At 47.4% G+C, this 141,673-nt stretch overlaps 5 protein-coding genes and 1 non-coding gene across 6 annotated transcripts in view; all 6 read left to right on the top strand.

Annotated features, from left to right (window-relative positions):
- The window catches only part of LOC132585854 (phospholipase A2 inhibitor and Ly6/PLAUR domain-containing protein-like), a 6,342-nt gene extending 4,278 nt beyond the window's left edge, over positions 1-2,064 (top strand). Inside the window, exons 3-4 of the mRNA XM_060257730.1 lie at positions 1-92; positions 1,835-2,064. The exon at positions 1-92 is cut by the window's left edge and continues 49 nt beyond it. Of these exons, the coding sequence (XP_060113713.1) occupies positions 1-92; positions 1,835-2,064 (322 nt within the window). The remainder of the gene's footprint in view (positions 93-1,834) is intronic.
- A 12,545-nt stretch (positions 2,065-14,609) lies between these two features.
- LOC132586086 (phospholipase A2 inhibitor and Ly6/PLAUR domain-containing protein-like) lies at positions 14,610-19,800 on the top strand. The gene is made up of 3 exons (XM_060258032.1): positions 14,610-14,743; positions 16,610-16,750; positions 19,441-19,800. The coding sequence occupies exons 1-3, from the start codon at positions 14,659-14,661 to the stop codon at positions 19,587-19,589; spliced, it is 375 nt and encodes a 124-aa protein (XP_060114015.1). The 5' UTR covers positions 14,610-14,658; the 3' UTR covers positions 19,590-19,800.
- Positions 19,801-43,933: 24,133 nt separating this feature from the next.
- On the top strand, positions 43,934-72,755 carry LOC132586073 (uncharacterized). Its single transcript, XM_060258016.1, has 6 exons — positions 43,934-44,030; positions 57,585-57,710; positions 61,348-61,525; positions 64,021-64,056; positions 68,922-69,037; positions 72,101-72,755. Exons 1-6 carry the CDS (start codon positions 43,979-43,981, stop codon positions 72,400-72,402), a joined length of 810 nt encoding a protein of 269 aa, XP_060113999.1. The 5' UTR covers positions 43,934-43,978; the 3' UTR covers positions 72,403-72,755.
- Positions 72,756-80,448: 7,693 nt separating this feature from the next.
- On the top strand, positions 80,449-80,523 carry TRNAM-CAU (transfer RNA methionine (anticodon CAU)). Its single transcript has one exon. It is a non-coding gene; the product is annotated as a tRNA-Met (tRNA).
- A 1,235-nt stretch (positions 80,524-81,758) lies between these two features.
- LOC132586080 (phospholipase A2 inhibitor and Ly6/PLAUR domain-containing protein-like) lies at positions 81,759-91,105 on the top strand. Its single transcript, XM_060258023.1, has 5 exons — positions 81,759-81,816; positions 83,043-83,165; positions 84,364-84,516; positions 88,043-88,171; positions 90,969-91,105. The coding sequence occupies exons 1-5, from the start codon at positions 81,759-81,761 to the stop codon at positions 91,103-91,105; spliced, it is 600 nt and encodes a 199-aa protein (XP_060114006.1).
- Positions 91,106-96,406: 5,301 nt separating this feature from the next.
- LOC132585853 (phospholipase A2 inhibitor and Ly6/PLAUR domain-containing protein-like) lies at positions 96,407-111,354 on the top strand. Its single transcript, XM_060257728.1, has 5 exons — positions 96,407-96,470; positions 103,659-103,775; positions 105,364-105,516; positions 108,640-108,795; positions 111,101-111,354. The coding sequence occupies exons 1-5, from the start codon at positions 96,407-96,409 to the stop codon at positions 111,352-111,354; spliced, it is 744 nt and encodes a 247-aa protein (XP_060113711.1).
- The last annotated feature ends 30,319 nt before the right edge of the window (positions 111,355-141,673 follow it).

The raw sequence follows: 141,673 nt of genomic DNA, 5'->3' as shown, positions 1-141,673 counted from the left end.
AAACCAGAACAAGAGTTTATGTGAAGGCCAAGTTGACCTCCCCTGCACAGGAGCTGAAGAGACGTGCATCAGCCTCGAGGGAGTATCTATCGGTATTTCTCCAGACCCTCTATATCAGCGGTGGCCAAACTGTGGCTCGGGAGACACGTGTGGCTCTTTCACACGTATGGTGTGGCTCTCAAAGCCCCCACCCCACCCCCTTGGCCAGTTTGGAGAAGGCATTTGTCTCTTTAAATCACATCTCCAAGCCAAATCAGCCAGCAGCTTGGAGAATCCATTTAAATTTAAAGTTGCTTTCTTCCCACCTCTCCTCCCTCACCCCCATTTTCCTTCCTTCCTCCCTCCCTCCCTTCCTTGTTAAGCAAGTTTGGCGACCCCTGCTCTATATGGAGTCAAGGCAGGGCCAGCCCTAGACTGTCTGGCACCCTATGCAAGGCTAACTTCTGGTGCCCCCCCCTTGCACTGATAACATCACCCAGTCACATGGGGGTACCCAGTTTGGTGCCCCCAGTAGGCCAGCACCCTAGGCAATTGCCTAACTTGCCTAGTGGCAAGACCAGCACTGAGTCAAGGATCACACATAGGGTTGGGATATAACCCCCTGTTTCTTGTGCAGTGACCCACACTGTTATTGGAGGCAGAAGGGAGCACAGAAGGGAGGATGAACTGGACAAGCCAGGAGAATTTCTTCTCGCTGTCTTCAATTAAAGGGCAGCAAGGACTAGAGAGAGGTCCAAGAACCAGCTTTGGGCTGTTTCGAGCTTAAGATTTCTCTTGTTCTACTGTACTGTCGTCTTTATTTATTTACATAATGTATATTTCTGCCTTTCTGCCCACCAAGGAAGCGAACAATTAAAAGCAGAACATGTTCCCCCTTTCGGCAGCAACCTAGGGTTGCTAGCTTCTAAGTACGGGGAGAACTCCTAGAATTACAACTGATCTCCAGACTACAGAGATCAGATCCCCCTGGAGAAAACGGCTATTTGAGAGGATGGACTATATGACATTATGCTCTACTGAGGTCTTGCCCCTCCCCAAACTCCCCCCCCCCCAAATTCCCAGGAATTTCCCAACCTGGATTTGGCAACTCTACCGCTGCCCCCAACTTGCTGGTGAGAGCCAGTTTGGTGTAGTGGTTAAGAGCATGTATTCTAATCTTGAGAATCAGGTTGATTCCTTGTGCCACGTCATGCACCTGCTGGTGTGACCTTGAGTCAGTCATAACTCTCTCAGAGCTGTTCTCTCAAGAGCAGTTTCTGTCAGAGCTCTCTCAGCCCCACCTATCTCACAGGGTGTCTGTTATGCTGAGAGAAAAGGAAGGCAATTGTAAATTGCTCTTTTGTATCCATATGGATACTTGCGTCCAGTATATAAAAGCGATCTCCTCCTCCTCTTCTCCTCCTCCTCCTCCCAAGAGTTGAAGCATATGCAGAACTAGAAAGCCTTAGAGATCATTTAATCCAATATTCAAGGATCATTTTATGCTTTTATTGGGGTGATTACGAGGGCTGCCAGCTGCAACCAGCAACCCCCCCTTCCCCCCAGGTAGTCTGGGTGCAAAAAGAGGAATTATGGGAAATTCTTGAGCATGCCCTCTCAAGTAATGATGTTTCTGTGGCGGGGGGGGGGGGGCGGGAGGTTGCCAGAAGTGATGTCACATGCTGATCCCCCTGCCATTTCCCCTATACTGGCATTGGCAGTGCCAGCAGGAAATGGGGATAAGGCTCCCACTACAGCCTGCCTAAATGTCACACATATCCTTCCTATCACATGCCAAAAGTGATGGTTTGCTCTTTCGCCTTAATTTGCTCCTCAGCTTCATTTTTCTCCACAGGGAAGCGGGATCACAACTTCTCTATGAGGGGCTGTGCTACGCCCAGCGCCTGTACCCTGAAGAAGAATGACCTTGTGTCCTTTGAAGGCGACGTCTACACGCTGACACGAAACGTGACTTGCGGAAACAGGGGAAGCCTAGATGCCCTTCCCTCTCTAGCCACCATCTTCTTCCAGGTCATGGTTGGGCTTCTCTTTTGTCCGAGTCTTGTGGAAGGCACCCCATCGTAATAGTCTGAAGGAAAGCTGTAGCATCTGTGAAATGTTAAACTTTTTTTCCTAATTGTAAGGATTACTAGCTTTATTAAAAATGGGAGGGTTCAGCATCAGACCAAGGCTTACCATTTGTCCACAAATGGCGGGGCGCCTCCAGAGAATTCCTGCTACTGCCCGCCAACACACAGCTGATTGGTGGGTGGAAATGGCCAGCCAACCAGGAGTGAGGGTGAAATCAGTGTCCCCACGCGACGATACAACTTCCAGTGTGACGTGGAAGTGATGGCTTTGCGGTAGCACTCAGCCCAAAACTACGGAAACCATCACATTTTGGGGTGAGGGCTAGGTTGTAATCCTGGTGGGATGCCATTGCTTCTGGATCGTGCTGGAATTTGTGTCATCAAGCGGGAAGACGATCACGGTCCCTCCTCCAGGAAGTTCCCACCTTCCCCAATCTCCCACAATCGACAGGACTGGCAGCCTTATCTGGACCCCCATATTTTTTCACACATGTATGTAAAGAAGAAGAAGAAGATGAAGATATTGGATTTATATCCTGCCCTTTGCTCCGAAGAGTCTCAGAGCGGCTCACAGTCTCCTTTACCTTCCTCCCCCACAGCAGACACCCTGTGAGGTGGGTGGGGCTGGAGAGGGCTCTCACAGCAGCTGCCCTTTCAAGGACAACCTCTGCCAGAGCTATGGCTGACCCAAGGCCATTCCAGCAGGTGCAAGTGGAGGAGTGGGGAATCAAACCCGGTTCTCCCAGATAAGAGTCCGCACACTTAACCACTACACCAAACAGGCTCTCCCTACTGGCTCTACACCAAACTGGCTCTAAAAAGTCCCCTTGATAAAAAAAAAAAACCCTGCGGGATTTGTCGCAGTTCCTCAGGGCCTGCAAGACTGAACTGTTTCGGATGGCTTATGACATCTCATGGGAGAGGGCTGCCCCCACATCTGGATCCATTGCGCTTTCATTACTATCTGCCTAGGATCTGCGCGCGTGAGAAAGGAAATACTACACGATCCGCCATTTATCTGATTGTTTTATTGTTTCAGTGTTGCTTTTGTTCACTGTCTGTTTTATGCTGTTTGCCGCCTTGAGTCTGTACAGAATGGGCGGGATATAAATATAACGCAAATAAATAAATAAAATAAAATAGTTTAGCACAGTCTGTACCCCATGTGGAAACCTTTCTTCTTCTTCTTCTCTGCATTCCTGGTAAACCTCAGGATTCAGATCTTCAGCCACAAACTACTGTACTTGAGATATCGGATTACACTTCTTCCAAGTCTAGATTTGGACCCTGTTATCCACAGTCTCGACCTAGCCCAAACTGAGTGCACCTCATAAATATAACTTTTCTGATACTTCCAGTGTTCAAATTTTCAAAGGCGCAACGGGAAACAAGAGGCATTATATAAACCAGGGGTGGCCAGCGGTAGCTCTCCAGATGTTTTTTTGCCTACAACTCCCATCAGCCCCAGCCAGCATGGCCAATGGCTGGGGCTGATGGGAGTTGTAGGCAAAAAACATCTGGAGAACTACTGTTGGCCACCCCTGATATAAACATCCGATGTAATGCCATCTGTGAAGTTAAACTGGTCTGGTGCAGTACACGCCATCAAGGCATGGCTAATTTATGACAACCCCCATGGCCAGCCCTAGACTGCCCAGCATTCTAGGCAAGTCCCGCCCCCTGCACTGATAATGTCACCGAGTCACATGGGGGATGCCCAATTTGGCACCCCCAGAAGGCCAGCGCCCTAGGCGATTGCCTGGTTTGCCTAGTGGCAGGACCGGCCCTGGCAATCCCATAGGTTTTTCAAGGCAAGAGACAAACATAGGTGATTTGGTCCTTGCCTGTCTCCTTGTCATGATCCTGGTATTCCTTGGAGGGCTCCCATCCAAATACTAGCCAGGGCTGACCCTGCTTAGCTTCCGGAGGAGTTAGCCGTGTTAGTCTAATGCTGCAAAATAGTAAAGAGTCCGGTAGCTCCTTTAAGACTAACACATTTTTATTATAGCATAAGCTTTTGAGAAACACAGCTCTGCATCTGACGAAGAGAGCTGTGTTTCTCGAAAGCTTACATTGCAATCAATTTTGTTAGTTTTAAAGGTGCTTCTGGACTCTTTACTGTTTGGCGTAGCTTCTGAGATCTGATGAGATCTCAGAGCAGCTGGCCTGGGCTGATCATGTCAGGGCAAAAACGACCTACTCCTTCCCAATACCTGATCTGGAGATTACACTAGGCCTGTGTGTGTCTCTGACAAACAGCAGGATGCAAATGAAATAAATAAAAGCAGCACACCCATTGGAAATAATTTCTTTTGTGCGTCTTATTATAATGGGGGTTCACTCCCATCAGTTTGTAATGGATCTGCTTGAACCAAAAAAGAAACATGTCCAAGACTAGACAAACTAACTTCTAATTATTATTTCCTTTCCCTACGGAAAATTGATCAAATGCAAAATAAGGTTTCTTCGTTCTGGTTTTGTCCAGGATACATGTGGGCTGCATATGTGAGCACTGGTTATTCATATGTTCAAGTGTTCTGTATTCAAGAAGAATGGTGGATGCAGGGGGCGTTTTTGAGCAGGAACACACAGGAATGCAGTTCCGGCAGGCTTGGTGTCAGGGGTGTGTGGCCTAATATGCAAATGAGTTCCTGCTGGACTTTTCCTACAAAAATGCCGTGTGAAACAATGGTGATGTCAGAGGGTCTGGCCTAATAAGCAAATGAGTTTCTGCTGGGCTTTTTCTACAGAAAATACCGTATGAAGCAATGGTGATGTCAGGGGGTGTGGCCTAATATGTAAATAAGTTTCTGCTGAGCTATTTCTACAGAAAATACCCTGTGTGAAACAATGGTGATGTCAGAGGGTGTGGCCTAATAAGCAAATGAGTTCCTGCTGGGCTTTTTCTACAGAAAATGCCCTGGTGGATTGGCAAGACACAGGGACTGCAAATGGTTGTTAGAATAACTATTAAGCCTGAAATCCACTTTAAAAAATGACATGAAATCGGCAACTTGTATCAATCAAGCATCCTGAGATTGTCTCTGCTTCCTGGCTCCTTCTCTCCCTAAAGCTGTTCTAGAAGAGAGTGAATGAACTGTGATGTTGGAGGGGGGAGGGAGGAAAGAGGCAGGAAGCACTGGGGGAGATGGGGGAGGGGAAGCAAGTTATAAGAACATAAGAGAAGCCATGTTGGATCAGGCCAATGGCCCATCCAGTCCAACACTCTGTGGCACACAGCAGCAAAAAAAAAAAAAGTGCCATCAGGAGGCCCACCAGTGGGACCCGGACACTAGAAGCCCTCCCACTATGCCTCCTCCCCCAAGCACCAAGAATACAGAGCATCACTGCCCAGACAGAGAGTTCCAACAATATGCTGTGGCTAATAGCCACTGATGGACCTCTGCTCCAGATGTTCATCCAATCCTCTCTTGAAACTGTCTATGCTTGTAGCTGCCTCCACCTCCTGTGGCAGTGAATTCCACGTGTTAATCACCTTTTGGGTGAAGAAGGACTTCCTTTTATCAGTTCTAACTCGACTGCTCAGCAATTTCATTGAATGCCCACGAGTTCTTGTATTGTGAGAACGGGAGAAAAGTACTTCTTTCTCTACCTTCTCTATCCCATGCATAATCTTGTAAACCTCTACCATGTCACCCCGCATGGTGCGGTTGCAGCAGCAGCCCTGGAAAGGAAACAGAAGGAGGTTGATTGAGGGCTGGATTTGAGCCCTGTGAAGGTCAGATTTGTCCCACGGGCCTCATGTTTGACACCTCTGCTCTTGGGATTTGATTCTCTTGAATTTCCCTTTTAGCTTCCTTATACTATTTCCCTCAGTTTTGTAAGGTTCCCTCTAGCAAGTTTGGTGTAGTGGTTAAGTGCGCGGACTCTTATCTGGGAGAACTGGGTTTGATTCCCCACTCCTCCACTTGCAGCTGCTGGAATGGCCTTGGGTCAGCCATGGCTCTCACAGAGTTGTCCTTGAAAGGGCAGCTGCTGTAAGAGCTCTCTCAGCCCCATCTACTTCACAAGGTGTCTGTTGTGGGGAGGGGAAGGAGATTGTAAGCTGCTCTGAGACTCCTTTGGGTAGCAATGGGCGGGGTATAAATCCAATCTGTTCTCTTATTCTTATTCTTCTATTGGAATCAAATGTTATAGAATCATAGATTTGGAGGGGATCCCCAGAGTAATCTAGTACAACCGCCTGCACAATGCAGGAACTTCACAAATATCTCCCCCCAAATTCACAAGATCAACATTGCTGTCAGATGGCCATCTAGCCTCTGTTTAAAAGCCCCCAAGAAAGGAGAGCCCATCACCTTCCAAGGAAGCCTGTTCCACTGAGGAAGCACTCTAATGATCAGGAAATTCTTCCTAATGTTGAGCCAGAAACTCTTCAGATTTAATTTCAACCAATTTGTTCTGGGGCAACAGAAAACAATTTTGTACCATCCTTTACATGCCAGCTCTTCAAGAACTTGATGGTGATCATATCACATCTCAGTTGCCTCCTCTCCAGGCTAAACATATCCAGCTCCTTCAGCCTTTCTTCATAGGACTTGGTCTCCAGCCCCCTCACCATTTTCGTCACCCTCCTCTGGACTTGTTCCAGCTCATCTATATCCATCTTAAAATGTGGTGTCCAAAACTGATCACAATACTCCAGGTGAGGTCTTACCAGAGCAGAGTAAAGTGAAACCATCACTTCACGTGATCTGGACACTATACTTCTGTTGATACAGCCCAAAATTGCATTTGCCTTTTTAGCCACCGCATCACACTGTTGACTCATGTTCAGCGTATGGTCCACTAAGTCCCCTAGATCCTTTTCACACATATTACTGCTAAGACAAGTCTTCCCCATCCTATAACCACGCATTGGATTTTTCCTACCTAAATGCAGAACTTGACATTTATCCCTGTTAAAATTCATTTTATTGATTTTAGCTCAGTTTTCTAGTTTTGGACTTTCCTGAATGCCATACTTCATAGCATTGTTTGTACTTTCAATTTGTGAATTTCACTGCTTTGCTATTGGATTATAACTCTGTACTATTTTGCATGCTTAACCACTGCCCGCCAGCTATATGTAACACTGCTCATCGTACACCATTCCTTCATCTGATGAAGCAGCGGTCCCAAACCTTTTTGACACCAGGAACTGGTGGGGGCAGGAGGGGAGCGATGGTTTTGGAATGATACAATTGTGCACTATTTTGGTGTTGTGGTTAAGTGTGCGGACTCTTATCTGGGAGAACCGGGTTTGATGCCCCTCTCCTCCACTTGCAGCTGCTGAAATAGCCTTGGGTTAGCCATAGCTCTCGCAGAGCTGTCCTTGAAAGGGTAGCTGCTGTAAGAGCTCTCTCAGTCCTACCTACCTCAGAGGGTGTGTTGTGGGGGAGGAAGGTAAAGGAGATTGTGAGCCGCTCTGAGATTTGGAGTGGAGGGCAGGATATAAATCCAATGTCGTCTTATTATTATTTTTACTACTACATTGTCATATATAATTAAATAATTATACAGCTCACAGCCCGGTTGATAACAGGCCACGGACCGGTACTGGTCCACGGCTTGGGGGTTGGGGGCCCCTATGATGAAGTACGCAGGCATATGAAAGCTTACATTCTGAATAGAACTTGGTTGGTCTTAAAGGTGCTACTGGACTCCAACTTCCCAATAGGTGTAACCAGGGCTCCTTTTGTAGTAGGAACTCCTTTGCATATTAGGCCACACACCCCTGATGTAGCCAATCCTCCAAGAGCTTACAGGGCTCTTCGTACAGGGCCTACTGTAAGCTCCAGGAGGATTGGCTACATCAGGGGGTGTGGCCTAATACGCAAAGGAATTCTTGCTACAAAAAAAAGCCCTGGGTGTAACAAACTCTGCATCTCTCACCAGGCCCTGACCTGCTCAGAACCAAGTCCACTATCACCTCTGATTGGCTCTGTGCCCAGCAGTTCCAGTGCACAGTCATTTCTACAGCATGACTCAAGCATATATGACTCAAGCACATATTTACCCAAGATGATGTGAGGGCAGACCGTTAAAGTTTCTCAGTACAATAAAATAAAGAAAATAAAGTATAATAAAAATCAAATATCCAGTGGCCAATTAGAAGCCTAGAATGGCAAAAGCCCCAGCTTGCTCTACCTACTTTCTAAAAAAACACCTGGTAGACAAGGAAGGTGTTAGTAGGGACCCGTGTTTTAGATGGTTCAGGAAAGAGACCTGAGTAGGTTATCTATCTTTCTGCATCAAGAGCCAGTTAGGTGTAGTGGTGACGTGTGCGGACTCTTATCTGGGAGAACCGGGTTTGATTCCCCACTCCGCCACTTGCACCTGCTGGCATGGCCTTGGGTCAGCCATAGCTATTGTAGGAGTTGTCCTTGAAAGCGCAGCTGCTGTGAGAGGCCTCTCAGCCCCACCCACCTCACAGAGTGTCTGCTGTGGGGGGAGAAGATAAAGGAGATTGTAAGCCGCTCTGAGTCTCTGTTTCAGAGAGAATGGCGGGGTATGAATCTGCAGTCTTCTTCTCCTTCGCCCACCCCAGCTGAGATGCAGGCCACAGACCTGTCGGGGTTTACATCGAACCTAGATAATTACAGAATGAAAAAAAAGGGAACTTTATTGCTGGACAATAAACTTTTTTTTTTATTGCAGCCCTCCATTGCCTATCAAACCACAAACCGAAACCAGAAAGCAGACCAAAGGTTCTGAGGCTCAGAACAGTCACGATATCAATGCAGAGCAGAAATGCTGAGTTGATTTGAATGGGGTTCAAAACAAGGCTCAGGCCTCATTTTGGGCAGGAGCTCTAGAAACTCTGCATTTTACTGTGCTCTTTCTTTTTTACCCCTTCCCCACCCCCCAATAACACTTGCTTCTGGGCTCCCTTGTGCAAACCCCTCTGAGAATTTTGCTGAACTCTAAAATTTGACAAACTTTCTAATATTTTCCCCCCACAAAAAAGGGAGGGGGGGAAATAACCAAAACATATAAAGTAGACGGATGGAAATCTTCCTCATGCCACTGTGGCCACATAGGAGAAAGTAATTTAAAAAGTATGAGTGGACTAAGGTTTTCTTATGACAACTATAATTCAAGAAGCATTTTAAGGTAGATGCTGAGCTGCTATAATTTAGTACACCTTCCAGCGATGATGGGGGTGTGTGGCATATGCAAATGAGTGATGCTATGAGCTCCGGCACCTCTTTTTCTATTAAATGATCCCTGACTAGGCTACTGTCTTCTGGTTGCCTCCTGAGAAGTTCCTCTCTTCTCCTGAGGAATTCCCTCTTTCATTAACAAAACCACTACTTACCAACACTGCTTCCATGCCCAAAGAACCTACTTCAATGGAGATGCCGGGGATTGAACCTGGGACCTTCTGCTTACCAGGCAGATGCTCTACCACTGAGCCACTGTCCCTCCCTGTCACATGCAGGGGTAAAATTTGAGCAGGAGCTCCTTTGCATATGAGGCCACACACCCCTGATGTAGCCAATCCTCCAAGAGCTTACAAGGCTCTTTTTTGTAAGCTCTTGGAGGATTGGCTACATCAGCGGTGTGTGGCCTAATATGCAAAGGAGCTCCTGCTAGAATTCCACCCCTGGTCACATGGATGTCTGAACACATGGCTTCTGAATATTCCTAACTCCCTTTGACTCCTGTGGAATTAGAACTCTCAGAAAGCCCTTTTTAAGCAGCCTTGGGCACATAAAGCTACCCCAACCTGTATTAGATCATTGGTCTACCACGCCCTGCACTCTCTCTCCATGGTTGGGAGCAAAGCTCTTCACAGCCCAGCTACCAGAGGTCCTTCAATCAGGGGCGTCAAACCTATGGCCAGAACAGTCCTGCCTGGGGCTTTAATCCAGCCCGTGGCTCTCTTCTCCCCTTTCCCCCTTTCCCTGCCTGTCCTCACCCTTCCCAGCTCAAGCTCAATCTGCTGCTAAGTGCAGGGAGCAGAGGGCAGGGGTGCCAATCTTCCCAGCTTGCCTTTGTCAGCTTCTCCTATGGCCAGAATCTTTTCGGGGATCCACTGAAATACATTGTGGCACAAAAAAAGTTGCAAAGAAAATGCAGAATGGATTTCCCATTCCCAGAATAACGTATCTGAGCCCAAATACCTTAACGGAAAACCCATTACACATTTTCTTTGCAACTTTTTTTTTTGTACTGCAATGTATTTCTATGAAGTACATGTCTGCACAGTGCTACTGTTCCTATTAGGGTTGCCAGCTGTTAGGAAGGGCTTTTTTTTTGTAGAAAAAGCCCAGCAGGAACTTATTTGCATATTAGACCACATGTAGGGTTGCTAATCCCCAGGTGGGGGCAGGGGATCCTCTGGTTTGGAGGTGCTCCCCCCGCTTCAGGGTCATCAGAAAGCAGGGGGAGGGGAGGGAAATGTCTGCTGGGAACTCTGTTATTCCCTATGGAGATTTATTCCCATAGAAAATCATGGAGAATTGATTCACAGGTATCTGGGGCTCTGGGGGGGGGCTGTTTTTTGGGGTAGAGGCACCAAATTTTCAGTATGGCATCTAGTGCCTCTCCCCAAAATACCCCCCAAGTTTCAAAAAGATTGGACCAGGGGGTCCAATTCTATGAGCCCCAAAAGAAGGTGCCCTTATCCTTCATTATTACCTATGGAAGGAAGGCATTGAAAAGGTGTGCCGTCCCTTTAAATGTGATGGCCAGAACTCCCTTTGGAGTTCAATTATGCTTGTCACAGCCTTGATCTTGGCTCCACCCCTAATGTCTCCTGGCTCCACCCCCAAAGTCTCCTGGCCCCACCCCCACAGTCCCCAGATGTTTCTTGAATTGGACTTGGCAACCCGAACCACATGCCATGACATCACCATTGTTTCACACAGGGCTTTTTTTGTAGAAAAAGTCCAGCAGGAACTCATTTGCAAATTAAGCCACACCTCCTGACATTACCATTGTTTCACACTGGGTTTTTTTGTAGATAAAGACCAGCTGGAACTCATTTGAATATTAGGCCACACCCTGGATATCACCATTGTTTCACATTGCTTTTTTGTTGAAAAAGCCCAGCAGGTACTCGTTTACCTATTAGGCCACACCCCATGATAACACCATTGTTTCACACAGAGCTTTTTTGCAGATATAGCCCAGCTGGAACTCATTTGAATATTAGGTCACACCCTGGCTATCACCATTGCTTCACACTGCTTTTTTTGTTGAAAAAGCCCAACAGGAACTCATTTACATATTAGACCACACCCTATGACACCAAGCCAGCCAGAACTGTGTTCCTGCTTAGCTTCTGAGATCCGATGACATCAGGCTGATATCACACACACACACACACACAATTTTTCAGTAGTTGTCAATTCAATTTCTAACCTTCACAAATCGATCTTTCGCCAACTGATCTGCAGAAATATTCAAAATACCCTGCTTCTAGCAGATCAAGCAAAAAAGATCAGTCTTCTTATGCCCTTTCTCCTGGCTGGACCTTCTGGCCTGAGTCCCAGAGGCCTGAGCAAACATGTCCGCTTCCTGTTCTTTGTCGTCATGGTCAACAACCTTGGGACAGATGTCAGTTCCACTCCATGACTGAACTCCCCGAAGTCAGAAGGAGATCTTTCACACACCCTATCCTTCTGGCCTCCCCCACCTTCCTGCTTCTTCCCAGTCCAGAAGCTATAAATCCCTCTGAACTTAAAACTGGACGTATCTCTGGTAGCTCCCCCACCTCAGTTTTGCTCTCCCTCTCTTCCATGTCCCCTGACACCATGCGGGTACCTCTGATCCTCTGCTTCTTCTGCATACTGCTTACAACTGGTAAGTTCACAGAGTTTGCTTTATTGTCTGGTCATATAATTGAAGGGGCCCAGTGGCAACCATGTTCACATCTAACCAAGAATGTCATTTCCTGACACTAGAGAAGATAGCCATCCTTGTTTCTTAGCTGCCTTCACACTCCTTAAAAAGAGTGTGGCAAACTGAGCATGCTCTAGAGTGGGGAGTCCTCAGTATGCTGCCTGGGGGCATTGTGGTGCCTACAAACGCCATTCCTGGTGCCCACCTTTTGTTTTTACAAATTGGGTGGGGGCACATGAAGCTTTTGTCCAGCAAGGCTTCTGACTGACCACTGAAGATTTGATTGGTTGTGGAGGGGTTTTTTTAATAGCTTCTACCACAGCACAAGGATTTTCATTGTGTGACAGAATGTAAGCTGGGTCAGCCATTTTGTGGTTGGCTCCACCTCATGTGGTAGCCATTTTGTGGCTATGCTACCAGCCTACCTCAGTATGTCAGAATTTTGAAGGTGCCTGCAGGCTCAAAAAGGCTGGCGACTCCTGCCTTAGATGGCTTCCAGAACTCTCATGATATGACTTCCTCTCACGAGACTTCAGTCACCATTTGAACTGTCTTGGAAACAGGCCACCAGGATCCATGTCTGAGGGCTTTTTGCCCCTCTGTTTGTTTACAAGCTTACAAATCCCAGCCCTTCTGTGTACTTCCACAAAGTTAGAGGTGTAGGTGAGCCTGGAAAACCCCCACAGAGGACCAACAGGGAACAAGGAAAACCCAAAACACATGTGACATGGTGTCCTTTACAGTGAATCAATCATATTGCTACCAATAGGTAAGAACCTCCACATTTTTTAAAGAAAGAGAGACAGGACATGAACTGACTCTAACTCTTGATTATTCTTTTGTTTCTCCATTCCAGGAGTTTGCCTGCAATGTGAATACTGCCAAAGTAACACTGACTCCTGCCACGGTGTCCCGCATGTGTGTGCGCCACATGAAAAAGCCTGTATCACCCTTACAGTGGAGATCAGAAAAGGTGAGTGGTTTGGGCATTTCTGAGGAAGGGGCTTGAATCACAGAGGCTTCAGGCAGTAAAGGGTATCTGCCTGTCTGTCAATCAGACAGGGTTACCAGATCCCCCAGCCACCAGAAGGGGATGAGGGGTAGGATTGCCAGTTCAGGTTGGGAAACTCATGAAGATTTGGGAAGGGAGTCCGGAGAGGACAGAGACCTCAGTGGGTACAATGTCACATAATCTATCCTCCAAAGCATTTATTTTCTCCAAGGGAACTGTAGTCTGGAGATGAGCTGTAATTCTGGCAGATTATCTATCTATCTATCATCTGTCTGTCTGTCTGTCTGTCTGTCTGTCTGTCTGTCTGTCTGTCTGTCTGTCTGTCTGTCTGTCTGTCTGTCTGTCTGTCTATCTATCTATCTATCTATCTATCTATCTATCTATCTATCTATCTATCTATCTATCTATCTATCTATCTATCTATCTATCTATCATCTGTCATCTTAGGGTTACTGCATTTTGTAAAGCAAAAAAGAGGACATATGTCCTGACTGACTACTTCAAACAAGTGATCGCTATGACAAATCTCATTTTAAATAACACCACTATTTAAGCTAGGAATATTCCAGAATGAACTCAGAAGTCAGGTGCTCTAGCTCTGATGCTCTAGAATATCCTCCATAGTGTTGTGGGCGAATCATAGAGCATCACCCCAGTGCAGTGGCATCACTTCTGGTTTGCATGAGAAGTGACATCACAGTGTTGGCACGACACCGATTTTCTCCCCCAATTTTTCTGTCACTGCTCCACTTTGCAGTGATGGGAGTGTCAGGACTGTAGATTGGGAAGGCTGTAGTTCAATACTTAGCCTGCAGAAGGTCAAACCCTGGTATTCACCTGGTCAAAGAATCTCATTTAGCAGTTACTGGGAAAGATGCTTGGTTAGCTACCGCTACTGATGGATAGAAATGGGCACAAACTGCATTTTTGTGGTTTGGTTCATGGTTCATGACTGACTCATGAACTGATAGGCTGGTTCACGAACCAAACTGATTTGGATTGGTTGGTGAGCCATTTAAAGTTTAAACCCCTGTTTTCTGCTCTCTGCAAAAAGTGGTGGGGAGCAGAAAGCAGGGGTTTAAGTGACTCAAGAGCCATTTAAACCACTGCTTTCTGCTCCCCCACGAAAAACCATTGCCAGCAGAAAGCAGGGGGTGATATGGCTCCCAGTCATTTCACCTCCTGGCTTTTGCTCTCAGCCAAAAGCTGTGGCAAGCTGAACGCTGGGGGTGAGATGGTTCAGAGCTATTTAACCCCCTTGCTTTCTGCTCACAGGAGCAGAAAGCAGAGGTTTAAGTGGCTCCAACTCATTTCAACCAAACAGCTGAGTGGCAGGCAGCTTATCTCTTTTTCACAAAGCACAGAAACCACAGGTTTAAATGGCTCAGACCCATTTAAACCCCACTTTTCTGCTCTTCATGAACCACCACCAGCTGCATCAAAGTTCATGGAAATTTATGGTGGCTCTTCAGTTTGCAGACATCACTTTGCGAACCACAAGCCTCCAAAAATTTGTGATGAACTTTAGTTTGTCAGATGGTTTGTGCCCTCCCTACTGCTGGACCAATAGTCTGATTCAATGAAAGGCAGCCTTGATATTTATGCTACCCAGAGGAGAGTCCCTTTTCTTTCTGCTGTTCCTTTAATGCTTTTTCCCCAGGGTTGGAGGTGATCCTGTCCACCTTTAAAGGCTGCACTAGACAAAGCTACTGCACTCCCTCCCCCATGAGCATCCGAGTGCCTTCCTTCCATAAACGGAGAGTCAACAAGTGTTGCCAGAAAGACCTTTGCAACTCGGGAGCGGTGGAATGTAAGTAGGGGAAGTCCCATGCCTCACTGGCAGGGCATTTGCTTGGCATGCAGGAAGTCCCAGATTCAGTCCCCAACATCTCCAGTTAAAAGGGTCAGGCAGGAGGTGATGTGAAACATGTCTGCCTGAGACTCTAGAGCAGGGGTGTCAGACTCATTTTGTTATGAGGGCCGAATCTGACATAAATGAGGGCCAGGGCATGTGTGTTCCTAGTTAAGATTAGGTAGGAGAGATATAAACTTTATAAAGGACACAGACAAACACAGTTAAATATTTTAAAAAAACCCACCTTAAAACATGCTTAAAAGACGAGCATTAAAGCTTGTTGGTCTTAAGAGTATTTTCTTTGTATTTCTCTCATGGGATCCAGGGAACTGGGCAAAGGAAGCTCTGGCTCTTTCCCTCTCTCCCCAGGGGATGAGATGGGGTAGGAGCCTTAGCCAATAGAAGGAAGAGAGACTTGGCTCAGTAGCTCTGCTGTGCAATTGAGGGACCCTAGCAAAGCAAGATCTGCCTCTCCCCTTCCTCCCCAAGGGAGGAGCCTCAGCCAATGGAGAAAATAGAGGCTTTGCTCTGTAGCTCCTGTGCATCCTTGCAAGGCAAGCTGTTATGCAGAAGGAAGCTCAGAGGCCTGATTGGAGCCCTCCGGTGGCCTGATTCGGCCCCCAGGCCACATGTTTGACACCTCTGCTCTAGAGAGCTGTTGCTAGTCAGAGTAGGTGGTACTGACTATGATAGATCAGTGGTCTGATTCCGTATAGAGCAGCTTCACAAGTTTATTTTTAGGGAGGGGTTGCGGCTCAGTGGTAGAGCCTCTGTTTGGCATGCAGAAGGTTCCAGGTTCAATCCCCGACATCGCCAATTAAGATCAGGTAGGAGGTGGTATGAAAGACCTGAACTTGAGACCCCTGGAGAGCTGCTGCTGGTTTGAGTAGACAACACTGACAGTGGCGGACCAGTGGTCTGTTTCAGAGTAATGCAGCTCCATGCATTCATATGTGTCCAAGTGCCTCCTCCCACTTTTTTCTAGCCCCTCCCCCAGCTCATGCTCTAATTATGCATCCACACATCATTGACTATTGCTCTGTTCTTGCACTGTAACGACCATGGTCTCCTCTGCACAAGAAAGTCAGGTTGTGAATGATGGCTATTGAGCAAAAATAGTGCAATAGTTAGTGGTACGGGATTGCAGCTGGTGGGCTGTTTGCTTTACCCACTGGCGAGCCCTGGGGGAGACTGCATTGGCACAGTGAACTGGGATTCAAGCTTTTCACAATTACAACGAACAATGGTGATTTTGGGGAATTGTGGCCCTCAGCCATGGACAGTCCATGAACCATAATTCTCTGTGTGGATGAGCCCCCGGGGATGACTGATATACATTGCCTGAAGCCATAATTGTCTCCTCCCTTAAATCACCTATAGTAACGTCCAAAGAAAATGTAACAGTTTCTCATTGGTTAAATGTCTGTGGAATTTTGCAAGGAATAATAAAATAATAATAAAAGTGCCCTTCAGTTCAGGACAGGACTAATGTTAGTGATTCTGGGGGAAAGTCCAGAGTGGGCCCCCAGAATCACTGTAACCCCCTATCTACCCTCCTCTGGGGCCCCTATCCTGTGCACGGTAGGTGAGTCACCACTGCCCCTTGAAGCAAGCTACATAGAGTCCAGATGGAGATGGCCAAGTGGTGATAGGATCCTATCTGACGCCAACTTTCTGACTCAATCAGTTCCCCAAATGCGAGGGCCAGGTAATTACCCCTGTTGCCCATTAGCTAAGATGGCCCCTGGCTTGGAATCAAAAAAGCTCTGAGAAGGGCTGGGGAGGGTGAAGGAACTTCTTGGTCTCTGTGCTTCTTCCCAGTCCCGCCCCTGCGGCTCAACCTGAATGGAATGCAGTGCCCTGGATGCTTGTCATCGGATCCGAAATGCCCGCCCACCGAGATAATCAACTGCCGAGGCTGGGAGGTCTTCTGTGTCTTCTACGAAGTGTGGGTTGATGAGGGTGAGTTCTGTGGAGCGTGTTGACACTGTAGAGGAGGAAACGGGCAGGCGTGGCTGTGAAAAGCTGGCCCAAAACATGGCTGAAGTGCTAATCAAGTCCGCCCCCTCCCCCCAAAAGCCCAGTTTACATCACATGGAATCCTTGTTCCAACTTCACTTCTTTAGATATTTACGCAAATTCCATTGTGCTTTTCTTCCCAATGGGAACCTAAAGCAGCTTACAGCATTGTTCTCCCCGCCTGTATTTGTCTTCATGACAATCCTGTGAGGTAGGTGAGGCTGAGAGAGGAAGAGGGGGCGTAGGGTTGCCAAGTCCAATTCAAGAAATATCCGGGGACTTTGGGGGTGGAGCCAGGAGACTTTGGGGGTGGAGCCAGGAGACACTGGGGGTGGAGCCAGGAGACATTGAGGGTGGAGCTGGGAGACACTGGGGGTGGAGCCAGGAGACTTTGGGGGTGGAGCCAGGAGACACTGGGGGTGGAGCCAGGAGCAAGGGTGTGACAAGCACAATTGAACTCTAAGGGAGTTCTGGCCATCACATTTAAAGGGTCCGCACACCTTTCTAAATGCCTTCCTTCCGTAGGAAATAATGAAGGATAGGGGCACCTTCTTTTGGGGCTCATAGAATTGGTCCCCCTGGTCCAATCTTTTTGAAACTTGGGAGGTATTTTGGGGAGAGGCACAAGATGCTATACCGAAAATATGGTGCCTCTACCCCAAAAAACAGCCTCCCAGAGCCCCAGATACCTGAGGATCAAATCTCCATTATTTACTATGGAAATAAGTCTCCATAGGGAATAATGGAATTCCCAGTAGACATTTTCCTTCCCTCCCCCTGCTCTCTAATGACCTTGAAGCAGGGGGGGAGGGCCTCCAAAGCGGGGGATCCCCTGCTGCCACCTGGGGATTGGCAAACCTAAGGGAGCAGGAGAGGAAGAGAGAGAGAAAGAGAGAGTGATTTCACACACACTAGATCAAGGCAGGCCAATCTTGCCTAATGTAAGAGCCATACAGAATAAACATCAAATGTTTGAGAGCTGCAAGAAGGAAGGAGGGAGGGAGGGAGGAAAGAAGGAAGGAAAATGGAGAAGGGAGGAGAGGTGGAAAGAAAGCAACTTCAACTTAAAACGCATTCTCCAAACCACTTCTGGCTCTTGAGTCCCCCCTGCATAATATTTACTTCTTTCTTACTGCAAAGCTCAAACAGACCTAATCTTAAAATGAATTGCAGGCTTGTGCTGCCTCAGTTTGCCTTAGGGCCATGTGGGGAAGGGAGAGAGAGCCAGTTTGGTGTAGTGGTTAAGAGCAGCAGGAATCTAATCTGAAGAACCGGGTTTGATTCCCCACTCCTCCGCATGCAACCAGCTGGGTCAGCCACACTTCTCTCAAAGCTGCTCTCTCAAGAGCAGTTCTCTCAGAGCTCTCTCAGCCTGACCTACCTCACTGGGTGTCTGTTGTGGGGAGGAGAAGGGAAGGCGATTGTAAACCACTCTAAGACTCCTCTGGGTAGTGAAGGGTGGAGTATGAAACCAACTCCTCCTCCTCTTCTTATTCTCAGGGCTTTTTTTGTAGCAGCAATCATTTGCATATTAGGCCACACCCCCTGATGTAGCCAATCCTCCTGAAGGTAACAGGGCTCTTCTTACAGGGCCTACTGTAAGCTCTTGGAGGATTGGCTACATCAGGGGGTGTGGCCTAATATGCAAAGGAGTTCCTGCTACAAAAGAGCCCTGCTTGTTCTCCTCCTCCTCCTACACCCTTTAGTCTTCCTTTGCAGTGCAACAATCCTAAACAGAGATTCACACTTCCAAGTGTATGGACTTAGAAGGAAATCCTTCTATTTTTATTTATCTTCTGTATTTATACTCCTTCTTTTCCCCCAGTGAGAACACAAAGCATTTTACATAATTCTCCTTTCCTCCTAGGGTTGCCAATCCCCAGGTGGGGGCAGGGGATCCCCCAGTTTGGAGGCCCTCCCCCCACTTCAGGGTCATCAGAAAGTAGGGGGGGAGGGAACTGTCTGCTGGGCACTCCATTATTCCCTATGGAGACTGATTCCCTTAGGGTACAATGTTGAATTGATCTGCGAGTATATGGGGCTATGGGGGAGGGCTGTTTTTTGAAGCAGAGGCACCAAATTTCCAGCATATCATCTGGTGCCTCTCCCCAAAACACCGTCCAAGTTTCAAAAAAAGTGAACCAGGGGATCCAATTCTGTGAGCCCCCCCAAAAGGTGCCCCTATCCTTCATTATTTCCAGTGGTGGGAAAGCATTTAAAAGGTGTGCGATCCCTTTAAATGTGATGGCCAGAACTCCCTTTGGAGTTCAGTTATGCTGGTCATAACTTTGCTCCTGGCCCCACCCCAACGTCTCCTGGCTCCACCCCCAAAAATCTCCAGATATTTTTTGAATTGGACTTGGTAACCCTATCGCCTCCATTTTCTCCCCCAGTCCCTGTGAGGTGGGTTAGGCAGAGTATGTGCTTGACCCAAGGTCACCCAGCAAGCTTCCACAGCAGGGATTTGAACCTGGGTCTCTCCAGTACTCTAATCATCAGGTTCCCTGTTTTTTCAAGGCTGCATGAGCTTGCAGTTTGCAAAGCCGAGCCTTGCCACAGAATCCCCCAGCTGGGCTCTCTCTGATTCACTGGGCTAGCAAACAGCGCCTGACCTTCCCCTCCGATTCCTGCAGGTGGCAGCGTCTCCACTTTTTCAAAGAGAGGCTGTGGAAATAAGGAATCCTGCATGCACGAGCCAAACATCATAGGCGTGCCTGGACTATTTGTGGAAACGATCAGGAAGACAGAATGCACTCACGCTCCCATGCTGCGCTTCAAGTAGCTAGTCCCTCCGGAGGAAAACCGTTGAAGCTGCGACTCTGGCAAGAACCAAACCTCTGCTGAAGTGTCTCTCAGCTTTCCAGCTTCTGCGTCCAAAAGTGTCTTCCTGGGGAGGCGATCCTCATAGCCTCGTTGGGTGGGACAGGCAGCTCCGTTTCCTTTGTTACCCAATCGAAGTGAATAAAATCCTGCCCCAAATCATGCTTCTTGAAGGCTTCGCCCGGCTCTGTGCTTAGGTTTCAGGGGGTATTCTTCACAAGATCTGTCTTGATTTTATTTTGTATAATTCAGGGCTTTTTTTGTAGCAGGAACTCCTTTGCGTATTAGGCCACACACCCCTGATTGCAACCAATGCTCCGAGACCTTACAGGGCTGTTAGTATAAGGCCTACTGTAAGCTCCAGGAGGACTGGCTACGTCAGGGGTGTGTGGCCTCATATGCAAAGGACAAAAGAAAGCCCTGTTTTGGGTGATTTGTAGTCCACTTTTCTCACTGAGACTCGAGGTGGATTATGTAATGTCAGTTGAAGAAGAAGAAATTTGATTTATATCCCACCCTCCACTCTGAAGAGTCTCAGAGCAGCTCACAATCTCCTTTACCTTCCTCCCCCCCCCCAACAACAAACACCCTGTGAGGTAGATGAAGATATTGGATTTATATCCCGCCCTCCACTCCAAAGAGTCTCAGAGCGGCTCACAATCTCCTTTAACTTCCCCCCCTCCCACAACAGACACACTGCGAGGTAGATGAAGATATTAGATTTATACCCCGCCCTCCACTCCGAAGAGTCTCAGAGCGGCTCACAATCTCCTTTACCTTCCCCCGCTACAACAGACACCCTGTGAGGTAGATGAAGATATTGGATTTATATCCCGCCCTCCACTCTGAAGAGTCTCAGAGCGGCTCACAATCTCCTTTACCTTCCTCCCCCCCCCCCCCCCCACAACAGACACCCTGTGAGGTAGATTAAGATATTGGATTTATATTCCGCCCTCCACTCCGAAGAGTCTCAGAGCAGCTCACAATCTCCTTTACCTTCCTCCCCCCCCCCCACAACAGACACCCTGTGAGGTAGATGAAGATATTGGATTTATATCCCGCCCTCTGCTCCGAAGAGTCTCAGAGCGGCTCACAATCTCCTTTACCTTCCTCCCCACCCCCACAAGACAAGAGACACCCTGCGAGGTAGATGAAGATATTGGATTTATACCCTGCTCTCCACTCTGAAGAGTCTCAGAGCGGCTCACAATCTCCTTTACCTTCCTCCCCCACAACAGACACCCTGTGAGGTGGGTGGGGCTGGAAAGGGCTCTCACAGCAGCTGCCCTTTCAAGGACAACCTCTGCCAGAGCTATGGCTGACCCAAGGCCATGCTAGCAGGTGCAAGTGGAGGAGTGGGGAATCAAACCCGGTTCTCCTAGATAAGAGTCTGCACACTTCACTGCTACACCAAACTGAATATGATCAACGTAATGGGGCATCCAAAGAGCAGTGCAAGAATAGTGTCTGAACTACAGAAATCTGAACAAAAGCGAAGTTTAATTCAGGCATAAGCTTTAGTGTGCATGCACGCTTCTTCAGATACACTGAAACAGGAATTTCTCAACCGTTACATATTTTTTTTTTGGGGGGGGTGTTATTAGCTGCCAGGAAGAGCTAATTAGAGTCACGAAGCATCAGGATGCTTTCACACATAAGGATGTTTAGGTCAGGGGTGGCCAAACTCGCTTAACGTAAGAGCCAGGTAGAATAAATGTCAGATGTTTGAGAGCCTCAAAAAGTGAATGTCAGATGTCTGAGAATTGTAAGGAAAGAAGAAAGGGTGAAAAGATGGAAAGAAAGCAAACAGATGGGGAGGAGGAAGTGCAAATAAAGCAACTTTAATTTTAAATGCATTCTTCAAGCCAGCAGCTGGCTTAACTTGGAGAAGTGGTTTAAAGAGAGACATGCCTTCTCCAAGAGAGCCACACATTCTGGGTGAAAGAGCCACATGTGGCTCCCAAGCCACAGTTTGGCCACCCCTGGATTAGGTAGATCATGGGACCGAGGGCAGGAAGGGTAGCATCAGTGCTTAGTTCTCATGGTGCTTTCTTTACACACCAAGGGAAATGCTGACTGCCACTTCCGGGCCAGGAAGTGATTTCCTTCAGGCTAGTTTGGCCAGGGATCTTGAAGAGCTTTTTTTTCTTTTTGTCATCTTCTGGGTACGGAGCAGGAGTCACTAGGGGTGTGTGGGGGAGAGGTGAATTTCCTGCAAAAGAACATAAGAGAAGCCATGTCGCATCAGGCCAATGGCCCATCCAGTCCAACACTCTGTGTCACACAGTGGCCAAAAAAACCAGTTGCCATCAGGAGGTCCATCAGTGGGGCCAGGACACTAGAAGCCTTTCCACTGTTGCTCCCTCAAGGACCAAGAATACAGAGCATCACTGCCCCAGACAGAGAGTTCCATCAATATGCTGTGGCTAATACAGCCACTGATGGACCTCTGCTCCATATGCTTATCCAACCCCCTCTTGAAGCTGTCTGTGCTTGCAGTCGCCACCATCTCCAGTGGCAGTGAATTCCATGTGTTAATTACCCCTTGTGTGCATTGTGCAGGGGGTTGGACTCAGGGCCAGATCTAGGGGGTGGTAGAGTGGGGTACTTGCCCTGGGTGCTGATGGGGGGGGGGATGCCAAATTGGGTATGGAGTCCATTGTATTCTATGGGACCATAAGACAGACTGACCCATAAGGGGGCGTCATTTTTTAATTTTACCCCCCCCCCTCCCCTCAAAAAACATGTAGATCCGGTCCAACTTGGACTACATGACCCTGGAGGTCCCTTCCAAATCTCTGATTCTATATGGTAAATCAGGGGTGGGGAACCTACAAAATTATCAACTTAAAAAACAGTGCTCTGCCGAGGGAGAATGATTCAGGCTGGCAAAATTAATGCAAATAATTGTTTTTCTTTTGAAGTCATGTGGGGAGAGCCTAATTTGGCACACACACACACACACATGGCCCGCCACCCTAGGCAAATGCCTAGCCCCAGAGCTTTTTTTTGTAGAAAAAGCAGAGGGAGGGAGGGAGGAAGGAAGGAAGGAAGGAAGGAAGGAAGGAAGGAAGGAAGGAAGGAAGGAAGGAAGGAAGGAAGGAAGGAAGGAAAACAAAGGGAAAGAAAGGAATGGGGGGGAAAGGAAGGAAAATGAAATAGAGAGAAGAAACAATAATAAAGGAAAATAAAGAAATGGGGGGAAGAAAGGGAAATAAATGGAAATAAAGAAATGGGGGGAAGAAAGGGAAATAAATGGAAATAAAGAACTGGGGGAAAGAAAGGGACCAGCAATCCCTGAGGGCCAGACTAAGTGATCTTGAGGGCTGTAAACGGACCTTGGGCCGGACGTTCCCCACCCCTGTGCTAAATGACGCCGTTTCATCCCACTTCACCAATGATTTGCAAGCGGATTTTGCCATCCCACTCAGTAAAATCCAGTTGCAAAGTGCACTGAGGGTGGATTGAAAGTGTGTTATTTAGTGGGTGTGAAAATGCCCTACAGAACAGACCAATAAGTATAGCTAAGGTTGGATTAAAACAATCGGCAGGGGGAAGAAAGAAGAGACATCCCTGAGCGAATCCAGCACCAGATAAGAGCGGTGCTCCTTTTTATTTAACGGAGGTCAAATCAGACCTCTGGATGCAGAGGGAAAGCAGATCTCGCTTCTGATCAGCTCCTGTGTAAAGAAATAGCAATTGCCATTCCTGCCACAAGATGGCAGCACAGCATTATGAACAACTTAAAATCTGACCACATCAACCCCCCCCCCCCCAAACCCAGCCTTACAGTAGAACCCATAAGAAAAGACAGGGAATTCCCTGTCAGAAGTGGCTCCAAAGAGTCAGCAATGCAACATCACCGGTTGTGCGCAAAAGCTCCCAGCTCAGCCCGTGCCAAGGCTGCACCAATGATCTTTGGCCCATCATGGATAGTTTCTCCCCGTTAACATATTCCTTTCCTTGCCAGTTTGCCAACTTAAAATGGCTTCCTACTATCAGTGGAGCTCCCTCTCAGAGACCAGATTCTGTACAAAACAGTTAGGCAACATGATCGTAAGGTTGCCAGCCTTCAGGTGATGCAGTAAACAGCACAAAGGCATCCACGAAAACCAGCCTCTATAAATAAGAAAATTACTGATAAATTTAATACAATTTGTAGAGTGGTCAGGATTCAATAGTACCCCTGTGGCGCAGAGTGTTAAAGCTGCAGTACTGCAGTCCTAAGCTCTGCTCACGACCTGAGTTCGATCCCCAGAGGAAGCTGGGTTTTCAGGTAGCTGGCTCCAGGTTGACTCAGCCTTCCATCCTTCCAAGGTCAGTAAAATGAGTACCCAGCTTGCTGGGGGGAAAGTGTAGATGACTGGGGAAGGCAATGGCAAACCACCCCGTAAAAAGTCTGCCATGAAAACGTTGTGATGCGACGTCACCCCAGAGTCGTAAACTACTGGTGCTTGCACAGGGGACCTTTCCTTTCCATGATTCAATACAAGATCATCATAAAAAATGCTGACCACACCCGTACCACAAGTCTTTCAACTGCAATTCATGCGCTTTCTCCGAAGTAGTGGAAGTGATGAGATGAGCCATTTAACAGAGTCCAGCCCTTCCAATGCTCCTTTTAGACAGAGCCGGTGTAGAAACAAGTTACAGCCAAGCACAAAACCGCGGCAGGGTTGTACGTGATGCCCTGTTTCACACGAAGCTTCTACAAGCCTCAAAATCCATTCTAACAATTTCACTAGAGAACAATGCTTCAACAGCCTTGGGCTGTGGCTTACTCGTAGAGTATCTCGAAGCATTGTTCTCTAGAGAAATTGTAATAACAATTGCAATAACAACTTCTAATCCAATAGATCCTGGAGAGATCTGGGGCGAATAGTTCAAAAGAACCATTCTTAGATAGCTGATTAGTCGAGATTCTCTCTTTGGGATGTGAAAGTATATCATCTTGTTATATTACTGTCTTGGGCTCAGGGCTGGCCCTAGGGTGCACAGCACTCTAGGCAGGCCCCCCCCTCCACACTGGTGCTGAGCCTCGCCACCAGCACGGCGAAGTAGGGCAGGGAGGGCACCCAGGAAGGGAGGCAAAGGTGCGCAAGCCAGCCGACTGGCTTTGCTCTACCTCCCTTCTAATCGGAAGGGAGGCATAGTGAAGTCATTGGGCAGGCACACAACCTGCTGGGTTTGCTTCGCCTCCCTTCCAATTGGTGCAATTAGGCCTCCCTTCCAATCGGAAGGGAGGCGGAGCAAAGTCAGCGGCTGCAGAGCAGAATCAGAAGGGAGGCAAAGCGAAGCCAGGCAGCTGCTGCAGGCATTTGCCAAGGGACTGGGAGGTTAAGTTGCTTAACATAACAGCCAGATAAGGGACTGGGAGGTAAAGGTTAAGCACCCAATTTGGTGCCCCCCTAATTTGCCCAGTGGAAGGACCGGCCCGGCTTGGGCTCAACAGCTGACTCAACTCTGAATATGCCATCCTGTGTCAAGACCTCCCCTCTGCTCTCTGTAGACAGCAAAAACAGGGAGGCCATTACATAAAAGGACATAGGGACACAAAATCACCGTATTCAGAAACGGGCCTGTGTGTGTGTGGTGCACAACAGTTCAGTCCTCTACAGCATTTGTTGCTGATCTAATTGTCACCATTATTTATTTATTATTTATTTATTGTTCAATTTATATCCCGCCCTACCCCACCAAGGCGGGCTCAGGGCGGCTAACAATTCAAAAAGCTAACAAAATCAGTTTAAAATACATTTAATAATTATACAATAAAATGTGTAAAATACATAAAAATACATAAAACTCACATCAATATGCACTATGCTATTATGCTGCAAAATAACACCAAATTGACTCCTGTGGGAATCTTCTGAATTCTTTAACAGCCTTAACTCACTCTCTCGCTCCCTGGAACTGAACAAGGATTTGGGATTGCTTATTCGCTCTTGTCAAAAACCTGGGAATCCCACCTGTTGCAGGAGTCAGCTTTCTTAGCAAGACTAGCTAATACTCTTGCTAGTTTCCTGGTTAGGTCTGAGCTTGACATAGTTACATTTCACCTGGTTTCTCCCTCCTTTTATGGCTCCTCAACCCTATTGTTAAAGTTTTCATAACTCCTACATGAAAATTTGCAGTGCTAAAAGTCAACATTCAAAGCCGGGGTGGGGGGGGGCAGAAAGGGAGGAGAATCGGGAGCCCATATGATATAGCATTTTGGATTCTGGCATTCTAGGGCTGCCAAATCCAATTCAAAAAATATCTGGGGACTTTGGGGGTGGTGCCAGGAGACATTGGGGGTGGGGCCAGGAGACTTTCGGGGTGGAGCCAGGAGACATTGGGGGTGAAGCCAGAAGCAAGGCTGTGACAAGCTTGATTGCACTCCAAAGGGAGTTCTGGCCATTACATTTAAAGGGACCACTGCAGACCTTTTAAATGCCTTCCCTCCATTGGAAATAATGAAGGATAGGGGCACCTTTTTGGGGGACTCAGAGAATTGGACCCCCTGGCCCAATACCTTTGAAACTTGGAGGGTACTTTGGGGAGAGGCACTGGATGCTATGCTGAAAATCTGGTGCCTCTAACTAAAAAAACAGGCCCCCCCAGAGCCCCAGATACCGGCAGATCAATTCTCTATTATACCCTATGGGAATCAGTTTTCATAGGGAATAATGGAGTGCCCAGCAGACATTCCCCCCTCCCCGCTTTCTGATGACCCTGAAGGAGGGGAAGGGCCTCCAAACCACGGGATCCCCTGCCCTCACCTGGGGATTGGCAACCCTATGGCATTCCAACACAGCTGAGATCTCCCTCACGTTAGAAATGGAGTTCTGAAACATTGTCTGATTTCAAATGCGTGCAAAATCTTATCCCATTTCTGTTCTAAATGCATACAACAGGGTCCTTCCTTCAATTTATTCTATGTGGCTGTTATGTTAAGCAACTTTGGTCACCCCTGTCCTAGCCCTTCTGTGTACTTCCACACAGTTAGAGCTGCATACGGGCTTGCACCTCCCTTCCCATCTATTTGCTTTCTTTCTCTCTGTTTCCCCTCCTGCCCTCCTCCTCTCTTTTTCTTCCTACCTTCCTTCCTTCTCCCCCTCCCTTCCCCAACTATTTGGTGTCGTGGTTAAGTGCACGGACTCTTATCTGGGAGAACTGGGTTTGATTCCCCACTCCTTCACTTACAGCTGCTGGAATGGCCTTGGGTCAGCCACAGCCCTCTTAGAGATGTCCTTGAAAGGGCAGCTGCTGTGAGAGCCCTCTCAGCCCCACCCACCTCACAGGGTGTCTGTTGTGGAGGGAGAAGATATAGAAGATTGTAAGCCACTCTGAGTCTCTGATTCAGAGAGAAGGACGGGGTATAAATCTATCCAAATAGGCAGCTGTGTTGGTCGGACGTAGTAGAACAAAATAGGAGTCGATTGCACCTTTGAGACCAACTTAGTTTTATTCAGAATGTAAGCTTTCGTGTGCGCGCACACTTCTTCAGACGAGGAACGAGGTACAGTAAGCAGAGCCACATATAGCTGGTGGCATTCCAAACTACGTTGCCACGTTGGCATTCCAAACCTCACCAGCTATATGCGGCTCTGCTCACTGTACCTCATTCCTCGTCTGAAGAAGTGTGCATGCACACGAAAGCTTATGTTCTGAATAAAACTAAGTTGGTCTTAGGGGTATAAATCTGCAATTCTTCTTCTCTTCTCATTATCATATCTTTCTCTCTGATTCTCTTGTTAGCATACCTCATTTGCATATGCCACACACACCCCACACACATTTCGATTCATAATATGAACAGAGATTTTCCGTTCTACTATTATGTATGTTTTAACTCCCCAGCCAGGGAAGGAATGAGAAGTAATGAGTCTGGGAAAGGTGTGTGTGTGGATACAAGGCCTTTTTTGTAGCTGGAACTCCTTTGCATATTAGGCTACACCCACCCTGATGTAGCCAATCTTCCAAGAGCTTACAGGGCTCTTCTTACAGGGCATTCTGTAAGCTCCAGGAGGATTGGCTACATCAGGGTGGTGTAGCCTAATATGCAAAGGAGTTCTTGCTACCAAAAAAAAAAAAAAAGCCTTGGTGGATAAACACAGAAAGATTAGATGGTTGGGTGAGAGAGAAACGAAAGCATACAAGGTTGGTTGATAGGCTTGTGACAAATAACGAATACAACATAGCAATATTTTCAAAAATATATCATTCACTCAAATTCATAAACTTTTAAAACCACAATCATCTCAGCAGGGTGATCATTTCAAAACTCAACTAGCACATAACACTTATTCATAAATGAATGGAGTATACAATTATTTGATGCAGAAAAGTGCTAGTGCAAAAAAAGTGCTTGTGCAATAAAGTGCAAACTTGTAATTAGAAATCCTCTTCTTGCTTATTGTCATTCTTGTAAGCTACAATTTCTGTAGACTCCCCATGGCCGCCTCTTCCAAGAGGTGCCCCACGGCCCTCCAGTGTCAAATGGCAATAAAAGTAAAATGAACTTAAATGCCTACATGGAATACAGGATGATTCCAGCTTCCTTGGCCTCTCCAACTGACTTGAGCTCTGGGGAATTTTCTACCCCCAGTCCCCCCTCTGTTGGTGGCTCGGTCCATTGTGAAGAAGAAAGCTGGGCCTGTTCAAATAGCATTGTACCCTTAGTTGGCCAGGAGTTTCTAGGACATGAGCACCCCCCTCCAAGGCCTGCTCTACTGCTAGGAAAACTAGGTGATTGCCTAGGGTGCCAGCCTTCTGGGGGCATCAAATTAGGTGCTCTCATGTGACTCAGCATTGTTATCAGTGCAGGGGGGGGCACTAGAAATTAGCCTTGTTCAGGGAGCCAGACAGTCTAGGGCTTCCCCTGCCCCCCTCCCCCCTTATTAAGTTTGCCAGCCAGATCTCCTGGAGTTAGAGGTCATCTCCAGAGCACGGAGATCAGTTCCCCTGGAAGACACGGATGCTTTGGAGGGTAGACTCGATGGCATTGTGCCCCACCAAGGTCCCTCTTCAACTCTTCCCTCCTCCCACCTCTACGAGTTTCCCAAACCAGAGGTGGTAGCAAATCTATTTCCAGCCATTCTCAACGGCCGGTGCTCGTGCTGGTAATTGTTTCCTTCGATACCACTTGGATTTCTGCCAAGAAGATAGCTTATCCACGTTCGCTACAGGATGGATTTCGTTGGGCTGAGCCCTGCCTAGGCTCTCCCTATGAGGCACATGGCAGTCATCAAACGTCAACAGTCATAAAATGAACACCTTCCCCAATACCTTAGCCCTCGCTGGCTCAGAGACACCCACAACAGGCCCTGCTATGCCTATAAAGCCCCTGCTTTATAGAGGATCCACCCTGAGCTGACGTCCCCCTGGATTATCAGCTGCATCGAGATGGCTCTTCTCACCTTCACCCTTTTCGCTGTTCTGCTTGCTGTGACCTGTCCAGGTATGCTGTATGGGTGTGAAAATGTGAGTGTTTTATTCTAGGGATGGGCACGAACCAACGCACAAAGTGAACTTCGTGCTGAACTTGGGCAAGTCTGGGGCCATCACGCCATCTTCGTTCTTCCTGAAGATTCTCCAAACTTTGGGGGGCAGTTCGTCGATAAAGCGAACACCCAGAACATGGTGGTCTTAGAAGTATCTCCAGCCTCAGAGACATCAATGGGGGCCCTCCAAAGTTCGACAGGCAGCACTGGGTGCCAATTACAAAGCTCCCATCCATCACTATGGGATCTGAAAGCTATATACAGGGATGGGCATGAACTTTGTCACAAACAGGCCTCAGATTCAGCGGGAGCTCACAGGAACACAGCTCCTGAACCTTTCTGATAGTTTCACCTCCTCTTTCCCACCTTGTCCGTTGAATAGTAGGTGCAGCTGCATAACAATCCCTGGATGAGCTCCACCACCTGTTTTTCTACAAAATGACCCCTGGTCACAAACCTAATTACCTGTGATGTTCATCACATGTACCTGTGCCAGTTTCTTTGTAAGGTTGCTGGAGTTAAGCCCAAGACTGTCTGGCTTAATGTGGCCCATTCCATGTAGGTAGATCCAGGTGGGCAGCAGTGTTGGTCTGAACCAGCAGAACAACGCCAGAGTCAAATGGCAGCTTTAAGACCAACAAAGTTTGATTCAGACTGTAAGCTTTTGTGTGTTAGAAGCACACTTCATCAGACAATAGGATGGAATGGCAAGCAGTCCTAAAGAAATCATCGGTTTGTGGTTCGTGAACTAGAGGTTCATGGCCGTCCCTATCCACGATCCTTCCTCGATCCTCCCGGTGATTTTGGAGGTTTGTGGGGTTTATGGTGAGAAGCAAGGGGAGGAGGATGAGAGGGATCTCTGAAATGGCTTGTATCTATTTTGGCCTAACCAGCCGAACTGGATGCAAGCCATGCATACAATCCCTCTCGCTTCCACCCACTTAGAAGTGTGGTGGGGGGGAGCAAAAGGGATAACTGAAATGGTTTGCAGAAGCCATTTAAAGGGAACATCATTCGGAGGGGTTCGTTTGTGGTGGTGGTTTAAAGAAAACCCGACAAATACTGATACGGAATGTAGCATACATTGGTTGTTAAAAAAAAGAGCCTTGTAAGCTCTTGGAGGATTGGCTACATCAGGGGGTGTGGCCTAATATGCATGTGAATCGGCAGGGGTAGAATTCTAGCAGGAGCTCCTTTGCATGTTAGGCCACAACCCCCTGAAGTAGCCAGTCTTCCAAGAACTTACAAAAAAGAGCCTTGTAAGCTCTTGGAGGATTGGCTACAACAGGGGGTGTGGCCTAATATGCAAAGGAGCTCCTGCTAGAATTCCACTCCTGTGAATCAGAGACAAAGATGCTGCAGACCTGGAGGCTGACAGGGAACATGGAAACCTGATAAAGAGCACTTCCAAAGGCTCCAGTCCTTTCTCACTAGAGGGTGAACAATGCCAGGAAAGGAGGGAATTCACTTCTCTATCCTTACTTCTTCCCTGTGGGCGAGACCCAACTGACAGGTGAACCCAAGAATTGATGTCAGGGGATTGTAATTATGTGCTAGGAATTCCTGCAATCTCTATGGGAGGGCTGCCAAGCTCCCAGCCCACATTTGGCCCACCCAGGGCTTCAATCAGGCCCATGGCAATTTTCTCCTCCCTCCTCCCCCTCCTGTCCTCCCCCTTTGAAGCTCCAAGGCTGCTGAAAGATGTTCCCAGCTCCTTCTGCTTTTTCTTTGCCTGCTTCAGCCGCAAGGTCCTCTGGGCTGGCAAAACTGCAAAGAAAATACAGAATGGATTTTCCATTAAGGTTTTTGCACCCAGAGAGACTGGCCTATCTTGACCCAGGGATCTTAATGGGAAATCCATTCTGTGTTTTTCTTACAACTTTGCCTTTGCTGCAAGCAGTTTCGCTTTTGCAATGTTTATGGCCAGTTGAAGTTCTCTGCAAATAAAAGGTTGATGCTTTGAGCCAGCTTGTTTCTGTTGAATGGACCTGAGAACTGCTGCCCAGGGACAGCGCTGGCTCAAGGGGGGAGGCGATGGGAAGGAAGGGAAGGGAAAGAAGGGGCGGGGTGGGCGGTGGCAGACTGGTGGAGGAGGCATGGGTGGCGGCTGGTGTGCTGGGGGGGTGCAAAGGGAAAGAGCAGGCGGGCACCATGCCTGGGGGCGGCAACAGGAAGGGAAAGGAGGGTTCCATGGCAACTGCGGTGGTGGTGGGCGGAGGAGGCGGGCAAACTGGGCGCTTGCCTGGGGCACTGGGGGGAGGGGAGCCCAATTCGGCACCCTCATCCTCCTGGCGCTCTAGGCAACCACCCAGTTTGGCTAGTGGGCAAGCCAGCCCTGCCCAGGCCTTGTGCTTTTTCTTGATATTTTAGGTTTAAAAATTGTATTGCCAAATCCCATTATCCCCCCATCTTTCCATTTAAAACATATCACAAGAGCTTTAAGCATGTTTGTATTTTTAGTAAAAAACCCCAAAACCTTTGTGTTTATCTGTATCCTTTATAAAGCTTATATCTCTGCTACCTGGCATTACATTTTATGACATGCATGGCTCAGTCGCACAAAGTCCCTTTTGTGTCAAATCCAGCCCTCGTAATAAATGAGTTCAACACCCCTTCTCTATGGTTTTACCATAGTGTTTCCAGTGATTCCTAGAGCTACCTTTAGTTGCTTCCAGGTTTTACTGGGAACAAATGCAGTGATGTCAAGGACATCGCTGATGGAACATGTCTCCACCCCTGGAGGGCCTTCAGCTCTCACATTGGTCACCATGGCAACTCCATATATCCTCCAGAGAGCACTGCGTTCAGAGGCAAAAAATTTACTGTCTGCCCCTGGACCAAAAGAAGCCAGGTTATGTGTGACAAGATCTAGGGCTTTTTTGGTGGCAGCACCAGAGCTTTGGAATACTCTTCCAGAAGCCATAAGGGCCCTGCGGGATCTGTCTGCGTTCCGCAGGGCCTGTAAGAACGAATTGTTCAAGCAGGCCTTCGATGCTTGACGGAAAGACGGCTGCCAGCGGACATCACATAGAATGCCGGTGATCACTGTTCGGAAATTCAATGCCGCCTATAATGTATGGATGCAGCACTATATAATGGTTTTAAAAATTGTAATATGTTTTTAAAAACTGAAAAATGTAAATTATGGTTTTATATGTTTTATTGGTTTAATTGTATGGACATGATGTTGTGAGCCGCCCTGAGTCCGCTTGTGGAGAGGGCGGGATATAAGTTGAACGTAATAAACAAACAAACAAACAAACAAACAAACTCTTGTCCCATGTTCAGTTGGTTCAAGGTCTGAAAAAGTTGAAGTGCCTATGGTATATATTTTGTAAAGTGTTTTGAGCTTACAGAAAAGGCAAACAGCAATGGCCTAAATTAAATAAAGGAAAGGAAAAAAAAACCAGTACAAAGTAGTAGTAGAAGAAGATACTGGATATATATCTCACCTTTCACTCTGAATCTCAGAGCAGCTCTCAATCTCCTTTATCTTCGTCCCCCACGACAAACACCTTGTGAAGTGGGGCTGAGAGAGCTCTCCCAGAAGCCGCCCTTTCAAGGACAGCTCTGCAAGAGCTATGGCTGACCTAAGGCCATTGCAGCAGCTGCAAGTGGAGGAGTGGGGAATCAAACCTGGTTCTTCCAAATAGGAATCCATGCACTTAACCACTACACCAAACTGGCTTTCAGTAGTTTGGTGTAGGCAGTCAGAAAAGAAGGAACCTGAGAAATTATGGGTGGTGGAGCCGTAGAGACAACATATATTATTGTTCCTTAAACCTTCTTGGTGTTGTATTTTTTTTTTTTTAAAGAATCCTTCCTTTTAAAAATCGTTTTAAAATTACAAAGTTTTACAACATGTCAAAAAAGTAATAGTACAACAGAAACAAAAATAACCATCCGATAACATTGAGAGAGGGTTAAGATGCAATATAAATGAGCTTATATAGGATGAAATAGTTGTAATTGTAGATATCGGTGTTGTCATTTTAAAGCCAGGAGTGACTTGAAATCGCCTGCTAACCCTGTGATTTTTCTCTGGGCTTCACAGCCTTCACAGCGAATTCTGCACATACGAGAATATATGCGTTCGTTCATATAGGCTACGCAACGGAATCTTTCTGTGCCAGCGTTGGAAATCCAGATTTTCGTGTGACGTATCAGATAGATAAATGCCAACCGGTCACTCCTGGAGATATAACCACCTCGAGAATGACAACCACGCCGAAACCTACAACCATGCCGATACCTACAACCACCTCGGGATGTGGAAGAATAATGCTAGCGACAGCTGGGGTCTACCTCCAGGCCCTCGGATGCTTTCTAATGGCCAAGGCTTTCTTCAGTCTGTGTTTTGTCTCCTCCAGGTAGCCTCAGCGGGTTTTGACTGGTGGGGAGGGATTCTCTGCTGCCAGTGGGGGTTTCTTGTCACTACTCAGCTGGAGGGCAGAAGAAACTCAGGAGGGGAAATGGGGATCAGTGGGAGGTGTCCGAAATGTGCCTGGGTGTGGCGGCAGCATGTTGCTGGGAACGCTCGAGCACAGGGGTGGCCATATTTGCTTAACGTAAGAGGCACATAGAAGAAACAGATATTTGAGAGCCACAAGACAAAAACATCAGATGTTTGAGAGCCACAAGATAGGACAGAAGGAAGGGAGGGAGGGAGGAAGAGGGAGGAAGGAAGGGAGGGAGGGAGGAAGGAAACAGATGGGGAGGGGGAGAGGGAGGTAGAAAGAAAGCAACTTTAAATTTAAATACATTCTTCAAGCTGTCAGCTGGCTTGGCTTGGAGAAGTGATTTAAAGAGACAAATGCCTTCTCCAAGCTGGCCGAAGGGCTTTGAGAGCCACTCAATATATGTGAAAGAGCCACATGTGGCTCCAGAGCTACGGTTTGGCCACTCCTGCTCTAGCATTTGAGCAAAACTCTGTGGTAAAACTAGAGTGCCCCGTCAACATGCTGCTGTCACTTCTGGGTGTGTTGCTGGTGGCATCATTAGCTTGGCGTAGAGCCCCCTCCCTCCATGAAATCTGTCTTGTCAGTTACAAGAGCAGGGGAGGCCAAACTTGCTTAATGGAAGAACCACATAGAATAAATGTCAGATGTTTGAGAGCCACAAAACATGACTTTCAGATGTTTGAGAGACAGGCAGGAAGGCAGGCAGGCAATTAGATGGGGGAGGGAGAGGTGGGAAGAAAGCACCTTTAACTTTAAATGCATTCTCCAAGCTGCTGGCTGAAGAAGAAGAAGAGTGTAGATTTATACCCCACCCTTCTCTCTGAATCAGAGTCTCAGAGCGGCTTACAATCTCCGTTACCTTCCTTCCCCACAATAGACACCCTGCGAGGTAGGTGGGGCTGAGAGAACTCTCCCATAAGCTGCCCTTTAATGGACAGCACTGCAAGTGGAGGGGTGGGGAATCAAACCCAGTTCTCCCAGATAAGAGTCCGAACACTTAACCACTACTTCAAACTGTAGCAGGAACTCCTTTGTAGATTAGGCCATACCCCCCTGCTGTAGCCAATCCTCCAAGAGCTTAATACAGTAGGCCCTGTACTAAGAGCCCTGTAAGCTCATGGAGGATTGGCTACATCGGGGGTGTGTGGCCTAATATACAAAGGAGATCCTGCAACAACAACAACAACAACAACAACAACAACAAGTGGCTTTGGCCATGCACAGAGATCAACTTGCCAGCAATGCCAGTGAAAGGGGATTTTTCCAAGCCAGTCTCAGGTCCAACTGCAATCACAGGGTTGCTAGTTGCAGGCTTTCCCATTGTTCTGGGACTCCGGGGCTCTTCCCTTTCACACACACCGCTGGCAACAATGTGACCAATCGTTCCAAGGTGTTTGGCATGGGTCACATATCTGAGGGACCGCATACTTTTTATACTGGCTGCAAGGCAGAGCCTGGATCAAAAAGGAATCTTATTGTTATGTCTTGCATTCAAGTCTTCATGTACAACACAGCGAACGCTACAGAGGCGACCAGTGGAAACCCACTGGTCCCCGGATGTAGCTCGCTAATACGCTCCGCCAATCAAGATCTGTGGCGGGAAGTTTAACTGGCCAGGATTGGACCTGGCCAGACGGAGGGTTGTTCCGGGGCATGTATATAATCGGGACCTGGCCCGCGTTTCGCTCTCTTGGGATGTACTCGCCAATAAAATATGTTGCCTTCAACACGTCTCGTCACTCAGTACATTACACTTATGTTCTTTCAAAGGATTTCATTGCTCTTTTTTTCACACTCAGAGACTTCTCAGACTGATCATATACCAGTATGTTATGGTCCAACATTTTAAAAAGCAGTGTGTGTGTGTGTGTGTGTGTGTGGGCGGGCAGCAGTCTGAAGCAAAATAATGTGTGGTTGTGTCTTTCGCTTTTTACATGTGGTTTTCCTCATTTGGTTTCCCTTTCTGCCTCCATGATCTGCCATTCAACGCCAGCCATCCTACAACATAAAGAGCAATTGTACTAACCAGGGCTGTCCATCTCCCGGCCCTCCCACGGCTTCAACCAGGCCTGTGGCAATTTTTTCTACCCTCCTGTCCTCATCCTTTGAAGCTCAGAGGCTGCCAACGATATTCTCAGCTCCTCAGCCCCGGTGCTAGGGGTTTTGCCACTTAACATAAGAGAAGCCATGTTGGATCAGGCCAATGGGCCATTCAGTCCAACACTCTGTGTCACATAAGGACATAAGAGAAGCCATGTTGGATCAGGCCAATGGCCCATCCAGTCCAACACTCTGAGTCACATAAGAACATAAGAGGAGCCATGTTGGATCAGGCCAATGGCCCATCCAGTCCAACACTCTGAGTCACATAAGAACATAAGAGAAGCCATGCTGGATCAGGCCAATGGGCCATCCAGTCCAACACTCTGTGTCACACAGTGGTCAAAAAACCCAAGTGCCATCAAGAGGTCCACCAGTGGACCTAGAAGCCCTTCCACTGTGCCCCTCCCCACCCCAGCACAAGAATCCAGAGCATCACAGCCCCAGACAGAGAGTTCCAACAACAGGCTCCCCTCTTGAAGCTGTCTATGCTTGTAGCCGCCACCACCTTCTGCGGCAGTGAATTCCACATGTTAATCACCCACATGTTAAGCACTTGTTAATTCCGCATGTTATTCGCTTGAGGCAGACCCCTGTGCTGTGCCTCTTCCCACCAGCAAGCTCCCATTATGGGGCTTATTGCGGGTGCGCAAAGCACACTCATGGCACAATGACATCCCTGGAAGTGCGCTGTGCAGGCCAGCGAGCATGGAACGAGACAGCAAAGGGTAGCGCGCAAGAGTGCTCCCGCGCTGCCGCTTTCCCCTACGCTGCGCTCACTGTTTTAGCGGTGGCGCAGAGTGGTAAAGCAGCAGTACCGCAGTACTGCTGATCTGAACTTTCTGCTGACGACCTGAGTTCTATCCCAGCGGAAGCTGGATTCAGGTAGCAGGACTCAGCCTTCCATCCTTCAGAGGTCAGTAAAATGAGTCCCCACCTTGCTGAGGGGAAAGTGTAAAAGACTGGGGAAGGCAATGGCAAACTACCCCGTAAAAAGTCTGCCGTGAAAACGTTGTGAAAGCAGCGTCACCCCAGAGTCAGAAACGACTGGTGCTTGCACAGGGGACCTTTCCTTTTCCAACCCGAAAGCAGCCAAGCAGCACTAAAGCAGCCGAGTGCACTCCTCGGAGACTTGCAAAGAGTGTAGTGCACTGTGCAGTGCTCCTCCGATCCTACCTTCAAGGCAGGCTTTGAGAAGCACTCTGCATGGGCAAGGGGAAGGGGTCGCCTGGTGGAGCCCCCAGGCGAGGTAGTGCCCTAGGCAGCTGCCTACCCTGCCTACTCCCACGCTTTGGCCCAGCAGCTCCTTTTGTCTTGCCTTTGCCTGCTTTAGCTGGAAGCTCTTCTGGGCTGGCAAAGTTGCAAAGAAAATGTGGAATGGATTTCCCATTAAGGTCTCTGCACCCAGATAGTCTCGTCTATCTGGACCCAGGGTTCTTGATGGAAAATCCATTCTGCGTTTTCCTCCCAACTTTGGCTGTTTCTACACTCTGGTTCAATGATAGGGTTGCCAATCCTCAGGTGGGGGCAGGGGATCCCCCGGTTTGGAGGCCCTCCCCCCACTTCAGGGTCATCAGAAATGTCTGCTGGGAACTCTGTTATTGCCTATGGAGATTTATTCCCATAGAAAATAATGGAGAATTGATCTGCGGGTATCTGGGGTTCTGGGGGGGGCTGTTTTTTTGAGGTAGAGGCACCAAATTTTCAGTACAGCATCTAGTGCCTCTCCCCAAAACATCCCTCAAGTTTCAAAACGATTGGACCAGCGGTTCCAATTCTATGAGCCCCAAAAGAAGGTGCCCCTATCCTTCATTACTTCCTATGGAAGGAAGGCATTGAAAAGGTGTGCCGTCCCTTTAAATGTGATGGCCAGAACTCCCTTTGGAGTTCAATTATGCTTGTCACAGCCTTGATCTTGGCTCCACCCCCAAAGTCTCCTGGCTCCACCCCCAAAGTCCCCAGATATTTCTTAAATTGGACTTGGCAACCCTATTCGATGAGCACTGCACTGAGTCCACCTGCTAGAGATCTGCGTCATTTGAAATGCGTCCAGTTTTTAAAAATTTGCTCCTCACCTTTTGCGGAGTTTTACATCTATACTTGCAAAAGAAGGAAGAAAACCTGCAGGCCCTCGCCCCTGCCAAAGGCTGGAGGTTCAATTCAGCTGTCTCTTGAGATTGCCCAGTCACAGGTAGTGGTGGTGGTGGTTTGAAACCCCAGTCAAGGTGCTGCTGCCACACACATTCTCTCAACCATTTGGAGCACTCTGTACAATTCTGGTCACTGCACCTCAAAAAAGATATTATAGCACTGGGAAAAGTGCAGAAAAGGGCAACGAGAATGATGAAAGGGTTGAAACACTTTCCCTATGAAGAAAGGCTAAAGAACTCGTGGGCATTCAAAGAACATATGAAGCTGCCTTCTACTGAATCAGACCCTGGGTCCATCAAAGTCAGTATTGTCTACTCAGACTGGCAGCAGCTCTCCAGGGTCTCAAGCGGAGGTTTTTCACCCCTACTTGCCTGGACCCTTTTTAAGTTGGAGATGCTGGGGATTGAACCTGGGACTTTCTGCTTACCAAGCAGATGCTCTACCACTGAGCCACTGTCCCTTCCCAAAAATTGCTGAGCAGTCAGGTTAAAACGGATAAAAGGAAGTCCTTCTTCACCCAAAGGGTGATTAACATGTGGAATTCACTGCCACAGGAGGTGGTGGCGACTACAAGCATAGCCAGCTTCAAGAGGGGAATGGATAAGCATATGGAGCAGAGGTCCATCAGTGGCTATTAGCCACAGCGTATTGCTGGAACTCTCTGTCTAGGGCAGTGATGCTTTGTATTCTTGTGCTTGTAGGCACAGCGGAAGGGCTTCTAGCCCCACTGGTGGACCTCTTGATGGCACTTGTGTTTTTTGGCCACTGTGTAACACAGTGTATTGGACTGAATGGGCCATTGGCCTGATCCAACACGACTTCTCTTATGTTCTTAACAAAAATGAACTTTGCTTTGGCTCTGGTTGGAACTGGGCTTTTCTTCCAGGAGGAGGGAGGAGAAGTGGGCAAAGCTGCCAACAACTTGGAGCAGTGAAAAGATGCCGACCTTAGCAAGGACCCCAGCCCCACCCCCCCACCCCCAGCCATGCGCACACTGCTGCTGCACACCGCCTCTTTCTCCTTGCACGGGAAGCTGAGCTCAGAGGGGAAGAAGGCACCACACTTGGCTGCACTCGCCTGAAGGTGAGAGCATCTGGGCGGTGCCAGGTACACTCTTCTCCGAGCTTGGAGGAGAAGAACTCACGCTGCTTAGCTGCTCTCGCTTTCAAAAGAGTGGCAGGGAGGGAGCACCCCATAGGCGAGGTGGTGCCTCAGGCCAACGCCTACCTTGCCTACTCCCATGCGCCAGCCATGGGTCCTGCCGCCCCAGGCAAGGACGCCTGCCCTTTGCAGCAGTGTGTACATTGCTGTTCTGCACCACCTCTTTCACCTGCCCAAGACCCAGGCAGGTGAAGGGAGTGGCAGGGCGCCTCTCCGCCACTTGCAGTGGTGTGTACATTGCCACCGCCTCTTTTGGTGGCAATGTACACATTGCTTCCGGCCGGGCCATGGGACGGAGACGGTGTTGGTCGCCTTGGTGGATGACCTCCAGCGGCAACTGGATCGAGGTGCCGTTGCGGTGCTGATGTTGTTAGACCTGTTGGCGGCATTTGATACAGTCGACCATCAGCTACTGACACGCCGCCTCGCCGACATTGGGGTTGAGGGGTCGGCCTTGCAATGGCTTTCCTCCTTTCTCCTGGGTCGGGGACAGAGGGTGGCTATTGGGGGTGAGCGATCCTGGAGGCGCACACTGGATTGTGGATCAGGGAGCAGTTCTCTCCCCGATGTTGTTCAACATCTATATGCGCCCCCTTGCCCAGATTGCCCAGAGGTTTGGGCTGGGTTGCCATTAATATGCAGATGACACCCAGCTCTATCTACTAATGGACGGCCGGCCCGGCTCCGCCCCAGGGAATCTCGACCGGGCTTTACAGGCTGTTGCGACGTGGCTTAGGCTGAGTGGGCTGAAGTTGAATCCAGCGAAGACAGAGGTCCTCTGTGTGGGTCGCGGTGCTCTGGGAGGGGAAATAGCTCTCCCGGCCTTCGACGGTGCGCCATTGAAAGCAGCGCGCCAGGTAAAGAGCCTGGGTGTTTTACTGGAGCCTTCATTATCGATGGAGGCCCAGATAGCAGCCACTGCCAAGTCAGCATTCTTCCATCTGAGGCGGGCAAGGCAGTTGGCCCCTTTTCCTTGAGCGCCGGGACCTCGCAACAGTGATCCATGCAACGGTCACCTCAAGATTAGACTACTGTAATGCCCTCTACTTGGGGCTACCTTTGTGCCGGACCCGGAAGCTGCAGCTAGTGCAGAACGCAGCGGCCAGGCTGTTGTTGGGACTCCCGAAGTGGGAACATATACGGCCGGGGCTACGTGGACTGCACTGGCTGCCGATTATATACCGGGTCCACTACAAAGTGTTGGTCATTACCTTTAAAGCCTTATATGGCCGAGGACCCGCCTACCTGAAGGACCGTCTTCCCCCATATGAACCCCAGAGAGCACTGAGGTCAGCTGGGAAAAATCTAATGACTATCCCTGGGCCGAAAGAGATCAAGCTTCAGAATACCCAAGCACGGGCCTTTTCAATCGCGGCCCCTGCCCTATGGAACCAGCTCCCTGAGGAGGTGCGGGCCCCGCGGAACCTTGACCAGTTCCACAGGGCCTGCAAGACTACCCGCTTTAAACTTGCATATCCGGACTGCTGAAGAAGGCTGTTAATTAAGGATCCGCTAATGCGGTTCTAATTAAAGACTTATACCGCTGTGTAAACTGTATAGAATGTATAAACTGACAGAACTAGCGTCAAACACCATCGGCACTGTCAGACCAAGTTATTTTAATTGTATTGACTGGTTTTTAATGTTGTTAAACTTAAAGTTTTATATTGTTAAATTTAAAGGTTTTATTTCTTATTGTATGTTTTATGAAATGCTGTTAACCGCCCTGAGCCTGCCTAGGTGGGGAGGGCGGGATACAAATAAAATTTATTATTATTATTATTATTATTGCTTGACAGGACCAGTGTTCCCTCTAAGCTGAGTGAGCGTGAGCTATCTCACAGATTTTTAGCCTCCAGCTCACACCTTTTTGTCTTAGCTCAGGAAGGATGACCCCAGAGCACAATAATTGATGCAGTCGCTCGCAACTTGAATGCCAGTAGCTCACAAAGTAGAATTTTTGCTCACAAGACTCTGCAGCTTAGAGGGAACATTGCCCAGGACCTAGACAGACCCGGTGCTAGGGCTTTGGGCACCCAGGTCGGCACCTGCCCCTTGCCTCCCCACCCACGCCTGCCCCACGGCCGCACTCCTGCCTGGGGGGAGAGCTGGCTATGTGGCATGGAAGGAGGTCTGGGCAGGCTCCTGCTGAGCCAGGCCTGCACAGTGTGGTCTCGGAGGCGTGCAACACCTTCGAGACCACACTGCGGAGGCTTGGAGAAGCCGCTTCAATGCCCTGCCTGGCTGCTTTCCCCTTGAAGGCAAGAGCAGCTGGGTGGGGCGCATTCTCGCCCAGCTCAGAGGAGACCTCACACCGACATGCCTCTGAGCAACACACCTACGGACTTCCTGAATCAGTGCTCTCACAAGCGAATGACGGACGGGGTTTTGGGGAGGAGTTTGAAAACTCAGAGGGAAAGTTCCACAAATATGAACTTAGATCCGGATGTTCAGGAAAACCCCAGTTCGAAAGCACTCTTGCGAAGTGAGGAGCAAATCCATGGTGAAACAGCTTTCGGTGCCAATTCAAGAAAGTGAATGTAAACGAAGTCGAAGAATGCAAAGCAAGAGAGAAGTGACGGCAGGATGCAATGTAAACTAACACTTTTTAAAGCATGCGGAGAAAGAATCTTCTGCCCAGTGTAGAATCAGCCGGAGCAGTGCCGGATTAAACCCTGTGGAGGCCCTCAGGTAGTCGAAATCTTGGGGGCCAGTAATACCCCCCCCCCAAGGAATGCCGGCTGTTTTCGAAGGGGGAAAGGAGGGTCAGCCTCTGGTGTAGCAGGCTTCATATTGTTTTGGGGAAAGCCTGCCTCAACAGACCCCTTTGGAGTGCCTCGCAATCCTCTCTGGTTCTCACCACCCTGAACAATTTAGTGTCATCTGCAAACTTGGCCACTTTGCTGCTTACTCCCGACTCTGGATCATTAATGAACAAGTTAAAGAGCATGAGTTGTATCAACACGCAACCTGATGTTAAAGGGATGTGTTACACGTATAAGGTTAGCTGTGCTCAGTTTTAAAGCCACCATTTTATCTGTTGGATATGTCTCCTCTCCAAATGATGGCTGTTTAGAACCGTTGCATCTCCACAATTCTCTAAATAACGTCTGTGTTGCAAAACACGCTTTCCCGCCAAACAATATGAAGCCTGCTACACCAGTGGCTGACCCTCCTTTCCCCCTAAGGAAACAGCCAGAATTCCTTGGGGGGGGGCAGATCCCTAGCCGCCCCCTCGGGGACTGTTGCGTCACTCCCCCATAAGGAAACATACAGCGTTCGTTTTTTGTGGGAGCGGGGTGTGCATGTGTGGGCAGAGCAGCTGTCACTTTGATGATGCTAGGGGCCCCCTAGCTACTACTGGGGCCCCTTTGCAAATTATCTCAGAGTCTGAGCAAACGCCCTACCGCCCATGGTCTCTGTTGCAGCCTACAGGCACCTTCTTAAAAGACCCTTTTACTAAGCTGCGGGAGAGAGGCAGAGAGAGGAAACTTGGAAACGACGTCAGCAGCAGCTGCATCAGGCAAATTGGGCAAAGAATAGCTCAGTTGCATGTTCAGGCCGGGAGGGCTGCAAGCGAGGGGGGGGGGAAGCTGGCCCCTAAAGGCATGGGGGCTAGGCTTCCCAATCCCCAGGTCCCAGTGAGGGACCCCCCAGTTTTACAGTTGTGGAGGAACCAGACCCAGTGAGAGAGAGAGAGGGAGTACTTTTCATAAGTCTTTGTAGGGGTGGCAGTAATAGTGTGTGTCTGTCTCTGTGCTTGTTTTGCATTGTTTTCAGAGTCTTTGCATAGGAGCCTGCTTATGGGATAGAGGAAAACTCCACCTCTCTCTCCCTTGTTTGCTTGTGTTAGGCTGAAGAGCAGCAGTTCCTGTGAGAAAAGCCCCAGTGAGATCACAAAAATGTCAGCGTGCAAATTCTGTGCATTTTGGCTGGGGTTTTTTTTTGTGTTTACACTTTCATTTACTAGAATTGCAGCTATTGGGGGATGAGGAAATGATGACTATTCAGGTGAAATGCACTGCTGTCTTTTTATGCATTTGTTTTGGAAATGGGAAAGCCTGGCTCTGCCCCAAAGTCTCCTGGCTCCACCCACAAAGTCTCCTGGCTCCACCCTCAAAGTCCCCAGATATTTTCTGAGTTAGACTTGGCAACCCTAGTGGGGACCCATAGGCCATGAACATATAGAGCTGCCTTATACTGAATCAGACCCTCGGTCCATCAAAGTCAGTATTGTCTTCTCAGACTGGCAGCGGCTCTCCAGGGTCTCAAGCTGAGGTTTTTCCACACCTATTTGCCTGGACCCTTTTTTGGAGATGCCGGGGATTGAACCTGGGGCCTTCTGCTTCCCAAGCAGATGCTCTACCACTGAGCCACCATCCCTCCCCAAAGTAGACCAGTGCCTACTTGGCCTAATGGTTAATCTGGCTCTGAGCCAGAGAGAGGAAAATGAGTTGCTAAAATCTCTACGAAGCCAGCTAGTGGAGCAGAGGCTGATTTGTAGGAAAGCATGTTGCAACAGGCTACTATCTTTGGAATTGACAGAAAGGTAGGAGGCTTTTCCTGGATTCACTCGTGAATGGCAAACAAGGAAAAAAAAAAGAAATCAGTGGAGACTCCAGACAGATATTTGATGGGGGAGGGTGGTTGGGTTGCGTTTCTTGCCACTCTCTACTCTCCGGCCTCCTGTTCCAGCTGCTGCATCCAAACTCAGACATCTCCTCTGCTGGGATTTCTCCAAATCTCACGCACGTTACGATTAAAGGATAGGAAGCGCCAGGCTGGACCCCCTTGACGGGCCTCCTGGGGAAAGCTGTTATTCACACATTATATTTGGATTACCTTTGATCTCGGAGGCAGGGCACAGAGACCGGAGGAGTTCTTTTCGCTCCTCCTCCTCCCCAGGAAGTTATATTCTGCTTCCCCCCTTGCAGAAAAGCCACAGCTGGATCAAAAGCTTTGCTGCATTCAACATTTCCTGCCCATCTGGAATGATGCAAACTTTGCTTAGCTTCTGCCTCTTGGCCGCTGTCGCAGATCTGGGTAAGTGTCCGGGGCTGTTTTGGAAGTAGATTTTTGGCCTTGAATGACAATAGTGTGTATTGTGTATAGCCAAAGGCAGGGCTGGATTAAACCCTGCGGAGGCCCCTAGGCAGTCAAAAACTCGGGGGGGGGGCCCTCGCAAATTATCTCAGAGTTGGAGCCCCCCCTCCGCTGCAGCCTGCAGGCACCTTCTCAAAAGCCCCCTTGACAAAGCTGCGGGGGAGAGGCAGAGAGAGGCAAACTTGGCAGCAACGCCAGCGGCAGCCACACCAGGCAAGTCAGGCAAAGAGCGGCTCAGTTGCTGGCTGCATGTGCAGACTGGGAGGGCTGCAGGCAGGGGGGAAACAAGGGGGGAAAGCCAGCCCGGGGCCCCTAAAGGCATGGGAGCTCATAAGCCAGTGCCTAATTGGCCTAATTGTTAATCCAGCCCTGGCCAAAGGCATCCCAAGGCTTCCCTTGTCTCCTCAAATTCTCTGCAGGCCTGTCATCCTGCCCAGTGCTGGGGGAAGCAGCCAGCTGTGCTTCTCAGTGAGCGGGTCGATTCAAATCTGCAGGGAAGTGAAGGAGAAACGCATGGGTGCCCCTCATGGACTTACAAGCATTATCCGAGAATTCTGTTTCCGCAAAGGGGTTCCAGAACTCCGTCCTGCCACGTTTGCCCAGGAAAAAAAGCCCTGAAAATCTGCACCAGTGTCTCCTAACAGTACATCCTCTTGGAGTTGTGTCTCGTGACCAGGGAACTTTCCTCTCTAAACTGTGGTTGAAGCTTGATGCTTTAAGAACATAAGAGAAGCCATGTTGGATCATGCCAATGGCCCATCCAGTCCAACACTCTGTGTCACACAGTGGCAAAATTTTTTATATATATATACACACACACTGTGGCTAATAGCCACTGATGGACCTGTGCTCCATAGTTTTATCTAAACCCCTCTTGAAGGTGGCTATGCTTGCGGCCGCCACCACCTCCTGTGGCAGTGAATTCCACATGTTAATCACCCTTTGGGTGAAGAAGTACTTCCTTTTATCCGTTTTAACCTGGCTGCTCAGCAATTTCATCGAATGCCCACGAGTTCTTGCATTGTGAGAAAGGGAGAAAAGTACTTCTTTCTCTACTTTCTCCATCCCATGCATTATCTTGTAAACCTCTATCATGTCACCCCGCAGTTGACGTTTCTCCAAGCTAAAGAGTCCCAAGCGTTTCAACCTTTCTTCATAGGGAAAGTGCTCCAGCCCTTTAATCATTCTTGTTGCCCTTTTCTGGACTTTCTCCAATGCTATAATATCCTTTTTGAGGTGCAGCAACCAGAACTGCACACAGTACTCCAAATGAGACCGCACCATCGATTTATACAGGGGCATTATGATACTGGCTGATTTAAATGACTGATAGGTACTGAAAGGCATAGCCCAGTGCCTAATTGGCCTAATTGTTAATCCGGCTCTGGCGAGATGTCAGAAGCTAAGCAGGGTCAGTACCTGGAGTGAAGGCCACCGAGGAAGGCTCTGCAGAGGAAGGCAGTAGCCAGCCACCTCTGCTTCTCACTGGCCTCGCAAGGCCCTTGTTGAGGTTGTCTTAAGTCCACTGCAACTTGAAGGCACTTCACACACACACAGAGCTGCTGCTGCTGAAGGATTTGCACTGGTTTGGGTGGAACCGGGGAAAAATAGTTTGGACATTAGAGGAAGCGGTGTGGGAAAGCCGAACAAGTTGGAAGTTTTGGTTTTCAGCGTCAGGATGAAAACTTTAGCTTGGAGATGCTGTTTGGGAAGTTCTCCTTCGCTGACCGGCCAGGGCCTCTCTGCCCCTCTTCCTCACCCGCTGCAGGGGTGGAATTCTAGCAGGAGCTCCTTTGCATATTAGGCCACGCCTCCCTGATGTAGCCGATCCTCCAAGAGCTTAGAAAAAAGAGCCTTGTAAGCTCTTGGAGGATTGGCTACATCAGGGGTGTGTGGCCTAATATGCAAAGGAGCTCCTGCTAGAATTCCACCCCTGATCCACAGTACACGTTTGTAAACAAAGAGGCAGGGGAAAAAGACCTGCTTTCCCATCCTGTTACCCGCATAAAGGAAATGAGTCCAGGAAAAACCTCAGCTGAAAACCACTTGTGAGCAATGTTACAATATGGCAAAATGCTCAGAGCCAGCCATGGGGTAGTGGCTATGAGCGGCGGATTCTAATCTGGGGGGGGGGGGGGGGGGGTTGATTCCCCACTCCTCCACGTACAGCCATCTGGGTGACCTTGGGCCAGTCACAAGTTCTCTCAGAGCTGTTTCTCTCTAGAGCAGTTTCTGTTGGCGCTCTCTCAGCCCCACCTCCCTCACAAGGTGTCTGTTGTTGGGAGAGGAAGGAAAGGTGATGGCAAGCCACTCCTAGACTCCTTTAGGTAGTGGAGAGCAGGTTATTTCTCATTTTGTTAATAAATTAATATATAGTCCTCTTCACAAATTGTTATGTTATAGTTGTATAGTTTTTATAGTTAATCACCAAAGGGTGATTAACATGTGGAATTCACTGCCACAGGAGGTGGTGGCGGCCACAAGCATAGCCACCTTCAAGAGGGGTTTAGATAAAACTATGGAGCACAGGTCCATCAGTGGCTATTAGCCACAGTGTGTGTGTATATATAATTTTTTTTTTTGCCACTGTGTGACACAGAGTGTTGGACTGGATGGGCCGTTGGCCTGATCCAACATGGCTTCTCTTATGTTCTTATAGCATGTATGTAAAGTCTGAGAATTGATTATGTATAGTTATTGTTCAAATGTTATAAATAAAAGTTATTTTAAAAACCTCAATCCTCCTCCTCTTTCTTCAGCAAGTAACAAATTGTTATTTCTTAAATCATCACTCGGTTGACTGACTTGGTAGCCAGGAGGGAGAAGCTGGATACAAAATGGAGTCAAAGTGAGTCATCACTTTGGCCATGAATAGTGTTATCTAACGGGCGGGGGTGGGGTGGGGACCTGTTTTGAATCAAGCGAGGCAAGCAGCAAAATCTTCCATCTGGTACTGCAGCTTGGCAAGTGGCCCTTTGGAAGACTGAGCTTGTTGGCTGCAAGCCTCGCCAAGGGTGCCAGCTCTAGTCTTGAAAATTCCAGAGATTTCAGTGTGGACACTGGGGAAGGTGAGGCTTAGGGAGGGGAGAGGCCTGAATGAGGCATGATGCTCTAGAGCAGCCATTTTCTCCAAAGAACTGAGCGCTGATGTCTGGAGAGCAGTTATCAGTTTGGGAACTCACAAGGCCACAGCTGGAAGTTGGTAACACTACAGGGTTACCTCTCCCCTTCTAGCAGGCTCTCTTATTTAAAGGATGAGTGTTGCCTCAGGAGAAGAAGAAATATCTATGGGATCCGTTTGCCTCGAGGGAAGAAGAAATATCACCACCAAGTAGTAGTAATGTTTAATATGGTCAAGGACCAATCCGATAGAATATACATTCTAAATAAGCATACATTTGAAATAAAACAAATAGGTATAAAATCTGCCCCAATTATATACATCAAGTTCCAGCATTTAAGTCTTAAAATTAATAAACTAGTTAAAGTACTTCCCCCCACAATTTGCTCCCAGGACCTTATAGTTTGCATAGCCAATTTGTCATATTTAGGGAGACAGGGTTTTTTTTTATCTGTCTCTACCAGCTAGAAGCTTATCTAAGTAAAAAGTTGACATTTCTCCCTAGAAAGTAATTATAGGTTGGAGTTATATAGGTGGCACCAGAGCTTTTCTTGTAGCAGGAACTACTTTGCATATTAGGCCACACACCCCTGATGTAGTCAATCCTCCTGGAGCTTACAGTGAGCCCTGTACTAATAAGAACATAAGAGAAGCCATGTTGGATCAGGCCAATGGCCCATTCCAGTCCAACACTCTGTGTCACACAGTGGCCAAAAAAAAAGGAAGTTCACAAGTGGGGCTAGAAGCCCTTCCACTTTGCCCCCTCCCCCCCCCCCCCCCAAGCACCAAGAATACAGAGCATCACTGCCACAGATAGTTCCAATAATATGCTGTGGCTAATAGCCATTGATGGACCTCTGCCCCATATTTTTATCCAAACCCCTCTTGAAGCTGGCTATGCTTGTAGATGCTACCACGTCCTGTGGCAGTGAATTCCATATGTTAATCACTCTGTGGGTGAAGAAGTACTTCCTTTTATCTGTTCTAACCCTACTGCAATTTCATTGAATGCCCACGAGTTCTTGTATTGTGAGAAAGGGAGAAAAGGACTTCTTTCTCTACTTTCTCCATCCCATGCATAATCTTGTAAACCTCTATCATGTCATCCTGCAGTCGACGTTTCTCCAAGCTAAAGAGCCCCAAGTCTTTTAACCTTTCTTCATAGGTAAAGTGTTCCAAACTTTTAATCATTCTAGTTGCCCTTTTTTGGACTTTTTCCAATGCTGTAATATCCTTTTTGAGGTGCGATGACCAGAATTGTACAAAGTATTCCAAATGAGACCGCACCATTGATTTATACAGGGGCGTTATGATACTGGCTGATTTGTTTTCAATTCCCTTCCTACTAAATCCCAGCATGGCGTTGGCCATTTTTATTGCAATCTCACACTGTCTTGACATTTTCAGTGAGTAATCTACCATGACCCCAGGATCTCTCTCTTGGTCAGTCTCTGCCAGTTCGCACCCCATCAACTTGTATTTGTAGCTGGGATTCTTGGCCCCAATGTGCATTACTTTGCACATCCGCATTGAATCTCATCTGCCATGCTTACACCCACTCATCCAGTCTCAACAGATCCCTTTGGAGTGCCTCACAATCTTCTCTGGTTCTTATCACCCTGAACAATTTAGTGTCATCTGCAAACTTAGCCACTTCACTGCTTACTCTCAACTCCAAATCATTAATGAACAAGTTAAAGAGCATGGGATCCAGTACTGAGCCCTGTGGTACCCCACTGCTTGCTGTCTTCCACTGCGAAGATTGCCCATTTATACTCACTCTCTGTTTCCTATTAATCAGCCAGTTTTTGATCCACAAGAGGACTTGTCCTTTTACTCCATGACTCTCGAGCTTACTAAGGAGCCTTTGATGAGGAACTTTATCAAAAACTTTCTGGAAGTCAAGGTAAACAACATCTATTGGGTCCCCTTTGTCCACATGTTTGTTCACCCCCTCAAAGAACTATAACTAGGGTTGCCAAGTCCAATTCAAGAAATATCTGGGGACTTTGGGGGTGGAGCCAGGAGACTTTGGAGGTGGAGCCAGGAGACATTGGGGTGGAGCCAAGATCAAGGCTGTGACAAGCATAATTGAACTCCAAAGGGAGTTCTGGCCATCACATTTAAAGGGATGGCTCACCTTTTCAATGCCTTCCTTCCATAGGAAATAATGAAGAATAGGGGCACCTTATTTGGGCCTCATAGAATTGGACTCCCAGGTCCAATCTTTTTGAAACTTGGGGGGTATTTTGGGGAGAGGCACTAGATGCTATACTGAAAATTCAGTGCCTCTACCCCAAAAAACAGCCCCTTCAGAGCCCCAGATACCCGCAGATCAATTCTCCATGATTTTCTATGGGAATAAATCTCCATAGGGAATAATAGAGTTCCCAGAAGACATTTCCCTCCTCCCCACCCCCGTTCTCTGACGACCCTGAAGCGGGGGGAGGGCCTCCAAACCGGGGGATCCCCTGCCCCCACCTGGGGATTGGCAACCCTAACTATAACAGGTTAGTGAAGCAAGATCTTCCCTTACAGAACCCATGCTGAGTCTTCCTCAATAACTTGTGTTTATCAATGTGCCTACTCATTCTGTCCTTGATAATGATTTCTACCAATGATAATGATTTCTACCAACTTTCAGACTGACTGGCCTGTAATTTCCCGGATCTCCTCTGGAACCCTTTTTAAAGATGGGGGTGACATTTGCTACCTTCCAGTCCTCAGGAACGGAGGCAGATTTCAATATTTTTGTCAGGAGATCCACAAGTTCACCTTTGAGTTCTTTCAGAAATCTTGGATGTATGCCATCCCGACCTGGTGACTTATTAGTTTTGAATTCGTCTATCAGTTGTAGAACCTCCTTTCTTGTCACCTCAATCTGACTCAGGTCTTTCAACACCCCTTCCAAAATAAGCGGTTCTGGAGTGGGCCTGTAAGCTCTTGGGGGATTGGCTACATCAGGGGTGTGTGGCCTAATATGCAAAGGAGTTCCTCCTACGAAAAAAAGCCCTGGGTGTGGTCTAATATTTTGGAAAAAACTTCCACTCAAACAATACATGTTCCCTGGATTCCAGCTTACCTTTACCACAAACACATTCTTTCCTCATATGGCTGCCTCATATATTTACCCTCCAAGACTGCCGACGGTAGCATATCCAACCTGAGGCAGGTAAATGCCCTCCTATACTTGGCTTTATCTAAGTTTTGCAAGTATGGCATCAGTGTTCCTTTATTTAGATCTTCCATTCCTGATAGGAGAAATATCGCCAACGTTCCTTTCTCCATTAAAAAAAAAAAATCTGGCCAGCTGCAGCTTTGATTAGCGTCAAGCGTTTTCCGTCTGTCTTGAGGTGTTCCTGGGTTCAAAACACTTTGAGCAAACATCGTTCTGTGCTAAGTAGTCTGTATTATCACCAACTGCTGAGAAGGAACACTAGCTTGGCCGGTATATTTTTTCAGAGCTAGTGTGGTGTTCCAGGTAAATTTAATTCTGCCTCTCACTGAGTGACCTTGGCACAGTCATACTGTCTCAACCTAACTTGCTGTACAGGGTTGGTATGAGGTGGAGTTGCCATTGGCCAGGTTAGAGCTGGAGATCTCCTGCTATTACAGTTGATTTCCAAGCAACCTAGATCAGATCACTTGGAGAACATGGCTAGCAGGGACTGTGGCGTATCCAAACGAGTAATGCTAATAGAGTCCTGCACCTCTTATTCTACAAAATGACCCGTATTCAAACCCCCCCCCTTTTCTATTAATAATATGAACAGTGGTTTTCTGTTCTATTTTTTAACTCTCCAGCCAGGGAAGGGATAAGAAGTAATGAGGCTGGAAGGGTGTGTGTATAAACACAGAACATTTAAATGGTTGAGCGGGGGGGGGGGGGGGGGGGGAGTGAAAGCATACCAGTTTGCTTGACAGTCTCAGCAGCATCTCATGATTGACAAATACGTGCTTTAGCCTCATAGTTTAAAAAAGCTTGCAGCTGTGGAGAGCTTTCTAAAAAAAGTCGCTGCCAAAAACCTATGGCAAACAGCATCTGACCTTTAAATCAGAAATGGTTGTTCTGCCTTGCCTACGCCCTTGATGACTGCTGGGCCGGGCCATGTATGTCATAAAATGTAATTCCAGGTAGTGGAGATATGAACTTTATAAAAGACAAAGACAAACACAATGATTTTTTTTTTAAAAAAAACATGCTTAAAACATTAGCACTTGTTGGTCTTAAAGCCTAGCCTCTCTTCCTTCTATTTGCTGAGGCTCCTCCTCCTCCCAGTCCCCTGGGGAAGGAAGGAAAGAGCCAGAGCTTCCTTTGAAGCAAGCTCTCCCTCTCCCCTTCCTCCCCAAAGAAGAAGCCTCAGCCAATGGAGAAAATAGAGGTTTTGCTCTGTGGCTCTTGTCTGATTGAGCAAGCTGGGCAAAGCAAGCTGTGATGCAGAAGGGAGCAAGAGAGGGGGAGAAGGAAGCAGATGACAGCCGGCTGTTCAGGGGCCTGATAGGAGCCCACTGAGGGCCTGATTTGGCCCCCAGGCTGCATGTTTAACACCCCTGCTCTATGGCATTGTACTCCACTTAGGTCCCTGCAGAACTCCTCCCATCCCTAAGAATTTCCCAAATGGGAGCTGGTAAATCTATTCCCAGCCATGCTCAATGGCTGGAACTCGTGCAGGTAATTGTTTCCTTTGATACTACTTGGATTTCTCACAAGAAGATAGCTTATCCATGTTCGCTACAGCAGGGGTGGCCAAAGATAGCTCTCCAGATGTTTTTTGCCTACAACTCCCATCAGCCCCAGCCATTGGCCATACTGGCTGGGGCTGATGGGAGTTGTAGGGAAAAAAACATCTGGAGAGCTACCGTTGGCCACCCCTGCTCTACAGAATGGATTTCATTGGGCTGAGCCCCGCCTAAGTTTGCCCTATGAGGCACCCAGTAGCCATCATGCATCAACAGTCATAAAATGAACACCTTTCGTAATATATTATCCCTCACTGGCTCAGAAACACCCACAACAGGCCCTGCTCTGCCTATAAAGCTCTGCATGAAAAACCACATCAAAATTAGAGGATCCACCCTGAGCTGACGGCCCCCTGGATTGTCAACTGCATCGAGATGGCTCTTCTCGCCTTCACCTTTCTTGCTTCTTCTGCTTGCTGTGACCTGTCCAGGTATGCTGTATGGGTGTGAAAATGTGAGTGTTTTATTCTAGGGACGGGCACAAACCAACGCACAAAGTGAACTTTGTGCTGAACTTGGGCCAGACTGAGGGTCATCACAGAATCTTCGTTCTTCCTGAAGATTCCCCAAACTTTGGGAGCAATTCGTCGATCCAGAGAACTCTCAGAATATGGTGGTGCTAGAAGCATCTCCAGCCTCAGAAACATCAACGGGGACCCTCCAAAGCTCGACAGGCAGTGCTGGCTGCCAATTACAGAGCTCCCGTTCATCACTATGGGATCTGAAAGCTATATATAGGGATGGGCAAGAACTTTGTCACGAACCTAAATTTGTGATGAACGTTACCGGTGTGTGATTCGTGAACCCATTCTTATCCACGACCCTTCCTCGATCCTCCATGTGATTTCAGAGTTTTGTAGGGCCCGTGATGAGAAGCAGGGGGAGGAGAATAAGAGGGATCGCTGAAATGGCTTGCATCTATTTTGGCCTAACAGGCTGAACTGGATGCAAGCCATTCTACGATTCCTCTTGTTTCCCCCCACTTAGAAGTGTGTGTGTGGTGGGAGCAAAAAGGATTACTGAAAAGGTTTGCAGGAGCCATTTAAAAGGGACATTCCCTTTAAATGGCTTTTGCAAGATTTCCCTCCCCCCTTCCATTCTGCTTACCCCTATGAGCCACTGCTAGCAGAAACAAAGGAGGGAACTGAACCTCGTGAAATGAACCAGTTCACTAAATGGGGCGCTTCAGGGAGGTTCATAGGACTTCACAAAATACAAATTGGGATGAACCGCATTTTCCAGATTCATGCCCATCCCTAGCTATATAAACTCAAGGTACAGTACAGCCTAGCCCCCTTTGAAGAAGAAGAAGATATTGGATTTATATCCCGCCCTCCACTCCGAAGAGTCTCAGAGCGGCTCACAATCTCCTTTACCTTCCTCCCCCACAACAGACACCCTGTGAGGTGGGTGGGGCTGGAGAGGGCTCTCACAGCAGCTGCCCTTTCAAGGACAACCTCTGCCAGAGCTATGGCTGACCCAAGGCCATTTCAGCAGGTGCAAGTGGAGGAGTGGGGAATCAAACCCGGTTCTCCCAGATAAGAGTCTGCCCTTTCAAGGACAACCTCTGCCAGAGCTATAGCTGACCCAAGGCCATTCCAGCAGGTGCAAGTGGAGGAGTGGGGAATCAAACCCGGTTCTCCCAGATAAGAGTCCGCACACTTAACCACTACACCAAACTGGCTTTGGTGAGGTTTTGCAGCCAGTTGGAGAGGACTGGAATTTGAGAGAAATAAAAGGAAGCTGATCAGCTTTGCTGGGCAAGGGATTGCTTTTTGCTCTGCATGTGCCACAGCACCTAGCCTTTCTGCTCACGTTGAGCAGTGTGACTTCACTACTGGGTTCCGTTGAAGAAAGTCCTCATTTATAACCATTCTTCTTCTTCTTCCTCTACTTCAGGGGTAGGGAACCTTTTTTTCTGCCAAGGGCCACTTGGATATTTATAACATCATTTGCAGGCCATACAAAATTATCAACTTAAAAACAGTGCTCTGTTAAGGGGAAATGCTTCAGGCCAGCAACATGAATACAAATAATTGTTTTTCTAGTTGAAGTCATGTGGGGAGAGCCTAATTTGGCACACACAACTCTGGCCCGCTGCCCTAGGCAAATGCCTAGGTCCAGGGCTTTTTTTTGTAGAGGTCACCATGTGGCTCAGCTCAGCTATTCCCGAGGGCCAGACCAAGTAATCTTGAGGGCCATAAATGGCCCTCGGGCCGGATGTTCCCCACCCCTGCTCTACTTCCTCTACTTATTCCTCTTCCTCTTCTTCTCTGTGTGCCACCCAGCCTGGGACTTCGCCTTGTTTCTACTGTGGGTTTCCATTCTGTATCCCCCATCCCTTTTATGTGGGTCTTTTATCTCTTTGCTGTAGGCGTTGGCTGTTTGTGGGACTCAGTGCTCTGACCCACACAGCTTCTTTGGTCAAGCCAAGTGGCAGATATAGCTGATGTGTTCCTTTGCTAATGGCCCACATTTATACACCCCCCTTCCTTTTTTGATCTTCTATCTCTTTGCTGTGGGTTTTGGGTTCTTGTGAGACTCAGAACTTTGATCTACACAGCTTCTCTGCTCACGATGGGTAGTGAGGCATAGCAGATGAGCGCTCAGCTGAGGGCCGACATTTTTACACTCCTACCTCAGCCCTGCCAACAAAAGTCCATATAGTCAAGGCGATGGTATTCCCGGTAGTAATGTATGGCTGTGAGAGTTGGACCATAAGGAAGGCTGAGCACAGAAGATTAGATGCTTTTGAGTTGTGGTGCTGGAGAAGACTCTTGAGAGTCCCTTGGACTGCAAGAAGATCAAATCAATCAGTCCAAAGGGAAATCAATTCTGACTGTTCCCTGGCAGGTCAGATGCTGAAGCTGAAGCTCAAATACTTTGGCCACCAAATGAGAAGGGAGCACTCACTGGAGAAGACCCTGATGCTGGGAAAGACAGAAGGCAAAAGAAGAAGGGGACGGCAAAAGATGAGATGGCTGGACAGCGTTACTGATGTAACAAACACAAATTTGAGTGGACTATGGAGGATGGTGGAGGACAGGAGGGACTGGCGTGACTTTGTCCATGGGGTCGCAAAGAGTCGGGCTCAACTGTGCAACTGAAAAACAACATAAACCCAAAATTCTCCTTTTTTGATCTCTCTGCTGTGGGCTTTGGGTATTTGTAGGTTCAGTGTCATGAGGGTGAGAGCGGGTGGAAGGAGTGTTCATCATGCAGGGAAGAAGCCCTCATCCTCCTGTGTATCAGAGGGTCCTGTCCCTGGGCACCAAACCCAGCTTTCCCCCCCTGCAGTACAAGTGCATGGAGATGTCTCTGGAGCCTGAAACAAATTGCCATGAATTGGAAGACCTGACAAGTTGCCTTGGGAAAAGCTTTGGCCAGGATTTTTTTTGTTTCAGGAACTCCATTGCCCATTAGGCTACATTCCCCTGATGTAGCCGATCCTCCTGGAGCTTACAGTAGGCCCTGTACGAATAGCCCTGTAAACTCTTGGAGGATTGGCTACATCAGGGGTGTGTGGCCTAATATGGTGATTTCTGGGAATGAGGGGGTCCATTGAACATGCGCCCAACTGCTCGGAGCTGGGAAATCAAAGGTTGCTTCAGCGGCAGGGGGGAAGGGGGAAAGTTTCTGGAATTAACGTTGCCAATTCAAACCGAGGCACTGGCAGGAATTATTTTCCTAGAAATTGGCAGTGACAATGATATCTTGAAATCCTCACATTGGAAAGAAAGATTTTTTTCCTGTTCTGAAAAGTGGGATAACGTTCCCCCCCCCCTCCGATCCTGTGTTGATTGGAGAAGCAGAAGCGTCACCTCAGATTCCCGGATGATCTGGAAATGCGCATGTCTGCTGGGGCTTTTTCTTCAAAAACATGGTGGGAGACAGTATCGCGCGTGAGCTGTCCAAACAACAAAAAGCCGATCTTGTGTCGCTGTTTTGAAAAAGGGCCGGTTTTTTCTGTGGTGTCAAATTAATGCGGCACTGATCTGCAGCAAGTCGGAATGACGCTGGATCACGCTCGACTGCCAGATGTGGATGTCTGAATGAACACATTTAATCCGTCAGCGAGACGGAGCTGTGTCGCCACTAATGGTACGTCTGGCCGCACCCCAGGGCTCTTCCCTTTCGCTCACACCACTGGCAAGGTGGTGGCCAATCCTTCCGAGGGGTTTGGCATGGGTTGCATATCTGAGGGACCACATCCTTTTTATACCCCCTGCAAGGCAGAACCTGGAGTGGAACATCAGGCTCAAAAAGGATTCTTATGTTCTTTCAAGGATTCCATAGCTCTTTTTTCTCCCTCAGAGACTGCTCAGACTTCCTGTGTATCACAGGCCTGATGTAGCCGATCCTTCTGGAGCTTTTAGGAAATATTACCAGTTGGTAATATTAGCAAGTTACCCATGTTTTTGAATGCACCTCCCGTAGAGACCAGGAAAAGACAACAAACGCCATTTGAACACCTACTCCATAGAAAAGTGGAACAAGAACCAGGATTTCTTTCAAAAATATGCAAGTTACTTATCACATTAAATGAGGAGGAGACCACGCTTTTTCAAAAATGATGGCATAGTGTCTTACAAAAACAACTAACAGGGGAGGAATGGATTGATATATGGAAGCTAGCAAATTCACGGTCAAAAATCTATTCTGTTAAAATGCAATCGTTGAAATTAACTACAAGGTGGTATATGACTCCACAAACTTTAAATCGCATTAATCCCTCATATTCCGGGCACTGTTACAAAAATGTGGAAAGGAAGCTGACTACATGCACTGCTGGTGGTCTTGCCCTCAATTACAGAAATTTTGGCAAAAAATCATTGAGAAAACAGAGATCATGCGCTCAGTAAAGATCCCTAACATTCCGGAGACTATATTATTAAACCATTAAAATACTAAAAATATTGACAGAAATAAAAAAAAGAAATGGTTGTTCTATGGTTCTCAATAGCAAAAAACTTTAATTGCAAAAAAATGGAAGGAAGAACGCATACCTATACTCAACAATTGGTATGACAAAATTTGGGAACATTTTATTTATAGTAAAATTGCCTTTGGTTGTTATAACACCTCTTCTTTGTCATCTTATGAGAAAAAGATTGTAATCCCTTGGTTCCCAGTAGTTACCTTTTTAACTCAACAGGAGATTATACCAAGTAATTTTATATACCAATCATTAATATGCTTTTAGGAAATATGTATGTTTTTAGTTACTTTACTATTCTTTAGGTAGATTTTAAGCTAAGTTAAGTAATTCAAAATTATTTTCACCCTACTGTGTACACAAAATACCGCAAATTTTAATGGTTAAATTCTATACATTAGACATGCATACCTGTTACTATACTAAATCCTCTGTTCTGTAACTTTAAAAAGTTTAAAGGACTGTTGTATCAAGGTTAAAGAAAGTTCAATAAAAATTGTTGATTTTTAAAAAGAGAGAGAGAGACTTCTCAGATTGATCACATTCCAGGGTGTTATGGTCCAGCAATTCAAAAAATAGTGTGTGTGTGTGGGGGGGGCGGGGGGAGGGCAGGCTGCAGTCTGAAGCGAAATCATTTGCAGTTCTGTCTTTTGCTTTTTACCTGTAGTTTTTCCTCATTTGTTTTCCCTGCCTCCAGGATCCGCCATTCGATGCCAGGCCTCCTACGACATAGAGGACATAAGCAGCAATTGTACTAACCTTTTTAAGCCTTGTGACCGTGAGACTCACTCCTGTGGTACAATATTGTTGAATACAACTATAAGTAAGTTGTCAGGCTGACACATGAATCCCCTTCGTGCCCCAGCAGAGAAATTAGGCCAACTGCCATCCTCATATTAGGGTTGCCAAGTCCAATTCAAGAAATATCTGGGGACTTTGGGGGTGGAGCCAGGAGACATTGGGGCGGAGCCAAGAGCAAGGGTGTGACAAGCATAATTGAACTCCAAGGGAGTTCTGGCCATCACATTTAAAGGGACTGCACATCTTTTTAAATGCCTTCCTTCCATAGGAAATAATGAAGGATAGGGGCACCTTCTTTTGGGGCTCATAGAATTGGACCCCCTGGTCCAATCTTTTTGAAACTTGGGAGGTATTTTGGGGAGAGGCACTAGATGCTATACTGAAAATTTGGTGCCCCTATCTCAAAAAACAGCCCCCTAGAGCCCCCAATACCCACAGATCAATTCCCCATCATTCCTTATGGGAATCGTTCATGGAGGTGCATAATGGCTATGGGGGTGGGGCTTCCCCCGCTGGCCAGCTGGTTGTGGGAGGGGGGAAGCCTGTAAAACCAGGGGATCCCCTTCTGGGCCCTGGGGATTGGGAAGCCTACCTCATTTTATCCTTTACAATCATCATTCAGAGGGCTTCATTTGCGGTGGTGGTTTAAAGAACACCCAACTAATACTGATATGGAATGTAACCTACACTGGTAGTTCAGCATGTGAATCTGACAGAAAGATGCTACAGATCTGGAAGCTGACAGGGAACTTGGAAACCTGATAAGGAACACTTTCAAAGGCTCCATTCCTTTCTCACTGTGGGGAGAACAATGCCAGGAAAGGAGGGAATTTACTTCTCTATCCATACCACTCCCCTATGGGAGAGACTCAACTGACAGGTGAATCCAAGAAGTGACATCATGGGATTGTAATGATGTGCTAGGAATCCCTGAAATCTCTATGGTTTTACCATGGAATTCCCAGTGATTCCTAGAGCTGCCTTTAGCTGCTTCCTGGTTTTACTGGGAACTAATGCAGTGATGTCAATCATATCACTGATGTAACATGTCTCCACCCCCAGTGTGCCCCCAACTCTCACACTGGTCACCATGGCAACCCAAGTCCCATGTTCAATTGGTCCAAGGTCTGAAAAAGTTGTAGTGCCTTATGGTGTATATTTTGTCAAGTGCTTCAGTTTTACTGAAAAAGTAAGCTACAAAAGCTTAAATTAAATAATGGAAAGGGGGTTAGGGGGAGGCGGGACAAAGTACGCAGTCAGCCAAAAAGAAGGAACCTGAGAATTTATGGGTGGTGGAGCCATAGAACCAACATCAAAGAGGAAGATATTCTTTAAACCCTGTTGGTGTTGCAGTTTTTTAAATAAAAAGTAAAAGTCCCCTGTGCAAGCACCAGTTGTTTGCCATTAGAACATAAGAACATAAGAACATAAGAGAAGCCATGTTGGATCAGGCCAATGGCCCATCAAGTCCAATACTCTGTGTCACACAGTGGCAAAAAAAATTTTTTTTTATATACACATACACTGTGGCTAATAGCCACTGATGGACCTGTGCTCCATATTTTTATCTAAACCCTTCTTGAATGTGGCTATACTTGTGGCCGCCACCACCTCCTGTGGCAGTGAATTCCACATGTTAATCACCCTTTGGGTGAAGAAGTACTTCCTTTTATCCGTTTTAACCTTCCTGCTCAGCAATTTCATGGAATGCCCACGAGTTCTTGTATTGTGAGAAAGGGAGAAAAGTACTTCTTTCTCTACTTTCTCCATCCCATGCATTATCTTGTAAACCTCTATCATGTCACCCCGCAGTCGACGTTTCTCCAAGCTAAAGAGTCCCAAGCATTTCAACCTTTCTTCATAGGAAAAGTGCTCCAGCCCCTTAATCATTCTAGTCGCCCTTCTCTGAACTTTCTCCAATGCTATAATATCCTTTTTGAGGTGAGGCGACCAGAACTGCACACAGTACTCCAAGTGAGACCGTACCATCGATTTATACAGGGGCATTATGATACTTGCTGATTTGTTTTCAATTCCCTTCCTAATAATTCCCAGCATGGCGTTGGCCTTTTTTATTGCAGACGCACACTGTCTTGACATTTTCAGTGAGTTATCTACCACGACCCCAAGATCTCTCTCTTGGTCCGTCTCTGCCAGTTCACACCCCATCAACTTGTATTTGTAGCTGGGATTCTTGGCCCCAATGTGCATTACTTTACACTTGGCCACATTGAACCGCATCTGCCACGTTGACGCCCACTCACCCAGCCTCAACAGATCCCTTTGGAGTTCCTCACAATCCTCTCTGCTTCTCACCACCCTGAACAATTTAGTGTCATCCGCGAACTTGGCCACTTCACTGCTCACTCCCAACTCTAAATCATTTATGAACAAGTTAAAGAGCATGGGACCCAGTACCGAGCCCTGCGGCACCCCACTGCTTACCGTCCTCCACTGCGAAGACTGCCCATTTATACTGACTCTCTGCTTCCTATTACTCAGCCAGTTTTTGATCCACAAGAGGACCTGTCCTTTTACTCCATGACTCTCAAGTTTTCTAAGGAGCCTTTGATGAGGAACTTTATCAAAAGCTTTTTGGAAGTCAAGGTAAACAACATCTATCGGGTCTCCTTTGTCCACATGTTTGTTCACCCCCTCAAAGAAATGCAACAGGTTAGTGAGGCAAGATCTTCCCTTGCAGAACCCATGCTGAGTCTTCCTCAATAACCCGTGTTCATCAATGTGCCTACTCATTCTGTCCTTGATAATGGTTTCTACCAACTTTCCCGGTATTGAAGTCAGACTGACTGGCCTGTAATTTCCCGGATCTCCTCTGGAACCTTTTTTAAAGATGGGGGTGACATTTGCTACCTTCCAGTCCTCAGGAACGGAGGCAGATTTCAATGAAAGATTACAGATTTTTGTTAGAAGATCCACAAGTTCAACTTTGAGTTCCTTCAGAACTCTCGGATGTATGCCATCCGGACCCGGTGACTTATTAGTTTTTAATTTGTCTATCAGTTGTAGGACCTCCTCTTTTGTCACCTCAATCTGACTCAGGTCTTTCAACACCCCTTCCAAAATTAGTGGTTCTGGGGCGGGCAAAAAGTTCTTGTCTTCCACAGTGAAGACGGAGGCAAAAAATTCATTTAGCTTCTCAGCCATTTCCCTATCCTCTTTCAGTAATCCTTTTAGCCATTGCCTTCCCCAGTCATCTACACTTCTCCCCCAGCAAGCTGGGGACTCATTTTACTGACCTCAGAAGGATGGAAGGTTGAGCCAACCTTGAGCCGGCTGCCTGAACCCAGCTTCCACCAGGATGGAACTCAGGTCATGAGCAGAGAGCTTGGACTGCAGTGCTGCAGCTTTACCACTCTGCACCATGGGGCTGTGTTCCATTTGTTAAATATAGTTGTTTATTTTTTTAAAAAAATATTTTAAAATCACAAAATTTTATAACGTATCAAAAAGGTAATAATACAACTGAAACAAACAAACAACAACATCAACAACAAAAACCCACAGCCATCCAGCAACACTGAGAGAGGAATAACACACAATACATATGAGCTTATATTAGATGAAGGTGTTGTCATTTTAAAGCCAGGAGTGACTACAGTTGCCTGCTAACCCTGTGGTTCTTCTCTTGGGCTTTGCAGCCTTCAATGGAACTTCCGGACCTCAGAGAAGATATAGATTCACGGAAACAGTCTGTGCAACTGAATCTTTCTGTGCCAGTGTTGGAAATCCAAATTTTGGCGTGGAGTTTCAGATGGAGGAATGCCATCAAGCCACTCCCAAAGTTACAACCACCTCAAGAACGACAGCCTCCTCAGGGTGAGAAAGGATAATGCTGGCAACAGCTGGGGTCCACCTCCAGGCCCTCAGATGTTTTCGAATGGCCAAGGCTTTATTTTATCTGTGTTCTGTCTCATCCAGGTAGCCTCACCTGGTTATGATTAGTGGCAAAGGATTCTCAGACGCCAGTGGGTGTTTTCTGCCACCCCTCGGCTGTGTGGTGAAAGAAAATTGGGAGGGAAAATGAGGACCAATGGGATGTGTCCTAATGTGCCTGGAAGTGACAGTGGCGTGTAGCTGGGGGTGCTCTATCTAGCATTTGAGCAAAACTCTGTGGTAAAACCATAGATTTTTTTTTGCTCAAATGCTAGGGCACCCTGAACAACATGCTGATGTTCACTCCCAGGTGCACAGAAGTGATGACAACGTATTGCTGGTGGCATCATTACCAATGTTCCCTCTAAGCTGTGGAGTCTTGTGAGCAAGTTATGAGCTCCTGCATGAATTAGTTTGCTCTAGGGCCATTTTGCCTGAGCCGAGACAAAAATGTGTGAGCTGGAGGCTAAAAAATTGTGAGCTAGCTCACACTAGCTCAGCTTAGAGGGAACGCTGATCATTACCTTTCTGTTGAGTCCCCCTTCCATGAAATAAGTGTCCTGCCAGTTCTGAGAGGTGACCCGGCAATCCTATGTACTGGTCCTGAGAATTTGGTGCAGAAACTTTGTGCAAGAAAGTGCAGGGTCGCTTTTCAGAGGCAGGTGATGGCCAACCACCTTTGAAGGTCTCCTTCAGTTTGGTATGGTGGTTAAGTGTGTAGACTCTTATCTGGGAAAACCGGGTTTGATTCTCCACTCCTCCGCTTGCAGCTGCTGGAATGGCCTTGGGTCAGCCATAGCTCTTTGCAGAGGTTGTCCTTGAAAGGGCAGACTCTTATCTGGGAGAACCGGGTTTGATTCCCCACTCTTCTGCTTGCGCCTGCTGGAATGGCCTTGGGTCAGCCATAGCTCTTTGCAGAGGTTGTCCTTGAAAGGGCAGACTCTTATCTGGGAGAACCGGGTTTGATTCCCCACTCCTCCGCTTGCAGCTGCTGGAATGGTCTTGGGTCAGCCATAGCTCTTTGCAGAGGTTGTCCTTGAAAGGGCAGACTCTTATCTGGGAGAACCGGGTTTGATTCCCCACTCCTCTGCTTGCAGCTGCTGGAATGGTCTTGGGTCAGCCATAGCTCTTTGCAGAGGTTGTCCTTGAAAGGGCAGACTCTTATCTGGGAGAACAGGGTTTGATTCCCCACTCCTCCACTTGCAGCTGCTGGAATGGCCTTGGGTCAGCCGTAGCTATTGCAAGAGTTGTCCTTGAAAGGGCAGCTGCTGTGAGAGCCCTCTAAGCCCCACCCACCTCACAGGGTGTCTGTCGTGGGGGGAGAAGATATAGGAGATTGTAAGCCGCTCTGAGTCTCTGATTCAGAGAGAAGGGCAAGGTATAAATCTTCAGTCTTCTCCTTCTCCTTCTTCTTCCTGCCCTGAAAACTCCATGGGGTCACCATACGTTGGATGCAAATTGATGGCACTTTCCCCCAGCATCTCACTCCAGAATAAGTTGCCACCTGTATTGTGCATCAGTCCTCACTCCCCCGCCAGATCCATAGCGGTGCCATCTTATCTGAATTCGGCCCTCAGAGGGGTTATCAAATCTAAAGGTGCTTTCCTGCAAATGGGAAACTGGAGCACAAAACTATTGGAGAAGCCCTGGTTCCCAGATGGTATGTGCTGAGTGTAATGTTTTGTGGGAAGCCTCAAGCACACCTGGGCAGCCGTGGGCGACGGTAGAGACTCTTGATTGATTGGAACTCAAAGCAGCAACCAATGAGCAGTCTTGGCGCAAAACTCGACTGCCGCAATTTGGTTTGGGAAACAGGGGTGGTGGTGTTTCGTTTGCATGCATATAAGCGGGGTCTTGGCCCCTCTCATGTTGCCCTAGTATGTAATTGCTAATAAAGCATGTTCCTGGTTGAACTTCTATATGTTGAATCCAGTATTTAACACCAGAAAACCCCATGGGGAGCTTTCCTTAAAAGTTGCTGCTAAAGACAGAATGGAACAGTCTATTGTGAAATGATTTCTCTCTCTAATTTTTTCCCTTTCCCCCTTTCCTTTTAAAAATAAAATAAAATGCTGTAACCAAATAACCAAATGCTGCTAAATAACAGGGGGGCGGGGGCAAGCAACTCTTAACCTTTAAGCCTTCTAAGCTCCTGGAGGATTGGCGACATCAGGGGTGTGTGGCCTAATATGCAAAGGAGCTCCTGCTAGAATTCCACCCCTGCTTAAATGTATGCCTGGAATGCAGGGTGATTCCAGTTTTATTGGGCTCTCCAGCTGACTTGGGCCCTGGGGAATTTTCTACCCCCCCACCCTGGTCTCCCTCTATTGGTGGCTCTGTCCATGGTGAAGAAGAAAGTGAAGCCTATTCAAATAGCATTGTACCTAAATCCATCTGTATTCACATTCTTGTCTTGCATCCTCTCTTCTCCATTTCAGCATTAGAAGACAACAAGCTGTTCGTGGATTCTCGAGGTTGGTTTTACCAATTCATTCTTAGTTTTATTGATTTTTTGATAGCAGGAATAGGATTTGCAGGGACAGCAGGTATACCTGTCATGTCTGTACTGGGCATTTTCTGAGGAGTTTGGAGAGATACTGTTGGAAGAGATTCCATTTGAGAAGCAGTATCCAGTTCTGTATGAAGTCGTACCTTGGGCTTCCATTTTGTCGTGATCGCTCATTTCAACACAACTGGCATCATCATTCACTTCTTCCATTTAAATTTTTTTGGGGGAGATCTTCTTAACGAGGAGCCAATGTTCTCTTCAGGCTATTTGTTGCAGTGTTTCCTAAAGGTCTTGGTGACTGCCAGTACTTTTTTTGCAATAAAGATGATTGGAAACGTCGATGGAAATGAACGCAATTAATTGCATTCACCGAGAAGAGCACACGTTTATGGGGTTTTATGCTTTGAGTCAAAAGATTTGTGTATGGATTTTTGAGCTGTACAAGTATGGTTGTTTATTGTATAAATTTTGTAAGAATATGGAACATATGAACATACGAAGCTGCCTTCTACTGAATCAGACCCTCGGTCCATCGAAGTCAATATTGTCTACTCAGACTGGCAGCAGCTCTCCCAGATCTCAAGATGTGGTTTTCCACACCTATTTGCCTAGACCCTTTTTAGTTGGAGATACCGGGGATTGAACCTGGGACCTTCTGCTTACCAAGTAGATGCTCTACCACTGAGCCACTGACCCGCCAAGAATGGCATTCACAGAGAAGAATACAAGTTAATTTCTATTGAAATTTCCAATAATCTTCATTACAAATTTTGGTAGCTATTTTGGCCATGAGTTTCCATGCTTCTGTAGTACTCCATGAGCCAATGGCGGCAGAATGGCAAGAGGGGAGATCTGAGACCTCACAAACTGAACCGCTTAATTAAACAGGGAATTAAAAAAAAATGGTGGAAAATACTGCTTACCACTTAGCCTGAAAATTTACCACAAAAGGTTATAAAATGTCAAAAAAAAAATCGTCAGTTTGTCACAAACATCCACAATAAGGACTCATAAATCAGAATGTGCTCACAGACACAACAAACGTACAAGGGAGTCCACAGAACAACTCTTACGAAACTTGCTCACACAGGCATTTCTTCAAGGTGCCACAAAGAATTTTCCAGAATCCTTAAAGCAAATATTTCACAAGTCAGTCCTCCAATGAGACATTGATGTGTGAGAAGAAAAGTCCATTCATGTAAAGCCAGTCCACATAAAACCGGTGTGACACATTTCGTTGCCTTTCTCAAGACTTGTGGACACCCACCTCACAGGGTGTCTGTTGTTGGGGGAGAAGATATAGGAGATTGGAAGCCGCTCTGAGTCTCTGATTCAGAGAGAAGGGTGGGGTATAAATCTGCCCCCGCCTCACAGGGTGTCTGTTGTGGGGGGAGAAGATATAGGAGATTGTAAGCTGCTCTGAGTCTCTGATTCAGAGAGAAGGGCGGAGTATAAATCTTCAATTCTTCTTCTTCTTAAAGTGAAACCAACCCTTCCTGTCAATTCCATACCAGGCAAAAGCTCATTCTTTGTATAAACAGAAAAGGTTCTAATTTTTTCTCCAACTGTATATAATTAAACAGGGGACTTGGGGAGGTTTCATGGCTTGTGTGACCTCATGGAACATGAACTGGGATGAACCCCCATTTTCCTGATTTGTGCCCATCTGTAGCTATATAAGCTCAATGTGCAGCCCAGGCCTCTTCTTTGGGGTTTTGCAGTGAGTTGGAGAGGACTGGATTTAGAAAGAAATAGTAGGAAGCTGATCACCTTTGCAGGGCAAGGGCCACAGAACCCAGCCTCTTTGTGGGCCACAGGACCCATCCGTTCTGCTCACCTTGAGCAGTGGGGCTCCCTTCAGCCAGTATCATAATACCCCTGTATAAATCGATGGTGCGGTCTCATTTGGAGTACTGTGTGCAGTTCTGGTCACCGCACCTCAAAAAGGATATCATAGCATTGGAGAAAGTCCAGAAAAGGGCAACTAGAATGATTAAAGGGCTGGAACACTTTCCCTATGAAGAAAGGTTGAAACGCTTGGGGCTCTTTAGCTTGGAGAAACGTCGACTGCGGGGTGACATGATAGAGGTTTACAAGATAATGCATGGGATGGAGAAAGTAGAGAAAGAAGTACTTTTCTCCCTTTCTCACAATACAAGAACTCGTGGGCATTCGATGAAATTGCTGAGCAGAAAGGTTAAAACGGATAAAAGGAAGTACTTCTTCAACCAAAGGGTGATTAACATGTGGAATTCACTGCCACAGGAGGTGGTGGCGGACACAAGCATGGCCACCTTCAAGAGGGGTTTAGATAAAAATATGGAGCAGAGGTCCATCAGTGGCTATTAGCCACAGTGTGTGTGTATATATGTGACACAGAGTGTTGGACTGGATGGGCCATTGGCCTGATCCAACATGGCTTCTCTTATATTCTTATGTTCTTACTGTGATCCTCTGAAGAGGAAAGGTCCCCAGTGCAAGCACCAGTCGTTTCCAACTCTGGGGTGACGTTGCTTTCACAATGTTTTCATGGCAGACTTTTTTTTATGGGGTGGTTTGCCCTTGCCTTCCCCAGTCATCTACACTTTCCCCCCAGCAAGCTGGGGACTCATTTTACTGACCTCGGAAGGATGGAAGGCTGAGTCAACCTCGAGCCGGCTACCTGAAAAACCAGCTTCTGCCGGGGATCGAACTCAGGTCGTGAGCAGAGCTGAGGACTTCAGTACTGCAGCTTTAACACAGAGAGTCCTCATTTATAACTAGGCTTGCCAGTCCCCAGGTCTGGGCAGGGGATCCCCTGGTTTTGCAGGCTGCTCCCCACTGCCAGCCAAGCTGAAGTTGCATTTTACTGCCAGCTAGCTTGGCATGGAGAAGTGATTAAAAGAGAGATGTTTAAATTGGGAACATGCTTGCTCAAAGACAAGGACTGCTTTTCCAAAACAGCATTTCTTTCGAGACTAGTGAGAGTCATGGCTTACCCTAGGGCAGGGATCGCCAAACTTGCTTAATCAAGAGTCACATAGAATAAACGTCAGATGTTTGAGAGCTACAAGGGAGGGAGGGAGGAAGGAAAGAAAGCAAATTTAATTTTAAATGCATTCTCCAAGCTGCCAGCTGGCTTGGCGTGGAGAAGTGATTTAAAGAGAGAAATGCCTTCTCCAAGTCAGCTGACGGGGCAGTAGGGGCTTTGAGAGCCACACAATATATGTGAAAGAACTACATGTGGCTCCCAAGCCGCAGTTTGGCCACTCCTGGGATAGAGGAACACTCCATCCCCTAGACCTCTCTTTCCATGTTGGTTGAAATACAGCAGATTATTACATTAAGAAACTCCAGTAAGAAAAGCTATCTATACCATTGTCCCAGGGAGAGCACAAAAGTGTGGGCATGGAAACTATTTATTTTGGCAGCTTTGTGATTGTGCATGTGTGAGTGAGTTCACTTTGATTTTAGTGGACGTGCAGCTGCTGTGGAACCATTTGAATGTAGGGAGAAGAGGATGAGGAAATGAAGACTGTATTCTGAGGAACTGCACTGCTGTATTTTTATTTATTTATTTTTAGGGAATGGGAAAGTCTCCTGGCTCCACCCCAAAAGTCCCCAGATATTTCTTGAATTGAACCTGACAATCCTATTTATAACCCCCCCCCCCTTCCTTTTTTTGGTCAGCTCTCTGGGTTGAGGTATGTTTACTGGGCTCATTTTCTGTATGCCACCCAGTTTGGGATTTTGGTTCGCTTCTGCCATTCTCAGACTGGCCACCGATCTGAGTGTCCCCCATCCTTCTTATACCAGGCTCAAGAAGGATTTTTTTCATTTTTTCAAAGGATTCCTTAGTTACCCATTTTTCTCACTCAGAATTTTCTCAGACTGATGACACACCAGCATAACAAAGTAGGAGTGAAGTTCACCTTTAAGACCAACAAAGTTTTATTCAGAATGTATGCTTTCGTATGCATGCATACTTCTTCAGACAATGGAATGGGGTACAGTGAGCAGAACTTATGTATAGCTATTGGGTAGTGGTTAAGAATGTAAAGTGATACAAAGTTATGATCAAGTGGCAAAATAATGTAATAAAGAAATTGGAAGACCATTTGGTCTGGATAGCATTTGTGTGGGAACCCAATAAAAGATAATACAAATTGCCTGCTAATTGCTCTTTTTACAAGTCTAGGTAAAACAAAAGATGATGTATTTCCTAGTGATGCTCTTGTCCACCTAATTTACTTTTTAACATGTTAACATATATAATAAACATCATTCTATACATTATAAACATCATTCAAGTTTGCCATTAGAAAAAAAAAGAACACATAAAAATATAGTGAAAATGGGTTAAGTAAATGTAATGAGATACACAGCCAATATCCCTTATTTGAGTATGTCAGTACAAAAAAACATTATTCTGATACACTATTCTAAAAGAGAAACACATTGGAATACTGTGGATATATAGCTATACTCAGTGAGAGTGGGTTTAACATATGTAATGAGATAAACCCCCCCCCCCCCCCCAATATCCCTGTTCAGTCCTGGAGAGTTGTTTGTAATTTATAATTCAGCAATATCCCTCTCCATTCTGTTCTTGAAGTTCCTTTGCAATAAGACAGTTACTTTGAGGTCACCCTCAAAGTGCTCTGGAAGGTTAAAGTGTTCTTCCACCGGTTTCTCATACCAGCATGTTTGGGTCCAACAATTCAAAAAGCAATGTGTGTGTGTGCGGGGGAGGGGAGGGGGCAGCAGTCTGAAGTGAAACAATTTGTGGTTTTGTCTTTCGCTTTTCACATGTTGTTCTTTTCTCATCTGCTTTCCCTTTGTGTCTCCAAGAATCGACATGCAGTGCTTGGTGTCCCACGACAGAAAGAGAAATTGTAATAATCTTGGCAAGACTTGTGACAATAAGACTGTCCCCTGTGGTGAAGTACTGTATGATACAAGTCTGAGTAAGTTATCGAGCTGACACATGAATCCCCTTCGTGTCCTAGCAGTGAAATTAAACCAACTGTGATCCTCATATTAATCTTTGTAATCATTGTTCAGAGGGGTTCATTTGTGGTGGTGGTTTAAAGGAAACCTGATAAATACTGATATGGAATGTAGCATACATTGGTAGTTCATTATGTGAATTGGCAGAGGTGGAATTCTAGCAGGAGCTCCTTTGCATATTAGGCCACACATCCCGATGTAGCCAGTCTTCTAAGAGCTTACAAAAAAGAGCCTTGTAAGCTCTTGGAGGATTGGCTACATCAGGGGTGTGTGGCCTAATATGCAAAGGAGCTCCTGCTAGAATTCCACTCCTTTGAATCGGAGACTGATGCTGCAGACCTGGAAGCTGACAGGGAACATAGAAACCTGATAAGGAGTGCTTCCAAAGCTACCAATCCTTTCTCGCTGTGGGGAGAACAACGCCAGAAAAGGAGGGGATTTACTTCTCTATCCTTACCTCTCCCATATGGAGGAGGCCCACAGTTTTTTTTTGGTAGCAGGAACTCCTTTGCCTATTAGCCCACACATCCCTGATGTAGCTTACAGGGCTCTTAGTACAGGGCCTACTGTAAGCTCCAGGAGGATTGGCTGCATCAGGGATGTGTGGCCTAATAGGCAAAGTAGTCCTTGCTACAAAAAAAGCCCTGGGGAGACCCAACTGACAGGTAAACCTGAGAAATGATGTCAGGGGATTGTAAGGATGTGGTAGGAATGCCTAAAATCTCAATGGCAGGGCTGTCAAACTCCCGGCCCACAGGCCATATTCAGACCACCCAAGGCTTCAACCAGGCCAGCGGCAATTTTCTCTCTCCTCCTCCCCCTCCTATCCTCCCCCTTTGAAGCTCCAAGGCTGCTGAGGGTGTTCCCAGCTCCTTCTGCCTTGTGTTTGCCTGCTTCAGCTGGAAGCTCTTCCGGGCTGGCAAAGCTGCAAAGAAAATTCGGAATGGATTTTCCATTAAGGTCTCTGCACCCAGAAAGACTAGCCTATCTGGACCCAGGGATCTTAATGGAAAAATCCATTCCATGTTTTTCTTACAACTTCGCCTGTGCTGCAATATATTCAATGGCGTGGAGCTAAAGCAGTTTCACTTTTGCAGCATTTATGGCCAGTTGAAGCTCTCTGCAAATAGAGGGTTGATGCTTTGAGCCAGCTTGTCTCTGTTGAATGGACCTGAGAACTGGTGCCTAGTTAGTACTCTAACCTGGGAACCCATGACAAATGGGGTTATTACACTGGAGAGCCATTGCTACTCTGAGTAGACCCAGGTGTGGGGGGGGAGAAGCTTGCAATGCTTAGCCGTTTCATGTTTTTCTATGCTCAGAGCATTTTATATTTTTAGTTTATAGTTGTTGTTTCTGCTGTGATCCTTGTGCATTTTCTTGATGTTGTATTTTAAAAATTGTATGGCCAAATCCCATTATTCCTCCATCTTTCCATTTTAAACATATCACAAGAGCTTTAAGCGTGTTTGTATTTTAAGTAAAAAAACCCACTTTGTGTTTATCTGTATCCTTTATAAAGTTTACATCTTTGCTACCTGGCATCATATTTTAGGACATGCATGACTCAGCCCCACAAAGTTCCATTTGTGTCAAATCTGGCACTCATAACAAATGAGTTCAACACCCCTGCTCTATGGTTTTAACCATAGTGTTTCCAGTGATTCCTAGAGCTACCTTTAGTTGCTTCCAGGTTTTGCTGGGAACTCATGCAGTGATGTTAACAACATTGCTGATGGTACATGTCTCCGCTCCCAGAGGGCTCCCAACTCTCAGGCTGGTCACCATGGCAACCCTAGTCCCTTGTTCAGTTGGTCCCAGGTCTGAAAAAGTTGCCCTGTTTTATGGTATACATTTTGGAAAGTGCTTTGAGCTTATAGTAAAGGCAAGCAGCAATGGTCTGAATTAAATAAACAAGAAAAAGCAAAGGGGGGAAAGGAACTTAAGCCAAAAACGGGAGTAAGCAGCCTGGAAGGTTAATGTACAATTAAAGGGCCAAACATTAAAAACAAATTGTAAAACAAAAAATAAACCAACATACAAGTGTTTATTGAGGAAAGCTAAAATGATTTAGGGGCCCATCATTAGTCTCTATCCTATGTACAATCATAAAACCTCAATGGGAACCCACTTAACTTGACCAGACACATTTCGACCTGCATTGGTCTTCTTCAAAGGTCAGAAAAGTGAGCACACGTATTGGCTCATAATACAAAATACAATAGAACAATGCTGGACCACAAGGAAATTTAATGAAGTGACAAAGGCTTAAAGATATTCTTGAGGCCTCTTATTCCACAGCCTTATGTCCTAATCAAGGGCATACATATTGCATCCGGTGTCTTATTGTATGCCTCACCATATGGTTCAGAATTGATCAAGGTAGGTGTAAGGTCAGAGCCTATGTGCCAAGAATTTGTATTATGAGCCAATAAGTGTGCTTACTTTTCTGACATCTGAAGAAAGCAATACAGGTCGAAGCGCATCAGGTCAAGTTAAGTGGGTTCCCATTGAGGTTTTATGATTGTACATAGGATAGAGGCTAATGATGGGCCCCTAAATGGTTTTAGCTTTCCTCAATAAACACTTGTATGTTGGTTTATTTTTTTCTTTTACAATTTATTTTTAATGTTTGGCCCCTGAATTAAATAAAGGCAGGAAAGGGAAAAAAACAGGACAAAGTAGGCAGTCAACTGAAAAAGAATAACCTGAGAGATTATGGGTGGTGAAGCCATAGAACCAACATCAAAGAAGATATTCTTGTTCCTTAAACCCTGTTCGTGTTGTAATTTTTTTTAAAAAAATAATTCTTTATTTTAACAGTCCTTTTAAAATTACAAAAAATTACAGCCTGTCAAAAAGGTAATAATACAACAGAAGCCAAAATAACCATCTGATAACATTGAGAGAGGGATAAAATACAATAGAAATGAGCCGATAGAGGATAAAGTTATCATTTTAAAGCCAGGCGTTACTTGCAATTGCTTGCTAACCCTGTGATTTTTCTTTGGGCTTCACAGCATTCAAAGGAAAGTCTGGACCTACAAGAAATTTTGGACTAATTTTAATAGGCTGTGCGACTGAATCTTTCTGTGCCAGTGTTGAAAATCCAGATTTTCATGTGACATATCAGATAGATGAATGCCAAGCAGTCACTCCTGGAGATATAACCACCTCGAGAACTACAACCATGCTGATACCTACAACCACCTCAGGGTGTGGAAGAATAATGCTAGCGACAGCTGGGGTCTACCTTCAGGCCCTCGGATGCTTTCTAATGGCCAAGGCTATCTTTGATCTGTGTTTTGTCTTGTCCAGGTAGCCTCACCAAGTTTCGACCTGCGGTGAGGGATTTCCAGCTTCCACTGGGTATTTCTTGTCATCACTCAGCTGGGTGGAAGAAGAAACTCAGGAGGGAAAATGAGGATCAGTGGGATGTGTCCTAATGTGCCTGGAAGGGACAACAGCATGTTGCTGGGGATACTCTAGTATTTGAGCAAAACTTTATGGTAAAACTAGAGTGTCCCCCTCAACATGCTGCTGTCACTTCCAGGTGTGTTGCTGGTGGCATAATTTCCTTGCTGTTGAGCCCCCTCTCTCCAGAGGGGACCTGGCAATCCTATGTACAGGTCCTGAGAACTTTGTGCAGAAGTTGAATTCTGTCATTTACACCCCTCTCTCTCTTGCTTCTGATGTTACTTTCTTTTTTGGGTTTTTTTTTTGGGGGGGGGGAATCTCCTTCCCCTTCTGGGTGCCAACTCTGGGTTTGGGCAATTCTTGGAAATTTGTAGGCAGACTCTGGAGAGGGTGGGTTTAGGGGAGGCGGAGGGACGACAGTGTAATATAAGGCCTTAGAATTCTTGCTTCACAGTTTCCCCCCTTTTTTCATGGGAACTGATCTCTGTAGTCTAGAGACCAGTTGGAATGCTGAAAGAGCTCCAGGCTCTGCCTGGAGATTGGTAACCCTACAGCCCCTAGGTATTAGGAGGTCTAAGCTTCTGCCTTTTCTGGAAGTCACAGGACAGCTGTTTTCACACAATATTAGAATCATAGAATCATAGAGTTGGAAGGTACCTCAAGGGTCATCTAGTCTAACCCCCTGCACAGTGCAGGAACTTCACTAATACCTCCCCTCCCCACGCACATCCCCAGTGACCCCTGCTTCATAACTCAAAGGGACAAATTGTCATTGCCTGTCCATGCCCAATTGATTGACAAGTGGCTTACTTCGTGTTTTTCTCCAGCATTAATTATGTGGACTTAGGGTTCCCTATCTCCAGGTGGCGGCTGGAGATCTTACACTATTACAATTGATCACCAGACAGATCAACTGGAGAAAATGACCACTTTGGACCACTCTGGCTGCACTCAGACAACAAGCTAGATGTGGATTTACTATGCCTTTATTTGATTTAGTCGTGATGGACTGAAAGCAGTTTGCCAGGGTGAGTGGTGGAAAACTGATTGGCTGAGCCGCTTCCATGGAAACAAATTTATCCAGTAGAAGGAGGCTAGCAGAGGGGAAGTTGTTCTCAGAGTTTAGTTCAATTGAAGCTCGACTGGAGATAGGAGCTAAGAGCAGTCTGTCGGCTCAGTTCCTGAGACAGAACTGGAGAATTAGAGTTTCTGTCTGAGAGAGAGTTTCATTTGTGAGTAGGGGCAAATCCAAGGCTCTTTCTGAGGGAAAGCTCTCAAAGTGATGGCACACCATGTCACAAAGCAGAGGGAACTTGAAGGCTTTGCTGAGGAGTCCTGTCAGTGCCAAAGAAGAGACTCCTGGTTCTAAAATAGAACACAAATGCACTGGGAGAGAGGCTAAAAGATCTTGTGGCTGTGAGGAAATCCCAGAGAGGGATAATAGCTGTGTGGGACTTAACACAAGGGCGTTGAGGTGCTGGTGTGATAGCCCTCAAGGGTGTTAGTTCCTAGCAGGGCCAGCTTGCCCACTAGGCAAACTAGGTGGTTGCCTAGGGCACTGGGAGGGGGGGGTGCCGAATTGGGCTCCCCTCCTCCTGGTGCTCAAGACAGCTGCCTAAATTTGCCTGCCTGCCTCCCTGCCACCACTGCCAGTCCCCTCCCTTCTGCCACACTCCCACCCCACCCGAAGCTCACTGCAACAATGCTTAGCCTTATTGGCTTTGAGGCATCTGTGCTTTTTTTGAACAGATCGCTGGAGGAAGCTTCACTCTCCCCCCATTTCCAGTTCTGGAAAGGAGGGAGGGGGAGAAGCCTCCTCCAGTGGTCTGTTCAAAAAACGCACAGATGCCTCGAAGCCGGTACGTCATCGCAGCAAGCTTCAGGCAGGGGCGGGGATGGGGTGTGTGGAGCACAACAAGCTTCAGGCAGGGGGGAGCCAGTGGAATGCAGTGAGCTTTGGGCAGCGAGAGTGGAGCGCAGTGAGCTTTGGGATGCGACGGGCAGGGAGCCTGCCTGGGGCGCCATGCGTCCTTGAGCCAGTGCTGTTTCCTAGGTATTACTCTGGAATATACCTGTGTGCTAATGGAAAGTGTTTGTGTGGGAATATACAGTATCTGTCACAAGTTCAGACAGAGAGCAAGTGAGTGAGACAGTGTGTGCGGATTTTATATATAACAAAAGCCTGAACATATTTTATACATCTTTCTCTGACATAAGAGTGTTTTCCAGAGTTAAGGGAACACTGCCTGTTTGTTTATTTTATATTACTTCAGCCTGCCAATGTCTTTAGTGTTCTCAGATTATTATCTGAGTTTCTGCCTGCCAACTGATTTACCGTAAACAGCCAATAGTATTATTTTTTCCCTTCCTTGCCTTCTGTAAATGAATACACTTTTTGGTTTAAGAACATAAGAGAAGCAAAGTTGTCTTTGCTCAAGAAAAATGGCCCCAGAGCAATTCAATTTATTCCTTACAGCACAGATCATTATACACACCGCTCAGCGTTTTAAAACAACTGAACATGTTTTGTTCTCTTGCCAGTTTTACCAGGAAATATGTGCTACATTTATTTTCCCTCTGGTCAGGAAGTTTCTGGACTGTTCTGACTCTGAGCTTCTCATGGGCGTTAACATGCAGACTACAGCTTCTTGCGCAAGGTTTTTTGCTGCCGCCTGTAAAGTTTGTAAGGATATTTTATGTAATATTCTGGTTTCTTGTCTATTTTAATTGGTTTTTATATCCCATTTAACTGACGGACCACTTTTAAAACTCTGAGCAGTGTGTATAATGATCTGTGCTGGTCATAAATCATAAGAAATGAACTGAATTGAGCAAACCAATTTACGAAGGCCCTCCAGGGCTGGCCCTAGACTGTCTGGCACCCAAGGCAAGGCTAACTTCTGACACCCCTCCTCCCCCCCGCACTGATAACATTACTGAGTCACATGGAGGGCGCCCAATTCAGCACCCCGGAAGGCCAGCACCCTAGGCAATTGCCTAGTTTGCCTAGCGGCAGGGCCGGCCTGCAGTAGCTCACAGCTTTCATGCCAGTAGCTCACAAGACTCCGGAGCTTAGAGCAAAAAACTCCCCTGGAGGCTTCTGATCCTGGCAGAGCATTTGAGTGCAGAAATGTGCAAGTGGTGATTCAAAGCCCTGGGGCAAAGCTCTGTTTATGCAAACGTCACTAACAGTGTTCCCTCTAAGCTGAGTTGGCTTGAGCTAGCTCACAGATGTTTAGCTTCTAGCTCACACCTTTTTGTCTTAGCTCAGGAAGGATGACCCCAGAGCACACTAATTTGTGCAGCAGCTCACCACTTTAATGCCAGTAGCTCACAAAGTACCATTTTTGCTCACAAGACTCCATGGCTTCGAGGAAACATTGATCACTAACTGATTCCCCCTCGCAAAAGAGAGGGAGGCAAAAACGGAAGGAAGGTCCAGACTTCTCAAACATCTTGACTTCTCAGCTAGGGAGCTCAGACAGCCATCCACGCGGGGTGAAAGTGCTGATACCCATAAAGACTGGACTTTCTCCGATTCGATGACAGGTGAGAACAAGGTTCCTGATGACTGGGGAAGGGAAGGCAGATGTTGCTGTCTGACCGTGCATTTTAAATCCAGGACGGAACAGCAAGGACATCGGATCAAACTGCTCATCTGACCACAGCCTCTATGGCACTATACTCCATTGAAGCCCACCCTCCCCTCCCCCTCCTCAGCCTCTGCCCACCCCACCAAAAAAAAAAAAATCTTCAGGAACTATCCATCCCAGAGCTGGCAATCGTACATAGACTCAAGATGTGGCTTTAGTGTCAAATGTAGCCAGATTTTGAGCTGAAACATTTGCAAGCTTTCATCCAGACACTAGCAGTTCTTCGCTTTAACACATAAATTCAAGGTGGCATTATATGTGCTCTCATGTGGCTTTTACATCTATTGTTTGGCTCTTGAAGCCCCCGCTGCCCCATCAGCTGGCTGACTTGGAGAAGGCATTTCTCTCTTTCAGTCACTTCTCCAAGCCAAGCCAGCCAACGGCTTAGTGAATGCATTTCAAGTTGCTTTCTTTCTCACTTTCTCTCCCTCCTCCCTTTTCCATGTATTTTCCTTCCTTCCTTCCTTCCTTCCTTCCTTCCTTCCTTCCTTCCTTCCTTCCTTCCTTCCTTCCTTCCTTCCTTCCTTCCTTCCTTCCTTCCTTCCTTCCTTCCTTCCTTCCTTCCTTCCCTTCCCTCCCCTCCCCTCCCTCCCTCCTTCCCCATTGGCCAGTTGACTGGGGGCGGGAAGGACCCTGGAAAAGTGGGGAACCCCTGCTTAGACTTGGGGATTGGCAAGCCATGTGTGTGCGTGTGATGGATTAACTATTTTCAGATTATAACACATGGTTGAATGTCTCTTAAAATTTCAAATGCAGCTCTGCAGGGTCTACGAGGCAAAGATGTTTCCCCATGCCTATGGTTGAAGATAGCAATGGTTCCCACCTGGTCTCCCTTTGTGGAGAGTGGTTAAGTGTGCGGACTCTTATCAGGGAGAACTGGGTTTGGTTCCCCCACTCCTCCACATACACCTGCTGATGTGACCTGGGCCAGCCACAAGCTCTCTCAAGACTGTTCTGCTCAAGAGCTGTTCTCAGAGAGCTCTCTCAGCCCCACCTACATCACAGGGTATCTGTTGTGGGGAGGGGAAGGGAAGGGAAATTTGTAAGCCACTCTGAGACTCCTTTGGGTAGCGAAGGGTGGGATATAAATCCAACTTCCTCTTCTCTTCTTCTTCTTCCTTTCTTCCCCGCTATATGGTAAGGGCACAGTTTGGCGTAGGCTTCCTAACCCTCCCGCCCTGGCGGGGGCCCCAGGATTTCCAGCCTCTTCCCCCGTTCCCCAAAAAACGGAAGCGGGGGGAGGGGGGAAACGGCGCCAAGGAGCGTGGCCCAGTGAGTGGCAGGGGCCATGCTCCAGCGGCATTTGTCCCGGGCTGACTGCCCTCTGGCCGCTTTTGGCCTTGCTTCCTCAGCGAAGGAGAACCAGTTGTCTCCTTCGGGTCCTCTTTTCTTTCGGGTCCTCTTCCTGCTTGGCTTCCGGTCCGCAGTGTTTCTGGCCCGGCCTGCTACAGCCTGGGGATGTCGCGGCGGGCCTTGAGGCGGTTGCGGGGGGAGCTGCGCAGGCAGGCGCTGCCGGAGGCCGAGGAGGAGGAAGAAGAGGAGGAGGAGCAGCCGCAGCAGCTCCCGGTGCAGTCTGGGCAGGATGGAGCGAGCGGCAGGCGGAGGAAGCCCCGGCAAGAGGCGGCAGGGCGCGTCGCCAACCTCTTCGAGCTGGTGAGAGGCCCGGGAAGGCTCGGCATCGCTTGCGCTGCTTCCTTCCCTTCGGCGGCTCCCGCGGGGAGGAGGGGGCGTCTGGGCTGGGCTCCGAGCTAGGGTTGCCAAGTCCAATTCAAATATCTGAGGACTTTGGGGGTGGAGCCAGGAGACTTTGGGGGTGGAGCCAGGAGTTCAGTTATGCTTGTCACACCCTTGCTCCTGGCTCTGCCCCTAATGTCTCCTGGCTCCACCCCCAAACTCTCCTGGCTCCACCCCCCAAAGTCCCCAGATATTTCTTGAATTGGACTTGGCAACCCTAGTTTGGTGTGCCTTTATGCGCCGTCCACAAATTGCAAACTGAACTGAATTTTTAAGGCATTGTAAATTGTTTTAACTGGATTGTAATGTTGTTTAACTGGAATTGTTGCCCCCACCCGCCGCTCTGAGCTGTGTTGCCCAGGGCAGAGCGGGCTATGAGTAGAATTAAATAAATAAGCAAATAAGTATATGTCTGTATTCCTCTTGTATGCTGGAGATTCTTTTCCTCTTTAGTTCTGGGTTGCCCTCCATTTCTCATGCACATCTCTGCCTAATGTTCATATTAAATGCCATCTCTCACCCACTCGGGAAACATCCACAGTTCTAAAAATTAATATGGCTTTAACTCAGGGTGGAAATAGCCTTCCTAGGGCTTGCGTGAAAAGATTCCCCTCATCTGCCACTGCACACATTTAGAGCAGAAAGAGGGGGAAGAGGGAGCTAGAGAGATGGAATTCATCAATACTTAATAGAACAGAAGAATGCCTAGGAATCTCCATTATCACTCACTTTAACCCTTCACCGCAACACAAAGTGCTCTCTTTCAAGAAGTAGAAAGTGCTCTCTTTCAAGTCAAGTTGGAATTCTGACACATTGTGGTGAATGCAGCCACAAAATGGCTGCTACAAAATGGCTGCTGCTGAAGGCAGAGCCACCCAGCCACAAAATGGCTGCCACAGTTTTCCTTCAGTCACACAATGAAAATCTTGTGCGGTCATAAGAGTAATCCGAGTAATCTTGTCCCAGGGAATTTAACTTGGGTTCCTGTATTTCAAGAATACTGATTAGTTATCACAGTCCTCCTGCCCAAGAAGGATATGATTTTCTGTTTCTCAGACTGTCATCTAGTGGACAAAAGAGAAAACAGTTTTCTGCCTGGGGCAGAAGAATCATGCTTTGTTGGCAAAAGACTTTCTCCAAGGATAACAGGTGACAGCCAGTTTATGCACACTCAGATAACGACAAAACCAGGCTGGGTTGCCTAAGATTTCTGTCATGACTTCTGCATTCTGTGGTGCACCTTCACCAATGTTTTTGTAAGCCCAAGCAGACAGCTAAACAGTTTACGTGGCACTATTGCCTACACCGTTAGGCATTTTAACTTGCATGGTGCCTGCGAATATTCAAAGATAAGCATTTACCCCACAAGAGCTGCAGACAGACAGGCAGCTCCGAGCACATCGGAGGCGGGGCTAAGTTCTCTGGTTCAATGCGGTGCAGAGAATTGCAATCACACACAGTAACCCAAGGTGCCTGTATATTGCATGGGGAGCAGAGCATCCACAGTGGTGCGGTGCACCAGAGCGTGGGGAGCAGAGCGTTCACAGTGGTGCGGTGCACCAGAGCGTGGGGAGCAGAGCGTTCACAGTGGTGCGGTGCACCAGAGCGTGGGGAGCAGAGCGTTCACAGTGGTGCGGTGCACCAGAGCGTGGGGAGCAGAGCGTTCACAGTGGTGCGGTGCACCAGAGCGTGGGGAGCAGAGCATCCACAGTGGTGCGGTGCACCAGAGCGTGGGGAGCAGAGCGTTCACAGTGGTGCGGTGCACCAGAGCGTGGGGAGCAGAGCATCCACAGTGGTGCGGTGCACCAGAGCGTGGGGAGCAGAGCGTTCACAGTGGTGCAGTGCACCAGAGCGTGGGGAGCAGAGCGTTCACAGTGGTGCGGTGCACCAGAGCGTGGGGAGCAGAGCATCCACAGTGCTGCGGTGCACCAGAGCGTGGGGAGTCGAGCATTCACAGTGGTGCAGTGCTTGGGTTGTCTGTTTTTTTTGTTTTGTTTTTTAACCTTGCTCATGTGAATATGTGCAAACAAGGAAAAAAAAAACCCACCTGGAATGGATTGGTGGGTTCACACCACCAATCTGTTTTGTGGGTGCTCCCCTGCATCCAGGCATCCGGCAATGCGCCACCCATTCCACCCGGTGGCTGTTTCCCCCGTCTTTGACTTATCTGCCACCAGGGTGAGTGTGAGAGGGGAATGGCTGGCAGCTGTGCCTGTCTGACCATGCCCTTTAAATTCACCTAGAGCAAGTGCCTATGTCAGGCCAAAATGCCCATCTGGATGTCACTAAGGAAAAGCTAAAGAGTTTGGGGTGTTTTAGTTTAGGAAAAGATGACTGGCAGAGAGTTTTGTAAAATTATGCAGAAAAGTGTCCCAAGATAATTTTCTCTCTCTTCTATAATAAGAGACCAGGGATTCCCAAATCTCCTTTGGTCCGTCCTGTGCAGGGCTTGTTTTGTAGAAAAAGCCTGGTAGGAGCTCCAAGAAGCACTGCTTGGCTCCACAAGTCTGGCTGGTGAGCTGGGCTCCAGGAAGCTGTGCAGCAGCGCAGCTCACCCTCCTTGGGGAGGGATGGTGGCTCAGTGGTAGAGCATCTGCTTCATAAGCAGAAGGTCCCAGGTTCAGTCCCCGGCATCTCCAACTAAAAAGGGTCCAGGCAAATAGGTGTGAAAAACCTCAGCTTGAGACCCTGGAGAGCCACTGCCAGTCTGAGAAGACAATACTGACTTTGATGGACTGAGGGTCTGATTCAGTAGAAGGCAGCTTCATATGCTGGGAGGGATGGTGGCTCACTGGTAGAGCATCTGTTTGGTAAGCAGAAGGTCCCAGGTTCAATCCCCGGCATCTCCAACTAAAAAGGGTCCAGGCAAATAGGTGTGAAAAACCTCAGCTTGACACCCTGGAGAGCCACTGCCGGTCTGAGTAGACAATACTGACTTTGATGGACTGAGGGTCTGATTCAGTAGAAGGGCAGCTTCAAATGCTGGGAGGGACGGTGGCTCAGTGGTAGAGCATCTGCTTGGTAAGCAGAAGGTCCCGGGTTCAATCCCCAGCATCTCCAACTAAAAAGAGTCCAGGCAAATAGGTGTGAAAAACCTTCGCTTGAGACCCTGGAGAGCCACTGCCAGTCTGAGTAGGAGAGTACTGACTTTGATGGACCCAGGGTCTGATTCAGTATAAGGCAGCTTCATATGTACTAAGAGCCCTGTAAGCTCTTGGAGGATTGGCTACATCAGGGGTGTGTGGCCTAATATGCAAAAGAGTTCCTGCTACAAAAAGAAAAAGAACTGGGATCACCATATGTTAGCTGCAAGTTGATGGCACTGTCCACCCCTGTTGGTTGCTATTCAAAGACACTCACCCCACCCCACTAGGGGCATTCCTAGACCGTGAACCCCCTCTTTCACAGAGAGGATCTCGCCCTTCAGAGCAGATTGTCTTGTGGGTCTGCTTTCCCCCTGAACCACAGCGGAGCCATCCTGCCTGGATTCAGTGTACAGAATGACATTGGGCCTTCAGAAGGGATACTGAATTCTAAAGGGGCTTTCCAACTAACAGGAAACTGGCACACGAAAAGGTTGGAGAAGTACCGATTCTCAGAAAAGGCCTGCCCATTTTTCAGTCTCACAATGCCCAAGTGCTAAAATAAACACCTATCTGTTTGGATTTCGTAAGAGGACCACCAAGACTCAAGTGGGCTCTTTAGAAATCACTCCTATTCATTTCCCTGTTTTGAAATGATACCACGAAACTGGAGCCAAAAGGAAGAGGTGGGCTATCGCCATGCCATCCCTATAAATCTCCCTTGGCTGAACAGCTCTGTAGATCAGAGAATCCAGGTGGGTCTGACAGCATCCTGAACTCTGCACAGCATCATGACAGCCCTCAGGGCACTCTTCCTCTTTGCCATTATATTCGCCATAACTAGAACAGGTAAGTTCTTGGGCTATGCAACACATGGGAGAGGTGGGGGGGGAGGGAAGCAGGACTTTTCTTGTAGCAGGAGCTCCTTTGCACATTAGGCCACACTCCTTGGATGGAGCCAATCTTCCTGGAGCTTACAGTAGGCCCTATGCGAGGAGCCCTCTAAGCCCTTGGGGGATTGGCTACAGCAGGGGGTGTGTGGCCTAATATGCAAAGGAGTTCCTGCTACAAAAAAAGCCCTGTCCCTCCCCACATACACCTGGAGCTCTTTCAGACTCAATATTAGGGCTGCCAATCCCGAGGTGGGGGCAGGGGATCCCCCAGTTTGGAGATCCTCCCCCTGCTTCAGGGTCATCTGCTGGGCACTCCATTATTCCCTATGGAGACTGATTTCCATAGGGTATAATGGAGAATTGATCCGTTGGTATCTGGGGCTCTGGGGGGCTGTTTTTTGAGGTAGAGGCACCAAATTTGCAGCATAGCATCCAGTGATTCTCCTCCAAATACCCCCTCCTCAAGTTTCAAAAATATTGAACCAGGGGGCCCAATTCTATGAGTCCCCAAATAAGTCCTCAATTCCTCAATTCCGCAGGGCGTGCAAAACCGCCCTCTTCCATCTAGCCTTCTGAGATGGAACCTGGCATAAGCATCACGCCATCTTTAACACAACTGAGGTAGTAGCACCACTAAATTATATTGCTTTAGACTTTTTAGATTATTTAATGTTTAATTGTGAATTGTATTTAATTGTATTATCCTGTTTTTATTGTTATAACATGGCTTATGCCATGTCCTGTAAGCCGCCCTGAGCCTGCCTCGGCGGGGAGGGCGGGGTATAAATAAAAAAAAAATATTATTTATTATTATTATTAAGATGCCCCTATCCTTCATTATTTCCAATGGAGGGAAGGCATTAAAAAGGTGTGCAGGCCCTTTAAATGTGATGGCCAGAACTCCCTTTGGAGTTCAATTGTGCTTGTCACAACCTTGTTCTTGAGTCCACCCCCAATGTCTCCTGGCTTCACCCCCAAAGTCTCCTGGTTCCCCTCAAAGTCCCCAGATATTTCTTGAATTGGACTTGGCAACCCTTCTTAAGATCCAGCTGTGTTCTCTGGGCTAAATAATATCAAGTCAGAAACATGGAAGGAAAGAGATTGGAAGGGGAATGATTTGGAGTGTTTTCTTCAACCTGTTTTGCCTTGTTCCTTGACTCCGCTTCCTCCATTATCCTCCAGGGTCTTCTATTCAGTGTGAGGTATCTCACAGCATCAGAGCAATGAGCAAACGGAGTACCTCTCTCCAGACCTGTGGCTCCGAGTTTGACGCCTGTGGGTTGTTGGTGATTGAAGCAACAAGGTGTAAGTCAACTGACCGATGAATTGGACGGGTGGTTTGAGTTCCAGCTGGCGGCCAGCAAAGAACTCAGTCCTTCTTAGTACAGATTCATTTTACATTCTCATATATTGCACAACACAATGTATCACACATTCATATTGCTGTCTCACTAATTCGCTAAATAATCTTGCAAAGCAGAAAAAATATGTTCAAATACAAATCAAAATTCCTTCACGCGGGTAGCTGCGGTCGGCTGAGCAACAGAACGACGTTTGAGCCCAGGGGAACTTTTAAGACCAGCCAAGTTTTATCCTGGGTATAAGATTTTGTGTGCGTTCACACTTCTTCAGATACACACGAAAGCTTACGCGCGAAATTAAACATCAGCAGCTCTTGGTTTTCTAATATCTCAGCCTGGATTAGTTTTAAATGGGCTGAATTTAAATCAAGAGTTTCCGGCTCAACATTAGAAAGGACTTCCTGACCATTAGAGCGGTTCCTCAGTGGAACAGGTTGCCTCAGGAGGTGGTGGGCTCTCCTCCCTTGGTGATTTTTGAACAGAGGCTAGATGGCCATCTGGCAGCAATGAGGATCCTGTGAATTTAGGGGGAGGCGTTTGTGAGTTTCCTGCATGGTGCAGGGGGTTGGACTAGATGACTCTGGAGGTCCCTTCCAACTCTGTGATTCTATGATCCTATCTATGATTCTAAACAACTTTTACAATGAAAGAAGATGGGGATGGTTGGGTGCAGGTTTCCATATGTTAATCTCCGAGCAAACAAATCTACAATTATCAAAGATTTCAGGTTTTCACGGCTGGTAACATCATTAGGGTTTGTAGAATCTTTCGGGCTCAAGTGCTGTGTTCTACTGGAGAAAGTTTTCCTTCCAGACGTTTCGTTCTCAGCTGCGGAGAACATCCTCAGTGGCGTTGCAGCTGGAGCAGGCACTCTGACCTTCTTGGCTGCTGTGCATTGAGTGAGGCCAGGGCTGCTGGAGAGCTGCTATTTCTAGGCTGGAGGGGGTGTGGTGAAAGGGCAATAGGTTTGTGGATGTGCCCATTGTTTGGTGGGGCTTCCTGGAAGGGTAGTGATAAGGAAACTGGCTGTTGAATGTGACCTTTGTTCTGTGTTAATTGCTGGGAGGGTTGGAAGGGGTGTGAAGATAAGGAAGATGGTTGTTGACTGTGCCTACAATTCCCTATTTCTTCCTGATGTACAGCTGGAAAAACAGTGAGAACGGTTAAAAAGTCATGCACGACGAGAGCGAGCTGCGTTCCTGGTGCCATATTTATGCGTCTTGATAATGGACTGAGGGAGGCAGGGACCAGCATCTGCTGCACTACTGATCGCTGCAATGCAGGGATTCCTGCAGGTATGTATTCACATGTATGCAGGGGTAGACTTCTAGCAGGAGCTCCTTTGCCTATTAGGCCACACACCCCTGATGTAGCCAATCCTCCGAGAGCTTCCAAAGCTCTTTTTTGTAAGCTCTTGGAGGACTGGCTACATCAGGGGTGTGTGGCCTAATATGCAAAGGAGCTCTTGCTAGAATTCCACCACTGCGTGTATGTAGGCCACTTCCTTATACTGAGCAGAGCGCTGCTTTCTATCGCCTGCTAAAGTCTATTCTATCTGGCAGTGAATCTCCAAGATTGCCTCCAGTCTTTCTGCCCAAGATCTTTTTAGCTGGAGATGCAGGATATGGACCAGAGGCTTTTTATATTTGAAACATATTATACCCATCATTGAGCAGTGGTCACTCTCCCATTTAAGAACATAAGAATTTTTGAAGAGTCCTAATGGATCAGATGAATGGTCCATCTAGTCCAGGACGCGGTCTCACACAGTGGCCAACCAATTCCTCTGGATGGCCAACAACAGGGCAGAGAGGCCAAGGCCTTCCCCTGATAAGAACATCAGAAGAGCCCTACTGGGTCAGACCAGCGGTCCATCCAGTCTAGCATTACTGTTTCACACTGTGGCCAACCAGTTCCTCTGGACGGCCAACAACAGGGCAGAGAGGCTGAGGACTTCCCCTAATAAGAACATCAGAAGAGCCCTGCTGGGTCAGGCCAGTGGTCCATCTAGTCCAGCATCCTGTCTCACACAGTGGCCAACCAGTTCCTCTGGACGGCCAACAACAGGGCAGAGAGGCTGAGGTTTTCTCCTGATAATAACATTGGGAGGACCCTTCTGGATCAGACCAGTGGTCCATTTAGTCCAACATCCTGTCTCACACAGTGACCAACCAGTTTCTTTGGAGGACCAGCCACAGGGCACAGAGGTTGAGGCTTTCCCCTGATAAGAACATCAGAAGAGCCCTGCTGGATCTGATCAGAAGTCCATCTAGTCCAATATTCTGTCTCACACAGTGGCCAACCAGTTCCTCTGGAGCACCATTGCCAGCAGCAGGACATAGAGTAAGACCTTTCCCTGATGTTGCCTCCTGGCAATAGAATTCAGAGGATTAGAATGTGGTGGTTCCCCTCATTCATCATGGCTAGTAACCATGGATAGATGCAGGGATGGAATTCTAGCAGGAGCACCTTTGCATATTAGGCCACACCCCCTGACGTAACCAATCCTCCAAGAGGTTACAAAAAAAGAGCCTTGTAAGCTCTTGGAGGATTGGCTACATGAGGGGTTGTGGCCTAATATGCAATAGAGCTCCTGCTAGAATTCCACCCCTGGATAGATTTATTCTTCATGAATCTATCTCATCCCCTTTCCAAGCTGTTTCTTCTTGCGGCCATCCTCTGGCAGTGAATTCTACATTTTAATTGCAGATCCACTTTCCCATATTTTTAATAGTCCTCCCTGCTTTCTCTTCATGCTCTTGGTGGCTAGCATGATTTAACTTCTTTCAACGCCCACTGACAGGCCTCATCTGAGATTAGAAGCCAGCAGTTCATTTAGATCCATTTTTTTTTGCAAGAAGGGCACACGCTCTCTAGAAGGCATGAAGCCACTACTGAGGTTTTTAGTGCAATCGTCGTTATTGTGCCAAACTCTCTGCCAGATGACATCAGGTCCTTGTGGAACCTTATGCAATTCCACAGGGCCTGCAAGGCAGAGATGTTCCACCAGGCATTCAGTTGAGGGCAGCAATGGTTTCTTTATCTGGCCAGCACCTCCCTTTTTTCCTCCCCCGCATGCCCTTTGTAGGTTTCCTTCTCTCCACAACAGGACACCCTGGTAGTCCAGGATTTAAAGAAAACCTATAAGCCGCCACCAGAGTTTTTACAATTTTAGCTAATTTGTGTGTTATTAATTTTATGTATTTTAACTATGTTGTAAGTCACCTAGAGCCTGGCCTAAGCTGAGAGGAGGCCCGGGCTTTATTTTTGTAGCAGGAACTCCTTTGCATATTAGGCCGCACCCCTCTGATGCAGCCAATCCTCCTGGAGCTTACAGTAGGCCCTGTACTAAGAGCCCTGTAAGCTTTTGGAGGATTGGTTACCTCAGGGGTGTGTGGCCTAATCAGGGGTGGAATTCTAGCAAGAGTTCCTTTGCATATTAGGCCACACACCCCTGATGTAGCCAATCCCCCTGGAGCATACAGTAGGCCCTGTACTAAGAGCCCTGTAAGCTTTTGGAGGATTGGTTACCTCAGGGGTGTGTTGGCTAATCAGGGGTGGAATTCTAGCAAGAGTTCCTTTGCATATTAGACCACACACCCCTGATGTAGCCAATCCTCCTGGAGCATACAGTAGGCCCTGTACTAAGAGCCCTGTAAGCTTTTGGAGGATTGGTTACCTCAAGAGTGTGTGGCCTAATCAGGGGTGGAATTCTAGCAGGAGTTCCTTTGCATATTAGGCCACACACCCCTGATGTAGCCAATCCTCCTGGAGCATACAGTAGGCCCCATACTAAGAGCCCTGTAAGCTTTTGGAGGATTGGTTACCTCAAGAGTGTGTGGCCTAATCAGGGGTGGAATTCTAGCAGGAGTTCCTTTGCATATTAGGCCACACACCCCTGATGTAGCCAATCCTCCTGGAGCATACAGTAGGCCCCATACTAAGAGCCCTGTAAGCTTTTGGAGGATTGGCTACCTCAGGGGTGTGTGGCCTAATATGCAAAGGAGTTCCTGCTACAAAAAAAGCCCTGGCTGGGGCGATTAATTAAGTGTAAGATGATGATGATGATGGTGGTGGTGGTGGTGGTGGGACATTTCTAAATCAAATGAGAATTCCTGCCAGTTAATGTTTTGCCCCCCACACCTGGGCGAAGCCAAGAATCGCTTCATGCCTCTTAGAAGACAGACCTGTTGCTAGCCATGGTGGCAGCAGCTAAACAGAACCTGCATCTTCAGAGCCATTCTATCTCTGGATACCTGCATGGTGAGGGCAAGCAGTTAAAAGGTGGTCCTCCTTTGAAGAAAGATTTCTTTTCCCCAGCGGGGCTCTTTTTGGGTGTAAAGAAAACATGGAATTCACAGCCATGGGAAGTAGTGGTGGCTACAAGCATAGACAACTTCAAGAAGGGATTGGAGAAATATATACAGCAGAGGTCTATCAGTGGCTAATAGCCACGAGGTATAGATGGAACACTCTGTCTGAGGCAGTGATGATCTGTATTTTTGGGGCTTGGGGGGCAACAGTGAGAGGGCTTCTGGAGTTCTGGTCCTGCTGGTGGACCTCTTGATAGCACCTGGTTTTTGGCCACTGTGTGACACAGAGTGTTGGACTGGATGGGTCATGAGCCTGATCCAACATAGCTTCTCTTATTTCTGAGGCTTCATAGGTTTCTTCAAACAAAACTTGTCACAGGATTTATAATCCAGCTTTAAACTGATTTCATTGAGAAACATAGACCCGATGCTTTACACACCTTCTCTGTGTCCTTGTCTGTCTGATCCATGAAGTCATTAAAACTGGTTATTGGCTGTTTGCTTCCAGTACCAACTTGGAACAACACCCTAAATGGACTCTGGTGCCCTTCCTGTAGCACCAACCACCCTGAGCCATGCCAGCGAGAGACCATCCGTTGCAGAGGATCAGAAAACAAGTGTTTTCTCAGAATATCTGGTAATTCCAATTTATTTATTGATGGGTGAAGTTTTGAATGACAAGTCTGTCAGATATCGATATGCAGGACATTGCTAAAGCAAAGTTCTTCATTGATTTCAATGTCTGCTGTCTCACATTAAGAATGTGGGAGGTGATCTTTGGTTCCTGAGTGGTGCGCAGAAGGCATTCCATACATGCTCACTCCTTCCAACCCACCATTCCACACCGTCCTGGGATCAAATTAAGAATGGTAGGCATGGCCTCAATTCTCTTGTAGAAGAGACTGAACAAAGGACTAGATGTTCTAGGTAAGAAGAGGGCCAAGGAGCCAAAGGTCCAGTGGGAAGAGGGCTAAAGGAGAGCCAGAAATGATCTGAGGAGGGAGAATCTGAAGGAGCGGTAGATAGAGGAGAAGCAGCTTTATACAAAAGGAAAGTGAAGGAATCACATTGAGGAGTTGTTGGGGGTTCCTAGGGTTGTAAAGGTCTAGGTGGGGGTCTAGAGAACTAGAATTTATGACTGGGGTTCCCAACCTTTTAAAGCCCATGGGCACCTTGGATAGGATGCTGGGCGAAGCCACAAAATGGTGGCCACAAAATGACTGCCACAGGAGGTGGAGCCAGTCACAAAACGGCTGCTGCAGCTTATCTTCAGTCACACAGTGAAGATTTGTATGTTGTGGTGGCAGTTGCTGCCAAAACAATATGTTGTTTTTTAAAATCTGCACAGCCAGATTTTGGGACCCCTGATCTATTGAATCCCATAGACCAAGGGTGGCCACATGTGGCTCTTTCAAACATATTGTGTGGTTCTCAAAGCCCCACCACCCTGACAGCCAGCATGAAGAAGGCATTTATCTCTTTAAATCACTTGTCCAAGCCAAGCCAGCCAGGGGCTTGGAGAATGCATTTAAAGTTAAAGTTCCTTCCTTCCTTCCTTCCTTCCTTCCTTCCTTCCTTCCTTCCTTCCTTCCTTCCTTCCTTCCTTCCTTCCTTCCTTCCTTCCTTCCTTCCTTCCTTCCTTCCTTCCTTCCTTCCTTCCTCCCTCCCTCCCTCCCTCCCTCCCTTCCTTCCTTCCTTCCTTCCTTCCTTCCTTCCTTCCTTCCTTCCTTCCTCCCTCCTTCCTTCCTGTCTTGCAGCCAGGGCCAGCCCACCCACTAGGCAAACTAGGCATTTGCCTAGGGCACCAGCAGGGTGGGGACACCTCGCCCCCACCCCCAGGGAAATCCCTATATGCCTCCCCCTCTCTCCCTTCCTCACAATTTTAATGCCCGGGTACAGGCAGTGAAGTGCTGTGCTCCCCGGGCTCTTTAAAGGCTGCCCCCCGTCGATCAGCTGATTGGCAGGTAAAACCATGCCAGAGGCTGGTGGCTCCGATACCGACCCTCAGGCGTGCTTGCGATCAGCGTGGGGCAGCAACAGCGGGAAGGACGAGCAAGCCACTGAAAGAGCAGCCACTGCTGCTGACTCCTCCCCACTTCCTTCCCACATGATCCAGGAAGGAAGTGGGGAGGAGGCAGCAGCTCGCTCAGCCAGCGGCTCACTTGTCCTTCCCGCCACCGCTGCCCCTCTGCTGATCATGAGCACGTCTGAGGGCCGGCATAGGAGCCAATGGCTTCTGGCATGGTTTTACCTGTCGATCAGGTGATTGGCGGGGGGTGGCCTTTAAAGACCCTGGGAGCGCGGCAGTTCACCACCCATTCCTGGGCATTAAAATTGTGAGGAAGGAGGAGGAGGCATTGTGGAGGGGGTGTGGGGGGTGTGGCACGGGGGTGCCTGTGGCACCATCCACCCTAGAGCTGTCTCTACTTGCAGCCCTCAAACATCTAACATTCGTGTTTTGCAGCTCTGAAACCTGTGATTTATTCATTAAGCAAGTTTGGCCACCCCTGCCATAGACCTTGTTCTCTGAAGCTGACATTTTCTCCAGAAGAAATGATATCTGCGGCCTGGCAAAACTCCAGGGTCTAGCCGGAAGTTGGCAACCATAAAGCATACTCAGCACGCACCATTTGGGGATCACTGGTTTAGGGGGACGGGAATGCTGGGGGGAGGTTGGAGCTCCTGAAGAGGTGGGGTGGATAAAGCAAGGGTGGCCAAGGAGGCAGTGGGGATGAAAAGCAGAAACCTCAAGAAACCACGGATGAGAGAAAGACTGATTTTGCACTCGGGCTTGTTCCGAGTGGAGAGAAGAAGAAGAAGAAGATATTGGTTTTATATCCCGCCCTCCACTCCGAAGAGTCTCAGAGCGGCTCACAATCTCCTTTATCTTCCTCCCCCACCACAGACACCCTGTGAGGTAGGTGGGGCTGGAGAGGGCTCTCACAGCAGCTGCCCTTTCAAGGACAACCTCTGCCAGAGCTATGGCTGACCCAAGGCCATTCCAGCAGGTGCAAGTGGAGGAGTGGGGAATCAAACCCGGTTCTCCCAGATAAGAGTCCGCACACTTAACCACTACACCAAACTGGCTCTCCCTTAGAGCCCTTTTGATCCCGGTGCTTCTCTCCGTTTTCGCACAAGTCGCCCCGGAGCTGCGAGTTGGCGCGTCGTTCTCTCTACTTGGGAGAGGATCCTGCTTGCTGCAGAAGAGCGCCATGCCAACTCCCAGCTCCAAGGCAACTCGTGCGAAAACACAGAGAAGCCCCGGGAGCAAAAGGGCTCTCCACACGGAACAAGCCTCTTGCGAAATCGGTCAAAATATACCATAGATTGCATTGTTCCCCTAAAATGGAAAGTGTCATGCTCTCGCTGTTTTAAGTTTACCCACTCAATGTCCAAGACGCTTTGCTTAACAAACGCTGTCCTGCCTTTAGCAGGTTCCATCGTCCACATCGGCTGCGCCACCGAATCTTTCTGCGCCAACTCCGCCCAAACCGGGATCACCATTACAGACGAGCTTGGGGTGCTCTTGAGTTCTCAAAGGATATATTGCATAGCGGCATATAAAGGTTAACATCGGGGTCCGACGCGCTGTTCCCCCAAAACACAAGAAGATGATTCATAAAGCTTTCAGTGGTTGCTTGGTCGGGTGATGCTTTGCCTTTGGTTGAACAAAATGCCTCGGAAATCATTTCCAGTTAGTGCATCAAAGCACTTATGGTAATTTGTACCGCTGAGTGGAGACCGCCTACAATATATGGAAGAGATCAACTTTCACGGTGATAATTTTCCCCGCTTTAGGTGTGCTTGCATTTCTCTCTCCTCGCACCTTTGTAGTTCATTTTGAAATCCTGTTGTCTTTGCTCTCAGATCTTCCACCTTTGATGGCCTGCATGATCAATTTATGCAAATAAATGTATTGCGAAAAAGCAGACGCGAGAGTCCTTGGAGGCTTATGGTGTCTTGGTTCCCTTTGTCTTATTTTTTTTAAAAACATATAACATACTTCCCCAAGGCTGCGCGTAAGAGGAGCAAATAGATGTTCCTTCGACCAGCAGCAAACGCGCCCCAGCTCAGCTTGCCAATCTGCAGGTGGGGCCTGGAGATCTCCTGGAATTACCACTGATCTCCAGACAACAGAGAGCAACCCCCCTGAAGAAAATGGATGCTTTGGAGAGTGGGCTATAAGGCATTATACCCCACCAAAGTCCCCTTGCTTCTCCAAGCCCCACTCGCCCCAGAGGCCACCCCCAAATCTCCAGGAATCTCCTAAACCAGTTAGCAACCCTGTACAATTTCTGCACCTTCTGAAGAGACTGCATTTATAGCCATTGCTGAGGTTTAACTAGCCTAGTTTTCCCATTTGTTAGGAGAAAAGGACACATTGGCTGACACACACTTTGTCTGTCCGTCTTTGCTGTTTTTCAGATACAAATTTACCCAGGGCTAAAATTCCAGCAGGAACTTATTTGCATATTTGGCCACACCCATAACATCACCATTGTTTCACACAGGACTTTTTTTTGTAGAAAAAGCCCAACAGGAACTCATTTGCATCATAGACCACACACTCCAATGCCAAGCCAGCTGGGACTGCGTTCCTGCTATTTAAAAAAAAAGTCCTGAATTCACCAATCCAAAAGAGAGAGACAGAGAGAGCAATTAAATTTTTCCTCGTACGACCTCCAAAAATGTTATAGCTTTTTACAGGGTTCTCTGCCGAGCAACACTTAACTATTACGCATAATGGGGTTGTATGTTGGCGCCTTGTTTATTTGCTGCGGTCTTATTGCAAAGCATTTGCAGCCAGCTCCCCAGATCTCAGCCGACGGCGAGTCTTGATGGCACCTACTAAGTAATGACACTGGACTTGACCCTTTCTAAATGGCCTCAGCAAAGAACTGTTGCTTTGACACAGCTGCAGGCTGAAGTCATCAAGAGATCTTCAAAGCCAGTGGGAAGAGACAGAGAAAAGATTTAGAATTAGAAAAGATTAGAATTGCTGATTGGCTCAGCAAACATCTCATCTATCTATCTATCTATCTATCTATCTATCTATCTATCTATCTATCTATCTATCTATCTATCTATCTATCTATCATCTATCTATCTATCTATCTATCTATCTATCTATCTATCTACCTGTTCAGCAAAGCTGGATATATATATATATATATATATATATATATATATATATATATATATATATATATATATATATATATATATATATATATATATATATATATCACTAGAAAAAAGTTATGGCTTATTATTCTCTCTGGTGGCTCCAACATTATGGAATGGATATGCCTGCAGAAGACAGACCCAAACAGCTGTGAGGCAGGGAGGAAATTTTTGTGCAGTCTTCTGCAGTCCCTTTAACTTTAGAGGGACTGCAGAAGACAGCCTGAAACAGCTGAGTGCTGGGGAGCATCTTTCCTGGCTCAGCTGTTTTTGCAGCTTTCACAGGTGACAGTCCCTTTAAACCCCTGCTTTCTACATGAACCACCACAAATCACACAAACTGCTCTAAACATTCGTGGAAGTTTGTGATGGAGAACCTGTCAGGAACTTATGTTTGTGAACCACAAACAGAGCAAAATCCATCAAAAATTCTGCTTCCTGGTTTGGTTCATGCCCATCACTACTTCTGCAGTTCCAAATCTAGTCAAATTCTTGGGAATTGCAGTCATTTCACAGGATTTTTGCTCCAAGTAACACTGTCTTCTGGAGCTGAGCTAGTGGTATTTGTTCAGTGCCCAGAATGTCCAGGTGTGTCTTGAGACTTCTAGACATTGCTCCAAGGGTTCCAATGCCAACTGGCATGATTGCAACCCTCCCCCAGAGGAGCTCTTTATTTGTAGTTCTTGGTACTTTGTGTGCTTCTCCTGTTCTTTCTTTTCTGTTCTGTGGTCTCTTGGGATTACATTGCCAATGACCCAGGAGTAGGGAACATTGGCTCTCCAGATGTTTTTTGCCTACAACTCCCATCAGCCCCAGCCATTGGCCAGGCTGGCTGGGGCTGATGGGAGTTGTAGGCAAAAGACATCTGGAGAGCCAACGTTCCCTACCCCCAGACCCCAGTTTTCATTTTTTCCTACAATTGCGGTATCAGGGGTATTATGTTCCAGTGTTTACCTGTATGTAATTTGAAGTCCCAATTGATCTTTGTCTCATCCTTCTCCATGATCTTGTCTGGTTTGTGCTCCCATAATTTTTCTATCTGATGGTAAGCCATACTCAGGGCTTTTTTTTGTAGCAGGAACTCCTTTGCATATTATGCCCCACCCCATTGATGCAGCCAATCATCCTGGAGCTTACAGTAGACCCTGTACTAAGAGCCCTGTAAGCTCTTGGAGGATTGGCTACATCAGGGGTGTGTGGCTCAATATGCAGGGGTGGAATTCTAGGAGAGCTCCATTTGCATATTATGCCCCACCCCACTGATGTAGCCAATCCTCCAAGAGTTTACAGGGCTCTGATTACAGGGTCTACCGTAAGCTCTTGGAGGATTGGCTACATCAGGGGTGTGTGGCCTAATGTGCAAAGGAGCTCCTGCTACAAAAAAAGCCCCTGCCCTACTGCCTGCGAAGATTCTGGTGCCACACAGCTGCGACTCTATCGTGACGTTCTTCATAGTCAGTTCAAGGAACTTTACTGCAGGCGCCGAACATGTGGTTGATTGTCGCATGCTCTGTCTCGCAAAGTCAACGTTTTAGTTATTGTTAATAAAATCAATAACGACCGACAGCAATTATGACGACGGCGATAACGATGATGAACAAACAAATGAGTGATTATCCGCTTAGGCTGCTGTGGGTGTTGCACGTGCAAACCCGTTCAGTGTGCAAGTTTTATTACCCTGCATTCACTCGCAGTTTAGATTTATTACGTATTTAATAACTGATGAGGTCTATTTCATCTTAATACATTTTGGGGCTCTTATCTGTCTCTGTCCCTTTTGCTTATCTTCTATCCCTGCACTGCCAAAGTTACATACTTAGAAAAGGGTGAGATAAACAACGTCTGAGTGCAGTGGCACATCGAAGGCCAACAAAGCTTAATTCTTGTGTGCAGGCGGACCTTCAGATAGGAAAGGGCAGGGCTTTTCTTTGTAGCAGGAACTCCTCTGCATATTAGGCCACACCCCTCTTATGTAGCTGATCCTCCTGGAGCTTACAGGGCTCTTAATACAGGGCCTACTGTAAGCTCTTGGAGGATTGGCTGTAACAGGGGTGTGTGGCCTAATATGCAAAGCAGCTCCTGCTACAAAAAAAGCCCTGGAAAAGGGTGGTTATTTCCCCCCACCCTACATCTTTGCAGCTGGTTCTCATAGCCCAGGGCAGCTACCAAAGGCATTCTTTTTCTGTGACTCACTGGTTCAGCTTCTCCATCGGATTGCTTGTATTGACAAGGATTGCAATGCCCCTGGGGTTGCTAGTTCTGGATTGGGAAATCCCTGGAGGTTTGGGAGTGGTTTCTGGGAAGAGGAAGCTCAGCAGGAGAGTGATTCCACAGAGTCTGCCCAAGGCTGCCTTTTCCTCCAGAAGAACAGATCTCTGTAGTTTAGAAGAAGAAGAAGATATTGGATTTATATCCCGCCCTCCACTCCGAAGAGTCTCAGAGCGGCTCACAATCTCCTTTACCTTCCTCCCCCACAACAGACACTCTGTGAGGTGGGTGGGGCTGGAGAGGGCTCTCACAGCAGCTGCCCTTTCAAGGACAACCTCTGCCAGAGCTATGGCTGACCCAAGGCCATTCCAGCAGGTGCAAGTGGAGGAGTGGGGAATCAAACCCGGTTCTCCCAGATAAGAGTCCGCACACTTAACCACTACACCAAACTGGCTCTCCAGCAGTTTAGCAAGCTGCTGGGATTCCAGGAGGACTTAGGGTTGCTGCTCTGGGTTGGGAAATTCCTGGAGATTTGGGGGAGGAGCCTTGGACGGGTGGAGTTTGAGGGAGGGATGTCAGCAGGCTGTAATGCCATAAAGTTCACCCCCCCCCCCGCCCAAGCAGCTATTTGCTCCAGGGGAACAGATGGTCTAGAGGAGGGGTGGCCAAACTTGCTTAACATAAGAGCCACATAGAATAAAGGTCAGGTGTTTGAGAGCCACAAGACGGAAGGAAGGAAGGAAGGAAGGAAGGAAGGAAGGAAGGAAGGAAGGAAGGAAGGAAGGAAGGAAGGAAGGGAGGGAGGGAGGGAGGGAGGGAGGGAGGGAGGGAGGAAGGAAGGAAGGAAGGAAGGAAGGAAGGAAGGAAGGAAGGAAGGAAGGAAGGAAGGAAGGAAGGAAGGAAGGAAGGAAAATACATGGAAAAGGGAGGAGGGAGAGAAAGTGAGAAAGAAAGCAACTTGAAACGCATTCACTAAGCCGTTGGCTGGCTTGGCTTGGAGAAGTGACTGAAGAGAGAAATGCCTTCTCCAAGCCAGCTGATGGGGCAGCGGGGGCTTCAAGAGCCATACAATATATGTAAAAGAACCACCTGCAGCTCCCAAGCCGCAGTTTGGCCACCCCTGGTCTAGAGATCAGCTGCAATTCCAAGAGGCCTCCAGACTTCTCCTGGAGATTGGCAACATTAGGAAGACCCCAAACCCCACTTTGCCTAAGAAACCACAGTTGGAGTGCGGGGAAGCCATCGGTATTCTATTCCTCCTTTTGCAGAAAGTCATAAAGGGCGTACAACACCTTTGCCTTCAGAGCCCCGCCTTGCCATGCAAGGAGGATTCAGAGTTCAGCGTTTGCGTTAGAATTATGGCCGGGTTCGGTCATCATCACCACGACAAATGAATAACCAGCCTACCTGGAAGCCCGCCCCCTTGCACTGAGAACAGTCTGGCTTCTCATCTCTGGAAGCCCTTGGCCCATGCGTGAAAATGGATGCGGCTGGCATGCAAACCTGTGTGGCCTTCTTCATTCTGTCTGCTCTGGTTGATGCAGGTAAGGGTTTTGTTTGTTTGCTTTGTCTTCTTTCCTGGTTGGGTCAGCGGACAGGAGAGAGAATGTTAAAACAAGGAAGTCAAACAGGCACGAGAGCTTTGGGTACGAGGGAGAAAGAGACAGGGCCGTAGCCAGAATTTGGGAGGTCAGGGGGCATTTACATTTTGGGGGGGCCCTGCCCAGTGCCCCAAACAACCTTCCCTCTAGTGGCTCCCTCCCTGCCTACCTCTCTCACTTGCCACCGCCCTCCCCTCTCCCCCAACCAACTTGCTTCTGGACTGTGGGCAGAAGCAGCCCCCAGCCCCCCGGGCGAGTTAAAGGGCCCGAGGATCAGCTGTTTCATGGGCCCTTTAACTTGCACGGGGGCTGGGGATTGCTTCTGCTGCCAGCCTGCGTGCTGTTTTAGTGGCGGGGAATGGAGGGCTGCAGCAAGCTCACCACCGCCCTCTCTTCCCCACCAGTAAAATAACTTGCAGGCCCCCACATGAGTTAAGGGCCCGTGAAACAGCTGATCCATGGGCCCTTTAAGTAGTGGATCAGCTGGGGGCTGCTTCTGCTGCCAGGAGTGGCTCTAGGACTGTTGTGTCCTAGGTTCAAATGGAGAACTGTTACTTTTGGAGGGAAGCTGAACAAGCCAAGCTTGTACTCCACACCAGGGTTCCAGAGAAGGCCTAAGCGTGCCCAATCAGGTGAAGGATTGAAACATAAGTAGCCAATCAACATCTAGGCTCATACTGTACCCTGATAGGCCCTTAGGCCTCTGTAAATAGCCAATCCATGTACATAGTTAAGGTCCAATCAGAAGGGGGCAAGAATTGTATAAAAGGAGCGGGAGGTTTGAATAGAGCTCAGTCTGTGTTGGTGTTCCTGAAGTAAAGCTTGCTGAAATCACTCTCCGACTCTGGTCTCTTACTGCGCCGACCCCAGTACTTTACAAGGACAAATAGGCCCGAGGCAGGGGACCATCGCCCCCCCCCCCCAGAGCCTTCCAGCTGCCACACTCCACTTGCCCCCACCCACTGCTGTGGCATTCTGCTCGCCCACCACTGTGGCGCTCCCCCACTCACCGCCCCTCCTCCCCCCGCTCACCACAACTGCTGCCAGCCCGCGCGCTGTTTTAGTGGCAGAGAAGGGAGGGCTGTGGCGAGCTCACCGCTTCCCTCTCTTCCCCGCCAGTAAAATAACATGTGGGCCGGCAGCAGAACCAGCCCCCACGCCAGTTAAAGGGCCTGCGGCTCAGCTGATCAACAGACCCTTTAACTCAGGCTGGAGGCTGGGATTGCTTATGCCCCCTGCCCCAGAAGCAACCTCTCCACTGTCCTGGAGCCATGGCAAAGGCCCCAGGGGCTGGCTGGGGCCCCAGAGTCAGGGGGCCTCTTCCAGAAGTCAGGGGGCTGTGCCCCCACTGGCCCCCTCATAGCTACGGGCCGGATTTCAAATGGTGCTGATTTTAGGCTACAATCATGCTCATGTGCCTCCTGACTATACTATTTTAAAAAGAAACAGGGCCTTTGGGGTTCATCCAGCTAGCTTGAACTCTGCACTTTGTTTTATTAAAAAGGTAAAGGTCCCCTGTGCAAGCACCAGTCCTTTCCGACTCTGGGGTAACGTTGCTTTCACAACGTTTTCACAGCAGACTTTTTACGGGGTGGTTTGCCATTGCCTTCCCCAGTCATCTACACTCCCCCCCCCCCCAGCAAGCTGGGGACTCATTTTACCAACCTCAGAAGGAAGGAAGGCTGGGTCAACCTGAGCCGGCTACCTGAACCCAGCTTCCGCCGGGATCGAACTCAGGTCGTGAGCAGAGAGTTCAGACTGCAGTACTGCAGCTTTACCACTCTGCGCCACAGGGCTCTTACTTTGCTTTATTAGTATAAAGCATCCCCATAAATTCATAGGTGTGTTGGCTTACGGTTGGATGCATTTTTATAAATATCTAAAGGGCAGTGTATGTGCAAATGAGCAATGGTTCTCACTCCTTCCTAGATCCTTAGTGACTTGATCATATACCCAGTCTCACTCTTAAGTCGATAGAGTATCATTCCCTGCCCAACCATCATGCCCCGTTTTTGTGTTTATGTGCATAATGATGCCACCTTGTATGAAGTATGCAGCTGTACAATGAGGGTTACAGGTAGTGTATGCCACCAAATTACAACTGGCTTATCACAACCCCTTGAAGTGCCACGTTAGAGAGCTTTCAAGGCAAGAGATGAGCAGAGATGCTTTGCCATTGCTTTCCTCTGCATAGCAGCCTCAGTCTTCCTCAGCCGCGTAGCCAGGATTTGAAGAATTGGGGGGCCCTGATTTTTTTCAGGGGGCACATAGTGGCCCCAACCTTCATGGCCTTCTCTCCTACCACCACTGAGAAGGAAAGCTGCCAGCTCGCTGCCATACAGCCTCTCCCCTCCCCACAGTTGCGCCAAGGTGATCCCTTTCCACCCCTCTTCCAGCAGCTCTGGTGGGGGAGCCACTCAGAAGTTTAGATACGTGCCGCACGGTCTCCTGCCCTTACCTGTAGCATGACCCAGCTAGGCAAGCCTGGCGGGACAAGGGGGGGCAGGGTAGAAGGCGCCACCAAGTCGCAACTGACTTCTGGGGCTACAAGACCTCCGATTCAGATTTCTTTCTGTCAGAGGGTGAGCCGAGGCTGCCCAAGCGCAGCTCCCACCCTCGCTCGGGTGGCCAGCGAGACCAGGTCAGAAAACCTCTGCAGGCGAACATCACTTCTCCACTGATCCCCAGCCCCGGACTGCAGCCGGGACCTCCACTTGTGTGCGCCAGCCTACCATACCCTGCCCTGTCCGGCAGAGAAAGCCTGCAATGGAGCCATCCGCTCCCTACCCCCGCCGCCCCACTTGAGGGACAGAACGGCCTCTTCTTGCAGGCGCCCTTTAGCCTAACGTCAGCCCAAGGCGGAGCTTAACTTTCAGTCCTGGGCGCTGAAACTGCCCTGTTGTTTCTGCTTGCTGAGGGGTCAGAGATTTCTTCCAGCCCCTAAGGAAGCAGAAGCAACAGAGAGCTTAACTTTTAGTCCTGGGTGCTGAAAGTGCCCCCTTGTTTCTGCTTGCTGAGGGGTCAGAGATTTCTTCCAGCCCCTAAGGAAGCAGAAGCAACAGAGAGCTTAACTTTCAGTCCTGGGCGCTGAAAGTGCCCCGTTGTTTCTGCTTGCTGTGGGGTCAGAGAATTCTTCCGGCCCCTAAGCAAGCAGAAGCAACTGCGTATGATCACATCCCCTAAGCAAGCAGAAGCACCTGCATATGATGATGGCAGAATGGAGAAGGATGCAGCTGAGGCACTGGAGGCTGGTTAGGGCCCCCAAGTCAGGGGGCCCTGCCTATCAGTCAGGGGGCTGTGCCCCCACAGGCCCCCTCGTAGCTACTGGCCTGGAAAGAGAGGCGTGTGAGGAGAGAGAATAAACAATAAGCACGATAAATTCTGAAGGCGATTTTGATCCTTGTTGTCATGGTTGAGAGACATCTGTGATAGGGTGTGTGTGTGAGAACTGTGGATATACAGAAAGGGAAGTTAGCTGCTAGAGAGAAGGATTCTAGCCTAACTTTCCCTCTGACATGCTAGGTTTTTATTTGCTGGGATTTTTTGGGGAGGGAGGCCTTGAATTCAGCAGGAGCTCACAGGAGCACAGCTCCTGAACCTTTCTGATGGTTCCCCCTCCTCTTCCCCACCTTGTCCATTGAGTAGTAGGTGCAGCTGCATAACAATCCCTGGATGAGCTCCACCACCTATTTTTCTACAAAACGACCCCTGTGGGGAGGGTAGCATTTAACTAAGGGAGAGTATCCTTCTTTCATATCTCTAGAGGAGGAGCTGTGCTTCAATGGTAGAGCATCTGTTTTGCATGCAAGAGGCCTCTGGTTCAATACCCAGCATCTCCCGATAAAAGGACCAGGCAGGAGGTGATGGGAAAGGTCTCTGCCTGAGTCCTTGGAGAGCTGCTGCCAGTCTGAGCAGACAATACTGACCCTGATGATCTGATGGGCGCTGAAACTGCCCCGTTGTTTCTGCTTGCTGAGGGGTCAGAGATTTCTTCCAGCCCATAAGCAAGCAGAAGCAACACGGAGCTTAGCTTTCAGTCCTGGGTGCTGAAAGTGCCCCGTTGTTTCTGCTTAGCAGTGGAATTCTAGCAGGAACACCTTTGCATATTAGGCCACACCCCACTGATATAGCCAATCCTCCAAAAGCTTGCAGGGCTCTTCGTACAGGGCCTACTGTAAGCTCTTGGAGGATTGGTTACATCAGGGATGTGTGGCTTGGTTACATCAGGGGATTGGTTACATCAGGGGTGTGTGGTCTAATATACAAAGGAGCTCCTGCTAGAATTCCACCCCTGGTACTGCTCACAACCTTGCTTATCACCCCAGGGGGAACTAGGTCTCAGTAACCAGCCATCGATGGATGAATTTATCTGTGCCATCACTGGCATTGAGTACCACAACTGAATCATTTTTTGCCTGTCCTGAGTCCATATCTCAGGTGTCCCTAGGTGCCCCCAGGTGCTTTGCCAGGTACCCCTAGGGTTGCTAACCTCCTGGTGGATGAAACCAACAACAACAATCACTGTGAAGCAGGGCTGTTTTGGTAGAAAAAAGCCCAGCAGGAACTTATTTGCATATATAGCCACACCCCCTGACATCACCATTGTTTCACACAGGGCTTTTTTTGTAGAAAAAGCCTGGCAGGAATTCATTTGCATATTAGGCCACACCTCCTGATGCCAAGCCAGCTGGAACTATATTGCAGTGTGTTCCCACTCAAAAAGAACCCTGCAGTGAACTGTTAACTATATCAATTTCACTTTATTTCCAGAGTAATTTGTCAATAACTCATAATCCACACTCCTGTATGAATACATTCACATAAGAGATATCACACAGTAAGAAAGTCCACACTTCTTATCAAAGTCCAATATCCTTCTCGTCTACTCTTTAAAGACAGGAAAAAATGCTTGCGCCGTTCCTATATCTTTAATTAAAGTGCTTGGAGAATCTTAGGGTTGCCAATCTACAGGTGGGGGCAGGAGATCCCCCAGTTTGGAGGCCCTCCCCCCGCTTCAGGGTCATCAGAAAGCGGGGGACAGAGGGGAGAGGGAAATGTCTACTTGGCACTCCATTATATCCTATGGAGATCAATTCCTATAAGGTATAATGGGGAATTGATCTGTGTGTATCAGGAGCTCCAGAGAAGCTGTTTTTTGAGGTAAATGCACAAAAATTTCCACATAGCTTCCAATGCCTCTCCTCAAACTCCCTTCCAAATTTCAAAAAGATTGGACTTATTCTATAAGCCCCCCAAAAGGTGCCCCTTTTCTCCATTATTTCCTATGGAAGGAAGGAATTTAAAAGAGGCGTGGTCCCTTTAAATATGATGGCCAGAACTCCCTTTAGAGTTCAATCGTGCTTGTCACAACCTTGCTCCTGGCTCCACCTCCAAAGTCTCCTTGCTCCACCCCCAAAGTCCCCTGATATTTCTTGAGTCGGACTTGGCAACCTTACAGAGCCTCTTTTATTTTTTTATAACTCTGGTGTTCAGGGGTAGAATTCTAGCAGGAGCTCCTTTGCATATTAGGCCACTGTTGTGTCCTAGGCTCAAATGGGAGAACTGTTACTTTTGGAGGGAACTGTTACTTTTGGAGGGAAGCCGAACAAGCCAGAGCTTGAACTCCACACCAGGGTTCCAGAGAAGGCCTAAGCGTGCCCAATCAGGGGAAGGATTGAAACATAAGTAGCCAATCAACATCCAGGCTCATACTGTACCCTGATAGGCCCTTAGGGCCCTGTAAATAGCCAATCCATGTAGATAGTTAAGGACCAATCAGAAGGGGGGAAGAATTGTATAAAGGAGCAAGAAGTTTGAACAGAGCGCAGTCTGTGTGTGTTCCTGAAGTAAAGCTTGCTGAAATCACTCTCCGACTCTGGTCTCTTACTGTGCCGATCCCAGTACATTACAGCCACACACCCCTGATATAGCCAATCCTCCAAGAGCTTACAAAAAAGAGCCTTGTAAGCTCTTGAAGGATTGGCTGCAATCAGGGGTATGTGGCCTAATATGCAAAGGAACTCCTGCTAGAATTCCACCCCTGCTGGTGTTCATAAAAAACAGTATGGATGAAGCCGCTTATTCCCGACGTCCTCCTCCACCTCCATGAAGGTTTCATCCACACTATCTTTTATGAATCTCTGCTTTTGCTCTGGAAGCAACTTGGAGTCCTTCCCCCCTATAAAATAATGGAGGATGGCTGGGCAACTACTGGAAATTTGGGGGTTAAACTGGTCGCATTTCAAAGCATTCCCCCAGCCACCTGGAAAGTTTCTGCATAGGGAATAATGGGTTTGAAAAATTGGGTAACCCCCCAAAACCCTGAACCTGAATACTGTACAAGGATACTGTACAAGTATTCAGATCCATTATTTGGGAAAATAGGGAATGCTGATATTTTTGGGGTCCAATATACCTGAACCTGGAAAATACTGTTGTTGTTGTTTTGCACACCCCTATCTTCTCTGGTAAATATGGCTGCTTTGGAGCAGTGCCAGATTCAACCCTGTGGAGGCCCCTCAGCTAGGGTTGCCAATCCCCAGGTGGGGGCAGGTGATCCCCCGGTTTGGAGACCCTCCCCCCCTTCAGGGTCATCAGAAAGCGGGGGGAGGGGAGGGAAATGTCTGCTAGGAACTCTATTATTCCCTATGGAGATTTATTCCCATAGAAAATCGTGGATAATTGATCCACAGGTATCTGGGGCCCTGGGGGGGCTTTTTTTTGCGGTAGAAGTACCAAATTTTCAGTATAGCATCTAGTGCCTCTCCCCAAAATACCCCCCAAGTTTCAAAAAGATTGGACCAGGGGGTCCAATTCTATGAGCCCCAAAAGAAGGTGCCCTTATCCTTCATTATTTCCTATGGAAGGAAGGAATTGAAAAGGTGCGCCATCCCTTTAAATGCGATGGCCAGAACTCCCTTGGAGTTCATTTATGCTTGTCACACCCTTGCTCCCGGATCCGCCCCTAATGTCTCCTGCCTCCACCCCCAAAGTCTCCTGGCTCCACCCCCAAAGTCCCCAGATATTTCTTGAATTGGACTTGGCAACCCTACGGCTACCCCACCTGAATGTGACCAGCATGGCAGTTGTAGAAACCGAACTCTGCCTAAAGCTGTTTGTTTGTCCTTCCAGTGGACCTGCTGGCTTGTGAAGACTGTAGCATGCCAGGAAACAGCTGTGATGGAATGATGAAGCCTTGCTTCCTAGGGGAAGACACGTGCGGAACCATCCTCGGGGAAACCAATCTTGGTAGGAAAACGAAACAAAGCCGAGCAGCGTTTATTCCACCGTGAGCTTTTATGAATGAGTTCGCTCCTTCAGAGGCCGTAGAAAGCCCTCTTGGGGTCAGAGTTTGACCTTTTGGAACTATGCGGGATGGAATCCACACACAACAATAAGCAGGGCTTTTTTCAGTAGCAGGAATTCCTTTGCATATTAGGCCACACCCCTCTGATGCAGCCAATCCTCCTGGAGCTTACAGTAGGACCTGTACTAAGCTCCAGGAGGATTGGCTACATCAGGGGTGTGTGGCCTAATATCCAAAGGGGTTCCTGCTACAAAAATAAGCCCTGGCAATAAGTGATACTTAGGGATCTCTTGACTGAGGCTCCTTTTTAAAAGTGACTGTAGAGACAGATGATGGCCACTAGGGGACACTGTTACTTATAAAACCAAAGAGATTCAAAGTTCTCCAGGGCTGTCCTGGAACTGCACTTTCTATACAATCTGTCACTTTTCCTCATTTGACATCATTGATGATATCCATTCTACTCTATGGGCCCATGAGATAGAATGGACCCATAAGGGGGCATCATTCTTTTTAAATTTTGCCCCTCCTTTCAAAAAAACATGTAGATCCGGGCCTGGCCAAGGTGCAACCTCATCCTCCCGGTCAGAAGCCAGAATCCCTTGAGTCTTCTGGAATAAGCAAAATAAAACTTTGTTTGGAATAAAGGTAATAATAATAATAATAATAATAAAAAATCAGGGCTCTTTTTCTAGCAGGAGCTCCTCTGCATATTAGGCCACACACCCCTGATGCAGCCAATCCTTCAAGAGCTTAGAGGGCTCTTCGTACAGGACCTACTGGAAGCTCCAGGAGGATTGGCTACATCAGGGGGTGTGGCCTAATATGCAAAGGAACTCCTGCTAGAATTCCACCCCTGATTAGGCCACACACCCCTGATGCAGCCAATCCTCCTGGAGCTTACAGGGCTCTTAGTTCAGGGCCTACTGGAAGCTCTTGGAGGATTAACTACATCAGGGGGCATGGCCTAATATGCAGAGGAGCTCCTGCTAGAAAAAGAGCCCTGATAATAATAATAATAATAATAATAATAATAATAATAATAATAATAATAATAATAATAATAATAATAATAATAATAATAATAAACATATTTAGGGCCTTTTTGGTAATAGGAACTCCTTTGCATATTAGGCCACCCCCACACCTGATGTAGCCAATCCTCCTGGAGTTTAGAGTAGGCCCTGTACGAAGAGCCCTGTAAGCTCTTGCAGGATTGGCTGCATCAGGGGGTGTGGCCTAATATGCCAAGGAGTTCCTGCTACAAAGAAGCCATCTATATGTGGCTTCTCCGCCTCCTCTTCCTCCTGTCCTCCTCTATTTTACCCTCACGACAGCCCTGTGAGGTAGGTGAGGCGGAGAGCGAGAGCGACAACCTCACGGCCTCTCTGCAAGATTCAGAGCAGAGCAGAGCTAGGGACTCGACCAAGGCTCCCCAGATCGTAGCCTGACACTCCAACCACTGAGCCACCCTGGCTTTTGCCCAGTGAATTGTTATTCTGTTTATTGTCTCTGCTCTTCTTCGGACAGGCGTGGAGGGATCTTCAGGCACCTTGAAGACCTGCACGGAATATAAGGCCTGCAGAGCCGGCGTCATGACTATGACCTTCAGCCCTCCGATAACGCTGAGGAGGGGGGCTTTGTGCCTCCAAGAAGAGAGCCCCAGAAATGAATCCCTTATATGTGCGTATCTTATACTGAGGATTGATCTCCAGGGGGCACTATAGGAAATTACATGGATGCTGTAGAGTTCAGAACCCCTAGACCAGGGGCGTCGGACTCATTTGTTATGAGGGACAGATCAGACATACATGAGACCTTATCAGGCCAGGCCAAGCCATGTTGGGCCAGGCCATGTATGTATCTATTTAACATTAGGTAGCTGAGAAACATGCTTAAAACATTTAGCACTCATTGGTCTTAAAGGTGCTTTCTTTGCATTTCTCCCATGGGATTTGGGGAAATGGGCAAAGGAAGTTATGGCTCCTTCCTTCGCCAGGGGACCGGGAAGGGGAGGAGCCTCAGCCAATAGAAGGAAGAGAGGCTTGGCTCACTGCTGTGAGATTGAGAGAGGGAGGACCCTCAGTCAATGGAGAAAACAGAGGTTTTGGTCTGTTGCTCCTGTGCAATTGAGCAAGCCTTCGCAAAGCAAGCTGTGATGCAGGAGAAAGCAAGAGAGAGGGAGAAGGAAGCAGATGACAGCCAGTTGCTCGGGGGTCTTATAGGAACCCTCCAGGGGCCTGATTTGGGCCCCAGACTGCATGTTCGACGCCCCTGCTCAGGGCTTTTTTGGTAGGAAAAGCCCAGCAGGAACTAATTTGCATATTAGGCCACACCCCCTAACGTCTGCATTTTTGTGCAGGGATTTTTGGTAGAAGAAGCCCAGCAAGAACTTATTTGCATATCAGGCCACACCCCCTAACATCTGCATTTTTGTGCAGGGGTTTTTTTGTAGAAGCCCAGCAAGAACTCATTTGCATAACACCAAGTCAGCTGGATCTGTGTTCCTGTGCGTTCCTGCTCAAAAAAAAAAAAAAGGCCCTGCCCCTGCTGTAGAGTTAAGAATCCCTAGAGACCTGAATGGCTTGAGCTAGCCCGAGGTGCTCAGATCTTGGAAGCTAAGCTGGGTGGGCCCTGGTTTAGTCCTTGGATGGGGGACCTCCAAGGAAGTTGAAGGTTGCTTTGCAGAGGCTGACAATGGCAAATCACCTCTGAATGTGTCTTGCGTTGAAAACTCAATAAGGGGCGGCCATGAGTTGGTGGGGACTTGACAGCACCTTTCCACAACCACCACTAGTGACAGAAGACTAGAGAAACATACACGCCGTCTTTAAGATCTGCTTCCAAACTGAAAGCTACCATTTGAAGGGGAGCCACTCTATTCCCACATCTCCATTGTCCTCTCTGCCTTATTTGCTCGCCCTTCGTTACTCCATGGCTGTGATCATATCATACACAGTAAATAATGCACTTTCAATTCACTTTCCAGCTGGATTTTACTCAGTGAACTGGCAAAATCCAGTTGGAAAGTCCATTGAAAGTGCATTATTTATTGTGTGTGATGGCAGCCCATATGTGGCTGTGTTCCGTTTGCGACCAGTCAACAGTGCTGGGACCCATTGATATTTGGCCTTTTGTTTCAGATTCTTTTTAAAAAAAACAAGAACATCTGCGATCATCCAAGGGATGATGGCTTGAAACAAGCATTAGACAGCTTCATGAGCTCTGTCAGTTTCTACTAGCCATGGTGACTAATGGGGGCCATCATGTTCAAAGGCAGTAAACTTCTCAATACCATTACCAGGTTGCAACGTCAAGGCCTCTCTTCCCTGTTGTTGGACCTCCAGAACAGCTGGTTGGCTGCTGTTTGAAACAGGATGCTGGATTAGTTGGACCACAGGGCTTATGAAGGCCTCAGTCTCTGTGCCCTGTTGTTGGACCTCCAGAGCAACTGTTTGGCTGCTGTGTGAAACAGGATGCTGGACTAGTTGGACCACTGGTTTTACCCAGCAGGGCTTTTCTTATGTTCTTAGAAGGCCTCAGTCTCTGTGCCCTGTTGATGGACCTCCAGAGCAACTGGTTGGCTGCTTTGAGAAACAGGATGCTGGACTGGATGGACCACTGGTCTGATCCAGCAGGGCTTTTCTTATGAAGGCCTCAGCCTCTGTGCCCTGTTGTTGGACCTCCAGAGCAACTGGTTGGTTGTTGTGTGAAACAGGATGTTGGACTGGATGGACCACTGTTCTGATCCAGCAGGGTTTTTCTTATGTTCTTATACTTTCATTGCACTTTGTTGGAGCTTGCAAGTTCATCTTTCTTTCATGGAAGAATTAACTTGTGTATGTATGCATGCTAATGTCCACTATTTAGCTAAGGGACAAAATAGATCCTAACACACCTAGGTCAGAGAGAAGGTGACAGTATTCCTAATGAAGAGAGCTGAACAATGTCTACTGGCTGATCAGGATTTAATGGGCTACTATGTGTGTTTAGACATGTCCATAGGAAGTGAGTGACTCTTGGGAAATATTATTCCTTTTGTTCTATCATACATAGTTAGAGCATTTAAAAAGTCAATATGGAACATAGACCTAAATAGGATGTTTATTATTTTTCTTCCAAATGTAATTCTTTTCCTCCTTTATATAGTAAAGCCCTTTTCGTAAACTAATACATGTCTGGCTGCCTTTAATACTCCACTAAATATTCCAACATTGTTATTCTACTCCAGTTTGGTGTAGTGGTTAAGTGTGTGGACTCATATCTGGGAAAACCGGGTTTGATTTCCCACTCCTCCACTTGCAGCTGTTGGAATGACCTTGGGTCAGCCATAGCTCTCACAGAGGTTGTCCTTTCTCCCTTAATCTGTGTCTTCTTCTTTCTTACGTAACTGCTTCACCCCACAAAAGTCTATGTTCTCAAAGAGAAGCAGGTCCCCAGAATTATTTATTATTCATTTATACCTTGCCTTTCTCTCCAGTGGAAATCCAAAAATGGCTTACATCGTACTCCATTTCATGAGAGCTAGTTTGGTGTAGTGGTTAAGTGTGCAGACTCTTATCTGGGAGAACCGAGTTTGATCCCCCATTCCTCCGCTTGCAGCTGCTGGAATGGCCTTGGGTCAGCCGTAGCTCTCATAGGAGTTGTCCTTGAAAGGGCAGCTGCTGTGAAAGCTCTCTCAGCCCCACCCACCTCACTGGGTGTCTGTTGTGGGGGAGGAAGGTAAAGGAGATTGTGAGCCACTCTGAGATGCTAAGATTCAGAGTATAGAGTGGGATATAAATCCAATATTCTTCTTCTTCTCAGTGCCACCCAAAAATACGACACAAAATGGGTTCAGCTGCCCAGTTTGTTACAGACAAGGTTCTGAGTCATGCACCACTGAAGGGACCCAGGGCTGCACTGGATCTGAGAATCACTGTGTCTACGTGACAGGCATGCTGGATTCCTTGGAAGACATCAGTAAGTCAGCACAAAATTTGGGAGAACAGGGGCACTAAGTTGGTGTGGCTTCACCTCAGAAAGACTTGAGGGAAACCAGGAATGGGGTTACAGGGAAGGGCAGTGGCTTCGTGGGAGAGCATCTGCTTGGCTTGCTGAAGGCCCCCCCCCCCCCCCCCCATGGTTCAGTTCCTGCCATCTTCAGATAAAAGGATCAGGTAGTAGATGGACCAATGGCAGTCTGAGTAGACAGGACTAATCTTAATGGGCCAATAGTCTGATAAGTAGAAGCAGGGTTGGAATTCTAGCAGGACCTCCTTTGCATATTAGCCCCCCCCCCCCCCCCCCCCCCCCCGGCAGTGAGTCCTCCAGGTGGTAGGTGTTACATTAACGAGCTCTATCTGCCCGGGTTTGATGTTAGAGTTTTCCTTCTCTTAGGCTGACTGGTCTTGTCAGCCACCAGCGAGCCTGCAGCGGGCGTGGACTGTTGCACCCTTCTTGAATCTTCGTTCGCGAAGCCAAGCCGAGAGAGAGAGAGAGAGCCCCCCCCCCCCCATGTAGCCAATCCTCCAAGAGCTTACAAGGCTCTTTTTTGTAAGCTCTTGGAGGATTGGCTACATCAGGGGGTGTGGCCTAATATGCAAAGGACCTCCTACTAGAATTCCACCCCTGAGTATAAGGCAGACTCATGTTTTATACCTGATCAAGAATGACTCAGTCAACTTCGGGAGACATCTGGAGGGACTCCATAAGCTTTCAGGGAGTTGGTAACACTGAGTTACATTAGGAATGGGTTAGTTACCCTGAGGGCTTTTTTTGTAGAAAAAGCCCAGCAAGGACTCATTTGTACATTAGGCCACACCCCCTGACATCACCATAGTTCCACACGGCTTTTTTGTAGATGAAGCCCAGCAGGAATCTATTTGCATATTAGGCCACACCCCTGCCACGTTCCTATGCATTCCTGCTCCGAAAAACACAGACACACAAAAAAACAAGTTCGATCTCATCAGATCTTGGAAGATAAACAGGGCCAACTCTAGCAAGTACTTGGATGGGAGACCTCCAAGGAATACCAGGAGTGGGAGGCAGAGGCAGGCTGAATCAAGCCGCTTCTTTGACCTTCCTCTATGCCCCAGTAAGGGGTGCCAGAAGTCACACATATACACATGCACAGGGGGAATACGAATAAATGTGGAGTGGCTGTTGTGGGTTTAAACTTGAGAATGCTTGAGACGGTCTTGAGTAAGGGTCAGTGGGATTTCAGTTCATGAACAACATTCACCCAAAAGGATTTATTCTGGTGTAACTCCAGACTGACCCCATCAAAAGTTAATTGGGGACTTTATACATGATGTAGTTGTTACCAAGGTCTGGAGCACCCAAGTCTGAATTCCAATTCTGCTATGGAAGCCCATTGGGTCACATTGGTCTAGCCACCCCTCCTCTCTCTCAGCATAAAGTAACATGGGTGACAAGAGGAATTCTGTTGTGAACTACATTGGTTCCCCACTTGGGAGAAAAGCAGGGGTGGAATTCTAGCAGGAGCTCTTTGCGTATTAGGCCACACCCCCCTGATGTAGCCAATCCTCTCTTACAAAAAGAGCCTTGTAAGCTCTTGGAGGATTGGCCACCTCAGGGGTGCGTGGCCTAATATGCAAAGGCGGTCCTGCTAGAACATATGAACATATGAAGCTGCCTTATACTGAATCAGACCCTTGGTCCATCAAAGTCAGTATTGTCTTCTCAGACTGGCAGCGGCTCTCCAGGGTCTCAAGCTGAGGTTTTTCACACCTATTTGCCTGGACCCTTTTTTGGGAGATGCCAGGGATTGAACCTGGGACCTTCTGCTTCCCAAGCAGATGCTCTACCACTGAGCCACCGTCCACCCCTGGAGAAAAGTAGGGTATAAATAAATGTCAATTGCTTTATAGTACCATAAATAGGACAATCTTCCCAGGAATAGGTTGCCAACTCTGGGTTGAGAAATTCCAACAGATTTGGGAGGGGAGCCTGGGGAGGATGGAGTTTAGGGAGGGGAAATAACTCTGTAGGTTATGATGTAATTGAGTTCACCCTCCAAAGCAGCCTCTTTCTCCCCGGGAACTGGTCTCCCTAGGCTTGAGATCAATTGAAATTGCAGGAGAACTCCAGGCCTCACCTGGAGGCTGGCAACCCTAAAAAGAGCAGTGATGTGGAGGAGGAGGAGGATTTTTACATCGAGATATTGGCCGTGTTTTCTGGAGTTGAGACTAGAATATGACGTACTCTATGGAATGTGATGTGGTCTCCTTCGGAATGACACGTGTTTCGTTTCCCTTTGCAGCTGCCGCCACCACCACATTTGCCGCCAAGGGCTGTGCGACCAAAAGTGTCTGTGAGCCTAGGCGGGGAGTGTCTGTTTATTCCGGCGTTTTCTCCTACACCATAGCTAAGATCAAGGAGTGCCGCCAAGCCCCCCTCACAAAGAATTCGGCCAATGTTCACCACATCTCTTGGACGAAACCCATTTCTCTGTTCCTCCTCGCCATTTCTATTGCCTCCGCCTCCTGCTTCCTTTCCCACACCTGCCTCCTGTAGGTGAAGCAATCAGCCCGCCCACCTCCTCTGCACATCTGTTGTCAGGTTTCCTTCTGCTCCCCCCCTTCACAACAACGGGACTAGGGAGATGGAGGTCACTTATTTCCCTCCACAGAACTGCAGCAACACTGGTGGAGGGAAGGGCCATCGTGTCAGAGCCAACTTTTGGTGACCCTGTAGGCTTTTCGAGGCCAGAGAACTTCAGAGGTGGTTTGCCATTGCCTGCCTCTGCGCAGCAACCCAGGATTCCTTGGCGGTTTCTCATCCAAGTACTAGGCAGAGCCGAAATCCTGCTTAGCTTCTGAGATTTGATGAGATCAGGCTAGCCTGGCCCATTCACAACAGGGCACAGCAGCAGACCTGGTGACAAAATATTGGGACATTAGAAATGAATGGATGATGAGAGAAAGGACGCCAAATGATAGGGTTGCCAAGTCTAATTCAAGAAATATCTGGGGACTTTGGGGGTGGAGCCAGGAGACACTGGGGGTGGAGTCTAGTGCAAGGTTGTGAGAATCACGACTGAACTCAAACAGGAGTTCTGGCCATCACACTTAAAGGGGCCGCACACCTTTTAAATGCCTTCCCTCCATTTGGAATACGGAAGGAGAGGGACACCTGCTTTGGAGGCTCATAAAATTGGACCCGCTGGTCCAATCGTTTTGAAACTTGGAGTGTGCTTTGAGGAGAGTCATCAGATGCCATACTGCAAATGTGGTGCCTCTATCTCAAAAAACAGCCCCCACCCCGGGCTCAGATACCCACAGATCAATTCTCCATTATACCCTATGGGAATCAATCTCCAGAGGGAATAATGGAGTGCCCAGCCAACATTCCCCCACACCACCACTTTCTGATGACCTTAAAGTGGGGGGAGAGTCTCCACCTGGGGATTGGCATCCCTACCAAATGACCTTAGCAAAGAACCTTTAGACCTTGGTCAGCTCCAGGTTTCAACGGGCCCCTGGGTGCAGAGTGCCCGGAGGACACCTCCCTTCCTCTGGGTGCCAGCAAACCTGTGGGACTGCCTTTCTTGTATTGCCTGCCATAGGAATGCGGTCTTTTAGTTATAAAAGGTGAAGATAGTCCCCTGTGCAAGTACCAGTTGTTTCCGACTCAGGGGTGACGTTGCTTTCACAACGTTTTCCCAGCAGATTTTTTACGGGGTGGTTTGCCATTGCCTTCCACAGTCATCTACACTTTCCCCTCCCAGCAAGCCGGGTACTTATTTTACCAACCTCGGAAGGATGGAAGGCTGAGTCAACCTGGAGCCGGCTACCTGAACCAGCTTCCGCTGGGATTGAACTCAGGTCGTGAGCAGAGGGCTCCAACTGCAGTACTACAGCTTTACCACTCTGCCCCACGGGGTTCTTCTTTTAGTTATAGTCAGGGCTTTTTTTGCAGCAGGAACTCCTCTGCATATTAGGCCACATACTCTTGATGTAGCCAATCCTCCAAGAGCTTACAGGACTCTTCTTAATACAGGGCCTCCTGTAAGCTCCAGGAGGATTGGCTACATCAGGGATGTGTGGCCTAATATGAAAAAGGAGTTCCTGTTATTAAAAAGCCCTGGTTGTAGTTATTTTATGGACTTTTATCATAATTTATAGGGTATTGTATTTTAATGTTGTTAGAATGTTATATGTTTTTTAAAAATATTTGTTATCTGCTCTGAGCCAGTTCTTGGAGACTAGGGTATATATTGAAATAAATAAATAAATAAATAAATTCTCCTCAGGGCTGCTGCTTCTTTTTTTTAGAAGAAATGCACAGAAACACAGTTTTGACTGGCTTGGCCTCAGGGGGAGTGGCCTAATGTGCAAATGAGTTCCTTGTCCTACAAAAAGCCCTGTGTGGAGCAATGGTGACATCAGGGGTGTGGCCTAATGTGCAAATGAATTCCTGCTGGGCTTCTTCTACAAAAAAAAAAGGCTCTGGTTCTCCCCTCACACCTCCCTGCCCACCAGCCTGTGTCCCAGGGTTGCCAGGTCTGACTTAGGAAGTATCTGGGGACTTTTGGGGGTGGAGTCAGGAGCAAGGTTGTGACAAGCATGATTGAACTCCAAAGGGAGTTCTGGATGTCACATTTAAAGGAACCGTGCCTGCAGCTGGCCCCTCTGAAGGCACAGAAACTGACAGTTGGCCGCTGCCACCCACATTCCCTGTACCTGAGCAGCTGCAAGCAAAATGCCCCCCTGACTCGCCCCCGTGGATGGCTCGTGTAAGGGAGCAACTCCGCCAAGACTTGGCAACCTGGCGTGAAGAGGTGTGGCTGCGAGCTAGGCACTCGCTCAGCCCGGATTTCTAACAGGATTTCTAACAGTGGTGGCAGGCCATTTAGGGCTGCCAAGTTTCTGGGCCGGGTGGGGGTCCTCCCACCCGATGTCACCGGTGTGATGATGTCACTCGAAAGTGAAGTCATTGTGGTGGTGATGTCACATACTGGCCGCTGTAGGAGCGTCCAGAAAAACTCTTTTGTTTTCTAGGACACTCTAGCAATTTGGGAGGAAAACTCTAAGGTACCAAATGGTGCTGAAGGCTGCTGGGGACTTGGCAACCCTAGGGCCATTTAGCTCCCTGCTCTGCACTGGGCCCCCTGTGGAAGCAACAAGTTTATCTTGTGACTTGCATCCACCTCAGCTTGGCTTTGAAACAGATCCCTCAGCTTCTTGACTCCTGGCTTCGAACGACTCCACTCTGAAGCTGTTCTTTGGATTTTGCTTTCTTGGTTCCTATTGTTAGGAAAATAGATAACGTTCATTTATTCAATATTAAAGGAGGTATAGAGCCAGAAGGCCAGCACCCCTTCCCCAGCTTTTGACAGTTGAACTTTTGTGTGCTACCTTCCTGATGCGGTTTTGTGGTTGTGCCATTTCCTACTGCAGTCTTTCAGCAGCCCTTTAGTTTTCAAGTTAAAGTTTTCTTTTTGTTTCCTGCTCTTTATACATTTATCTTTCTAGCCAACATAAGTAAACTGCTTGCTTCGGGGAAAATGTCTTACATGATTCAAACAAGCCAAACTGTTACAATGTATAATGCTTAGTATGCAAAGTTAGTTTAGAGCTGTATACGCAGTTAGGACATGCGCACTGTTACTGCATAGATAAGAGGATGTGTTGCTGGGCAGAGATGTTTGTAACCTTTTTTCCTTATATGGCTAAAGCCTCAGCCTAATGGCCATCGAAGTCAGATTGTGAGCTCTGCGCCAATGGCAAACAGCCTCAGAGCAAGATAGGGAGTGACGTCGGGGACTCTTTAAGAGGCAAGAGGCTTGGCTAAATCAGGCAGAGAGACGCCCTGTTTGCTTGCCTCTCTCTCCGCTACCTGCAGAAGCGAAAATAAAGCTGTTTTCTCTGAACAACAAGTTTCCGCCTGGCTATTGTTATTTGGACTGGGGCGTAGCCCCTAAAACCGGTTAACACTATTCTGCTCCTTTTTAGCTTTTTGGACTCAGACCTGGCTTGGACTTGCCTCCCCCACCCCTTGCCTGCACCCCAGTGTGGGACAAGCAGCTGGGGAAGACAGTGAGCACGGGGATGGGCAGGTGGCCCCACCTGAAGACCTGGGTGCAGCTTGGAAGGCAGATGTGCTTATGTGATCGTGAACATTTAATCCGAATGGGAGGCTTGGCCAGGTCGGGCCGAATCTCTTGTGTGAAAACACCCTAAGAGTATCAGACTAGTATCTGGGAGTCCTGGGTTCAGATTCCCAGTTGTATCATGGAAACTTGCTTGGCAATTTTGGTCCAGCTGCTCTCTCTCTCTCTCTCTCTCTCAGTCTAACCTTCCTCACAGGGTTGTTGTAAGGAAGAAGAAGATGATATTGGATTTATACCCCACCCTCCAATCTGAATCTCCGAGTGGCCTACAATCTCTTCTACCTTCCCCTCACAACAGACACCCTGTGAGGTGGGTGGGGCTGAGAAAGCTTTCCCAGCAGCTGCTCTTTCAAGGACAACTCCTATGAGAGCTACGGCTGCCCAAAGGCCATTCCAGCAGCTGCGAGTGGAGGAATGGGGAATCAAACCTGGTTCTCCCAGATAAGAAGAGTCTGCCCTTTCAACGACAACCTCTGCCAGAGCTAAGGCTGCCCCAAGGCCATTCCAGCAGCTGTGAGTGGAGGAATGGGGAATCAAACCCGGTTCTCCCAGATAAGAAGAGTCTGCCCTTTCAAGGACAACCTCTGCCAGAGCTATGGCTGACCCAAGGCCATTCCAGCAGCTGCGAGTGGAGGAATGGGGAATCAAACCCGGTTCTCCCAGATAAGAATCTGCACACTTAACCACTACACCAAACTAGCTCTCATGAAACGAAGTATGATGTAAGCCATTTTTGGATTTCCACTGGAGTGAAAGGCAGGGTATAAATGAATAATAAATAATTCTGGGGACCTGCTTCTCTTTGAGAACATAGACTTTTGTGGAGTGAAGCAGTTACGTTAGAAAGAAGAAGACACAGATTAAGGGAGAAAGGAAGGAAGAAACACATTCTAGGGCAGCCCCTGATGATGAAAATTTGTCATGACTGCAGCATATTTAAAGTCACACTTGGGATCATGAATATAACCCCAAAAAGAGCAGTGCATTCTTTTGTTTTAAATAAAAGAACATTAACATAAATATTTAAGAAAATTACGATGTAACCTCTGAGGTTAAAGACTCTGTTCAGTTTTTAATCAGTCAGCGTTTATAGTCATAGCTACACATTAGTGTGCATTTTTATCTAAATAAGAGTGAAGCATAGCCCATTGAAATTGCCTGGGGGCGGGCGGGCACTGTGCTGGTGATCAAAACGGCCGCACCCTGCTTCTAGACAAAGACAAAAAAAAAAATCTTTCCTGTTTTGATAATGCTAAGCGGAGTGTTCTGGATTTTTCGATGTGTTTATTGGTGCAATGCATTATACAACACTCCCTTTTCTCCTTGGCTCTCCTGGCGATACTCTTAATCCAGTGAACAACAGCCAGGTCATTGTTGCCCAGCAATTTACCAGATAAACATCCCTAGAATCCCAATTTTGATTAAAAACGTCTGGGAGTTGTTAGGGAGTGTATGCACTCTGTGGAGTTTGTAAAACATTCTCTGCATTATTATTGTTTCATGTGTTCCAGGGTGGAGCCCTGGAAGTTCAGAGGCTAAGCTGTGAAGAATTTGGGGGGAATCTGTCCTCAGTGTTCCCCTGGCTCCAACACTTTCCCTTTTCATTCTGGTTTCTTCTAGGCCTGGCGTCTTTGTAACCTATGCTGGGAAAATGGAAGAATCCAAAGCCAGGGATATCCTATCAGGGTTGGACACCCTTCCAGATATGGGCTGAGTTTAGCCAAGGACAAGATATTCCAGATTTCCCTCAGGAACAACATGATTTCTCTCAGATCAACATGAGTTCTGAATTTCTCTCAGAAACAATATGAATTTCTCTGAGAACTCAATATTTCCTTCAATAACTTCTGTGCCTCTTGTTGTGACACAAAAAAGAAGGGATAAATATAAGTGTAATGCACTTATGTTCAAAATAATTCTCTACATAGAGGTGTTTTTTTAAAAAAAAAAAAAAACTGGAGGGGATGCCATCTGAATATCTCTCTCCGGAGATGTTTGCACCATCTTCCCCTCCTTTCTCCACTTTCCCTTTCTGAAGCTTTCCCTTCAGGAAGTGAATTTTCTTTAAAAGGTATTGAAGGGACTATTGAATTAAAAGCTATTGGAGGGAATATGAAGCCAAATTAAACTGTCCCTGTTGATATGCACTGAGCGTGAGGTAAGGAACCACCCAAGGCAAGGATCCAAAGAAAACTGTAATGAAAAGGCTATTTTAAAAATCGCTCCGGATATGGCAGCTATGTTTTACTGTTGTTTCTTTTTGACTAGACTTTTGAAGGGACAGCATTCAAACTCAAATTTGTTCAGGTCAAAGTATAAAGTTTTGGATTTCTCCTTTTCAAGCTGGGGTGGAGGCAGGAGGACCTAGAAGATAAATTGGGAACTCCATCGCAGCAGCCTGGATATCAAGAGAGCCAGCAGCAGAGGTTTTAGAGCATGCGTTGATCCGTGTCTGTAACATAAGTACTGTGGTTCTGAAAAACACTGAGAAAAGAGGCTGACAAAGACGGGCGAAACCGTGAGGACCTCTTTCTATACGGTCCCTCCTTTTTCTTTCTATTGCAACATCACAGTGGGAGCGTTTAAGGACTGCCCCCTAAAACTCTTACTTATGGACTTGGTTAAGGCTGGTTCCTATGCAGAAATGTTTAAGTGTATAATTTGGGGGAGCACAAATACCTTATTGTTCCTTTGTTCTTTATTTTGTCTTATATTTGCACTAAATCAATAGCATGTACACACAATGGGAGCGTGAATATTTATTGTTGACCGGTGATTTTATCATTTTCCTATTTACACACCGGGACCAGTTATTTATGTTGGATATCAAGGGTAGCTCTGAGGATTGCCACAAATGATACGGTTTTAACATCTAGTTTGGGTGATTCTAGAGCTAACTTCCAAGATAGCGATCACTGGAAACTCTATCATCTTACCACAGATTTTCTGGCTATTCCTGGAGTTGCCATTTGTCACTTTCTGTATGGATTTCCAGTAAGTATGTGAGGCTGTATTTTTTTTTTTTAAATTCTTCTGTGATGCTGTTCCTCCCTCCCCCCAAAAACCCTTACTCTGGTTGCTAGGCACCACCTGGCTACCTTAACTTGGAATTTCCCACCGTAAACTCCATACCCAAGTATATGCAGAACTGATTCAAATTGAGCACACAGGGAGAGAGAGGCACCTACCAAATCCATTTTCCAGCCTGAAATGTCCATCAGTACACATTAAGTTTCTCAGATCCTTCAGGGACATTTCAGGCCAGAAAAATGGAAAAGGGAAAGCCCTAAAACGTTCTTTCTGTGCACCAGAGTTTCCGGGGGGGGGGGGGTTGGGTGTGTGTGTAGAAAAGGCCCTGCAGGAACTCTTTTGCATATTAGGCCACACCCCTGATGCCAAGCCAGCTAGAACTATGTTCTTGTGCATTCCTGTAAAAAAAAAAATCCCTGACAATTCTACTCCAAAACATTACTGTGTGTTTGGGAACTGAGTTCGTGCTGGAAATTCCAAGAACACATCTCATAGAAAGTCCTCTTGTTTTCATGAAGACTTTATAACATATGAACCGGGCCTACTCTTAGTGGTGAGACAGGTCCAACTAGACAAGATGCCGGGAGCTGCTGAAGGGACAGAACAGCCACTGGCAGGGCCAGTCTTAGTGATTCTGGGAACGATGAGGAAAAGCCCAGGATGAGGTCCCAAAACCACTACATCCACCACCCAGGCATTAAAAAAAAAGAAAAGAAAAAAATGCATTTTTAAAAAATGTTTTTTTGGCAGCAGCTACCACACCACAAGGATCTTCAATGGGTGACTGAGGGTAAGCTGCAGTAGCCATTTTGTGAGTGGCTCCACCTTCTGTGGCAACCATTTTGGGGCAGCCATTCCCTGCCTGTGTCAGAATTCCAAATGTGCCCACAGGCTCAGAAAGGTTGGGGACTCCTGATTCAGAGAATGTTATTCTATTAGGCTGGTTTGCTTTTGTAGTGATAGAAAGAAAAGTGCCGCTATTCACATATAAGGTTGCACCAATTTCCTCCTCAGGACTTGGGACAGCTGCCCCCACCAAAGGTGCTGGCACTTGGGGTCAGGATAAGGTTCCATTAAGAGATGGGTGGGAAGGAACAACCAAACTGAGACTAAGGGAGGGGTGTGTATTATTGGCAGAGGAGTTTCAGGAAAGGATACTAGTGAGTACCACCACAAAAAACCCTGCTGTTAAGCGGAGAAAACTGGAAAGTGATTAAACTTTTTTGGCAGCTATAGTATGATAAATCATGTCCTCCTACATCAGGGTTCTCCAGCGTGCTGCCCACAAGTAATTCCCTTGGCACTCATCCAGCTTTTCAGAAAGTATATTTGGCCATTGTAAGGCAGGGCTTGTTACTGACTGCCTTCGTTCAAATGAAAGGATTTTCTCTGGAGTATCAGGACTGCACAATGTGTGGTTTTTCTTCTTCCCAGGAGATGTGAGGAGGTATTCCATTCAGTTCTGCTTACTATGGCAACCATTTTAGGTTTGGCTCCACCTCTTGTGGCAACCATTTTGGAGTGGCACTCAGCACCACCTCTCAAAATTCCAAATGTGCCTGCTGATTCGAAAAGGTTGGGGACTACTGTTCTATAACATGAAGAACTTAGCTTCCCTCGTCTGCCATCAGCGGATTAGATGGTGAAGAGAGGAGGAGGAGGAGGAAGAAGATGATATTGGATTTCTATCCCACCCAATACTTTGAAACTCAGAGTGGTTCACAACCTTCTTTACCTCCCCCCCACCACAACAGACACCCTGTGAGGTGGGTGGGGCTGAGAGGGCTTTCACAGCAGCTGCCCTTTCAAGGACAACCTCTGCCAGAGCTATGGCTGACCCAAGGCCGTTCCAGCAGGTGCAAGTGGAGGAGTGGGGGAATCAAACCTGGTTCTCCCAGATAAGAGTCTGTCCTTTCAAGGACAACCTCTGCCAGAGCTATGGCTCATCCAAGGCCATTCCAGCAGGTGCAAGTGGAGGAGTGGGGAATCAAACCTGGTTCTCCCAGATAAGAGTCTGCCCTTTCAAGGACAACCTCTGCCAGAGCTATGGCTGACCCAAGGCCATTCCAGCAAGTGCAAGTGGAGGAGTGGGGAATCAAACCTGGTTCTCCCAGATAAGAGTCCGCACACTTAACCACTACACCAACCTGGCTCACAGGCCCTACTTGGATTATATGCTTTGGTTCAGCTTCACTATATTCTTATTTACTTATTACTTATTCTTATTTATATGATTCTTATTTACTGATGTATGGGATAGTTCTCCTGCTTTTCAGCTACAGCAACCCAAGGGGTTTCTAGTGTTTATAAAAGGCAACATTCCATTTTTCAAAAAAGATCAGGATACCGGAGGTAATAATGACAGATGAGAAATCATGAGCCATTTCACATTTGTGCCCTCAACACTCCTTTAGGATTCCAATAACAACCCAGATATTTTTAGCTCTCAGTTTGCAAACCTCTTTGTAAAAGAGAGCATGCACGGGACATGAACAACTTAGGAAATGAAGATCCAGTTTTCCACCCGATGTAGAAATGGGAGAAGAAATAATAAAAGTTGTGTTGTGAAATTCATGCAGTCATGTTAACGATGGCTGATGACTCCCCTGAGCTATGAATGGGAACCAGGAGAATAAGGGGAGGAAGGAGTGAGATGGTGAGAGAGCCTGTTATTGGTCTCATGTCAACGTGGCTGCTAGCTTTTGGAGAATCATCTCAGTTTATACAAAAACAGATGGCGCTGAAGTATATATTGAATATATCAAATGTGCAGCACAGAAAATGATGCTGAGCACATGATCAGATTGTGCAAAATTTTCCAGAACACTGCCTGATCATCAAATGGCTTCTACAACAGAGAAGTCCAGGGTTTTTGTTTTTAAAAGTAATTATGCAGCTTTTTTGAAACCATTCCATCAGAATTTAAGGTGGACGATTCTTAGGCTGCAATCACACACACTAAATAATGCACTTTCAATCCAAAAATACAGAGCGTCACTGCCCCAAACAGAGGGTGGGCTCACACTGGGAAAACTGCTGCAGCTGTCTCTCGACTTTGAAAAAGCTGATTCTCTTTGATGCATGCCGTGGCAATCACGCACCTGGAGAGGCACAGGCTGCACATGTACAAGAGGAGCATTCAAACTTCTGTGCATGACTGGAATGTGCATCGCAAACCCCAGCCATTCAGACAGCTGGGAAACGCATCCTGCATGCAATTTAGATATTTGCTAGCGGGAAGTTCCCAGTAACTATTTAATCCTATCCCAGCCTGTCCTAAGACAAGGTAAGTGCAGGAGAGACTGCGGGGTGGGGGCAGATGTGTGCATGTGATTGGGCACATTACATCTGGAGGGAAGGCACGGTTAGCTCGGCCAAATCTCTTGTGCGATCTCACCCATAGGCTGCAATCACACATGCTAAATAATGCAGTTTCAACCCACTTTAAATCCACTTTCAAACTGGGTTTTGTCAGTTTACACAGTAAAATCCAGTTGGGAAGTGCATTGAAAGTGGATTGAAACTGCATTATTTAGCATATGTGATCACAGCCATAGTGTTTCATTTATACCAGGGCTGGCCAAACTGTGCCTCGGGAGCCACATGTGGCTCTTTCACACATATTGTGTGGTTCTTCAAGCCCCCACTGCCCCATCAGCTGGCTTGGAGAAGGCATTTGCCTCTTTAAATCACTTCTGTAAGCCAAGCCAACCAGCAGTTTGAAGAATGCATCTTAAGTTAAAGTTGCTTTCTTTCTACCTTTTCACCTTTCCCCCTTCCTTCCTTCCTTCCTTCCTTCCTTCCTTCCTTCCTTCCTTCCTTCCTTCCTTCCTTCCTTCCTTCCTTCCTTCCTTCCTTCCTTCCTTCCTTCCTTCCTTCCTTCCTTCCTTCTCTCAGACATCTGACATTCATGTCTTGTGGCCCTCAAACATCTGATGTTTATTCTATGTGGTTCTTACTTTAAGCAAGTTTGGCCACCCCAGATCTAGGCTGTCTTCCCTAGCCTCTATATCACAGAGAGTAGGGGAAATACTCTTGACGTTATCTATGCTTATAGCTACCACCACTTCTTGCGGCTGACATTTTGATGACTTCTTGCCGATTTGTCTTCTGAGAGAAAAAAACTTCCACTGGATAAAGTGTTCAGCAGGCCTAATTTTGGGCAGGAGCTCACAGGAGTGGAGCTCCGGAACCTCTAAATTGTATTGTGCTCTTTCTTTCTCACCCCCCCCCCCAAGATTCTGGGCTCCATTGTTTAAACCCCCATGAGGATTTTGCTGAACTCTAAGATTTGACAATCTTTCTAATATTTCCCCCCACAAAAAAAGGGGAAAACATATAAAGCAGACAGATGGAAATCTTCATCGTGCCACTTTGTTCCACATAGGAGAAAGTAATTTTAAAAGTATGATGGAAGTAAGGTTTGATTATGACAATTATAATTCAAGAAGTATTTTAAAGTCGATGCTGAGCTGATATAATTTAATATGCCTTCCGGTGACATCAGGGGTGTGAGGCATATGCAAAAGAGCTGTGTTAATGAGCTCCGGCACCTCTTTTTCTAGGAAATGACCCCTGGGGTTCAGGCACAGGAATGCACCTGCAGTTCTCCCAGAGTTACAGCTCATCTCCAGACTACCAGGCTAGATGGCCATCTGACAGCAATGCTGATCCTGTGAACTTAGGGAGAGGAGGTATTGTGGTGCTGGAGAAGACTCTTGAGAGTCCCTTGGGCTGCAATAAGATCTAGTCAGTCAATCCTAAGGGAAATGAACCCTGACTGTTCCCTGGAAGGTCAGATGATGAAGCTGAAGCTTGAATACTTTGGCCACCAAATAGGAGCCCTCACTGGAGAAGACCCTGATGCTGGGAAAGACAGAAGGCAAAAGAAGAAGGAGATGGCAAAAGATGAGATGGTTGGACAGCGTTACTGATGTAACTAACATGAATTTGAGCAGACTTCGGAGGATGGTGGAAGACAGGAGGCCGGGCTGACTTGGTCCAAGGGGTCACAAAGAGTCGGAATCGACTGTGCGACTGAACAACAAAATTTATGAATTTCCTGCATTGTCTAGACGACCCTGGGAGTCCCTTCCAACTCTATGATTCTACCCATTCCCTGGGGAAAATGGTAGCTTTGGAGGGCGGACTCCATACATCTCTCTTGAGTGCCAGCACCACCCCTAAATCTCCAGGAATGCCCCAAGCCAGAGTTTGAATTAGTAATCCTACTGAAGGGGAAATTCAAGAGCAAGGCAGATGGAAAGTAACAGAAGCCTTATTAGTGCTCTGATACTGAGGCCAAAGAGGAATTCTGGGTTTGCTTTAGGGAATTTTAGGAGTGCAGGAACCTTCCCCTATGACTCCCATTCCCACCAGGTTCAGAAAAGGGAGGGGATGACTGGCAGTAGTGACCCAGTGGTTCCAGAGATAGAGGGGAAAAACCTGCTTGAAAGTTGAAACCATTTCTTGAAGATTAAAACCATATGCGGAAACCAATCAAGAATTTAGTATACATTCATCCAAACTTCAATACTTAAAAGTAGTTTTGTAAAGGATAGCCTTGGTGGCTCTGATACAAGACCCATAACAAGCAGGGCTGGCCTGCCCATTAGGCAAACTAGCCATTTGCCTAGGGCACCGGCAAGTTGGGGGTGCCGAATTCAGCCTGCCCCACCCCTGCCCTTCCCATTCGGCAAATCCCTGTTTGCCTCCCCAGTCTCCCTCCTTCACAATTTTAATGCCCAGAACAGGCGGAGAAGCACCGCATTCTTGGGCTCCTTAAAGGCCGACCTCCCCTGCTGATCAGCTGATTGGCGGGAAAAACTGCGGAGGCTGGTGGCTCCTATGCCCCTCTGGCATGCTCACGATCAGCGCTGGGGGGCAGCAGTGGCGAGCAAGCCACTGAAAGAGCAGAGCCGCCCTTGCCTCCTTTCCACTTCCTTCCCACACCCAGGAAGGAAGTGGGGAGGAGGCAACGGTGGCTCCACTTTTTCAGTGGCTCGCTCACTGATGCTGCCCCCAGCGCAGATCGTGAGCATGCCGGAGGGGCTTAGGAGCCACCAGCCTCTGCAGTTTTTCCCACTGATCAGCAGATCGGTGGGGGAGGGTGTCAGCCTTTAAGAAGTCCAGCAGCGCGGTGCTTCGCCACCCATTCTGGGCATTAAAATTGTGAAGAAGGGAGGGAGGAGGAGGGGGCGCTGCGGGGGGAAGGGCAGGGCACAGTGCCTCCCATTTGGATTAAAAAGCCACCTGGATCTTTCCAGTAGTTTCCCCCTGAATCACATTTGGGTCACATATTCACTGTCTGCCTGAATACCTGGGCATGACTCATAAGCAGAAGAGCTGTGTGATCACGCCAAACCGTTCCCAGCATGGTCAGGGTTTCCCCCCCCCTTCCCTGAGGAGTGCTTGTGCACTTCTCTGCTTGAGCGCACACCCTGGGCGACTTCTTTTAAAAAACAATCTTTTCTCAAGTGGACTGTGGTTGAGGAGCCCTAGCAGTGTGTAAGAGGAACCACAGACCACTGCCGGGATCCTACCGCTTCAACAGCCAGTGTCTGATCCCTCTGAGTCTACACCACAACACCAAACTGGCTCTTTTTCCTTTTTCCATCCATAGGAGCTAATGTAACTGCCAATCAATTCTGTGACAAGCATCGGACATATACTGATGTACATTACAGAGCTCAGCCTGTTCTCTCTACCCCTCGGAGTCAAGAAGGAAAGCTGGGTTAAGCTAGATTGATGCAGAGAGTCAGATCAAACTCAAGCAGGTTTTTTGCAGATGGGATAAGGTCTCATCAATTTCACAGTGTGAAACCACCCTCAGAGTCTCAGAGTGGTTTACAATCTCCTTTACCTTTCTCCCCCACAACAGACATCCTTTGAGGTAGGTGGGGCTGAGGGAGTTCTCACAGAAGCTGCCCTTTCAAGGACAGCTCTGTGAGAGCTATGGCTGACCCAGGGCCATTCCAGCAGCTGCAAATGAACGAGTGGGGAATCAAACCTGGTTGTTCCAGATAAGAGTCCGCACACTTAACCACTACACCAAACTGGCTCTTTTTCCTTTTTCCATCCATAGGAGCTAATGTAACTGCCAATCAGCCCTGTGACAAGCATCTGATATATACTGATGTACATTACAGAGCTCAGCCTGCTCTCTCTACCCCTCGGAATCAAGAAGGTCAAGGAAAGCTGGATTAAGCTAGGTTTGCTCAGAGAATCAACATTGACTAAGAGAGTTCAGGAAACTAGTTCTGATCTGCTGTCTATTCAAAATGTGATAGTATATAAACATGTGCAGCATTATCTGTACCCAGGAGGTCATATCATTCGACACCCTGTGAGGTAGGTGGGGCTGAGAGAGCTCTCCCAGAACTGCTCTTGAGCAGAACTGCTTTGAAAGAACTTGTAGCTCACCCAAGATCACATCAGCAGGTGTATGAAGAAGAAGAAGAAGATGATATTGGATTTATATCCCGCCCTTCACTCCGAAGAGTCTCAGAGCGGCTCACAATCTCCTTTACCTTCCTCCCCCACAACAGACGCCCTGTGAGGTGGGTGGGGCTGGAGAGGGCTCTCACAGCAGCTGCCCTTTCAAGGACAACCTCTGCCAGAGCTATGGCTGACCCAAGGCCATTCCAGCAGCTGCAAGTGGAGGAGTGGGGAATCAAACCCGGTTCTCCCAGATAAGAGTCCGCGCACTTAACCACTACACCAAACTGGCTCTCTGGGTTTGCATAGAGTTTGCAGAGAACTGAGACTCAATTAAGTTCTAATTCTGCAACAGCTGGAACTACATCCTTTATGGCTACAGATATAGACTTAGACCCTTCACAGGGAGTTTCCAGAGCATGAAAAAAACAATCTTAGTGGATTTTTACCAGCTACTTTTAGGCTGCTGTCAGACTGACAGGTTGGTGTGCTTTGGTGCACCCTTAATTACTCTGTTGCTTTTTGTGACAGAGATTTTTTTTTTTATCAGACTCCCACCCTGATGTGGCCTGGGGGGAAACCCCTTCCCTAAACAGGGATGTAATGATATCACCCTGAAGTGACATCATCACATCAGGGATGTCACACAGGGGATGTTCTGGTTTTTGGATAAACTCAGGACCAGATCTACCTATTTTTTGAGTGGGGGCAAAACCAAAAAATGGTGCCCCCATTCAACAGATGGGAGGCAGGTGATCTGCCTCCCCACCCCCCCATTTAAACACTCCAGCAGGGTGTTTAAACGGGGAAGGAAGCCACGGGACTTCCTTGGTCGCCTTCCTACCTTGCAGAAAGGCAGTATTAACAGCTGATACTTCTCCTGCCCAGGGCTAGTGCCCCCTCTGCCTCTCTAGATCCGGCTTGTTTAACCCAATTTGACCACAGAGTTTGCCCAAAAACCAGACTGTCCCCCAGCACAACATCCCTGACACGATAATGTCACTTCCGAGTGACATATTGCATTGGGGGCATTGTGTGATGTCCCCATCCACCCCCAGAATGTTCCCATCTCTCCCTGCCAAACTGGCAAGAGAACCTGACAACTCTTTCCTATTCCAACACTTTAACCACAAGCTGGCTTCCTTGGGTCAGACCCTTTGCATGCCTCTGACAGGATTCCCTTAGCCCTGCTCTTCATTTAGGAGGGATATCCTACCAGTCGTAAAGTTAGCCAATCAGAGATTCCGGACTTAATGGTCTCATACCCTCTTTCTAGCTTTCCCTCAAACGTGAGCCTGTAGACTTCTTTGGGAGCCCCTCCTGTTGAACTGAAGGGCCAAGGCTTTGGACACCGACTGAAAGTCCATTCCTGAAGGCACCATAGGATACCTTCCTTGTTATCTGAATCATCTTTGAGGAACAGCCATTCGGAGTGAGACAGAAGGTAAGGTTACCACACCCATTGGTGGAGGCAGGGGTCCTCCACCCCCAAGCCCTGCCTCCTAACAGCCAATCAGCAGGCCAGCAAGGGGACTCACCAGGGCAAAGAGAAGGCCAAGGCCTTGTGGCCAGCATTCCACAGGAAGCGTGTGATTTCCGCAGCATGCCTCAAAGTGCATTGGCTTTTTCCAAGTCCGAGAGACAGCTGAGGAAAATTCCAAGTGTGACCCTTAGGCTACATTCCCCTTGAACATTTTTAAATTCCTGCTGTTAATCTCAGTGAGATAAGCAGGAAACTGGTGGGGGAAATCCTGTGGGGTGATTTCTAGCCCTCAACCCCAGCCCAGCCTAGGGTCAGTGGGGGGAACCTCCCCCTACATCGCTGGCTGGGTTTTGTGCCTGTACCTGATTACAACAGTTTTCAGACAAGAATTGATCTTTTTAAATTAATTCAAATGATCAAGCTTAAAAAATTGTTTGGCAATGATGAGGGCAACAGGGAAATGTTCTGCCCCAAATCCACATTTAATCCCTCTATTCAGGATCCAACAATTGTAACTTTTGAACGTTTAGTTTTGAGAGATGTTAAAAGGCTGGAAAGCAATTTAGAGCGACCTTGGAGTAATCTGCCTCGAGAGGAGGCTTTAGCTCTTAAAGGGCTGATACAGGATGATTCTATCATAGTGAAGCCTGCTGATAAAGGCGGGGCCATTGTGGTTTTGAACAGTAATGACTATCATCAAGAGATTGAAAAGCAACTAGCTGTCACCACACAATATAAGTGCTTGATGAGTGATCCAACAAGGAACATTCAGAGATTGATTAAAATTGTCCTGAATGAAGCTGAAATGATGGGCATAATCTCCAACAACTTACATAAATACTTATACAATGCATTTCCCAGGACTCCTTGCCTTTACATCTTGCCTATGATACATAAACAGATACTCCCATCACCAGGGAGACCAATTTTATCAGGCACAAACTCTGTGTTAGATCCCTTAGCAAAGTATTTAGATTATTTTCTACAACCCTTTGTACTCAGAATGAGGTCTTTTACTAAAGACACAACTCAGTTTAAGAACATAAGAGAAGCCATGTTGGATCAGGCCAATGGCCCATCCAGTCCAACACTCTGTATCATACAGTGGCCAAAAATTTATCTCTCTCTCTCTCTCTTGGCTTGACTTCGCAAACGAAGATTTAAGAAGGGTGCAGTAGTCCACGTCTGCTGCAGGCTCGCTGGTGGCTGACAAGACCAATGCGGGACAAGCAGATCCGGCCACAGTGGCTGCAGGGAAAAGTCTGATTTGGGGTTGGTGCTGTAGCAGTGCGATTCTTCCTCAATCTCCTTTTGTCCTCAAGACCAGCTATGCGTGCGTTCTCAAAGGAAGAGACAGCCTGGTGGATGGTGTGCCTCCATGCTTTGCGATCTGAGGCTAGGTCAGACCACTGGTGATGGTTGATGCGACAGGTGCCAAGGGATTTCTTCAGGGAGTCCTTGTACCTCTTCTTTGGTGCCCCTCTATTTCGATGGCCGGTGGAAAGTTCACCATACAGAGCAATCTTGGGAAGGCGGTGGTTTTCCATCCTAGAAATATGCCCTGCATCTTCAACAGCAGTGCCTCGATGCTTGTAACCTCCACCCTCTTGAGGACTTCAGTGTTGGTCACAAAGTCACTCCAGTGGATGTTGAGGATGGTGCTAAGGCAGCGCTGATGAAAGCGCTCAAGGAGTTGCAGGTGATGACGGTATAAAACCCACGTTTCGGAGCCGTAGATGAGGGTTGTCATCACAACCGCTTTGTTGTGCCTTTTTTCAGATGCTTGTTGCTCCACACTCTTTTATGCAGTCGGCCAAATGCACGGTTTGCCTTTGCCAGCCTGTTGTCAATCTCCTTGCCGATCTTGGCATCTGAGGATATGATGCACCCCAGGTAGCTGAACTGCTGGACTGTCTTCAGAACTGATTCACCCACAGTGATGCAGGGAGGGTGATAATCTTCCTGGGGTGCAGGCTGGTGGAGAACTTCTGTCTTCTTCTGACTGTGAAGATTTTTGTTTTTTCAGCTTATACAGACATGAACAAACAAATAGATATGAAGATCCTGCTGCAAAAAGAGGCATACTGGATACACCAGCTGAATTGCATTTCTCCATATGGACTGGATATGACCAATGATTTGACATGTTTTTTATGAATGGTTTTCTTCATAATATTATGAGTGCTGTGCATAATTTGCCTGTGTGATAACATAATTTTGTATAAATTATGGGATTTGACATTTTTTGTATGGAATACTTTGTATGCGGTATCTGCTGTGATATAGTTTGTGGTGTTTGTGTCTTTTAGCATGTTGCATTAGAAATATGTTACTTTACCTTTAAGCTGTAAATGAGATGTTGGCCTTTTAAAACATGTTCGTTGCACCATTAGGGTGCACAAGAAGCCACATATTGAGCTGTAGCCATGGTGAAATTGCTGCTGGAGACGCTCTGCGTCCCTCTTTTTGGAAAATTGTGTAAAGAATCTATATAATTGAATCAATATGTAATATGACATATTTTTTCACTGGAAGAGGGTTGGTGGTGTCTGAATGTCCTTCTGATGTTTTTGTATAATATTTTCTTCTGTTAGTGGTCCCAGGTCTGACGAAGACTGGAAAGAAACAAGTCCTTAATCGATTGGCTTGTCACCACACTACTTTGGGACTTGAATACACATGTTTTGGACATTTGGATTGATTTCTATATACTTCTTAGTAAATTGGTCACTAGCTTGCATTTTTTTTGTTGTGTTATCTGGATCAATGACTGTCATGCTTCCCCGGTGCCTCTCATGAACTTTTAGACATATTTCTTAGAATCATGTTTCCACAAAGATTCTGGAACTCTATTCCAGTGCATTCCCCCAGGAAAAAAAAACCTTGAGTAGAAGCCAGTTTTACCATAGAGTTTTTGCCCAGATACCAGAACGTCACTCAGATGTCACAGCACGATGATGTCATGTCTTGTGGGACGCATGCCATGAGGCCTGAACCTTTCTCTTTCTCCCCCCTCACTCCTTGCCGATTGTTATGAAGGACCTGGCAACCTTGAGAGAGAGAGAGAGAGAGAGAGAGAGAGAGAGAGAGAGAGAGAAAGAGTAATCCCCCCTCCATTAGATTATCCACTCTTCTTTCTCTCAGAATCTACCAGGAATTAATCACAAAAACAAGTTCTTTCCATAACCTGCCCCCCCCACACACACACACTTCTTGTTACACAACACATTCTTTCCGCTTGTCCTCTCCCGGCCCTGACTTAATCGGTGCCAAGCACTTTAGTGTTTTCGATACAAGGGCTGGATTCTGAAATATGAGCTGGAGCTTTAAGTAGAGTCGAAGAGGCTTTCCTTCATCACCGGACAACTGCAAACTCTGCATCCAACTCACTGAAGAGGCTGTTTTCTCTTGACTCCACCACTAGGCACGTTGTCCATATAAGGGCACACATGTCATTTCAGATCCATAAACACGCTGAGGTTTCATTTCCTTTCCTTCTTTTTCTGCTGATCCCCTGGGGAAGGCAGGAAAGAGCCAAAACATCCTTTGCCCTGTTCCTTGGAGCCCATGGGAAAAATCTTTAAGCTGTAAATGAGATGCATCTCTAAGACCAATGAATCTTAACGTTTTAAGCATGTTTTAAAGTGTTTTTTTTTAAACAAACAAAAAAGCATCTTTAAGACCAATGCATCTTTAAGACCAATGAGTCTTAACATCTTTAAGCATCTTTAAGACTAATGAGTCTTAATGTTTTAAGCATGTTTTAAAGTGTTTTTTTTTTAAAAAACAAACAAAAAAACCACCTTTGTGTTTTTCTGTGTTCTTTATATCTCTGCTATCTAATCTTAAATAGGCACACATGTGGCCCGGCCCAACATGGCCCGGCCTGATAAGGTCTCATTTATATCAGATCTGACCCTCATTACAAATGAGTTTGACACCCCTGCCCTATGGAAGTCAGCTATGACTTGACAGCAATTCCCATCTCCAAATGAGATTTGCCCATCTCACTGAGGGTTGCCAGCCTCCAGGTAGGGAAAGGAGAGCTCCTGGAATTACAACTGATCTCCAGAATACAGAGGTCAGTTCCCCTGTAGAAATGGCTGCTTTGGAGGGTGGGCTTTATGGCCTTACACCTCATGGGGGTCTTTCCCTCTCTAAACCCTGCCTTCCCCAGACGCCACCCCCAAATCAGGAATTTCTTAACCCTCAGATGACAATCCTAAAACATCATAAATTTGTATTGGTGTTTTGGAAGTGCAAGTTAGCTAGGAAAAGCCTGTTTAAACAGGCTTTTAACATCTAATGGAAGCAACCATTACCCCACAGCAGTCTAGGGTTGCTAAGTCCAATGCAAGAAACATCTGGGGACTTTGGGAGTGGAGCCAGGAGACTTTGGGGGGTGGGGCCAGGAGACATTGGGGGGGGTGGAGTCATGAGCAAGGTTGCAACAAGTACAATTGATCTCCAAGGGAGTTCTGGCCATCACATTGAAAGGGACTGCACACCTTTTCAATGCCTTCCCTCCATTAGAAATAATGAAGGATAGGGGCACCTTCTTTGGGGGCTCGTAGAATTGGCCCCCCCTGGTCCATTCCTTTTGAAACTTGGAGGGGTTTTTGAGGAAAGGCATCAGATGCTATGCTGCAAACTAGGTGCCTATACCTCAGATAACATCCCCCCGCCCCCAGAGCCCCAGATACCCGCAGATCAATTCCCCATTATTCCCTATGGGAATCATTCTCCATGGGGAATAACAGAGTGCCCAGTAGACATTTCCCTCCCCCCCTTTCTAAAGCAGGAGGAAGACCGCCAAACCGGGGAATCCCCTGCCCCCACCTGGGGATTGGCAACCCTCTCTCTCCCACACACACACACACACACTTACTGGGTCTGGTTACTTGCTCTGAAAATGAAAGCAAAACAAACAGAAGCTGCTGCTGACCACGAAGTGCTTCCTGTTTCTTGCTTCCTACTCAACTTTAAAGGCACACAAACAACAGAAACACACACACACTTTAAAACGGAACATGTTTGCAGATTTCTAAACCTGCCGGAGCTCTAGAGATACATGGTGGCTGTGGGGGTGTCAACCGGTTTTTGGATCAATGCCCCTTCTTCCAGATACCAATTACAGGCAGAGACATGTTGTTCAGAGAAAACTGCTTTATTTTCACTTCTGCAGAGAGTGGAGAGAGGCCAGCCATGAGACCGCCTCTCTACCTGAATCAGCCAAGCCCCTTGCCTTATAAGACATCCCGGACGTCACATCCTATCTTGCTCTGAGGCTGTTTGCCATTGGAGCGCACAATCTACCTTGACCGGCCGATTTGGCTGAGGGCTTTAGCCTTATAAGGTAAAAGTTACAAATATCTCCGCCCAGCAACACTTCCTCTTGTCAGAACTTGTAACTTCTTTATCTATATGCTTAGGTACAGTGGTACTTAGTTAGCACAACAGACTCCATATTGTGAATTTCACTAACCCTGTGATTCTGCATTTCAAACAACCACTAACCACTGAAAGGTGACAGATAACCACTCACAAACATCTGCAGATGCACCTTTGAAATTTCCAGTTCTGACACCTCTCATCTATGCAAGGACAGTGCACATGACTCAACTGAATATACAGCTCTAAAACCGATTTTGCCCTAATGATTGATTAATTCTTTGTTGTGCACTCTACTCACTATTTATGCTGAATATTATAAATCACTATACTTATAACAGTTGTCTTGTTAGCATATATAAAAAGAAAGAAGCATTTTACTTTTGCAGGCTTAAGAGGCTAATGTATAGGAAAACTAGCAGGGAGGGGGAGTGGCAATACTAGCAAGCTTTTGAGAAGCTTCAATAGGAAATAGGCTAACCACCAAGCCACATCAGGAAACTAGCAATTCAAAAATAATTCTGTTGTCAGACAGGTGTTGAGGAGAGTGTGGGGGCTTCTAGATTTTCTTTTCTATTGAATAAATGAATGTTATTATTTTCCTATCAGGGGCGGGGCTTCCGCCAGCTGGCTGGGGATGGGGGGAAACCTGTAAAACCAGGAGATCCCCCTCTGGGACCTGGGGATTGGGAAGCCTATACAGCACTGATACCTTACCCCAACGCAAACAGAAATGTAATGTGCTAAACAACATAGTAAAGAGCGTTAATCAAGAAATAATAATAATGCCATCTAGGGATTAGAACTGTATATGTTTGAGATGTTTTAAGAATTTTATTGTTATGATTTAATTCTACGTTATTTTAATTGCTGTTAGCTGTAGAGTTGCCAAGTCCAATTTAAGAAATATCTGGGGACTTTGGGGGTGGAGCCAGGAGACTTTGGGGGTGGAGCCAGGAGACATTAGGGGTGGAGCCAAGATCAAGGCTGTGACAAGCATAATTGAACTCCAAAGGGAGTTCTGGCCATCACATTTAAAGGGACGGCACACCTTTTCAATGCCTTTATTCCATAAGAAATAATGAAGGATAGGGGCACCTTCTTTTGGGGCTCATAGAATTGGACCCCCTGGTCCAATCGTTTTGAAACTTGGGGGATGTTTTGGGGAGAGGCACTAGATGCTGTACAGAAAATTTGGTGCCTCTACCTCAAAAAACAGCCCCCCCCCAGAGCCCCAGATACCCGTGGATCAATTCTCCATTATTTTCTATGGGAATAAATCTCCATAGGGAATAACAGAGTTCCCAGCAGACATTTCCCTCCCCTCCCCCTGCTTTCTGACGACCCTGAGACGGGGGGAGGGTCTCCAAACTGGGGGATCCCCTGCCCCCACCTGGGGATTGGCAACCCTAGTTAGCTGCCCTGAGCCCGTCAGGGGAGGGCGGGATATAAGTGTAATAAAATAAAATAAATAAATAAAATAAAAACCCAAGAAAGCAGTCAGACTTCTTAAAAAAAAAAAATCTATCCCGCCTTTCCTCCTGGATCAGGCATGTGTGTGTGTGTCCGTGTGTAAGTAAAGTGCCTTCAAGTTGCAGCCAATATTCAGTGACCCTGTGGAGTTTGTTTGCTTGTTTGTTCATCATTGGCTTTATACAGAGCTTTTTTGTAGCAGGAACTGCTTTGCATATTAGGCCACCCCCCCATGTAGCCAATCCTCCTGGAGCTTACAGGGCTCTTTGTACAGGGCCTACTGTAAGCTCCAGGAAGATTGGCTACATCAGGGGTGTGAGGCCTAATATACAAAGGAGTTTCTGCTACAAAAAAAGCCCTGGCTTTATATCCCACCATCTCTGCAAGTGGACTGAGGTAGTGTTGCCAGGAGAGGAGGACATACTAGGAGTTTCAGGGAGAGGGGAGGAGGGTTTTGGGAGAGGAAACTCTGAAGTGAGTTCTGGGTGATGTGCTGTCACATTTAAGGGGACCGTGTTCCTTTTAAATGCCATTTCTCCATTCAAAATAATGGAAGATGGGGGCACCTTCTTTTGGGACTCATAGAAGTGAACCCCCTGATCCAATCTTTTTGAAACTTGGCACTTCTTTTGAGAAGAGTCACCAGCAGCTATGCTTGGAGATTTGGTGCCTCTATCTCAAAAAAACAGCCCCCCTCCCCCAAGCCCCAGATACCCACAGATTGGTTCTCCATTATACTCTGTGGGGACTGGTCTTCGTTTTTTGGTGGCATTTTTTGCTTTCTGATCCGCAAAACAAGTCACACGCTATGCCCGTGTGGTCTCCTATATGTAGAAATATTGACTTGTGCCATCAGAACGCAGATCTTGGAACGTCGGTCCAGAACCTTTCACCAAATTCGAGAAGCCCCCATGGTTGAACACTGAGGGGGTCCTAATTTTTGTGTGATTTACACACATAGGGCTAATCGTTACAGTTTTGAAAACGTTGCTTAGATTTTATTGCAGAAGGAGGCAGAATTTATTTTTAAATTGCAAACATCTGTTCCATTCTGGCTTGAACCAATGTTTAGATTTCTTCTCCTTTATTTCGGGGCATCTCAGATTCAGTGATGGATTCTGGGCTTATGTTCCAAGCTCCATGTTCTAACGGCACTCCATGAAATAGAGAGGATATTCAGGGTGAGTGTCTTATCTTGTCTTGTTGACATTCTAGTGGGGTTGTAGTTATGTCAATATTGCCTGTGCTTTCAGTTCCAACTGTTAAAGTGAATCAAATGATAAAGTTTTTTGAAATGCAGAGCTATTGTGACACATGTCTTGGCTTTGGGGTTTGTGGTGTCCTGGTCCACAATATAAATATCTTTAGCCTGGATGACTTCATGTCACTGACATTCATTCTTGTACTTAGGGGTGGAATTCTAGCAGGAGCTCTTTTGCATGTTAGACCATGCACCCCTGATGTAGCCAATCCTCCAAGAGCTTACCAAAAAAAAAGCCTTGTAAACTCTTGGAGGATTGGCTACATCAGGGGTGAGTGGCCTAATATGCAAAGGAGCTCCTTCTAGAATTCCACCCCGCTTGCTCTCATAGTGTGTAGGTAAAAGCAGTCCCTAGTGCAAGCACTGAGTCATTACTGACCCATGGGGTGATGTCACATCACAATGTTTTCTTAGCAGACTTTTTGTTATGAGGTGGTCTGCCATTGCCTTCCCAAGGTTCATAGTGGACTTATGGATTATTTATGGTTCTTTAGGGAACCTTCCGTTCATGCGTTTTGGCATACAGTCATGGTTTATATCCAGTGTTTAACTGGCCATATTTTAAATATTTCTTCTAAGGGCCTGCGATTACTTCCTGGATGCCTGGGCTGTTGCTGCCAACTCTGAGTGATTTTTGTTGTTGTTGTCAGTGTTCTATGCTAGCGCTGGAAATAGGGTTGCCAAGTCCAATTCAAGAAATATCTGAGGACTTTGGGGGTGGAGCCAGGAGACTTTGGGGGGTGGGGGCAGGAGACTTTGGGGGTGGGGCCAGGAGACATGGGGGCGGAGCCAGGAGCAAGGGTGTGACAAGCATAATTGAACTCCAAGAGAGTTCTGGCCATCACATTTAAAGGAACAGCACACCTTTTAAAATGCCTTCCTTCCATAGAAAATAATGAAGGATAGGGGCACCTTCTTTTGGGGCTCATAGAATTGGACCCCCTGGCCCATTCCTTTTGAAACTTGGGAGGTATTTTGGGGAGAGGCACTAGATGCTATACTGAAAATTTGGTGCCTCTATCTCAAAAAACAGCCCCCCAGAGCCCCCAATACCCGCAGATCAATTCCCCATCATTCCCTATGGGACTTGTTCATGGAGGTGCATAATGGCTTTGGGGGCATGGCTGGGGGAGGGGGGAAGCCTGTAAAACCGGGGGATCCCCCGCTGGGCCTTGGGGATTGGGAAGCCTAGCTGGAAAATTTATTGGACTAAAATTATAGTACAAATATTTTTTTAAAAAAATTCTGATGGTTTTCCCTCAGCGGGATATCTCTGTATTAGCATCTTCTGTAGGCTGAGAGTTCCTGTGTATTTGTTTGGCAATTTCCAGCAGGGTTAAAAAAAAAATTAACAAAAAGGCATTATGATACATTTAACAGTCGTACTTGCTAAGAGTCAGGTGGGCAGGCGTGTTGGTCTGAAGCAGTAGAACAAAACAAGAATCAAGTGGAACCTTTAAGACCAACAAAGTTTTATTCAGAATGTAAGTTTTCGTGTGCTAGAACCACACTGATGAAGCACACGAAAACTTAGATTCAGAATAAAACTCTGTTGGTCTTAAAGGTGTCACTTGACTCTTGCTTTGTTCTACTTCCCAAGAGTATTGCTGTTATGTGATGATGCATTGTCACTTGGGGCCTTTATGGTTGCGGGCCTGCCTATCTACAGGACCATCTTTCTCCTCACGTTCCGCAGAGAGCACTGCAATCAGCGACACAAAACCTACTGTCCATCCCCAGACCAAAGGAAGCCAGGCTGTGCTCCACGTGGGCTAGGGCCTTCTCGGTAGAAGCACCAGAAATGTGGAATGCTCTCCCAGAGGCCATAGGGGCCCTGCAGGATCTTTCTCAATTCCACAGGACCTGAAATACTGACCTGTTCCGACAGGCCTTCAACACCTAAACCGGGAGAGAACTGCCACCTTACACTGCTGAGGAGCTACAAACTTTGTAGGATCACTAACAGCAAAAAAGAAGAACCCACTATATCAAAGTTGTATAGCACCACAAATAGGGTTGCCAAGTCCAATTCCAGAAATATCTGGGGACTTTGGGGGTGGAGCCAGGAGACTTTGGGGGTGGAGCCAGGAGACATTGGGGTGGAGCTAGGAGCAAGGGTGTGACAAGCACAATTGAACTCCAAAGGGAGTTCTGTCCATCACAATTAAAGGGACCTCACAACTTTTTAAATGCCTTCCTTCCCTCCACCCTCCCCTTCTCTGATTTCACCTCAGAGGCGGAGCGGGCGACACCACTGCGCTGCTGCCGCCTCTTCTCGGCTTCACTGTAGCTGCTCCTCCGAGATGGGCTCAGGCTGAGCCCATCTCAAAGGAGCAGCTACGGTGAAGCGGAGAAGAGGCGGCAGCAGTGCAGCGGCGTCGCCTGCTCTGAGATGGGGCGGCTCGCCACGCTCCTTGGCGCCGTTTCCCCCCTCCCCCCGCTTCCATTTTTTGGGGAGCGGGGGAAGAGGCTGGCAATCCTGGGGTCCCCCGCCAGGGCGGGAGGGTTGGGAAGCCTAACCACAAAATGTTTTAAATTGTATTTATTGGTTTTAAATTGTATTATGGAACTGATTGTTAGCCACCCTGAGTCCACTCGCAGAGAGGGCGGGATAGAAATTGAACGTAATAAATACACAAATAAATAAATAATGGATACAAAAGAGTTTTTGGGTGTCAGTGAGTCACACTGACATTTTGTGACACTCTGTCACCGCATTGAAAACTCACCTTTTACATTACCTAACGTTCTCACAATTGTTTTGCATCGTTGCTGCCCGAAGCATGTACATTTGTTTCGGTGAGATGGGTTCTGGCTCTGCTGCTGCAACGTTTCTCTCGAAACTAGTTTTGATCCGGTCGTTTCTCTACAGGCATTTCAAACTTGTATTGTAGAAGTTTTCATGTGTTTTAAAAGACTCCTCCAAAAGCCACAAGGTGCAGTAATTTGCATGAGAACTGACAGCACTTGAAATTTTTACATATTATTGCTTGCCTCATCTTGTAATTTAAATTTGTATTGTTTTTTTGCAGTGTTGACACCATTTCCAAGCAATCGTATACATTTAACTAAGCACTGGTATTCCGTCTGCCCTCTGATCGGGGACCCCCCCCCTCCCAAATTGAACCGCTTTCAGTAGGCAGTATAGAACTTTGAGCAAAATGAGCAGAGCAAATCCACCAATGTAAAAGGAAAATAATTAAAGCGGAACGGTGGCAGGCGATTTGAAGACTCTAAAACTCTGGATCAAACTGAATGTAAAAACACCCTTTACCTGTCACTTTTGTTAGCAGGGCTTCCCTTCCCTTCCTTTTCCTTTTGGTGATAGATTTTTAGGCTCCCCTGATGCCTGGATCCAACTTTAACTTTAAATGCATTCCCCAAGCCGCCAGTTGGCTTGGAAAAGTGGTTTAAAGAGACAAATGCCTTCTCCAAGCTGGCCAATGGGGTTGTGGGGGCTTTAAGAGCCACATAATATGTATGAAAGAGCCACATGTCATTCCTGAGCCATAGTTTGGCCACCCCTGCTCTAATCGGTGTTTGTACACTTCATGGATCCGTTGCTGTGAGTTCTGTCTTACCCTGGAATGACTTCAGTTAGGTACCACTGGATTGTTTTATTTTGCCACTTCACAGGGTTATTGTGGAGATCAGGGGTGGAATTCTAGCAGGAGCTCCTTTGCATATTAAGCCACACACCCCTGATGTAGCCAATCCTCCGAGAGTTTACAAGGCTTTTTTTTTGGTAAGCTCTTGGAGGATTGGCTACATCAGGGGTGTGTGGCCTAATATTCAAAGGAGCTCCTGCTAGAATTCCCCCCATGGTGGAGATACAAAATGGAGGAAGAGAGAATCTCCGTCCCAATCAGCAAGGACTAAAGTTACCAACAGCTTCGAGGTGAGGACTGGAGTTCTCTTGGAATTACAGCCATTCCCCAGTTTACAGAGATGTGTTTCCCCTGGAGGAAATGGCAGCTTCAGAGCATGAAGTCTATGGTGTGAGGACCCTGCTGAGACCCCTGTCCTCCTCAGACTTTTGCCTCCCCAGATACCATCCTTGAATCTTGAGGATTTCTTCAAGCTGAATTGGCCACTCTTTCATGGAAGGAGGAGATAAAAAGGTGATGGTTATATGACCTCTAGGGTTCCCTAGTCCCCTGCTGCCTCTATTGTACCATAGAGATTTCCCTCCCAAACCGCTAGATTATCCAGGAAAACCGTGGAGTTTTCCTGGAAATGCCTAGAGCAGCCAGCGATGTCGGAGGAGACTCCCCTCGCCAGCCTAATGTGGGCCAGCAGTTTGGGGACTTCCAGGGCGGGAGAACCCCAGCTCAGCCCAGGGGCTTGTGTAAACCAAAAGGGAGGAACACTAGAAAGTTGCAAGCCAAGGAAAACCGTGTTCCTAAAGAATACAAAATCACTCAGAAAATCTTATGTAAACTTATAATTGCTCCCACTGTCTATCAAAGACTGAGTTTTCAAAGATTTCAGGTTTTCATGGCTGGTAACATCATTAGGGTTTGTAGAATCTTTCGGGATCAAGTGCTGTGTTCTACTGGAGAAAGTTTTCCTTGCAGACGTTTCGTTCTCAGCTGCGGAGAACATCCTCAGTGGCGTTGCAGCCGGAGCTCAGACCTTCTTGGCTGCTGTGCATTGAGTGGGGCCAGGGCTGCTGGAGAGCTGCTATTTGTAGGCTGGAGGGGGTGTGATGAAAGGGCAATTAGTTTGTGGATGTGCCCATTGTTTGGTGGGGCTTCCTGGAAGGGTAGTGATAAGGAAACTGGCTGTTGAATGTGACCATTGTTCTGTGTTAATTGCTGGGAAGGTTGGAAGGGGTTTGAAGATAAGGAAAAAGGATTGGACCAAGGTGTTCAATTCCATGAGCCCCAAAAGAAGGTGCCCCCATCCTCCGGTGTTTCCCATAGAGGGAAGGCGTTTAATTGGAGTGCAGTCTCTTTAAATGTAATGGCCAGAACTCTGTTTAGAGTTCAATCATGCTGGTCACAACCTGACTCCTGGCTCCTGGCTCCATCCCCAGAGTCGCCTGGCTCCACCTCCAGATATTTCCTGAGTCAGACCTGGTGATAATGCCAAGAGAATTCTGGGTCCCATTTGGAAGGCAGCGACTCTGGGCCCAGGTCATCCTCCCCTTCATCTTTTGCGTGCCTCAGGGAATATATCAGCATTACTTGTCTCCCCCATGCCTTTGGCAACAGATTTCCAAACTATCGGGCAGCTTTCCTAACTCTGACTTCTCTTTTTCTGTTCCAGATTTTTGATGTATTGCCACACTTCCACAGGGTGCGTCCCATCCTTGAGCCATATTTGAACTGGGGTAGCATTGTTTGCTATATCCGGGAAGCCACCTTCCACCCACATGACGGGACTTACGACCTGTAGGACCTTGCAAGAATCTGGTTCACTCAGGGCTTTTTTTTTGTTGCAGGAACTCCTTTGCATATTAGGTCACACACCCCTGATGAAGGCAATCCTTCAAGAGCTTACAGTAGGCCCTGTAAGAAGAGTCCTGTAAGCTCCTGGAGGATTGGCTACATCAGGCAGGCAGAGCCTAATATCCAAAGGAGCTCCTGCTACAAAACCCCCCCAAACCCTGGGTACATAGATGGATGATAGATAATAATGATGATGATGATGATGAAGAAGAAGAAGAAGAAGAAGAAGAGGAGGAGGAGGAGGAGGAAGGAAGGAAGGAAGGAAGGAAGGAAGGAAGGAAGGAAGGAAGGAAGGAAGGAAGGAAGGGAGGGAGGGAGGGAGGGAGGGAGGAAGGAAAGGAAAGGAAAGGAAAGGAAAGGAAAGGAAAGGAAAGGAAAGGAAAGGAAAGGAAAGAGCTAGACAGACAGACAGACAGACAGACAGACAGACAGACAGACAGACAGACAGACAGACAGATAGATAGATAGATAGATAGATAGATAGATAGATAGATAGATAGATAGATAGATAGATAGATAGATAGATAGGCTTTTTGTAGCAGGAACTCCTTTGCATATTAGGCCACACACCCCGATGTAGCCAGTCCTCCAAGAGCTTGCAGGGCTCTTAGTACAAGGCCTATTGTAAGCTCCCGGAGGGTGTGTGGCCTAACATGCAAAGGAGTTCCTGCTACAAAAAACCCCCCTGATAGCCATAAACTAAATGTATTATTCTTCTAATCTGTTAAAAACATCTCCATTGTTCTGGCTATATTAACTGTTACTTCTATTTTCCACTTCATTGTTTCTGAAGAAATCCTTGTGCATACGAAAGCTCACACCTTGAATAAAACTTAAGTTGATCTTCAAGGGGCCACTGAACTCGACTTTTGAACACTTAACGGTTTCCTGTCAGCGTCGCAAAACAGTTTTCCCATCTCCTAACAATAGTTCTTAATCAGCTGACCTCTTAATCTACTTTGCTGCATCCAGTTTTTCACAGTTGCTGAATGTAGCTTAGCATATTTAAGTGACACAGAATAACAGCAACAAATTTTTGCTGTTTTTTGTTAATTTTTGCCAGTCTGCTTTTTTTGCCAGGTTAATTTTTGCCAGGGACCATCCAGATACACATGATCGGATCATTCCACAGTCCTGGAAGCTTGCAAGTCAATGGCATTTTACACTGCTAAACAGTTCTTTTTTCTTGGTAT

This window comes from Heteronotia binoei, chromosome 17 (assembly GCF_032191835.1).
Source record: "Heteronotia binoei isolate CCM8104 ecotype False Entrance Well chromosome 17, APGP_CSIRO_Hbin_v1, whole genome shotgun sequence".
In the NCBI taxonomy this organism is placed as follows: domain Eukaryota; kingdom Metazoa; phylum Chordata; class Lepidosauria; order Squamata; family Gekkonidae; genus Heteronotia; species Heteronotia binoei.
The sequence above is the reverse complement of the archived record's forward strand: the minus strand, read 5'-3'. Positions and strand labels throughout refer to the sequence as shown.

What these genes read in the sequence shown, in the direction of transcription:
- LOC132586086 (XM_060258032.1), top strand. Translation starts at nt 14,659, where the DNA reads ATGAGCATCCGAGTGCCTTCCTTCCATAAACGGAGAGTCAACAAGTGT. An exon ending in CAACTCGGGAGCGGTGGAAT is followed by an intron (nt 14,744 to 16,609) that starts GTAAGTAGGGGA and finishes GCTTCTTCCCAG; the next exon opens with TCCCGCCCCTGCGGCTCAAC. An exon ending in CGAAGTGTGGGTTGATGAGG is followed by an intron (nt 16,751 to 19,440) that starts GTGAGTTCTGTG and finishes CGATTCCTGCAG; the next exon opens with GTGGCAGCGTCTCCACTTTT.
- LOC132586073 (XM_060258016.1), top strand. Translation starts at nt 43,979, where the DNA reads ATGATGCAAACTTTGCTTAGCTTCTGCCTCTTGGCCGCTGTCGCAGAT. An exon ending in ATTGTTGAATACAACTATAA is followed by an intron (nt 57,711 to 61,347) that starts GTAAGTTGTCAG and finishes TGGGCTTTGCAG; the next exon opens with CCTTCAATGGAACTTCCGGA. An exon ending in GCTGTTCGTGGATTCTCGAG is followed by an intron (nt 64,057 to 68,921) that starts GTTGGTTTTACC and finishes TGTGTCTCCAAG; the next exon opens with AATCGACATGCAGTGCTTGG.
- LOC132586080 (XM_060258023.1), top strand. Translation starts at nt 81,759, where the DNA reads ATGACAGCCCTCAGGGCACTCTTCCTCTTTGCCATTATATTCGCCATA. An exon ending in ATTCGCCATAACTAGAACAG is followed by an intron (nt 81,817 to 83,042) that starts GTAAGTTCTTGG and finishes ATTATCCTCCAG; the next exon opens with GGTCTTCTATTCAGTGTGAG. An exon ending in CAATGCAGGGATTCCTGCAG is followed by an intron (nt 84,517 to 88,042) that starts GTATGTATTCAC and finishes GTTTGCTTCCAG; the next exon opens with TACCAACTTGGAACAACACC.
- LOC132585853 (XM_060257728.1), top strand. Translation starts at nt 96,407, where the DNA reads ATGGATGCGGCTGGCATGCAAACCTGTGTGGCCTTCTTCATTCTGTCT. An exon ending in CAGAAATGAATCCCTTATAT is followed by an intron (nt 105,517 to 108,639) that starts GTGCGTATCTTA and finishes TCTTCTTCTCAG; the next exon opens with TGCCACCCAAAAATACGACA. An exon ending in GGATTCCTTGGAAGACATCA is followed by an intron (nt 108,796 to 111,100) that starts GTAAGTCAGCAC and finishes TTCCCTTTGCAG; the next exon opens with CTGCCGCCACCACCACATTT.